Below are 141,490 nucleotides of genomic sequence, written 5' to 3'. Positions count from 1 at the left end.
TCAGGGGATGGCCCCACTGCCTCTTCAAAGAGGACAAACCTGGCTCCAGCCCCTGACAGTCTCCGTGTCTGGGGAGGGCAGGGGGCTGCAGAACCAGCTGGTGCCCATCCTGGCCAACATCCTGGAGGTGGAGCCAGCCAAGTGCTGGGGCTTCGACCAGTTCTTTGCGGAGACCAGCGACATCCTGCAGCGAGTGGTCGTCCATGTCTTCTCCCTGTCCCAGGCAGTCCTGCACCACATCTACATCCATGCTCATAACACGTGAGTGTGTGTGTGGGGGGGGGGGTACGAGAACCTTCTCCACCCCGGCAGCAGTGTGTGTCTAAGGCAGCACCTCCCGAGGTGTATTCTGCAGGGAGTTCGGCAGGAGAGCTTCTGGGTCCAAACTTGGCTTGGAAAAGTACTCATTTCACAAAGTTAAACATGTTTCCTTGCTTGAACTTCAGAGATTCAGTACCCTCCATGATATTAATATGAATTTCAAGTCTCGGAAGTGTGTGTGTGTGTGTGTGTGTGTGTGTGTGGTATGTTGGTACATTTCCTAAAAATATTGCTCGTGAAATCCTTTATTCTTGGAGTACTTTATGGGGCTTGGAGTGTTTTAATGGGAAAGCGGCAGGAACAGGTATGCAGAGGCAGAAGTGGGTGCTGGGACTCCTGACCCTGTCTCACAGGGTCTATAAGACATGGACTCGGCCCTTGGTCTCCCTGACTTTGATGAAAGGGAGAACTACTAACTCCCTCCTGAAAAGCTGAGGCCTCTCCATGGAAGTCTTAGCTGGGGCTTGGTACCCTGAGCCTGTATCTGGCCTGCTGACTCTCACACCCCTCCCCTTCTCCTCTCCCTCCCCTCCCCTCCTCCTCTTCCGGTGTGTCTAGGATAGCCATCTTTCTGGAGGCCGTGTACGAGCAGACCAATGTGGCCCCCCAGCACCAGGAGTACCTCTTTGAGGGTCACCTCTGTGTCCTTGAGCCCAACCTTTCAGCAAAACACATCACCCACACGACCGCAAGCAGCCCCCTGACCCTGTTCAGCATGGCCAGTGAGACCCCCAAGGGGCTTGCCTTCAGGGACCGTGAGTAGGGCCACCAGGCTGGATGACATTCTCCTCCAGGATGCAGGGGTTTACAACCTAGGGTGTTGACTAATTTTTCTTTGCAAGGGTTTCTTTGGGGGTTACTGGGTGTAGAAGGCAGGTCTGGGTGTAAATTCTGAGCATGTTTCTGAGGTGCCACATGACTTGAACTGGTGGCCTGGGCTTCTCAGGATCCTGGGAGTTGTAAAAGAAACTCTTAATGAAACAGGGGCTTGGGGTTTAATATGTGCTCCACAATCTGTGTGATTGATGGGAATATCTCTATACTTTGTATTGGACAAAGCAGAAGTCCAAACTGTTGGAGAAAAGGGCAAGGTAGTCAGGGATCCAGAGCTTTGTCCTTTATCTGAGTTCTAGCAAAACTATCATTCCCTCTCATTTGAATGATGACAGTTTAATTTGTCCTGCTGTGAGGTGGGGAAAAGGGAATTAACCTTGAAGCTCCAGAGATCCATTTTCTGAGACTGGGCTTGGAGCTTGGGATGTCATTCTCCAAGATGACCAAAAGGTGGCAGCAAAGGACCACAACTTTAACCATCCACCTTCAGTGTACCTAGGGCTAGAATGCCAGGGCGGGTTGGGGTGGGGGGCTCCGGGTGAGCTAGGAAACTTGAGGGATGAGTGTAAGCTGGGAACCCAGAAAGACGAGCTCAGAGTTGATCCAGCCCAGAGAGGCAGGCTCCTCAGACAGGATCTTTGTCTGCAGCTGCTCTGGACATCCCCAAGTTTGTCCCCAAAGTGGACCTGCAGGGAGATTACAACACAGCTAAGGTGAGGGGTGGCCCCCGGTGGCACGGAGGGGGTGTGGCCCAGGGGTAGGAGGTGTGGACCTGACTGCCTGCTGTGTTTCAGGGTGTGCTGGGCGCTGGATACCAGGCTCTGCGGCTGGCACAGGCCCTGCTGGATGGGCAGGAGCTGATGCTTCGGGGGCTGTACTGGGTCTCGTGAGTACCTGCTAGGGCTGGGGAGGGCGAGGTGGGCAGAGAGCACAGGGCAGGCTGTCCACAGTTCTTTGGCACCATCCTGGGGACCATGGCTGAGTGCACAGTGCTCCGGTGCCCTGGTCGGGGGGACGCTGACACAGGCTCCCCTCGAGCAGGGAAGTGCTCCAGACCACATGCCGGCGGACTCTGGAGGTCACACGGACTGCACTCCTCTTCCTCAGCACCAGCCTGAGCACTGAGAGGTGGGTGTCCTTCCAGGCCCTTGGGGCCCCTCGGCCCTTCTTTCTCTGTTCTTCACCCCTAAAAGCTCCAGCAATGCACCTGGCTTCTGCCACCCAGAGCTCTATCCTGCCCTGCTAGAATAGAGGACGCACCCTTGCAGTCCTCACCCTCCCCCACACACACCTTGCAAAACGACGCCCATCCCTCGCGTGGAGAGAGGAGGTACCAGGGGCATGCTGGCTCTCCGGGTACCAGGCAGCTTCTCTGCCCTCACTGGGAAGGGGCTCCCATCCTACTAGGTTTCTCCCTGGATAATTTGGATATTCACCCTGTACCTCGGCCTAGAGCAGAACTCGAGGGCGAGGACTCAGGGCTGGCGCAGCCCGCTGCTGGGGCCTGAGAGGGACAGCCTGGGGCTCCTCCTCCACCTGGCTCCTGCTTCCTCTGGGGGCCCCCCATGTCCTTGCCTTCTCAAGCTCCCCGGGCCCCCGCTTGGTGGCGCCTCACACCTTCCACTCCCCGCCTTAGACTAAGTAGGGGTGATGTGTTGGAGAGAGAACAGGGAAGAGGACTGGAGCTGGAGCTGGAGGGTCTGCAGATGAGAAGCAAGGAAAGACCCCACTGGTCAGAGCAGGTGGAGATGCGGCCACAGCCTGAGACCTGGATGGCGCTGGGCCTCAGGGGCGTGGGGGGTGAGAGGCAGAAGGGAGCTCTGCAGCCCCAGAGGACAAGGGCCGGTGCCTTCCCCTCCCAGGGAGACGCACGGTGACAGAGGAGCAGACACTGCCAGTGTGCCCTTGTCCCCAGAGCCCAGGTAGCTGACTCACACAGCCCATGTGCCTCCTGGGGCCTGGCAGCAGGGCACTGATGATGGGATGGGGTGTGAGCAGGAGGAAGAGGGGTGTCTCCAGATGGTGGGGATGGGGCCCCTTCAAATGACGACAGAGGGAGGCATCTGTCAGTGCTGCTGTGGCAGCTCCCCCTGCGCAGAGCCCTGTCCAGGGCACAGAAAGAGGATCCAGGGTTAGATGTGGCTCACATCCCCTGAAGGGGCACAGGCGCGGTCCTGGGGCAGGGAGCCTTCCCCAACATGTGAAGGGTGGCAGGGGAGTTGGGTGGGGGTGCGCTAGAGATGGGCAGAGGCAGCCACAGAGGCCTTCCTGGAAGAAGAGGCTTTTAAGCTGAGTGCAGTGGCACTCTCCTGTCATCCCAGTCCTTGGGAGGCTGAGGCAGGAGGCCAGCCTCAGCACCTTAGACCCTCAGCAACTTTGCAAGATCTTGTTCAAAATAAATAATAAAATAGGGCCGAGGGGTATAGCTTAGAGGTGGTATGCCTCTGGGTTCAAACTCCAGCACCAAAAAATAAATAAATAAATAAAATAAGGCTTTTAAGGCCATAAGGAGGAAGAAAGCTCAGGCAGGAATGTCTGTGCAGAGACAGGGAGGAAGAGGGCCGTGTCTGTGTATAAGATGGAGGGGTGCTGTGAGTCACAGTCGTTATGGTGAACGTCCTGGAGTAAAGTCAGAGAGGGGTGAAGGTCGGTTTGGAGTGGGGCCAGTTTGGAGAGAAGGCGTGGAGGTCCTCAAGAGTCCAATAAGAGGGAGGCTGAATGCCAATAAAACGCCCTGTGGGAGCCATTCTCAGGTTCTGGACCAGAAAAGAGATGTGTAGAGAAAGCGTTTGGGGTGTCTCAGACCCTGCCATGGCCTCCCTGTGGGGAGCCTGGTGTAGGCTGGCTGCTGTTTTACAATTCTGGTCCAATGCTTCCCTCAAGGCCTGCTGTTTCTAATGAATCCAGGGTCAGACGTCCCGACCCGTCCCCCTTGGTCAAGCAGGAGGCTAGATAGAGAGCGGGGAGCCAGAGGCCAGGCACAAGATCTTCGCTGATTTGCCTTGGGACCCAGCCATTGTCTTCTTCCCCCAGCTGGGCCTCTTTCCTCATCTTCAAAACCATCTCTGAGGCCTTCCAGCTCCGATGTTTTGCAATCCCTTTCTCCAGGCCCTGGAGATGCCCGATGGGCAGAGTTGACAGTATCTCCACCTTCATGGGGCTTCCAGTTCACACCCAATTCTCCCTGCTCACCTCCTCTTTCCTCCCCGGTCCTTCATGCCCAAGCCAAAATACACCAGGTTCTTTTTTTCCTTAATTCTTATTGTTATTTACAAAGCATATATGTTAATGGTAGAAATAAAGTACAGATAAGGAAAAATAAGAGAAAACGCCACCTCCCACCCCTCAGAGACAGCTTACGATTCTTTACTAGTATGTATCCATACGTAAGAAATCACTTTTTTTTTTTTTTTGTACTGGGGTTGGAACCCAGGGGCATTCTACCTCTGAGCTACACTCCCAGCCCTAATTTACTTTTATTTTGAAACAAGGTCTTGCTAGGTTGACGAGAGTCTCACTACTTGATGAGGCTGTCCTCAAACCTGTGATCTTCCTCTCAGTCTCCCAAGTACTGAGATTACAGGCATGCACCACCATGCCCAGCTTAGTAACTCACTTTCTACTATGTAAGTGTATATATTAGCCAACATGCCCGCCTTCTATATTTGCACCTCAGCCTTTATTCTTTGCAGTGCTCAGTAATGACACAACCTTAGTGCACAGAGTCCTCTTCAAATTGGCTCCCCTGACCCAAACACAAAACCCCCTCAGAGACTCCGGGAGCCAGCATGACTGTCCCAGACATGTTATGCCCAGCATGTGGTCACCAAGCTCTTTGTCTCCAAGTCCTCCAATGTGTCCTTTGTTTGTCCTTCCCTCCAGATTCAGCAACACTGCTGGGACTTCTGAGCTCCAGGAACTGAAAGGGGCCGCAGAGCTGAGGTCCCAGCTGCGGACTGTGAGTGAGCTGGGGAGCCCGGGCTTAGCAGGCACAGAGCAGGGTGGGCAGCAGTCCAGCCCAGCTGCTTCGCAGGGCCTCAAGCTCCAGACCCCTTGGGCATCTGCCCTTTTGCCCCACAGCTGGCTGAGGCCCTTTCCAGATGTTCCCAAAATATCATGGAGACCCAGATGAGCCTCAGCAACCTGAGCTCAGAGCTGGCGAAGAACCGGGATCAGGTACATGAAGACAGAAGGTCTGTGGGGTTTTTCCTGATTTGTGGGGTGGAGGGTGGGAGGTGCATTGCCCCCAAAATCCAGCAGGCTTTTCAGAAGTCAGCCCACTTCCTCCTTTTCCTTGGCAAGGCTGCAAGGGCATGTGGGGTGGAGCAGGAATGGACCAGGCCTCCCTGAGACCAGCCAGAAGGAGAATAGGGTGTGTGGTCCAGCTTCTACCTGGGAGTTTGAAGCAAGACAGAGGCGTCTTAGCAGGTGCAATGGTTCTCAGTGGAAGAAGAATTCCGTGCCTTTTCTCTGTGCCAGGCCTTGGATGGGTCCTCTTATAGTGCCTCCTTGCCTCCTCCGAACAGCAATAATGCTGCTGCAATCCTACTCGGTTACAGATGAGCTCCCTCTGTGAGGTTAGATGGCCCTGAGTGGCCAGCAGTAAGTAAGAGATGACAGCGGTGGCTGCTGGCTGTGCCAAAGTCTGTGTTCTTGGCTCACAGTAGGCAGAGATCTACTGCCTTTTCAAGCTCATTCTCCCTTTTCACAAACCTAAAAGTGCTCACCTACCCGACAGTCTGCCCAGTGCAGAGCCACAGCCTCCCTCGCCCCACACTGACCAAGGGCAGGTGGCTCCTGGGTGTGTGTGTGGAGCACAGCAATCAGGGCCTCTACACACCTACTCAATTCCAAGTTCAAACACCGCTGAAAATCACAGGGTTCTTCTTAACTGTTTCAACCACAAAACCTGACCTAAACTGACACGAGGCTCTTTCTGTCTTTTTTTTTTTTTTTTTAAATCCCACTTAGAATAGTCTTATGTTGCCAGTCATGGTGGCACATGCCTATAATTCCAGTACTTCGGAGGTTAAAATAGGAGAATCAAGCCAGGTGTGGTGGCACACACTTGTAATCCCAGTACTTGGGAAGTTGAGCCAGGAGGATGGCAGGTTCACAGCCAGCCTCAGCTACTTAGTGAGGCCCTCCACGATTTAGTGAGACTCTTTCAAAATAAAGAATAAAAATAGGGCTGGGGGTGTAAGCTCAAAGGTACAATGCCTCTGGGCTCAATCCCCAGTACTGTATAAATAAATAAATAAACAAACAGGAGGATTTCAGGTTCAAAGATAGCCTCAGCAACTTAGTGAGACCCTGTTTCAAAATAAAGACTAAAGCCGGGCGTAGTGGTGCACACTTGTAATCCCCGTGCTTGGGAGGCGGAGACAAGAGGATCGCGCTGGTTTGGAGCCACCCTCTCTGGCTTAAGAGACCCTGTTTTCAAATAAAAAAATATAAAATAGGTCTGGGAGTGTAGCCCGGAGTTAAAGGGGCTTCCAGGAACCCCAGTACCACGAAAATAATAATAATAATAATAATAATAATAATAATAATAATAATAATAACAACAACAACAACAACAACAACAACTAAAAAATAGGAAGCTGGCCATGGTGGCGCATGCCTGTAATCCCAGCATTCGGGAGGCGGAGAGAGGAGAATCGGATCGCAGTTCGCAAACCGCCTCAGCTACTTAGTGAGGCCGCTTGCAACTCAGTGAGACCCTGTTTCAAAATAAAGAATAAAAAATAAGGCTAGTGGTATAGCTCGGAGGTAGAATGCCCCTGGGTTCCACCCCCAGTGCAAAAAAAAAAAAAAAATAGGGCTGGGAGTGGAGCTTGGAGGTTGAATTCCCCTGAGTTCAATCCCCAGTACTGCCAAAAATAAAAATATAAATAAAATAAAACAAGAATGGGGGGTATATCTCAGAGATAGAATGTCCCTAGGTTCAATCCCCTATGCCACACATACTCTGAAGACATGAGCACATTTGATTGGGGGGCCGTCCTGTACCCTGCTAGGGGTGTTCTAAACATATGTATGTGCCACACTGGATTTCCTTTCTGAAGCAGAAGGCAATTCTGAGTTCAGAACACACTTGGTGCTGTGCCTTTTGGAGCCACTCTGTGGACCTGGGGCCCCCACCCAGCCAAATCACCCTCTACTCTGACATTCTGAAAAGGGCAAGTCCCAGGGCTGGCAGAGCCCTGGGTACCAGTGTGTGCTCTGCCAGAGTCCAGCTCCAGAAATAGCTGAGATGGGGTCGCCTGAAGGAGCTTCCGGGAGGAATTGAGCCAAACCATCCTGAGGGTGAGGAAGGACACCGGACACCCCAGACAAAGCTGGTCTGTCCAGTTGAAAAGGGGAAGGAAGAATAAGAATGACCTTGAGGACTGTTGATTCATTTTCATTTTAGACAAAAATTGATGATTCATTATTAAGCTTGATTTTATTTTGGTCTTTATTTTTGTTCTTCTCTTTGTCATTTTTGGTACTGAAAATCAAACCCAGGGCATTACTCATGCACGGCAAGTGCTTTACCACTGAGCTACATCCCAGCCTGATGGTTCATTATCTTACATTTTTCCTATGTGCGAGGCTTTGGGTATACAAAGGAGGTAGCCCCTTCTGCCCCATCCAGGTGACCAGAGAATTTTTTTTTTTTTTTTTTTTTTTGTGGTACTGGGGATGGAACCCAGGGGGCATTGTACCTCTGAGCTACATGCCCCCGCCCTAGATTTTAGTCTTTTTATTTTTTGAAACAGGGTCTCACTGAGTTGCAGAGGCCCTCACTAAGTAGCTGAGGGTGTCCTCCAACCACGATCTTCTGGTCTCTGCCTCCGGAATGCTAGGATTACAAGTGTGCGCCACCACACCCGGCCCTCAGGAGGGGTTTCTGCTCCAGTCCATCCCAGTGGTCTCTGCCAGATTCCTTCAGGTCCCTGAGGCCCTGCTGTGTAGCCAGGGCCACCTACTGTTGCCTGTCCTGCTAGGCTTCTTATCTCATCTCTTATTTAACTCCTGCAGAGTGTGTGTGTGTGTGTGTGTGTGTGTGTGTGTGTGTGTGTGTGTGTGTGAAAGAGAGAGAGAGAGAGAGAGAGAGAGAGAGAGAGAGAGGATGAACACGAGAACAAGAGATGCCCACCTCTCTCTAAGATGTTTCAAATAAGCTTAGAGACAGGACAGTCTCCCCTATTTCCAGATTGCCCCCCCAAATGTGGCAATAAGGCTCCTTCTACAGGAGACAGCGCCTCACCTATTCCAACACCACCCCATCCCTCCCTCTCCGCCCACTCTGTGCTGTTTGATCCTTCCTGTCTCCTGCCCACAGCATCCAGCAGATTCAGTGTTGTGTGGACAAGATGCACCTCATCTACAAACAGTTTAAGAAATCGAGGATGAGGCCAGGTGAGTCATGGGAAGAGCTCTCTCCCTTCCTCCCTCCTCCCTCCTGTTGGTGGCTGCTCCTCCATCCAGTGTTGCTGGAGGCCCACTACATGGTTGGGCTACATGGAACCAGGGCACTGTGGGGCTGAGCAGGGGCCCTGCTTGCACACTGCAGGCCAGAGCGGGACATGAACCAGTGCCTATTGTTATGAGACAAGAGGGTGGGCACAGTGGGCTGAAGCCTGGGTTCTGTAGAAGAAATGGTCTTGGAAAGGGAACCCTGTCATTGGCAGAGCACTTTATAATTTAAGAAATATTTTTCAATCCCCTGTGTCTTGGGAGCATGAGATAGCTAGGTTTTTTAGAAAGGGGGATCAGAAGAAATCCTATGTACAATCAGAGACAATTTCTCAGCTAATGCTCAAAGGAACTTCAGGACATGGGCATTTGCAGGCTCAGAGATAGGAAACTGCTTGCCTGAGGTGACGGCCATCATGGGGCAGGGCGAGGGTGAACTCAGGAAGGGCTGATGATGGTCATGGAGGAGCCTGGAGAGGCCCCACTAACCAGGGAGCCCCCACACTAGAAGCTGGCTCTCTTTATCTCCTCCCATGCTCAAGCATTTTCTAATCTGTAGACCCAAGGCCTTTGGCTTGACTGCCTAATACTCTTCTACCCCTGGAATTTTCTCAAAAGCACTGCCCAGTAGAAATCAAATGCCCAAATGCTAAATATTATTGTTTAGTTCTTCTCATAGCCAAATTGAAAAGCAAAAAAATGAAATAGGGCTGGGGGTGTAGCTCAGAGGTACAGTGCCCCTGCGTACAATCTCCAGTACCATAAAAAGAAAAAAAAAAAAAAAGAAGAAGAAATGGAAATACACGTGGTGTGGTACACATCTGTGATCCTAGCTACTACGGAGGCTGAGGTAGGAGGATGGACAGTTCAAGGCCAGCCTGGGCAACACAGCGAGATCTTGTCTCAAAATAAGATAAAAACACAAGGGCTGAGAATGTAGCTCAGAGGAAAAACATGCCTGGATTCAATTTCTAGTACTGCCAAAAAAAAAAAAAAGAAAAAGTAGAAAGATACAGGTATAATTAACTTTAATATTGTTATTTAATCCACTATGTCCCAAATGTCATTTTGGCTTCTACTCAATATAAACAAAATTACTAAAGAGATATTTTATGTTCCTTTTTTGTACTAAGTCTTCAAATTCTCATGTGTATTTTATACTTAGTGTGTCTCTACTTGACAGCTCAATGTTTAACAAAGTGAAATGTAGTCTTAACAAAATAATAAAGCTGTGTTTAAGGGGAACAACATGTTACACTGCTTCAGTTTTAGATTTTAAGTTAATTGAGTTAATTTGAGTAAAAATTCAGGTCCCCGGGCACTAGCCACAGGTCAGGTGCCCCACAGCTGTATGCATCCGGAGGCCACCATCTCAAACACACAGATCGACAGAAGATAGTTGTCTCTCCTCCAGTGCCTCAGTCCCGCCCTCCCTCAGTGACCTTGGAGGGCGTGGGGGAACCGCAGGAGATGAGGAAAGCGAGACTTCTGTTCCTGGAAGCCAGCAGGGACTGGGGCTCAGCCGGGCTGGCCTTAGAGCCCGGTGGACGCCTCTGCTGTGACTCCAGGAGAACTTCAGAGGCTTTCCCGCTTCCATGGCAGGAACACCATAATCCTCTCATCTAAATTTCCCAGGAGCTCCCTAGGGCTAGGCCAGTCCTAAGGGCTCTGAGTCTTAAGTTATTTTATGCTCATAAAATTTCCAAACACCATTATCCTCCCTGTTTTATGGATAAGGAAACCGAAACAGAAAGGTGAAGTAACCCAAGCAATCTCGTTCCAACTGCTTCTAACCACCCCATCTGACAGCCTCGAAGGATTTTCATTTCATTTCTTTTTTTTTTTTTTTTCCTTTTCTACTTTTTTTCTGTATGTTGGGGAGGTACTGGGGATTAAACCCAAGGGCATTCTACCTCTAACCTACATCCCCAGTTCTTTTAAATTTTTTAAATTATTTATTTAAGTATTTAATTATTTATTTATTTGTGGGTCTGGGGATGGAACCCAGGGGCATTCGACCTCTGAGCTACACGCACTGCCCTATTTTTTTTTATTTTTTATTTTGAAACCGGGTCTCACTGAGTTGCAGAGGGCCTCACTTAGTAGCTGAGGCTGTCCGCGAACTGCGATCCTCCGCTCTCAGCCTCCCGAATGCTGGGATTACAAGCGTGCGCCACCACGCCCGGCTAATTTTTTTTTTTTTTTTGAAACAGGGTCTTGCTAAGTTGCAGAGAATCTCACTAAGTTGCTGAGGCTGGCCTCGAAACTGTGATCCTCCTGTCTCAGCCTCCCAAATACTGGGATTACAGGCATGAGCCACCATGCCCGGCAGGATTTTTATTTCCATGACTTTCTGGAAGATGCTCAGTGGTCTTTAGGGTGTACTCCCACATGATCCAAGGGAATTCCGTGTGATCCATTAGATGGATGAAGAAGCATTTTGGCATTTGATTTCTACTAGACAGTGCTATTTATTTATTTATTTATTTTTTATTATTTTTTGGTGGTACTGGGGGTGGAACCCAGGGGCTTTCTATCTCTGGGCTATACTCCCAGGCCTATTTTATATTTTATTTGGAAACAGGGTCTCACTAAGTTGCTGAGAGCCCCACTAAGTAGCTGAGGCTGGCTTCGAACCTATACGATCCTCCTGTCTTAGCCTCCCAAGCATGGGGATTACATAGACAGTGCTTTTGAGAGAATTTCAGGGGTAGAAGAGTATTAGGCAATCAAGCCAAAGACTTGGGTCTACGGATTAGAAAACACTTGAGCGTGGGAGGGGAGAAAGAGGGCCAGCTTCTAGTGTGCTGGCTCCCTGGCTAGTGGGGGCTCTCCAGCTCCTCCATCCCCTACCGCCAGCCCTTCCTGGGTTCACCCTCGTCTCGCTCCATGATGGCCATCACCTTGGGCAAGCGATTCCTATCCCTGAGCCTGCAAGTCACTTGCCTACAGCCACCTGCTAATAATAGCAGGCGGGGCTGGGACTTGTTCAGAGCCTTTAGACTTCACAAGTGCTCTTAGCTGGCTGAGTGCAGAGCTCCGAAAGGGGATCTGCTGCTAGGGAAGTGGAATGGGAAGGCAGGAAAGGCCAGTCTGCATCATGTGGTCTTTGGACTGTTACCAGGGGAGGCCCATCCCGTCAAGGCCCAGCAGGGGGCAGCACCTCCTTTGTCCATGAGCATTAGGATTCTTCATGGGCAGCCAAGGACAAGGCCAGGGCCAGGAAACTTCAGCTCATCTGGCAAAAGTGCTCCTTCTGGCAAAAGTAGCTGGTCAGAGACAGCATTAGAAGGTGGTGGCCTGGCTTCTCCAGTTCATTGCTGCAGAGCCCATCTGGCTTTGCCTGCAGTGTGGGCCAACCAGATGTCATTCTGGGAAGGTGTTGGATGAGGGTCATGGTAACCAAGCATCCTTCGAGGCCCATCTCATCTGCCACTCCCCTTGTTAAGTGACTGGAGCCTTGTAGCGAATTCTCTGCAGCTTCTTTAAGCCCCTAAATCATAATCACTTACTCAGGCATAATAATAGCACCACATCAAGTCATCGTAAGTTACTTGCATGTCCCACCCCTGTCTTTCCTGGCTCCACTGGGCTGTTGAGTGCCCAGGAACCAGGGCCAGCCTGGGTTGTCTTCATCTTCGACGCTGTCCCCCAACCCTTGGGGCATCAGCTTCGTTGGCCGGTGACATCATTTCTCTGTGTTTTCTTCAGGGCTTGGCTACAACGAGGAACAGATTCACAAGCTGGATAAGTGAGTAACCTGTCCACTGGCAGGCGGGGGGTCAGGAGGGTGGTGTCACCCGGGCAGAGCAGGTCACTGTGCTGGACAGGAACTGGGGGAGGGCTGATCCTCAGCTGAGCTGGGCAAAGAGGTTAACTGTATCTGGGGCAGGTTATCTGGGGCCAGGGGAGGACCCTGCATAGCTGAGTCAGAGGGAGGCTTCTCAGAAGCAATCTTGATGTAGCTGCATTTACTCTGGCACGGACAAGGCTGTTTGTGGGAGCCTTTCCCTAATCATGCTTACTGATTTATTACTTCCCACTCCCTGCTTCTGAGCTCCTCTCCAGCCTTCTTCATGCTTTCCTTGGTTTCCCTTGGTTTTCCAGGACACCGTCCCTGGGTCACTCCCCACGTCTGCACCCACTCCTGGTCTTCTACACCCACATGCACGCACACACAGGTGCACACACACTCACAGGCTTCCCATAACTGACTGAGCTGAGAGTGTGTGTTCAGGGAGGGCCCGTCATCCATCTGCCACGTCTCCCTGTTAATGTACCTGCACTCCTACTCTCTGGCCTTCACCAGCCAAGTGGGTGACTGTCGTCTCCTTCTTCCTCAGAGGCGCATCCCTGCCGTAGCCCCCGGGACTGGGTGCTTGAGACGAGCGATGGTGGAGGCTGAGAGATGCCGGGTTTGTGCATAAGTGGCTCCAGCAGCTCCTCTCTGGGCCTTGTTTCTCTGTCTTTCCAGGGTGAATTTCAGTCATTTAGCCAAAAGATTCCTGCAGGTGTTCCAGGAAGAGTGTGTGCAGAAGTATCAGGCAGCCCTGGTCATGCACGGCAAGCGGATAAGGTAACAGTCTAGCCCTTCTTCCTGAGCTCATGGACCCCAGGGCTGGCCCCTCCAGGCTTCAAAGGACCCTGGGTTGTGCAGGGATCTGAGAAGGAGGAGTAAGTGAAGGGAGAAATGTGATGGGCAAATGGTAGCTTGTGCACCTAGGTGGACCAGGCAGTCTGCGGGGTGACTTCTACCAATTTGCTTCTTGAGTCTCACAGTATCTTAAAGATGTTACCACCCCAATTCGCAAAAGCGGGAACTGAGGCTCAGAGAACTGGTCTCTTTTTATTCTCTTCTTATATCCCACAGCCAGTAAGTAGCAAACTCAGAACCAGTACAGAGGGAAATAAGCCTCTAAAATCTAGATTCTTAAACTGGGCATAGTGGCACATGCTTGTAGTCCCAGTGTTCAGGGGCTGAGACAGGATGATCGCAGGTTCAAAGCCACCCTTAGCAACTTAGTGAGGTTCTCAGCAATCTAGTGAGACCCTATTTCCAAATAAGAAATAAAAAAATTGGGTTGGGTGTAGCTTGGAGGTAGAAAACCTCTGGGTTCAATCTCCAGTACCAGAAGAAAAAAAAAAAGACAAAATGAAAATAAAATAGGGCTGGGGTATAGATCAGAGTTAGAATGCCCCTAGGTTCAATCCCAAGTACTAAAAAAAAAAAAAAATCCAGATTCTTCTTTCTGTCCCAGACATTTGTGGTGGGAACTTCATGTCTGGGGAGGACACTGGATCTCCCTGGGATGAAGGCAAGCAGCTTACAGACTTCCAGGTAGACAGAGAAGCAAGATCAGGGAATGTCCTCTAAGAGAAACCTCTCTCACATTATTTTCTACAGGAGTTTGAGGTTCCCTTCTCAGGAAGGCCCCCCTTTTCCACTAGACTACACAGAAAACAGCCCCTCCTTAGAAAAGAGGGTAGTTCCCATGTGCTGTGTGACCTGCGGGCTTGTTACAGGGCTGAGACCCGGGCACCTATCCACCCCTAGTAGCTTCCCTACCCTGAACCCATCCCTAGTTCTGACTTAGTGGATCTGAGTAGGGCTTAGATGTCAGTAGTTTATAAGCTCCTCTGGGTGGTCTTGGTGTGTAGTCAGCATTGGTTTGATGGCATTTGGGCCTCAGTTTCCTCTCGGTGAAATGTCCTTGTTCATACCCTCAACTTGAAGAATTCACAGAAGCCTTGCTCTTGATTTGCTCTGAGACAGGAGTGTAGGCATTCCCCATGTTAAGCGCCCCAGTGCTGATTGTCACCTGTTTCTCTGGAGCCGGACCTGGCTCTGTGCTGAAATTGCATGTGTGACCTGACCCCAGCCACATGCATGTTGTCAGTGCTCCCAACTAAGGCTTTGTTGGGACAAGTGTCTACCTACAATATGACAGTGAGGCAGATGAAAGATAAGCCACACCCAGAAGGGCAGAGGCAACAAGGAGGCCAAGGCCTGGGCCATTGGAGTTGTGTGCTGACCCTCTGACAGCCGGCTGGGCCCTGGAGAAGAAGTGAGCCCTACCCTAAGTCTACTCCCTTGCCTGCTTTCTCAAGGGAGGTGCATAAGACCAAGACCCACCTGCGCCTGGTCAGCTGCTCCGTGGCCGCCCATAACACAGAGGCCCAGGGAGCCCAGGAGAGTCTGAGCAAGGTGTGTGATCTTCAGGGGCACCTAGGGCTATCGAGGGAAGGTTTGGGATGCCCTGGGTTAGGTTGGGGTTGGTTCATTTCCTGCCTGTGGACAGAGCTACCTTGACCAAGTCCAAGCACTTCACAGGTTAGAAATCTCGGAGCCACAAATGAGGTCCTGGTGACCTCAGTGAGCAGTCCTGGCAAAGGCAGGGACTCTGGGATGCAGGGATGCTTTCAGGGACCTGTGCAGCCTGGGAGACTCCAAGGCCACCACCGAGAGAGGTGATGTGAGCTCTCCTTGATCTCCTGATGTGCGCTCTGCAAAGAGACCAACACACAGGCTGAGAAGCTGCCTACGTGACCACAAAGGATGGAGACAGGCTGCTTCTTCCAGGAGAGCCTAGTGTGGTTCCCTGTCCCCATCCCAGCACGTGGCACCTGCAGCAGCTCCGTGCTTTCTGAGCATGGCCAGGGCTTCCCCTACCACTTCTCCACTGCTCATCCTAATACCCCATGGGAGGTTTAGGTGAGACACAAAGGGGAACTGGGCAGTCTGGATAATTCCATCAGAGCATGGGTGAGTGAAAGCCATGGTGCCCGCTGCTAGACAGAGGGTTCTCCAGGAGTGCAGCCTGCAGGCAGGTTTATTACTCTTTCTTACCCTTCCTCAGCACGCCCCCTCCCCAGCCACACATAAGCTGGCTCATCTCTCTGACTAAAGCATGGCTTCCCTTCAGATCCTTGACCAGCTGTCCTACCAGCTCCTTCAGGACAGGACAAAGGGCGCTCGAGCCTCCCCGCCCCCCGTGGATCCTCCTTGCAGTCCTGCTCCAAAGGACCTGGTTCTCCAGTAAGTGTGGAGGGAGGTACAGGGGAGAGGAGAGCACTGTGCCTGGGGTCAGGCCTCAGAGGCTGCCTGGGGCTGGGGGGCTGAAGAGGAGGGTTCTGGGTGGTAGACTCCAGCCTCAGCCCCCTCTCTTGCCTCTGTCTCGGCAGCATGCAGGAGCTCTGTGAGGAGATGAAGCTTCTGGCGTTTGACCTCCAGGGCAACAACCGCATCATCGAGCGGTAAGGAGTCCTGCTGTGTGCCAGGGAGGGCTGGTCCTCAAGCTGCAATGGCCTTGCGGGTGCAGCATCCCTGGACCTGTTCTGCTCATGCTTGATGACACCTGTGAATTTTCCAAACAGCCGCATAGGAGTTGAGCCTTATCCACAGCCAGTCACCACTCCCAGGAGCTGTAGGTTTGCTCACAGTCTTTAAAGAGTGAGCCTCAGTACTGTCAGGCCCTGCCTGGGCCCAGCTCCATGATGAATGTGGACATCATGCCCCAGGCCTGTCTCTGCAGAGCCTCCTGGAGGTTCCAGAGCTGTCCTCAGAGAACCACCTGTCCTGCCCAGGAAACCACATCAGAGACAGCCTGGCTTCATCAGCCAAAGCCCGCATCTCTCCAGCCTCCCCTGCCCGTGCTCGCAGGGACCACCTCCCCGGCAGATCCCCCTCCTGGGTGGGGTGGTGATGGATACAGCTGCCCTCAGGCTTTTGGTTTTTACGCACCAGCAAGTCACAAAAGAAAACTGGAGAATGCCAGGGTTGTCAACTGCTTTTATAACCAAGTAAGCACACTTGACAGGGCAGAAAGCCAGCTGTGTAGTAGCCCCACTTGGTAAATCACATTTAATACCAAAGACATAACCTCAGAATAAAGGATGGTCCATGTTGCCCTGCAGGCCAGCGACCTACTTACATGTGGGGACGTGGGCACGCGCCGCTCACATCCTCCCTGTCACCCTTCTGTCTAGTATCTCCCGCAGCAGAGGTTTCAGTAGGTCTGAATCCTGAAGGTTCTCCTCACCCGTCTGCATGGCCCTGACAGATTTGCTCAGCTCTAAGCTTTAATTCTCTCTTCTGTGAAATGGGAATAATGACTCCTGCCTCATGGTGTTGCCGTAGGGATTAAGCAAGATGTGATTTGTGTGGTGCCTGGGGACAAGAATAGGGGCCCTGGAGAGAAGGACTCACTAAATGTTTATTGTTCTGCAGGGATCACACAGTCTGGGCCCCTAGAAACAGGGCCACAGGTAGAGCAACCAGGAACAGATCTGGGGTTTGTCTCCAGAATTCTGGAGGGTTCTTGGCTAGGGGAGGGCATCTCCTCCCAGTCCTATTCCATCAGGAGGGGAATCCATCCTCCTAAGTACCCGCAAAAAGGAGATTCAGCAGTTCTTTGGAAAGATTTTCCAAAACAGGCCTCTTGGTCAGGAAGTTCTAATTTTAGTGCTGACATAAATTTCTTGCTGTGATATGTAGTCTATTTACAAATATCTCAAAAGTTTATTTTAGTGAGTTTTCACTTCCTTGTGCAGAGCTGTAGCCAAAGAGACCTATGAATCAATTTGAATTCCTCTCCCCTCCCCCGTGGCCCTTGGCTGTATTGGAATCGCCATGGGAGCTGCTCAAAGTGCAGAAGCCTGGGTCCCGGTGTGGCCTGGGGTTGGGGGTGGGGTTTACAGACTTCCCAGGTGATTTTAACAAGTCATCAGAGATGGGAACCTTGTCCATAACAAGGTACCATAAGAAGAGAGCTGAGGACGTGGATGGCTGAGTGCTCCTGACAGGTGGGTGAAGCTAACCTGTGCCTTTCATTACAGGTTAAGTAGAGTCTCATCAGCTCCTGATCTCTGAAGTTCACAGGGCGCACAAGGCACCCAGAAGCATTAGAAGCATTCGCACGCTGCTCTCCTGCACGGTGGGACTCAGCCCAGGCAAGAGCTGGTCCCATCTCATCAGCCTACCTCCCTCCTGGCCCCTGGGCCAGAGATGTCACCAGCATTACTTCTGCTGTCTGTCCTGGGAAGCAGCTTAGCCAAGACTGGGGCACCTGGCCAGCTCTGTCAGGACCCACAGGAAAGTGCCGCAGCCGCTGCCTGGGCTGGCCTTTGTGTCTTATCCAGACTCCAGGGCTGCTCCTCAGTGGCCCAGGCTGGAGGGCTGAACCTGGCTGGACTGTGGGGAGGCCTTCCCAGCCCCTCTGCACTCCCCAGGGATCAGTAGAGGAGGCCTTCTGGGTTTTCCCTGGGGCCCTGAGTCAAACCACCTCCTCTCGGTCTTCCTTCCTCATTAAGAGTTCTGCACTGCACACAGCCTCTTCCCTGAGGGCCACACACTTGGCTACAGGCAACATAGAGGCTCCTTGTCCTTCTGTTCTTGGTCTGGATGAGCCTGAGGCTAAGAAAACATGTGGTGGAGGCCAGGGGCTGGTGCCTCGGGCCCTTCCCTGGCCCCGTCTCTGGGGCATCGCCTGGTCCTGGGATGTAGCTGGGCAGCATCAACTGGTAACCATGCCAACGAGCATAGGCCTGTGAGCCCAGAGCCCTGAGCAGAGAGCAGGCCTGCACCTGCAAGAAATGGAATAAATGTGGCCGCCTTTTCTGTTTCCTGTGGCTCTCTCTGGGCTCTGCCTGGGAGGCAGGGAAGGCCCTCAGCTGGGTGTGCTTGGCAACCAAGCAGGGTGGGTGGGGATTTAGGAGGAGAAGCATTGGGGAAAAGAGGTCATTTCCTGATTCCTGCCTTTCCCCTAAATGAACCTGTTGATATCAGGGAAGAACCTAAGGAAGATGGCCTCTTACTGGGGCGGGGGGTGCATATTGTTGCTCCTTCTATCTCTGCCCCACCCCTTCCTTTGGGGAGCTGTATAAGGGGCCTGGAACTGGGGGAGTTTCTTTTAAAACTCCAGGCCCACCATTTAAGTACATGCTGCTTTATCCGTCCCAACCACTCTTTAAAATCTAGGCTATGGGCAGGCGCAGGGATAATTATCTATAATCCCAGTGACTCAGGAGGCTGAAGCAAGAGGATTGAATGTTCAAGGCCAGTTTGGGCGATGTAGAAAGGCTCTGTCACAAAACAAAATTTAAAAAGCCTGATTTGGTGGTGCATGATGGTAATCCCAGTACTTGGGAGGCTGAGATAGGAATTCAGGTTTGAGGCAAGTCTTAGTAACTTAATGAAACCCTCATTAACTCAGTGAGACCCCATTTCAAAACAAAAAATTAGAAAGGGCTAAGCCAGGTGTGGTGACACACACTTGTAATCCCAGCATTTTGGAGGCTGAGACAGGAGGATCACGGTTTGCCACCAGCTTCAGCTACCTAGTGAGGCCCTTTGCAACTCAGACTCTGTTTCAAAATAAAGAATAAAAAACAAGGCTGAGGGTGTAGTTTGAATATAGATTTCCCCTGGGTTCCATCCCCAGTACTGCAAAAAAAGGAGGAGGAGGAGGGGGAGGAGGAGGAGGAAGGAAGGAAGGAAGGAAGGAAGGAAGGAAGGAAGGGCTGGGATATATCTCAGAGGTAGAATGCCCATTGGTTCCATCCCTAGTATGCTTTATATTTTTGGTTTTTTTTGTGAGATATTAGGGGTTGAACCCAGGAGCATTCTACTTCTGATCTACACCTCTAGCCCTTTTTATTCTTTATTTTGAAACAGGGTCTAACTAAGTTGCTGAAGACCTTGCTAAATTCTGAGGCTGGCCTCGAACCTGTGACTCTCCTGTCTCTGCCTCCCAAGTACTGGGATTACAGGTGTGCGTCATCACACCCGGCTCTTCCTGAGCATCTTCACGGTAGTCTTCACATCCTTAGAGGCTACTCTGTCTAATGACCCAGGAGAGTTAGAATGAGGAAGGCCGAGTCCTGGAGACTGCCACCCCACCTGCCCCACCTCGTGTGCAGCTCTAGAATCAAGTTCTGGCTCGTCAATGGGTCAAGAGGAAAGTCCCACAATGGGTTTTCCCTGGCAGCTTTGGCTGCTCTGGAACCCATGTGTTTGGTGAAAGAGCCAGGAGATTCCTGAAATCCAAATGCAGATGTTTGGGAAATGCTACACCCCAGACTCTGATCTCACAAGCAAAGCCCATGAGATGGGCTTTCTCAAAGGCTTCATTCGGCTTCAACGCTGCACGGAGCTGCTGGTATGGGCGCACCACACATCCGAAGCTCAGAGACAAGGGAAGGGGGAAATGGCTAGAGGCCTCTGTGAGATTCTCAGGTGCATGAAGACCCCATAAACTCCCCTCTCTGTTCCCTGCAGTGACTCCTGAATATACTTAAAGGAAAAAGAGCCTGTTCCATTCATCAGATGGGCACCGAATGCTACAGCATGCCAGGCCCCTTACTAGTGCCCTGAGGAGCTCAGCTCAGGGGAGGCAGACCTGCCATCAGAGCTTTGGTGTCACAGAGATGCAACGATGGGAATGTGCAGCTCAGGTGTATGAAGTCACCGTCACTACAGGGCAGAGCCTCTAGGTCAGGCAGGGCTGACTTTGGGAGCAGATGACCCCAGAGTAGAATCATACTGGGTGAGCAGGTGCTCCTAGCCAAGAAGGCACGGAAGGCTCCCCAGCAGTGGGAAGAACAGAAGCACAGGCATGGAGTTCTGAGTTGCTGGGGAGTAGGAAGTCAGTATCGCAGAAAGGGAGGATGCAGCCCCCAAGAGGTGCACAGGGCTTTACTCAGGGAGCCACAGACAGGCTTTAGGTCAAGTTCACCTGGCATTTAGAGATACTATTTGATGCCTGTGTGGAGGGTAGAAATAGGCAAGCTGTTTCCATAAAGTGCTTAAAGCACAATGTTAGCTCTCTGTGTTTCCTCCACACAGCCTGCCTCCTGGGTCTGAAGGTCCCATGCAGGGTGGTAAAGAAACGGATGTTCTGGTCTCCGCTATATTCAGTGAGGGGCTCCATCTGGTGCATGTATCTGGGAGGAGCCCCATGGTGTTCGGGTTCATGGAGCTCATCCTCTGAGCAGGCTGTCTCAAGTTAAAAGGGCTCAACTGGAAGGGTGCAGGGCACCTCCCAGCTCTCCAGGCTGGGAGCATCTATGGAGGGCCTCTTGCCTCTTTCTCTGCCCTGGGGCTGCAGAGCTCTATTTCTGCTTCTCTCTCAGCATCTGCAGTTTTCGCTTATAGACCGGTGTCCTCGTTCAAGATACAGATTCCAGAACCCCATCCGGTTTCTGAATCCACTCAGTAAGAGTGTGTGGACTAGGAACCTGCATTGTTAGTGAGCCCCCCTGGTGATTCTTACATAAGCTAAAAACCAGGCCGTGGATTTTCCCAATGGCAGGGATATGCTGTTTGCTTTCCTAGGGTTGCCTCATTTTAGCAGCGGGAGCTTCAAAGGCTCAGACTGACTGAGTTCATTTCTAAACAGCTTCAGAGGTTTTGTAAAGCCTGGAATTCCTGGCTTCTTTTCCCTCTGTCTCACAGCAGATCCTTAGTTGGGCAACCCCAGTGTGGGGGGGGGTATTAAGGAATGGGCCGGGATGACCTGAAAGTAGCTGTATTTTAGCCAGGCGTGATGGTGCATCCTTGTAATCCCAGCATTTGGGAGGCTGAGACAGGAGGATCGCAGTTTGAGGACAGACTCAGCTACTTAGTGAGACCCTTTGCAACTCAGTGAGACCCTGTTTCAAAATAAAGAATAAAAAATAGGGCTGGAGGTGTAGCTCGGAGGTAGAATGCCCCTGAGTTCCATTCCTGGTACCGCAAAAAAAAAAAAAAAAAGTAGCTATATTTTCCTTGGATAGAATGACTGCTGCCTGGAGCAGTGTGAATCCTTCCCTGCACTCTTCACCAGAGAGAGAGAGGAGGGGAAGGGGTGAGAGAGATGCACAGGAAAGGGGAGTAGCAGGGAAGAGGAGGAACAGGGGAAAAGAATTTGAGAGGGAGCAGAAGTGAGACCAATGAGACAGACAGAGGAAGGGACAAGTGGGTGGATGGGGCTGGGGAGGGGGCAGGGGTAGCCCACGAGGCACACAGGCCCCTCTGCTCTCTCTGGCCTGTCAAAATCCAACTCCTGGCTTCCTGCCACCGTAATGGGCCCAGAGCTGGCCCAGCCCTGGATCGTAAGTGGCTGTGGCTTGCAACCTCCCTCTGTCAGGGATAAAAGCTGCTGACAAATCTTCCTGGAAGATCTGAGTTTTTCCAACTCAGAAAGGAAACACATGCACGCGCGCACACACACACACACACACACACACACACACACACACGCGCGCGCGCGCGCGAGAGCCAGCCTTATCATAAGCTTGGCAAAGTGGCTTCCAGGGAAGGTCCCGGTCAATTGATGGAAAACAGGCCCCACCCACCCCACCCTACATGGCGACATCTTTCCAGGAGCCCCCATATCCCTGTTCTCCTTCCTACCCTGATCTGCTCTTCTTGTCCCAAGTCCTGTCAAGGCCCTGGGAGATCCCTTTGGGAGCACTGATGTCTGGTGCCACACAGAGAGTCCACCCTCCTGGGAGAGGGAAGAGTGCTCCACAGGCCTCGTCCCCAGCCAGTGAGCGCCCCCGGAGGCAGAGGACCCACCACTGTGACCAGCATCTTGGAAGGGAGCTCCCAAGACCACTCCTACTTACACCCAGCCAGGGGCCCTCAGACGCCTTCCACTCTCCCTGACCAAGTAGTCCCTTCATTTCCTCTCTCTGGGTGCAGGAGCCATGGCGTAGAGAGATGTTAAGAGGCTGAACACTGGCTACATGTGATGGCCCACACCCGCAACCCCAGTAGTTGGGAGGCTGAGACAGGAAGATTGCGGCTTTGAGTTAAGTCTCGGCAACTTAGTTAGACCCTGTTTCAAAATAAAAATAATTTGGGGGTATATAACTGAGAGGTAGAGGGCTCCTGGATTCAAGCACTAGTACCTCCAAAGAGAAAGAGGGAGGGGGAGAAAGAGAGAGAGGAAGGGAGGGAGAGAGAGAGAGAGAGAGAGAGAGAGAGAGAGAGAGATACTGGTTGTGAGCCAGATCATTCACATCACCCCCTCGACCCTTTCAAAAGAGGAATGCCAGCCATTTTGAATTTTCTTTTCTTTTTTTTTTTTTTTTTTTGGTGGTACTGGGGGTGGAACCCAGAGGCTTTCTACCTCTGGGCTATACTTCCAGACCTTTTTTTTAAAATATTTTATTTGGAAATAGGGTCTCATTAAGTTGCTGAGAGCCTCACTAAGCAGTTGAGGCTGGCTTCGAACTCATGCGATCCTCCTGTCTCAGCCTCCCAAGCGCGGGGATTACAAGCGTGCACCACCACGCCCGGCCATTTTGAATTTTCTAAGGACATTCACAGGCGTATTTTAATTTCCTAACAAAATGTTGTCATAGTCCCTGTGCCCAGTCTACCAATACAAGGTATCACTGGCCCCCATTACACATTGCAAGCAGTAGCCCTTCTTATGGGAGGCTGAGCCCTGCGCCTCAGACTGGCAGCAAGGAAGAGGAAGGAAGTAGGCATTCCCCTCGAATGCCTTGAAGCAGGTCATGTAATTTTAACTCCCCATCACCGAGGCCCCCTTTTCCAAGTGTGGTCTGTGAGCACATTAATCAAAGTCTCTTACCACAGATAGGCCAACAGGCAGAAGTATTGAACTCTAAGGTAGGGTCTGGGGATGTGTATTTTTTTTTTTTTTTTTTTTTGCGGGTCTGGGAATGGAACCCAGAGGCATTTGACCTCTGAGCTACACCCCCTGCCCTATTTTTTTTTTTTTTTATTTTGAAACAGGGTCTCACTAAGTTACAGAGAGCCTCACTCAGTAGCTGAGGCTGTCCGCGAACTGCGATCCTCCAGTCTCAGCCTCCCGAATGCTGAGATTACAAGCGTGCGCCACCACGCCCGGCTTGGGGATGTGTATTTTGAACAAACTCATGTTCATATTTAGGGAACATTTGGGGACTTTGTGCCCGCTGTTCCCTCAGCCTGGAACACTCTTGCTCAGATAGAAAAAAATAAAGGCTTACTGCTTTCAGCTTTGCGTTTAGATGTCTGCTTCCCAGAAAGGTCTTTTCTGCCCAGCCATCAGACATAGCAGCGTCCCAGAACTTTCTATTTCCTTAATGTACTTTGTCATCACAGTACTTACGAGCTGGCATACATAAGACACCAGTTTGTTTGCTTGTTTGCTGTGTGGTTCTCCCACTAAAAGCGAAGTTTTACGAACGCGTCCATTAGTGCTTATAATACCACCTGATACATAGTTAGAGAATCGTTTACTAAATGAATGAACGACTGCTCCGCGCCCCTGGAGGTCGTGCTGGCCATGAGTGCCGAGCACCAGCTATTCTAGCTCTTTGCCTATTCTGAGAAAACAGTGGTATCGCACTGATTTCTCCTCCTGTGTGTGTGTGTGTGGGGGGGGATAATAATATAACTAGTCTGTTCAATACTTTGTGACTGGAAATGACTGGAGCTTATCCATTTGTTTATTTGTGATACTAGCCCCGAAACCCAGGGTGTCTCCCATGCTAGGTAAGCAAGCTACATCCCGAGCTCTTTATTTACTTTTTATGTTGCATAAGGGCTCATTAAGTTGTCCAAGCTGGCTTTGAACTCACTGCCTCAGGCTCTTGAGCAGTGGGGATTCCAGGTATGTGCCACCATGACAGTCCCCTTGCGTGGAGCTTTTAGATGCTGATGTGCGGCCCTCCAGGCTCTCTGTTTCTTTCTGGCTTGGGGACTAGCCACAGTAGATGCGAAGGCTGTGCCATCCTCAGGGGTCACTGAGTAACTGCTGGGCAGAATGTCCTTGTTTAACCTGTGCCTGGCATATAGCATGAATGAGAGAAGAAGCTTGTTTAAAGGCACTGAAGTTAGCGTACATTAGCATGGCCTAACTGGTCCTGATTGATACAGTAATCCTAAGTGGATAGTTTTACAACCATCTCTAAATGCTGGAGTTCCCTCAATGCTTTGGGGATTTTATGCAATTTCAAATACCTCAAAGTCAAATGAAACCAAAAGCTCCTCCTTCAGAAATTCAATCTGTCTTTCCCTTTCCTTCCTACTAGAGGGGTTAGGAGGGAAGCTGGGGGTCAGCCTCGACACAACTCACCCAATAGGAAAACCAACACATTCTGGGACCACCTCTGAAGTGAGCTCACACAAATTTGCTGTTGTAATCCTGGGTCAAAAGAAAAAAGTAAATAAAAGCAGCACACCCACTCTGCTGGGAGTGAGTCACAGTCAGAAAGAAGTCAACAGCTCTGAGCCGAGAGGATCTGCTAACGTGGGAAAACTCCCAGCGGAGGGGTTTCAGCAGATGCTATGGTCTTACTTTTGTAACCTGGGTGCCAAAGACAAATCTGGAAAATGTCATATTCAGGCATCTAACACTACCCTATGCAAGAGCCTGACTGTACACTGGGACTAGAGTGCTTTAGCACTTCCTCTCTGGAGGAGGGATGATTTGCTTGTGTGTGTGTGTGTGTGTGTGTGTGTGTGTGTGTGTGTGTGTGATGTGGGAGGGGATGCTGTTTTAGGGAAAGAGGAGACTGGGCTGAGAAAAATAGAATCTGAGAAGGCAAGTCCCACGCAGGGAGCCTCCTGTTGAGGTTGGGAGAGACAACTATCTCTCTTGAACTCAATTTCTTGGCTCAGGAAGATGACTATGAAGAAAAACTCGATAAACTTTGTGAACTGGTTGCATAAAGTTATGTTATCTCCATTTTCATCTCCGTTCCCATCCCAGAAGCCAAATGTAAGACTCTGGCCTGTACCATCTCTTCCCCCATTCAGTGCTGAGAGCAACCACTGCCATCCCACCAAGTCAGAGCTGCAGCGGAAACGAACAGCAGAGCGTGCCCCTCCATCTCGGCCAGCTGGGAAGGCTGCATGCCAGGGGACTGCTCCAAGCACCCTCAGGCTCCTTCAACAGTGCTGATGCCATCCCTGGGAGCCTCTCTAGCAGGGGCATCTGGGCTGGACTGCCTGAATGGGGTGCTTGGAGGCCAGGGTTGGGGGTAAGACGAAGAGGGTGATAGCCGGCAAATATTTCATAAATGACATTTCAAAACTGATCTTTTAGTGATGTACTCTTTGCCAGAACCCTGTTACTTCCTTCACACCAAGCTGTCACTCAGAGCCTCAGCTGAGTCCTGGGCCTCGCCCAGCCCAATGCTCTTCTGAGAAGGAGTGATCTCTGGAAGGATAACAGAGGGTGGATATGAGCAAACATTTATATGCAGTACAAGTTTCTGCAACAACCCCAAGCAAACTGCTTGCAGAAAAGGTGCGAGAGATGGGAATAAGAGGTCAGAAAGGCAAGTTGTACTTTCCCTTTTGCACATTCAGCAGAATGCATTCAGGAATTGCCCTGTTGGGGGTTCCTAGTCACGTCCCACTGAAGTTTACCAGTCCTGCAGGGAACAGAACAGAGAGGCCCATTCTCTTATGGCTGCCTTAGCCCCAGAGCAAAGGGTGGATCTCAAAGTGGGTTCCTTGGCCCAGCAGCACCGACATTATCTTAGAACTTGCTAAAAATATGAAAGCTCACATCCCAGCCTTAGACCTGACTTAGACTGACTCAGAAACTCTGGGTGTGGAGTCCAGTAATCTGTGACTGAACATACCCTCCAGGTGGCTGTGTTGCCTGCCAGGGTTTGAAAACCACTGATGTAGGGAAGGCAAGATTCAGAGAGGGAAGAGGAGAGGTAGGGAGGGGGATGGAGCCGGTGGGCTGCTTGTAGCTCAGACTCCTCATCTCAGTTCCCCTGTGTGATAGCACTGCGGTGTAGCCATTCTTCCCATCTATATAGAAACCACTTCATGAGTTGACACCCAGGGACCAGGAACCTGTCTTTTGCTATAAATTCAGGAGGAAGAGGACTCTATGATTATCATAAGGGGAGAGATGTGGAACAAAGCAGGCTAAAAATTCCCTGTCCTCTGGATTCTAAAAATTTTAGGAATTACCTAAGAATTACCTCCAAGGGGAAAACAAAAAGCAAAAGTAAGGATTCCCCTACTAGACACTAGGGGGAGATCCATCTCTGGCCTGGGAAGAACAGGGAGATGCAGGTCCAGAATTTTCCCTACTGTACTCCTCCACTCCCCAGCCCCACATTTTTTTTTTTTTTTTTTTTGGTACTTGGGATGGAACCCAGAGGTATTCTACCTCTGAGCTACAACTCCAGCCCAATCTTTATTTCTTATTTTGAAACAGAGTCTCACTAAGTTGTAGAAGACCTCACCAAGTAACAGGCTATGTCCGCAAACCTAGGATCCTCCAATCTCAGCTTTCCCAAGTCCTGGGATTATAGGTGTGCGGCACCAACCCAGCTCACCCCCAGCCCTTTTAAAAATAATTTTTTTGTTTTGAAACATGGTTTTGCTAGATTGCTGAGTCTTGATAAGTTGCAGAAGCTGGTCTTAAACTTATGATCCTCCTGTCTCAGCCACTCAGGTACTGTGATTACAGGTGTGCGCCACCATGCCTGGCTCAATTCTTCCTCCTTATCCATAGGAAGGTGGGTGAGGTGGAGTGGAGGGCGTTCCAGAACACCCCCCCCATACCAAAATCTACAGATGTTCAGGCCTCATATAAAATGGCATGGTGTTTGCATATAACCTATGTGCTATCTCCTGTATACTTTGAGTCATCTATAGATTACTTAAAATATCTAGTACAATGTAAATCGGTGTTATATTATTTAGGGGATAATTACAAGCAAAAAGTACATATGTTCAGGAGAGATTCAATTTTTTCTGAATATTTTCTATCAATGGTTGGTTGAAACTGAAATACAGAACTCTTGGAGATGGGGGTCATTGTAGTCCCAAAGCTGGCTGCTGGTGACCTCTGCCAAATCAACTAAAGCAAGGCTTTGGTTCAAGAGAAAAGATATGAATGTTGACTCAGAATGGTGGAACTGGAAAGTACCACAATAACATCTACCTGTCTCCCCACTTCTGTCCAAACTTACAGTTAACAAAACTGGGGCCAGAGGAGGCCTAGAGCCATGGCACACAGGACTCAATGCCAGAAATCCCTGTGATAGCTGTTTTCATCTCCATGAGATGTCACCACCAGCAAAGGCGTTGGTCAGGATCCACTCTGTGATTTTTGGAATCCAGTGCAAAAAGAAAATGCCTGAGTCTTGTGTTCCAAAAATTCAGACTTTTTCTTTTTTCTCTAATTTTTTCTTCCTTCCTTTCTTTTTTGTGTTACTAGGGATTGAACCTAGGCACATCTACCTTTGAGTTGTTTATTTAAAATTTTGTTTGTTTATTTATTTACTTATAGACTGGAGATTGAACCCAGTGGCATTCTACTTCAGAATTATACCCCAGTCCCCCTTTTTTTGCAGGTCTGGGGATGGAACCCAGGGGCATTTGACCTCCGAGCTACACTCCCTGCCTTATTTTTTATTCTTTATTTTGAAACAGGATCTCACTAAGTTGCAAAGGACCTAAGTAGCTGAGGCTGTCTGCAAATCGTGATCCTCCAGTCTCAGCCTCCTGAATGCTGGGATTACAAGCATGCACCACCATGCCTGGTTCCCTTAGCCCCCTTTTTAAAGTATTATTTTATTTTATTTTATTTTTTGCCGTACTGGGGATGGAACCCAGGGGCATTCTACCCCTGAGCTACATGCCCAGCCATATTTTTAATTCTTTGTTGTTGTTGTTGTTGTTTGCAATAATGGGGATGGAATCCAGGGGCATTGCAACTCCAAGCTACACCCCCAGCCCTATTTTTTTAGTCTTTTTATTTTTGAAACAGGGTCCACTGAGTTGCATAGGGCCTCACTAAGTCACTGAGGCTGTCTGTGAACTTCAATCCTCCAGTCTCAGCCTCCCAAAAGTTGAGATAACAAGTATGAGCCACCACACCTGGCTCAAAAAAAGTATTATCATTTGTAATCCCAGCATTCGAGAGGATCGCGGCTCGCAGGCAGTCTCAGCTTAGTGAGTCCCCTAGCAACTCAGTGAGACCCTGATTCAAGATAAAGAATAAAAAATAGGCCTGGGGGTATAGCTCGGACATAGAATGCCCCTGGGTTCCGTCCTTAGTACCGCAAAAAAAAAATTATTATTATTATTTTGCTTTCAAACAGGGTCCCACTAGGTTGCTGAGAGTCTTGGTATGTTGCTGCGGTTGTCCCTGAGCTCCTCCTGTCTCAGCCTCCCAAATACTGGGGCTTACAGGTGTACATCTCTATACCCGGCAAAATTCAGATTTTCTAGATGGTAACAGCCAACCCTTAAACCAGGCAGGGGCCAGTAAAGCCAGCTCTGATATTGGCAGAATAGGACCTCTCTTTCCTAAGCTGTTCAAACCAGGCACCAAGCAGGACATTTAGGGGGTTGGAACTTCCGCAGTCATTACTAGAGCAGCTAAGAGCTCAGCTCCTCCAAACCAAGGGGCGCGGGGGGCTTTCTCCTATTTCAGGACCTACCAATATCCCCATCTTCCAGGAAAGAGGAGTATCCAAGCCGGCAGTGCTGCTAAGGGAGGGGGAAATCCAACTAGAGGGCGGACAGCGGTGTCCCTGCGCGCTGTCCCTCTGCGTCACGCGACTAGCGCTGCTGCGGGAGCGCGGGCAGGCTTCCCCTGCCCACGCCAGGGCTCCGCTCAGGGGCGGAGGGATGGGCGGGCGGGGAAGCAGGGCCGTCCAGAAGGCGTGGACACCCGCAGGGTGGCGGAGGGCCACCCAGACGGTGGACCCTGCCTAGGCCCCATCCTCACTCAGCCAGTTCCAAAGCCCTTCCCTACGACTTGCCTCCTTCACCTGGGTGTGTTGGGGTGCGCGGGGGGGGGGGTGGATCTGGTGTTGGGAAAATGATGGGCGAGGGGGAGAGGACTTCCCTACAGAGAAAATGCGCATCTGAGTTGTGCTGTGCGGAGTCTTCCCTATGCAGCATCTTAAGGTGCCCCTAAGACCACCCTCGCCAGGCCCTCTGCTGCCCCAGCCCCTGGGTCGCCCTTCCTGCCTCTCTGAAGTCGCCCCGCCCTCGCCCCGCCCCGCGGGCTGCGGTCCCTTTAAAGGCGCGCTGGTCCGGGGCCGCCCCTTCTCTCGGGCTGGCTCGGGAGTAGAGGCGCCGCCGCCGCTGCCTCTAGCCCGGCATGGCCATGGCGTCCCCGGCCATCGGGCAGCGCCCCTACCCACTGCTCTTGGACCCCGAGCCCCCGCGTTATCTGCAGAGCCTGAGCGGCCCGGAGTCGCCCCCGCTGCCGGCCCCCGGCCGCTCCTCGCGCCGCTGCGTCCCCGCGCCTCTGCCCGCTGCGCGGGGGGCGCACGAGGGGCGCAGCGCCCGCAGGGCTGCCCGGGGGGACCCCGACCCCCAGCCCCGGGCCTCGCGACCCGCGCGCCCTCTCCGGCCGGGTCTGCAGCAGAGACTGCGGCGGCGGCCCGGGGCGCCCCGGCCCCGCGACGTGCGGAGCATCTTCGAGCCGACGCAGGACCCCCGGGTGCCGGCCGAGCGCGGCGAGGGCCACCGCTTCGCCGAATGGGCGCCGCGGGGCGGCCCCGGCTGGTGTGACCTGTGCGGACGCGAGGTGCTGCGCCAGGCGCTGCGGTGCACTAGTGAGTGCGCGGGCGGGCCGGGCGGGGAGGGGCGGGGGCCGCAGCCCGGGGCCAGGACTGCGGGGGGGCAGGGCGGGCGGAGAGGGGACGGCGCCCTCTTGGGCCCCAGGGGAGACCCGCACTTAAGGCAGGTGGCCCCTGGAGACGCTGCTCTTTAGCCGCCTGCCTGGTCCCCTTTAGTGACTACGCACCGCCCAGGCGTGGTTCTGCGGTGTTTGACAAATACCTCTTTTGACAGGTGCCTTCCTCGGCCCTGCCCCCCCTCCAGCCTTGCACGCACACTGGCATGTTGGGGCTGACGGCCAGCCACAAGGTCATTCAGTTGTCTCCCATGAGCCCTCTTGCTTTAGTTTTAAGTTCTTGGAAGAGGGTTATGAGACTGATATTTGAGGTGACCATTTGACCTTAGCTTATTAGTATTAGTGGGGAAAATGGCTTGTTTCTCCACCTAGGGTAAAGTCAGACCTCGCCTCCAAAAGAACCTATTAAGACAGGGAGGAGACCTCATAAGGTTTTTTAAAACCTGAGGTCATCCCAGACCGGTAAGCCCTTCTGCTTTCTGCTCTGGCCCCTCAAACCTTTAGACTCTGTTCCAGTATTTGGCTGTGCCCTGCCTCCACCTCCTCCTCCTTTTCCTAGGTTCCCGCGCCAGTCCTCTTGCTCCAAAATTACCCAAATCCCTGCAGAGTCTCTTTCCCGATGCTCTCAGGCTCTCCCAGATGCCTCCAGAACCAGCCTCCTCTCAATCCTAGAAAACACTAGTTACCGGTGTGGAGATTTTCTAAGCAGATCTGCCATCTTTGGGGCATATTATTCTCTCCTCCTAGTGTAAGGCGTGTGTATTCCTTTAATGAGTGCCCCCCCCCCATCTCAGTATTTGCTGTTGCCAGTTTGGCAGAGGATATCCACAGCCATGTGTTTATGTAGGTATTTTAAATATCTGCAGCACAAAGCACAAACAATGGCACATCCTCCAACAAGCATCCCTGGAAATGGACTGTGGTTTGCATCTTTCAGTAAAGGCCTGTCCCCATGGTAGCAGCTCCCCGTCTCCCATCTTGCAGCAATGGACAGTGGTGGCTACGTGCATGTCACGAAAGCCTGTCCTTTCCTCTTTCCCAGTGCACAGCCAACGTGGTCGGTGTTCCTCTTGCTGCTCTTCTTTCCACCACCAGAACGCAGTTTAGGCGCCAATTAAGAAGAAAAGAGCAAAAGTTACAGAGGTGTATGTTGTGTATGGGAGGGGGGCGGTCACCTGGTAAATGGCTCTGACCTGATGGAAGAACTGAACACAGCTTGGGTGTTCTGGCAGCTTTCTTTCGCCTTCTCAAGGGTCCTGGGGTACCACATCTTCCGACCCTATACACATGGAGAGAGGCAGAATCCTCACTGTAACAGGTGTCATTGTGCTAGAATCCCAGGAAATCTGCTTCTTTGGCCTTCTTTTTTGTATTTAAACTGCTGGAGAACATATATCAGTGGTAGAACATTTTGCACATAGTTTTATGATTTAGGGGTATTTGGTAATAATGGTGTATCTGTGTGTATGTATGTGTGATCTTCCATGTTTAAATGATGCTATCTACATACCATATTAAGATTGTTTCATTTTTTTTTCTTTTTGTGGGGAGTAAACCCAGAGACGATCTGCCTCCAAGTTACACCCCCCAGCTAGATTTTATTTTTTATTTGGAAACAGGGTCTTAGTAAGTTGTGGAGGGGCTTCGCTAAGATGCAGAGACTGGAATCCTGCAATCCTTCTGTCTCAACCTCCTTATTAATGGGATTACAAGTGTGCACCACCACACCTAGCTAGAATTGTTTGTTTTCTCTGATTAGGACATAAGTCATTTCTAGCTGCAGGAGGACCCAGGTCCTCAGCAGTACCTCTGACATTGTGTGTGATTTGCAAAAATCACACTTTTTTTCTACCCTTGGGCTCCCATAGCCCCCTACATAGTTAAATTCCAACCGGGGGTGTCTGGACACCAGAGAGGAAACAGAACTAGAATCAAGGGGCTGCAGAGAGGAGTCCCTGTTTGCTGTTATTAATATTTAACTAATTGTGAGCCTGTGACTGGCTGGGGAAAGTTGAGAAATGTTCTGATGTACAGGTTCAGCTGGCAGGCCAAACTCACCCCAGCATCTTACCTTAAGTTGAAGGTCTAATTATCTTTATTTTGAAAAGCAAGAGTCAAGGAAGGGACTTTTTATAATACTTTGATTGGTGCATTGTAATTACATATCATATTGAGGTTTAGAGTGATGGTAACATACATGCATTCGGCACTTGGTGTGTTTCCCTCTGGGTTTCAACCCAGCTCCCCCCATACCTATTATTGATATTGGTATTGATAACTTCACATGGGTATATAGGGACTTGATGAAGGCAGGGGACTTTTTATTGATTTTATTTTATTTTTATTTTTTTTGCGGGTCTGAGGATGGAACCCAGGGGCATTCGACCTCTGAGCTACACACCCTGCCCTATTTTCTTTATTTTGAAACCAGGTCTCACTGAGTTGCAGAGGGCCTCACTAAGTAGCTGAGGCTGTCCGCGAACTACAATCCTCTGGTCTCAGTCTCCCAAATGCTGGGATTACGAGCATGTGCCACCACGCCCGGCTAGCAAAGGACTTTTTAAAAGGCAATACTCTGCAGTGATGAAGAGCACAGGCTGGAGCCCGAGTCCTGGGCTCGAGTCCTAACTGCTCCTTAGTCTCTGTGCATCTACGTGCTGCATTTCCTTGTTTTAAAAGATGGGTTAAAGCCGGGCGTGGTGGCACACGCTTGTAATCCCCGTGCTTGGGAGGCTGAGACAGGAGGATCACACAGGTTCGAAGCCAGCCTCAGCTACTTAGTGAGGCTCTCAGCAACTTAGTGAGACCCTGTTTCCAAATAAAATATAAAAATAGGTCTGGGAGTATAGCCCGGAGGTAGAAAGCCCCTGGGTTCCACCCCCGTACCACCAAAAAAAAAAAAAAAAAAAAAAAAAAAAAAGATGGGCTAAGCCGGGCGTGGTGGCACATGCTTGTAATCCCCGTGCTTGGAGGCTGAGATAGGAGGATCACACAGGTTCGAAGCCAACCTCAGCTACTTAGTGAGGCTCTCAGCAACTTAGCAAGACCCTGTTTCCAAATAAAATATAAAATAGGTCTGGGAGTATAGCCTGGAGGTATAAAGCCCTTGGGTTCTACCCCCAGTACCACCACCAAAAAAAAAAAAAAAAAAAGATGGGCTGCCAGGTGTGGTGGCACACATTTATAATCTCAGTACTTGGGAGGCTGAGATAGGAGGATCACAGGTTTGCCGCCAGCCTCAGCAACTTAGTGAGGCCCTCTACAACTTAGTGAGACACTGTTTCAAAATAAAGAATAAAAATTAGAGCTAGGGGTATAGCTAGGAGGTAGAATGCCCCTGGGTTCAATCCCCAGCAACCCCCCCCCGCCCCGCCCCAACACACAAAAGATGGGGATAGTAGTCTTACCTTCTTTCTCATGTTAATATGAGAATCCAGTGGGTTAATCCTATATATGTAAAGTGCCTGGCTAAGTGGAATATTAATTTTTAGTGCAGGGTGAATGTTACCATTATTCTCTCTAATTCAAGAGCTGTTACAATTGGCCTGGGTTTGAGACACCTCCTAGGATCACTTTTCCAACTCTGCGGTTTTCAAACTCTACGGTTGCTGAGCTGAGTGAGGACATGGGTGCTGAAGGCATCCCAGGAAGTTCAGGTGTTAAGTGTCCTCTAGCAATGGTGGCCCTGCCCTGTGTCCTCAGGCAGAGACCTGCTGTGGTTGAGAGGCACCCTCACAGAATGTCAGGGGCCCACCCTTCCATGCCTGGCTTACACGTTGTCATTGGTTCCTTGTCTGTGTGTCACTTGCACCCAGTAAAGTTCCAGGCATAGTTTTATTAAGTTGGAATTGAAGATGGTGACATGTTTGTACTATTAAGTCTCTCTGAATGACATCCTGTTAAGTCTCCCTGGATGACATCTGTCTGCACAGGAGGCTGACACTGGGTGGGAACCATGTTGGAAAATGGGCTTTTGCTAAAGGGAGCTTTAGAGGATTGTTTTTGAATCATCTGCCTGTCTAACTTAAGCTTCCCCCTACTTCAAGGCCTCGGGTTAATGCTAAATTGGCCAATAGGGAAGTTTAGAGTTAATACTAGTTTTCAGTATCAAAGCAATCACTTTTGTTAGAGAGAGAAGGAAATCAGTGGGGATTGATTCAAACCCATTAGGACAGGGTAAAAAGATTGCATGGCTGTATGTGTATATTTGGTGGTGGTGGTAATGGTGAGAATCTGCTTTAGTATTCTAGGAGGGAATGGACAACAGCAAATAAACCAAGAAAAACTCACCAGCTGCCCCTTGGCTTTGTTCTCAGGGACTGTGCCTTATGGAGGTCATGGACCCTTTCTGCTGTAGAAGGCACATAGAGATAGATGGCCTTTTACTTTTCATCTTGTTTTTGGTGGGTATATAATTCATCCTGGGCCAGAGCACCATCTGGAAGTTGGAGATACTCAAGTCCATCTCACACGCCCAGGGAGGGGATGCTTTGACATCCCTGCATGCTGTGGATCACAGCATCACGAGCATCATGCGTCTGCTCCTGGTCAGAGTCTCTCTCCAGAGAGGAAGTTGTTCAGAGTCATGGTGTGTTAAGGGATTGGAATGGCAGGGTTGAAAGAGGGACCCTGGGGCTCATCATCCTAACCTCCCCCTCCTATGATAGACTTTAATTATGGTGTGAGTAAGGTGTTTACTGTGGAGCTCTCAGGGAGGGGCTCAGCGACTTTTCCTATTGAGCCCGGCAGGCGTCTCAGAGCTCCTCGTCTGCTCCCTGGTTGCTGGGTTGGGTTTAACTTGACTCTCTGCAGGACTAGAACTGCCCCTGTGACAGCCCACTGATCCTGCAGGCCCACCCTTTGTTGTGAGTTTTTTTGCACAAAAGCCTCTAGGGATATTGACATTGCCTCTTCCTACAACAGAAAGAGGTCTTCATTAAGGGCCTCTTGGAAAGTGTCCTTTGTTGTCCTGCAGGCTTCTATATTTACCTTGGGCACCTGAAAGGTATTTGTTAAGTATGCCCAGTGGTGCCCAAGTGTATGCTGGTATTTTTGTTGATTTAGATCCATGTTTTGCTTTGGAGGCTAGGAAAGTTAGGCACTGAAATGACCATTGTTTTGTTGTGAAAGATGGTAGGAATCCCTCCCCCAAGCCTGTGCCTCCTCCTGGCTCTAATTGGAGTCTTCTTGGGAAACATTCTATTTAAAGGTATGTGCTAGGGTTTGGGGAAAGGACACAGAAAGCTTGCCAGAGGCTTTCCAAGCCCCTCCATTTGCACCTCCTGTTTTTTCTCTCCTCTTGCTTCCTGTCTTCTCCAAAGATGAAAGTGAAAGGATTAAATATGGGCTTAATTTTCCCCCCTATTCATCAGAGCATGAAATTTCCTGATTATGGAGTGCGGGGGGCTGGAATCCCAGGTACAGTCAAAAATGATTAATGCCACTTGTCTGCCAGCCTAATTAGACTTGGTAATGAGCGTGTGTTCGCCTGCTGATCCTGCAGACTTATTAGGTGGGAGGGAATTGACATCTCCCCTCAGCACCAAGGGTTGGCTCTTGGATTCCGTCTCTTCTCCCCAAGTTCACTGTTGAATCAAGGCGTGCCAGGCCTGGCAGGTGGGCCCCGAGTGACCAGGAAAAGACAGCTCCGGCCCAGACCCAGGGGCCCTGCCTGGCTGGTGGGGAGAATTCATCCTGTCAGGGAGCTAGATGCATGCCAGTCAGAAAGGAGTCCAGCCCAGGTCTGAGAATGAGAGAATTCTTCGCATGTCAATAGTGCTTTTCTCTGAAGAGGCACGTGTCTTTATGCTTATTGCTACATTTATTCTCAAAATAGCTTCGTGAGGGTGGAACCCAGGGATGTTTCTGCTGAGCTCTCACATTGAGAGGGAGACACCTGTTTACCTTGTCCACCTTGCCAGGGGCAGTGGTGAGATTAGCTCTTAGGTAGGGCTAATTTTGGCAGGCCTTCAAAGCTTTGGGACCATCTCAGGCCCTCAAGCCATTTTCCCCTCTGGGGTCCTGTGTCCAGCACCTTCATGTCTAAGGCAGCCCGTGGCATGGCACAACCATGGGTGGGTGCCTGCTTCTGCACCCAGTGCTCTCCCATGGGTCTCTCTCCGGCTTGCCCCCAATTTCCCCATGGAGGGCAGCTGCTTGCCGCCCTTGCTTTGCCCAGGGTATTACTAAGGCTGCTGAGGAACCTGTAAACATATCTCTGGCCTCATCAGAAGGCTTCCTGTTCGCATTCCTGGGATCGCAAGGTGAGCATTCTCTGGGGCTGAGTATCTGTGGGTGTGCAAAGCATGTGAATGGCCCTGGTTCCGTGGACACCAGCTCCTGCAGGTTGCTCTCTCTGAGCTTGCAGATCCGGCTTGTGCCGCTGCGATCCCATCACCTCCCCAGGGCCTCAAGTCTCTACTCACGGGCCACCCACCACTCCAGCATGCCTCTGTTCCTGCTCCCCACTGGCTGGGTTGGGAAGTGCTGGCAGCAGTGGACACTGGAAAGATGGTTTTGCATTTAGTCACTTTGGGTTTTTTTTTTTTTTTTCCCAAGAGTTTGGGCAAGCTTCTCTCCATATGTGTCAAGCTGGAGCTCAGGGTTTGGAGGAGAGGAGAGACAGATTTGGGGCTTTGGGGAAAGAATGAGCAGGCTATAAAGTGATGATGTCAGCCAGGGCAGAAGGCTTGGATCCCTGCGGCACTGACTTAAGTGCAATAAAATCAGTGCTAAGGAACAGTCATGGGTCCTCTGCCCCACGGCCAAGATTATCTTGCTTCAGACCCAAGGAGGTGATATTTGAATCTTGGACCCCTAGACCTCTTCGTGAAGTAGCCAACAAGTCTGCGCAGGCCCATTCTAGCCTGTTTGTGGTTCCTGGAGTAGAGAAAGTTCATGGGAGATGCACGCTAGGGGGATCTTCTTTGGTCTTTAGGAAAGGAAGGAAGAAGTACTGTGAAGACCTCCTGGCATTGTAGCCTTTGCCACCTCCTGGTGGAGGATGACACCTTGGCTGAGGGGTCTGGTGGCCCCTGGCAGTGAGATCCCAGATTTTTTATTAGGATTTTTCTACCTACACCTTCTGCCCTGGCCCCATTTGAGGACATCAGGGAAAAGAACTGAAGATGGCATTGTGCTGAGGGTTTGTAAGAGGGCGGTGTTCAGCATCCAGTGTGTTCATTCCTGTGTGTCACTAGACGGACCGGCGAGTGACCGACCCTGACACTCAGCTGTGACCGCCGCTGGCTGGGTCATGTTTGCTCTTCGTTGGAGGACCCGTGCGCCACTGTCTGCCCCCTCCCTTTTTCTTGAACAAACACATTTCCGGGGTGGGGCAGGTCTTCTCCACATGCCTGCCGTGGCCTTTGGCAGCAACTGCTAGAAATGAAAACTTGGCTTATGTGGACCTTTAAGAAATAGACCGCAGGTTCTTGAAAGTCAGGCCTTAAAAGGAGAGCAGTGTTATTTGTCTTTTATTTTAATCCTTTTATGTTTTGTTTCTACTGGATGAGAAAGAATTGTCATTAAGCTTATTCAAGGTACAAGTTGGTATTCTGTGAACCTGCCAAAGTGGAAATATTCGTGTGAAATAAGAAGAGTCAGGAATGGCCAAGAAATGCTGGGAGCAGACAAGATTTATCACATGTGGCTCTATCTAAAGCATTCTCATGGCTCCTGCCCCTGTTGAGCCCTGAAGTTTCTTGTGAAGTAGGCAGGGCTGGCTTCATCGTGGCCATCCCATAGATGAGGAAATGCAGCATTCAGGGAAGTCAAATGACTTCTCTGCAGTGACCAGATCATTAGTCTCAAAAGCAGCACTGGAATGCAACCTAGAATTTTGGCTGATGAACTAGCATCTCTGGTCATGCAGCTTGCTGAATTTTCTAATTCATCTACCTCCCTTCTGCCAATGGCTGCTGAAATGTCCAAGATAATAATAAGAAAAAGAAGCCAGGCATGGTGGCCCACACTTGTAATCCCAGAACTTGAGAGGCTGAGACAGGAGGATCACAGGTGTATGGTCAGCCTCAGCAGTTTAGTGAGACCCTCCACAACTTAGTGAGACTCATAAAATAGGGCTGGGGGTGTAGCTGAGAGGTAGAATGCTTTGGGGTTTAATCCCCAGTATCATAAATAAAATAATAAATAAATAAATAGGAGTTGAGTCAAAGAGTGATAAACCATGTGTAAGTTGGAGAATCTGCTTTCAGTACCTGGATAACGGAGAGACAGTGGAATTGAAACCTGTTTTCAGCATTCATTTCCTCCTCCTCCTCCTCCTTCTCCTCCTCCTCTCCTCCTCCTCCTCCTCCTCCTCCTCCTCCTCCTCCTCCTCCTTTCTCTCTCTCTCTCTCTCTCTCTCTCTCTCTCTCTCTCTCTCTCTCTCGTGTGTGTGTGTGTGTGTGTGTGTGTGTGTGTGTGTGTTTCTGGGGATTAAACCCAGGGGTATTCTACCTCTGAGTTACACCCCCAGCCCTATTTTATTTTATCATTTTGAAACAGGGTCTCACTAGATTATGGAGGGCCTCACTAAGTTGCCCATGCTGGCCACAAACCTGCGATCCTCCTGTCTCAGGCTCCCAGGTACAGGGATTACAGGTATGCACCACCATGCCTGGCTCTCAGCACTTATTTTCTAAGCAGATCTGCAGAATGTGAAATCATGAGGTTCTGTAACATAGGGTGACATTTTCTGAGATCCCAGGATAGGAGAAACAAGGGGGTGTACCCCATGCCTACCCTGCCCATGGGTATTAGGAAAGAGGAGCCAGTTGAGGGTAGGCACAGAAATGCAGGTAGATCTCCTGTTCCATGCGTCCTCTGCCTTGACCCAGTGCTCAGAGTTTTGACACAGGATGAGCTTGGAACCAAAAAGAAATTAGTAGCCCGGATCCTAGAGGGGAAAGTTGGGGTGAAGAGGGTTGGATAGGGACTGGAAAGTACCCCCAGGGTCTGCTTAGTGGACCTCGGACTTTAGTCAGACAGTGGTGTGGCCCCGTGGGGAAGAGCAAATCTGGATAAAGCCCCACAGCCCCAGCTCTGCCGCTGTGCGTTTCCCAGGGCCAGGCTTACATCTGGGAACAGGAACCATCACCCGCTTGCCTTGCTCACTTGGAGGAGGCTGTTTTTTCCATTGAAGTTGAATGAAAGTTGGGAGTTTGGTGGTTTCTGTTGAAATAATTATGTGTTTTCTGAAACTGAAGGAGGTATTGAAAATCCAAAAAAGCCTCAAAGATGCCTTAGTGTTTAAATGGAAGAGCAGATTCCAGCGGTAACCTGAGAACTTTAGAGGAAAGATTACGCATGCTTCAGTGAATGTCTATTCTAGGGATATGTGCTTTTAAAAGCAATCCAGAGTTGGCTTTATACAAACAGGGTGCTTCAAAGTGAGAATATATCGCACCCCTCGCCCTTAAGATGGCCAAAGCTGTTGCTTCAAATTCTGTCGGCCTTTGGCTGGACTCCCCTTTAGCAGGACATCACTGGGTTAATGCTTGTACATCAGGGGCAGCAAGAGGTCATTACAGACCATCCCATAACTGGAGGAGAGGCTCCTCCCAGACCATCCTTGCAGAAGAACATCGATCTAGTTGCCAAAGGATCAATGGAGATTCTAGAGCCTCCCAAAGCACTGTCTCCAGTCTGTGCCCGTCTTTCCTGCTGGTCTCCTCCTCCTCCCCCTCCTCCTCCCCTCCCCTCCTCCTCCAACAGCTCCTCTTCCTCCTCCTCCTCCTCCTCCTCCTCCTCTTCCTCCTCCTCCTCCTCCTCTTCCTTTTTCTTCTTCTTTTCAGTACTGGGGATGGAACCCAGGGGCATTCTACCTCCAAGCTCCACCCCAGGCCGATTTTTTATTATTTATTTTGAAACAGGGTCTCACTAAGTTGTGAAAGGCCTCACTAAGTAGCTGAGGATGGCTATGACCCTGGGATCTTTCTGTCTCAGCCTCCCAAGTACTGGGATTATAAGCATGAGCCACTATGCCCTGTAGCTGGTTTCTTTAATAGCTTAACCTGTAAAAGAACTACTCTGTGGGGTTGGGGGCATAGGTAATATAGCACTTTTGCCTAGCATGAATGAGACCTTGGGTGTGGTTTCCAGAACAAAAAGAAAAAGGAAGGAAGGAAGGAAGGAAGGAAAGAAGGAAGGAAGGAAAAAAGGAAGGAAGGAAGGAAGGAAGGAAGGAAGGAAGGCAGGCAGGCAGGCAGGCAGGCAGGCAGGCACACACCTATAATCCCAGTCCCGGAGGCCGAGATAGGAGGAAAGCAAGTTTGAGAGCAGCCTGGGCAATTTAGCTTGAGTTTTATTTGAGACCCTGTCTCAAAATAAAAAAATTTAAAAGGGCTGGGGTATGAAGCAGTGGTAAAATGCCCCTGGGCTCAATCCCCAGTACCACACAATAGATGATAGAAGATAGATAGATAGATAGATAGATAGATAGATAGATAGAGGATAGATAGAGGATAGGCAGATAATGGATAGATCAATAGATCGGTAAAAAGAACAGCTCTGTGTTAGAAAAAAGAGAAGTGAGGTCAGCCTGTCCCAGGGCCCAGATGGGACATCCAGCAGGGACTGACTCCCTTATTGCTCATATTTAAAACTCCCCCAGCACGTGCACGCTCCCCTCTCTAAGGGCGCAGGGGGAGTGCCGCCCTTGTCTGTGCCAGCCAGGTGGAAGTTCCTGGACCCTCTTGGGGATCTCAGGTGCCAAGGTCAGGGCCATGGTGGGGCAGGGACCTCCAGCTCCCACCCCTGTGTGCCTCTTGTTTAGTGCCCCGAGTAGTATTTCAGAACCTGGACTCACTTATGACCCTTTTGTGGCACAAGCCAGTCTCCTGGAGGAAGCACTGGGGAGAAAGAATGTGTTCAGGAATGAAGAAGAATAGCATTGGGAGCATTTCCACATCAAATAAATGACTCATAAACAATGTGCCATTGTTGCCCCTGCCCTGGGTGCTGGAGCCCTGCAGACCAGGACCTCCTGGCCAGATTTGTATGAGAAGGTGAGAGGGAAGCCTCCGGGAGGCTCAGAGTTCAGCTTAGGTGTGTCCCTCCTCTTGCTAAGGAGGCCTGAGGGTATGGCCTTTGGGATGGGATGCCCTTCAGCATACTCTGAATGACAGCACAGAGATGCTGAGCCAGAGGGTGGTGGTTCCTGAGGAATACCTTAGCTCACACCTGAACTCATGAGTGTGGCTTCCTGGACCAGAGCACAGGTGGGTGCACGTGTCTTCAACCAGGGATGCTGAGTGCGGAGTCCACTGAGGTTCCTTTCCTCTGGTTAAAGGACAAGCATGTCTCCTTTGCTGGCCACCCGCAAGTGAAGTCTGGGATCCCTGAGCAGCCTGGGAGCAGACACCTCCTTCCGGTGGCCTTCTGGAAGGCTCTGCCGCCTGTCTGGTGGCCATGCCCTGTCTTGGCCTGGTCAACAGAGTCCCCAGGAATTTTGCCACTAGGGCTTGGCTGCTTCTGAGGCAGAGTAAGGGGACCCTGTGTGCACCATTTTAAGGCAGGGGGACAACACTTCTACCATTTTTGTGAGAGACCGTTTTCTTCTCCTTTTCTGTCTCCCACTCCAGCAGCCCAGAGGGTCATGTCCTTTTGCATATTGCTTGCTCTGTGCTCAGGTATCTGGTCTCAGATAAATGGTCTGACGTCTTAAAGCCACACAGCCTCCTTTTGGATCCTTCCCCTGTGGCTGAGCTTGGGAGGATGTGAGCTAGCCTCAGGTTGTCCCTTAGGAGCCTAGACAGCTGGTGAAGCATTATTAATCTACCGCCCCCAAAGAAATCCATTAACGAGCTCCTGGGCTGGGCACGTGGTGTGAAGGAACCGATCACTTCTGTCGTCTGTTGAAACTTTGGAGACATTGATTTTCAGACTCACAGGCGCGACTGAGAAGTGAGGCTTGGGGCAGGCTCTCTCCTGCAGTCTGTTTGGTGGGGGCATTGTTATCTTATCAAGCTAAAAGCCCCAGGAATAGAAAGTTTTCCACTGGGGGAGGTGGAGAGAGCAGAGCCTCAGCTGGGACGGAGCAGTATTGGGCAGTCTGTGCTGGTGCCAGAGCCTGTGGTCCCAGGTACCTGTCCAGGTCACATGAAGCCCAGAGCCCTCCCCAGGGCCCGGGACTCCCCGACTTGGCACCCACCGGTGACAGCAGGCCTGGGGAAGAACTATCGATCTGCAGACAGGATGACGGAGGGCCGGGATAAGGGAGCGGCTGCAGCCTGCTTCGGGACAGTCGCTGCACGCCTTCAGCGGCTCTTCAGCAGGCTCCCGAAGAAGAGCCGCTCACTGTCAGAGAAGCTCCAGACCCTGCAGAGGTTCGAGGTTCGGCGGGCTCCTGGTAGGTCCAAGCTGCTCCAGCTGGGGGCCCTCGGCGAGTACTGGGGTTCCCAGGCTTCTCCTAGTAGCTTTTCTCATGAAAAAGGAATATGGAACCTTCCAGCAGCCTGGCCCTTGATGCTGAGCTTGGCACCACTCCCTGGCCTTCCTGACTCTGCAGGAACCAAGGCACAGGTGCAGCGACCTTGCCTGGTTTGGGTTGAACAGGCAGCTGGAAGGACGTGGCCAGCCTGGCTCAGAAGCTTCATGCTGGCCATGGATTTTAACAGCCTTCCTTAGGCTAAGAAGTAGGACCATCATAACCAGGGTCTCAGAGCTGGTGGAAAATGGGTACTTTGGATGGCTACTGCTCTCCACTTCACGGTCCTGTACATGGAGGGGCATTGGCCCTTCCCAAGCTGCTGCACCGGGCTGCTCAGCCCCTGGGGGCAGCAGTGTTTCCTAAGCCAAGCTTTCTCATCGGTGAGGTTGCTGGAGGGACGCGGCTGTGCAGGGCCCGGGCTGCTGGGTGGAGCTCAGCTGGACAGAAGCCCCAGCCGCACTGGATGGCTAACTCCTTTCCTGAACACTAATTTAGGGTGAGAATGGTCCATGTCTGGGGAAGGATAAGGAGATGTTTTTCAGGGGTGAATGAAAGATGAGAAGGAGATAGATACAGTAGCAAGCCGAAGCTGCATCTTCTCTAGTCCTCTACTTTCTCCAGCAAAGGTGTTGTTGGTGTAGCACCAAGGATGAGATTCCAGGCATCTGATGCCTCCCAGCCTGGGGATCTTTCTGTTGTATTACATTGTCTCCAGCATCTTACAGTTTCTGTAGCACTGTTTGCTCAAGACTCAGAGGTTTATGTCTGTTTTTATTATTGTTTGTTTTCTCTGGATTCTTGTTTAGTAGGAATGGCAAAGGGGTTATTCTGTTTCACGGATGAGGCCGCTCAGAGAAGTAAGGCTTCTCAAAGAAGATTCTGGGCACAGCCAGGCCCAGAATCTTTTGCCGCAGCCTGCTCATTGTACTCGGCTTTAACTGCTTCTCTTGGATGGCTGGAAATCTTAGAGTATGGAAGCTTTTCTTGGGGTTCCCTGCCCTACTTGTCTTCACCCAATCTCACACACAGTCAGGAATAGGTGGGAATCCCTCTAGATCACAGCACCAAGTCTCAGGGATGGAACCAAAATAAAATGCCATCTCTGGGCCAAGTTTTTGGAACTAATTTAAAGAACATTAGGTAAAAGATAGAATTTTTGACAATAAAAGATATAATTTTTTTCTGATTGAGGCTTATCCTTTTGAGAAGGGGAAATTTTATTTTTAAATATTCGTTTATTTATTTGTTTGTTTCTCTGGGGATTAAACCCAGAGGCATTTCACCTCTGAGTTATACCTCCAGCATTTTTTAATTTTTAATTTTTTATTTTGAACTAGGTGTGGTGGCACACACCTACAATCCCAGTACTTGAGAGGCTGAGCCCAGAGGACCACAATTGTGAGGCCCTCAGGAACTTAATGAGACCCTGTTTCAAAATAAAAAATAAAATAGGGCTAGGGGTATAATTCAGAGGTAGAATGCCCCTGAGTTCCATCCCCAGTACCAAAAAAACATTTAACTTAAAAAAATAAAATTTGCCGGGCGTGGTGGCGCACGCTTGTAATCCCCGCGCTTGGGAGGCAGAGACAGGAGGATCACGCAGGTTCGAAGCCAGCCACGCACGCTGGCTTAGGAGACCCTGTTTCCAAATAAAAATGTAAAAATAGGTCTGGGAGTGTAGCCTAGAGGTAGAAGGGCTTCCAGGAACCCCAGTACCACACACAAAAAATTATTTTGAAATGGTCTCACTAAGTTTCTGAGGCTGGTCTCAAACCTGCAATCCTCCTATCTTGGCCTTTCAAGGACTGGAATTAAAGGAGTGCACCACCACATCTGTCTGAAAAAGAGAAACTTTAATTCAATTAGACTGAATCCCTACTTCAAGACAAATAAATGTTCTTTAGCCAGCCTCAATAATTTGACCTTCACTAAGAAGAGAACTGGCTTCTGAGATTCTCAGTTTAGATGCTAGTGTGCTCCTGTTCATCCTTCTCTGTATCTCTCCCGTTTTCTCTGAGCACTATTCAGCAGATCTTTTCCTTACTCCTTTGCTATTCAGCCCCATGAGTTATAGATTTAATAAAATCCATCAGGCATGGAGTGACAGCATCAAGTTCAGGGCAAATACTGCACAGCAGCTACACTGTGCTGACTCACCTGATGCAGGAGGAGGGGGGCAGACAAGATGCTGAGCAGTGACGGGAGCACTGGATGTCTGGAATAGCCCCACCTCCTGGGGCACTTAAAGTGGAGTGGAGCCTGGCCCGGCTTGAGTTTAGATCCTGCAGTGATCCCTTCCTGGCTGTTGGGCCTACCCCATAGAGACTAACCTCTCTGAGCTTCAGTTTTTTTCAAATGAAAAAGAAGCAAAGAATCCTAGTTTCAAATTGCTATTGGAGTCAGGCATGGTGTCACACATCTAGAATCCCCTCCTGGGATTCCAGTACTTGGGAGGCTGAGACAGGGGGATCAGAGGTTCGAAGCCAGTCTTAGCAACTTAGCAAGACCCTCGGCAGCTTAGTGAAAACTCCTGTTTCAAAATAAAATTGTTTTAAAAGGCTGGAGGTGTAGCTCAGAATAGTCTTGGATTCAATCGCTGCTGCCGCTGCTGCTGCTACTACTACTACTATTACTAGCTGTTGGGTGGCTTAAACACGACTCTATATGTAGAGTTGATCTAATGCCTGGCACAGTGGAGGCTCCTTGCCAGGTGCTTCTGTTATTCAGTGCTCTCAAGGAGTCCCCCCCCCCCCCGAACACACACACTGGGATGGGAATGAAACCCAGGGAAGTCTACTTCTGAGCTATACCCCCCAGGCCCTCTTTTATTTTTTATTTTGAAGTGGTCACTAAATTGCTGAGGCTGACGATCCTCCAGTCTCAGCCTCCCAAGTACTGAAATTACAGGCAAGCATCACCACACCCAGCTTAGGGAGGTTTTTAAGGACCACTCCCAAGCCAGGTGTGGTGGGGCGCACCTGTAATCCCAGTACTTGGGAGGTTGAGACAGGAGGATCACAGGCTCGCGGCCAGCCTCAGCTACTTAGTGAGGCCCTCTACAACTTAGTGGGCCAGCCCCAGCTACTTAGTGAGGCCCTGTGCAACTTATGAGATCTTGTTTCAAAATAAAGAATAAAAATTAGGGCTGAGGGTGTAGCTAAGAGGCTAAGAGGTAGAATGCCCCTGGGTTCAATCCTTAATACTACAAAAAGCCAGGTATGGTGGCACACGCTTGTAATCCCCGCAGCTTGGGAGGCGGAGACAGGAGGATTGCGCGGGTTCGAAGCCAGCCGCGCTGGCATAAGAGACCCTGTTTCAAAAATATAAAATAGGTCTGGGAGTGTAGCCTGGAGGTAGAAGGGCTTCCAGGAACCCCAGTACCACCAAAAAAAAAAAAAAAAAAAACTACAAAAAAAAAAAAAAGGACCACTCCCAGCAGGCCATGTAGACAAGCCTCCAATGCAGCAGTCCGTCCTTTCTTCACTCCTGGGCCAAGGAAGGATGCCTGCTTCTCCAGGAAAGACTTATGATCTGAAGGTTGCCCAGGGAAAAGTGGAGGAGGGACGTGAAACTCTTAAACACCTTCTCTGGAAAAATTCCCGTCACTGACTTTAACACACCACATAATAAAGAGGCAAAGCTAGATTAGCCCAGCGGGCATCATTAGGAGCTAAGCAAGCTCGTCACCAAGCAGCGAGCCATATATCATTTTAAAAGGCTGCAAGGGGATCAGTGGGAAACAGGCCTGCGTCTCTCCAGCAGTCTCCGGTGGTCCTGGCTACAGCCATGAAACTGTGAGGAAGCCTTTGTGTGTCTCTGGCAGAGAGGGCCAGCCCCAGACGTCATCTATTTACTTTTCTTCTCACTGCAAGAAGTTGGCTTCACCTGGTTGGCAAAAAGCGCTTTGAATGGCAGCAAGTGACACCAAAGCAGGTGTGGAAAAACTAGTTGGATGCAGTAGCCTGGTTGACCCATCAGGGACCGGGCCTGGCTGCTCCTGGCCTCCCGTGACCTCCTGGCACTCAGACCAGGCGTACCTGTGCACATGCACCTGTGCGTGTGCTCGTAGCTGCACATTTGTACAAGGTTTGTCTGCCACCCTGCAGTGTACATATGCCCCTGCAGGACTCCATTCAAACCCACTTGGCTGGGTGGTCTGTGGGTGGCACCAGAAATGTACTCCAGGTTAGCAAGGGCTAGGCTGCCCTCTGCCCTCTTTCAAAGATGATGTCTATTTTAAAATTTTTAAAAGTCCAGCTGGGTGTAGTGGTGTACACACCTATAATCTCAGTACTTGGGAGGCTGAAATGGGAGGATTGTAGTTTTTGAGGCCAGCCCTCATTAACTTAGTGAGACCCTGTTTCAAAATAGAAAGTAAAATGGGTGTGGGGATGTAACTCAGAGGTAGAATGCCCCTGGCTTCAATCCCCAGTACCAAAATAAAGCAAAACAAAAAAAATCCAAATTCTTAATCTTCTCTTTACATACATGTTCCTCACTAATAAAACACACATCCTGCTGGGCGTGGTAGCACATACCTAGTACTTGGGTTCGAGGACAGTCTCAGCAAATAGTGAGACTCTCATCAACCTAGGGAGACCCTGTTTCAAAATAAAAATAAAATAGGGCTGGGGGTGTAGCCCAGAGATAGAATGCCCCTGGGTTCAATCCCAGTGCTACAAAAATAAAAATAAAATAAAACCCATATCCTTCTGTACTGACTACTCAGGCAGCCCCTTATATCTTTGAAGGACCACAGGGATGAGTGGAGAGGACCCAAAGCCTGTGGGGGGCTGGGGGGGGATGGGGAGGCCTCTGCCGCCTTGCATCTCCTACACCCAGAGCAGAGTGACACATGCCGAGAGCATGGGAGGGCCCTCCTGAGCAGGCCGAGGCCGGGAGGGTATCTGTCAACTTCAGGCTGGCTTTGGAAACAATGAACTTGTCACTGTTGGTTAAATTTCCTCAAACCTAGCTGTCTACTATGGTTGAAATATATACATATATATTTTTAATGTGATTTAGTAATAGGATCTCTCATTCTCTCTTTTCTTGGTACTGGCGATTGAACCCAGGGGCATTCTACCTCTGAGCTACATCCCCAGCCCTTTTGATTTTTATTTTTAGTCAAGAGCCTGCTTAGTTGTTGAGGGTCTTACAAAGTTGCTGAGGCTGGCCTTGAACCTGTGATCTTCTTGTCTCAGCCTCCCAGGTACTGAGATTACAGGTATATACCACCACACCCAGCTCAGTCAGAGTCGGTCAGTCAGTCTGTCTGTCTGTCTCCCCCCCCCCATTTTTGTGACAATCAAAGCAGCAAAGCGGGATATATTTGTATTGAACTCTTTCTTTATATATGAAACCCTTTCAGAAACTTCTTCCTGTTACATAAAATCTTTGAATCTAACTGGCCGTCCTGTCTAACTGGCTTGGCCTGTGGTAGGCCTTCAGTAAACACACACGTGTGCACAGGTGTACAGCTGGTTCGCAACTCTGTAGATATGGAAAGATAGGAGACACAATTTTTTTTTTTTTTTTTTTTTTTTTTTTGGTGGTACTGGGGTTCCTGGAAGCCCTTCTACCTCCGGGCTACACTCCCAGACCTATTTTTACATTTTTATTTGGAAACAGGGTCTCCTAAGCCAGCGCGCGCGGCTGGCTTCGAACCTGCGTGATCCTCCTGTCTCTGCCTCCCAAGGGCGGGGATTACAAGCGCCACACGCCCGGCTCCGGAGACACAATTTTGCAAGAAGCTTTCACACTCTCCCTGAGCGTTTACTTTTACTCCCTCCCCCAAATCCATTGCTTTTTTTTTTTTTTAATTCCAAGTACTGAGGATTGAACCCAGGGGCATTCTAACTCCAAGTTATACCACAGCCCTTTTTATTTTTCATTTTGAAACAAGGTCTAGCTAAATTGCTGAGGGCCTCACTAAGTTGCTGAGGTTGGCCTTGAACCTGCAATCCTCCTGTCTCCCAAGTACTGGGATTACAGGTGTGCGCCACCATGCCCAGCTAATCCATTGCATTTTACCATTCTTGGCTAAGGAGAGATTCTCAGGGATGCTCTGCACGGAGGCCCTCAGACCCTCCCACCTACATCTGTGTTTCTCCTAACACCGTCATCAACACCCTGTTCTGTGTGAGGCCACAGCATCACATCAATACAACAGGGCTGCGTCTCTCTAAGGTGCATACCATTGGGAAACATATTACATATATTAATATGTGATATTAAATTAAAATAAATATATTCTCCTTAAATATAATCAACCTAGAGATTAATTAATATTAAAAAATTAACAGTTTAACTGTTGCAAGAGGACTGAATCCATTTAAAAATAGAGGTTTTTCCTCCATACATGTTTTACACTTTCCTGTGCTCTCTTCTTACTATTTTTTACTGAAAATAGTTTTGCTGTTTAGTTAAAGATCGGCCCATGGGTACCAAACTACCTCTACTTTATCACTTCATAGTTGAACCTTTTGTTATTTCAAAAATAAAGCACACTTTTTGAAAGAACAAGTTTAAGAAGAAGAATAAAAATTCCCACTCTTAAATTAAGTGACCAATTTTAAAATTTGTAATTCAATAAAGTTTGTTGTTATTAAAAAATAAACAATAAAAAAAGATGTTTTTGCTGGGTGTGGTGGCACATGCTTGTAATTCCAGCATTTGGGAGGCTGAGACAGGAGAATTGTGGTTTGAGGACAGCCTTAGCTACTTAGTGAGGTGCTTTGCAACTTAGTGAGACCTTGTTTTAAAAAATAAGGAACAAAAAAAATAGGGCTGAGAGTGTAGCTCGGAGGTAGAATGCCCCTGGGTTCAATCCTTAGTACAAAAAAAAAAAAAAAATAGAGCTTATTTGATTGGATTTGATTCTGAATTGAGCCGAGGCATGCTCTACCTCTGAGCTATAACCCCAGTCCTCAAAGCAGAACAACTTTTAGACAGCTATGAGCATTATAGTTAAAACCATGCAAATATCATAAATGTTAGAAGAACCAAAAATATAGAAAAAATATCAGAGACTGAGAAAGAATTGATGAGAGGTAAGTCTAGCAGCATTTGAACAGGAATGAGTTAATACTGCTCATATTGTGTGACACAGGAGCGTGAATCGCTAAAAATGACACCACCCTATTAAACCCCATTTGTTTATGATTTTATACATATACACATGTACACACAGGGCAGGGTGGGGGTGTGCTTCTGGGTTTAGTATCCCCCAAAGAATGAAGGATGCACGGTGGGCACTGCCTGGCCCTCCCTGGCTTCCTGCCTTTGAACTTGTTGTGAACTATCCTGCCCTCCCTCTGCCGGCTCCTCCCCAACCCCCATTCCCCCAGCACGCCCAGCCTGGCCTGGCCGCAGCGCCTGCCTTCATCAGCCAGCCTAGAGATGTGTGGTTGTGTTGGAAACAGATGATTAATGCGCTGCCTGAGAGGCGCACCCACCCACGCCCACCTACGTGGGGCAGGATTATGCCTCTGTGGACCTGCCCGGGCACTCAACTTCTGCCAGGCCAGCAGGGTATGTCTAGGAGGAGGGCTCAGGGGACACGTCCAGCCTGCTCAGGAATGTGACAAGAGGCTTGGCTTGGGGAATTAGTGACCAAGACATTAGATAGGGGGACCAGCATTTCAGGGAGTTTTTATATCTGCTTTAATATCTGCTGAGCAACAACTGGGCTGCCCTTGGTTCACCCGGTCTCCCCAGCACTGGCACACCTCTCTAGCACTTTCTCCACCCTGCCTGACTTGGAGGACCTGCTCCCCAGTCCTGTTTTACATGGGAACTAAACATCAGACCCAAACTTGACCATGCCCAGGTTCATCCTCTCGGCTTTCCCCACGGAGACAGCAGCCCCTGCACAGGGAGCTGCTCACCTATTGCAGGAAGGAGCAGTGAGCTCCGGCCTAAGAGTTCTAGGTCCCTTGTCTTACTACTGCATTGGCCTTTCTTGTTGGCCTTCTGGCTTCTTTTCTGTCATATTCTAGAGCTGGCATTAGGATTGCACGGTGGGAAGGAGCAGTCATGGCCTCCAGACCCCCTGGGCTGGGGGTGCTGAGTGCCTTCAGGGGTGGTCTGTCTTCTGAAACAAGGAACTATAGTTTATGGTCTCCAGAGGGCTGGGATCCAGGCTCCTTTATGGAAACATTAAGGTGCAGATGGCCTGCGCTGGCTGCCCAACCCCAGGAGTGGGGAGTTTCCATTCCCTTGCTCTTGGCCTCACCAGGGGTTTAGCCAGGAGTATGGAAAACATATAGGTCATGCTGATCTTGGCAGCAGCTGCAGACCTCTATGCTTGGCAACCACTCTCTCCATCTTGACCTGTCTCCCATCCCCTGCCTTGTTCTTCTGGGTCCATCACAGTTGGGGGGGCAGGTAGGAAGAACCTACAGGAATGGGAGTTGCACTATTCTCTTTACCTTAATTCAGTAGGCAAGGACCTGAGAATAAAGAGGTTCTTGGCTGGTATCACATGCTGATTCTGTAGGAAAGCACGTACTCTAACTCAGGAGTCTCCTGGTGTTGAAAATGACAACTGTTGTTTACTGAATACCTACTAAGTGCCAGACCCACTGGATACTTTACATATATTCTCTCTAATCTTGGAAACAAAGATCTTATCAACCCTGTTTTGCAGGTGAGGGAATTGAGGCCAAATAAAACCCATATTTAACTGAGGTAAATTGTCCAGCTATCTCATACCCAGTCATAGGCAGGCTCAGGTCCAAATCTAGACCCGCGCCACTCTAGAAACCTGATTCTTTCTACTCCCTGGCCCAGGTTGAGTGTTCCATCTCTCCACCTGTTCTTAAAGACCTCTAGCACATGTCCAGCGGTGTGATTCAGGATTTCTGATTTATAGCTGGCGAGTGGGTACCCTTGGGTGCCAGTCTATGCCTCTGGTACTGTGACCGTCCTGATGTCCTAGCAGGGCTACTAAGGCTGGGCTTGTTTGAATCAGGGAGGCTGAGTGCCTGCTCTCTTCTGGACTTGGCCAAAGAGCTGGCCTCTCTGCCGAGGGTGCCCTGAGAGCCCTGGATGAGAACCTCTGGCTGCTACCTCATAGCTTCAAATCTCCCAGAGGTGGCATCCCAGAGACAGAAGGGTGGTAGACAGAGAACCAGTCCTGAGCAGGCAGATGATATTGTGAGTCAGAAGCTCCCAGGGCACTGGCAGCCTCAAAGGCTGAGCAGCTTGACTTAGGGCAGTTTGACCCACTGTGAGCTGGCCCTTCCCAAACCCCTGAAGGTTGGGTGGAAACGCAAATGGGGGGGGGGGGGCTCACACTGTTACCTGCTAGGACACAGGAAAAGGTACCCCTAGCCCCAAGCCCTTCAACCCAAGCTTGCTCTGGCCTCAGGCCACCTAACTTTCATCCTTGATGAAGCCCATTTCTGGCCTCCAGCAATGCAGAGTAAGGGGACTAGGACCAATAGGGGAGACAGGGCTGAGGACTGAGAAAGAGAGATCTGAGAGGCAGCCAGCTGTGATGCATTTCCACCCCCGAGGCTTGCTAGCTGCAAAGCTGTCAGCGAATCACTTAACCATTTCAAGTCTCAATTTCCACATCTTTAAAATAGGGCCAGACCGAAGGAGTTGAAAACATGTCCACACAAAAACTGCACATGGATGCTGATAGCAGCTTTATTCAGAACTGTCAGAACTTGAAAACAACCAGGATGTCCTTCAGTAGGTGAAAAAATAAATAAAACATGTACATCCAGAAGATGGAATATTATTCAGCAATAAAAGGAGACCAGCTATCTTAGTCATGGAAAGAAAAGGAAGAAACTTAAATGCATGTTACTCAGTGAAAGAGCCAATCCAAAAAGGCTACTTACTGTGATTGCAACCAATTTTTGTTTTTCTTGTCAAAAAAGGCAAAACTACGGAAACAATTAGGGATCACTGGATGCCAGGGTCTGGGGGTAGAGAAGGATGAATGGGTGGAACTCAGGGGATTTTTTAAGGCTGTGAAACTACTCCATATGGTACTATAGTCATGGATGCATGTTCAAACCCACAGAATATATGGGCTCTGGGTGATAATGACGTGCCCATGCAGGTTCATCAACTGCAGCAGATGGACCGCTCCAGTGCAGGATGTTGATAATGGGGGAGACTGAGGCAGGAGGATTGCCAAGTTCAAGGCCAGCCTTGGAAACTTAGTAAGACTCTGCCTGTCTCAAAATAAAACATAAGCCGGGCGTGGTGGTGCACGCTTGTAATCCCCGCCCTTGGGAGGCAGAGACAGGAGGATCGCGCAGGTTCGAAGCCAGCCACGCGCGCTGGCTTAGGAGACCCTGTTTCCAAATAAAAATGTAAAAATAGGTCTGGGAGTGTAGCCCGGAGGTAGAAGGGCCTCCAGGAAACCCAAGTAAACCCAGTACCACCAAAAATAAATAAATAAATAAATAAATAAATAAATAAAATAAAACATAAAAAGTGGTGGGGCTGTAGCTCAGCAGTAGAACACTTGCCTAGCATGTGAATGTGAGAAGCCTTGGGTTCAATCTCCAGTACTGAGAAAAAAAAAATAAAAAGGAAAACTACTTGAAATTTCATCCATCCTTTAGAGCAAGCATGTGATCTACCTTCTAGATATTTATCTTCATAGTGTATATAAGTGTGTGTGTATATGTGTGTTATAATCATAATCATAAAACACAAACTTTCCTCTTTCAGCGGCGCACTGTGGACGTATTTCCAAGTTGACCAGTGTTTATCTGCATCATCTTATCCATTGGCTATAGAATATTCCATTTAAAAACACGGCATAACCATAACGAGTCTCCTGAGGGGATATGGGAGTATTTCTGGCATTTTCTCATCATAACTCTGTGATGAACATGTTGGCGAAAATGTACCTAGATATGAGGAAATGAACTCTCAGGACAAATCCCTGCAGGAAACCGGTACCATCACTCAGGTGCTGCCTGACATTTCTCCACATCCTCTACATTGCTGGACATGATCAACTTTCGTTGACGATTTTCTTTTTCAAAACTAGAGTAACATTTTAGAAATTCAAATATTGGGGTGGGGGAGAGAAGGGGAGTCCCAGGGGGCAGCAGAGATGCCTCTCCAAGGTGAGGAGGGTCACCCTCCTCAGGCTCCAAATACACCTGGTGCTCCCTACCCCCTGCAGAGAGCTAAAATCTAGGGCCTCTCGCCTGGACCGGGATGGGGGTGCAGTGGGATGTCTGAGGAGGTGCCAGGACTCAGTGGGAGTCTGGAGAAGGTGGGACACGCACAGACAGGCCTTCAGATGTCTGATGCAACCAACCACTGGCCAGCCTGGGCTTGGATTTTAGCCAGGCAATAAGAATGATATTTATGGAACCCAAAGTCTATCAAGTCTTACGTTGTTATTTGCACGATTATCTCATTTGATTTTCTCAGTAACTCTGTGAGGCACTGCTATCCACCCTCCACCCAGTAGATGAGGAAACTGAGTCAGGTGAAAGCTGGGACACGAGCATTGGGTCAGACTAGCACGCGAACACCAGTCTCTCCGGTTCAGCCAAAGGTGGGGTGCTCTATGCTCTTTACTCAGCTAATCGTGTTAGACCCCTTCCGGCTGCTCAGTGGTGGGCTTTGCCAGTGCCACCAGGGCCCTGAGCAAAGGCTGGGAGAGTGTGGGATTCAAGAAAGCACCTGTGCGTTGCTCACAGTGTGTTCTCCTGGGCCTACCAGAGGACCTGAGGTCGGACGGGAAGTGTGGGGAGCGGGTAGAGAGGGGTTTTTCTGGCCACGGGAGCAGGCGTACAGAGGCTGTGCATGATGGTGGAGGCAGCAGGCCCTGGGCCGAGTGGACGCACGGTGATGGAGACATTCTGGGTGGTCTCTGAGTTGCTGGTACAGCCTGGAGGCTCCAGTGAGTGACACCTGGTGCCTGAATAGGTGATTCCAGAATGTCTTAGAAGGGAGCCAAGACTGTCCCCTGGTTGTTCCAGAGGATCAGGATACTCCTTACTCCTGCTTTTTAAACCTTTTGGAAATTGCAACTTTCTAATGCACATTTTTTTTTTTCCAGATTTCCCTTTAGTGTCTAACACATTACTTTAAAAACTATTTGTGTGCTTGTCTTGAACTAACCAGCAGGGGGAAGTTGGTGAGCCTATAGATTCCCCAACAGAAGCTTGATGGGGGAGAGGGGGAAATCCTCAGAGCAGAGTCCTGGGAGGAGAGGGAGGGGAGGGACTGTCACTGAGCTGGGGCTCCACATTCCAGGCCTTTGGTGCCACTCTCAGATCAAGAGGCCCATTTCACCCTCAGGGCAGCCCTACGAACTGGGTGTTATGACTCTCATTTTATAGAGAACATGAATGCTCAGAGAAGTTCAGCAACTTATCCAGTGTCACAGAGCTATTTGAGTGGAGACTGGAGGCCAGGCCTTTCACCAAGTCCATTCCTCCTCCATCAAATAGCAAGGTCCAGGATGCTGGTCCTGAGAGAGTGGGGAAGGGGGTGGGGGAGGTCTGTTCTAGGGTGAACCTTCTTCCAGAAGGCCCTGGTGCCCAGGCTCCTGGCCTCCAAGGCTCTCTGTTTTTCCTCAGCCTCAGAAATTTCTTTGTCCATCAGGGAGAGAAGTTGTTGTTTGCCCACCTGGGAGTGACCGCAGAAAGGCAGCGGGTGTACTCTCTGTAATCCAGCTCTGCACCCCTGGGGCCTGCCCTGCCCTCCCAAAGCCTGGCCTGGGCCAGCGGAGGGGAAGGTTGAGAGGAGAGCTCTGTGTTATCTCAGAATTTTGCTGCAGCTCCTGGGTGAAGGGGCCTTGCGGGTTTCTTATCAGTGGAATGCCTCTGATTCCGAAAACTAGCCACAGTCCCCCAGCAGAGTGTGTGCCCTGGTTTGCACACGTATTGGCAGCCAATGTGGGGGCAGAAACCAACTCTGGCAGCCCTGGGGAGTAAGGGGATGTGGGCAGCCTCGACATTTTGGAAAACAGTCTCCCAGCATGGGGTTTCACTGGCTGCCTTTAACTCTGCTGTGTTGAAGTAGAAGAGGCAAGGCCATTTCTGAGCACAGGCTGCCAGGGTGGTGAAACGAGCAGGCCCCTGGGGGAGCAGAGGCCTGACCTCGGCTAGATCAGACAGGCCACGGGAGGCCCCAGCTGTTGGGACCTAAGAGCTCTGTGTTCCAGTATGGCTCAGGGTCTAGTCGTGGGTTGATCTATACTCTTCCCACCCACATCCAAAAGGCATATTTAAGTCTTTGTTTTGGTCCTGGGAAATTGAGCCCAGGGGCATTCTACCTCTGAGCTATACCCCTGGTCCTATTATTATTATTATTATTATTATTATTATTATTGTTATTAATTTTTGGTGGTATTCGTGGTAGAACCCAGAGGCTTTCTACCTCCAGGCTATACTCCCAGACCTATTTTATACTGTATTTGGAAAGGGGGTCTCACTAAGTTGCTGAGAGCCTCACTAAGTAGCTGAGGCTGGCTTCAAACCTGTGCGATCCTCCTGTCTCAGCCTCCCAAGCGTGGGGATTACAAGCGTGTGCCACCACACCCGGCTGAGACCCTGTTTTAAAATAAAAAATAAGCCAGGCGTGGTGGCGCACGCTTGTAATTCCCGCACTTGGGAGGCTGAGACAGGAGGATTGCACAGGTGTGAAGCCAGCCTGTGCAGCTACATAGTGAGGCTACTTAGTGAGGCTCTCAGCAACTTAATGAGACCCTGTTTCCAAATAAAATATTAAAAAATAGGTCTGGGAATATAGCCCGGAGGTAGAAAGCCCCTGGGTTCCACCCCCAGTACCACAAAAAGAAGAAGAAGAAGAAGAAGAAGAAGAAGAAGAAGAAGGAGGAGGAGGAGGAGGAGGAGGAGGAGGAGGAGGAGGAGGAGGAGGAGGAGAAAAAAAACCCCAAAAAAACCAGGGTCTCATTAAGTTGTGGAGGGCCTCACTAAGTTGCTGAGGCTGACCTCAAACAGAAGATCCTGCTCTCTCATGCCTGGGATTGCAGGCATGCACCACCACACCCAGCATAAGAACGAGATTGTGTTTGGAACTGGGGTAGTTGCAGATATAATTAGTTAAAATGAGATCATACTGGAGTAGGCTCTCTAATCCAGTGTGACTAGTATTCTTATAAGAAGACAGTCCTGCGAAGACAGAGACACAAGGAGAAGGCCAGGTGGAGACGCGGGTGGAGATGCAGGCAGAGTTGGGAGGTATGGAGCTGCAGCCGAGGAATGCCACGGGTGGCCAGCGAGCTCCCGGGAGCCGGGAAGAGGCCAGGGGATGGCCTCACAGCTTTCAGAGGGAGCACAGCCCTGCCAGCAACTTTAGCCTCCGGACACCAGACTTGTGGCCTCCAGAGTTGGAGACAACACGTTTCTGTTTTAAACCACCCAGTTCGTGGTCCTTTGCCGCAGCAGTCCTAGGACACGCTGCGGAGGGGAGGCCCTCCGTCCCTGCTCATGCCGCCTTCTTGGGACGGGGACCCCTAGAGCAGGTTGTTTCCACCATCTCTCCTTATTCTCCCCTTCTATTTCCATAGGCTCTTCTTTCCAAACCTGAAAGTGCATTTACTTTCCTCAAAGCATCTCCTGGGGATGGAGACAGGAGCCATAGCTGGAAGGAGAAGGTAGAGAGGGGAAGGGATCATTCTGTTTTACAGATGACAATACTAAAGAAATGTCAGGCCAGGCACAGTGGCCCACACCTGTAATCCCAGTACATGGGAGGCTGAGACAGGAGGAGGATTGCAGTTTTGAGGATAGCCTCAGCAACATAGTGAGACTCTAAGCAGCAATCTAACAAGACCCTACTTAAAAATAAAAATTTAAAAAGGACCGGGGGTGTAGCTCAGAGGTAGAACGCTCTTGACTTCACTTCCATTTCCAGTACCACAAAAGAAAGAAAAAGAGAGAAAGAGAGAAAGAAGGAAAGAAGAAAAAGAAAGAAAAGAAAAAGAAAAAAAGAAGGAAATGCCAGTTTTCTCCAAGAAACCACAGTTAGAGCTAGGCATTACAAGTATGCACTTCTGACCCCCGTACTTGGGAGGCTGAAACAGGAGGATCTCAGGTTCAAGGACAGCCTCAGCAAGTAGTGAGACTCTCATCAACCTATAGAGACCTGCTTCAAAATAAAACTAAAATAGGGCTGGGGTGTAGCTTGGAGGTAGAATGCCCCTGTTCCATCCCCAGTACCGCACACACACACACACACACACACACACACACACACACACACACAAGGACGGAAGGGTTCACAGCCCAGGAATATTGCTGCTGCCTCTGGGTGGTGAGACCCTTGTCCCAACTAGTTAGTGACCGAGGAGCCCCACCTCCGCTGCGCCCTGTGCTGAGTGCATTTGAGCTCCTTCCAGTCAGTTTCTCCAGCACCTAGACCTTCCCAGCTGCTCTGACTGGCAAGGGTCCCAGACTGTTACGTGAACAAGCCGCCCAGACCTGTGCATGGTGAAGTCGCCGCTGTGCCTCTGGCTCATTGGTTGTGCGTCCTGACTGCCCAGCTACCTGGTCCCCCAGGGCCCTGCTTCCCCCTCCGCCCTCAGCTAGCACAGAGCATGGGGCGATCTGGGCTCAGGACAGGGGTGCTGCAGCCAGAGAGGATGGCACTGACTGTCCAGTGAGGGCTGAGCCCTCCTTCTCCACCCGGGGTCTCTCTTTCTTCCTTGTCCAAGCTGAATACCTGCTGTAGGCTGTGGAGGCTGATGGAATGGCAAGCACAGGGCATGGCCTGCAGCACCACAAGGAGCTGCCCCAAAGGAAGGACGGTCTGCAGGGCTTAACACTGGGTCCCAAGGGACATCGCCCTGCCGTTGGATGTCATGGGGCTCCCCATTCCCAGCACACACAGCCTCATGGGTTGTTGCTTCTGTGTTTGGAGGAGAACAGGACGAGTCTGACTTCATTGCTACTGGCCTCAAAGCCCTGGGCTTGGCATCTTCAGGGGCTGGGAAGTTCGGGGATGTACCTCGGTGGCTTTGCTACAGCCTGTGATTACACGGTCTGATGGAACAAAGTCACTAGTGCCCAACAGTGCTTTCTCTAAACTTCCAAAAGCCTCCTCCTGGAGTCTTCTGTTCCCAGCTCCGTCCAACTCAGCGTCAGCCTGTAAAAAGATCTTTCTGAGGTTTTGGTGCCATTTCCAGGGTGTGTGTGTGTGTGTGTGTGTGTGTGTGTGTGTGTGAGAGAGAGAGAGAGAGAGAGAGAGAGAGAGAGAGAGAGAGAGAGGTGGGTGGGGGGAGAGGGGGGCCCAGATGCGCAGATGGACACAGAGTGCTTGGGTCAACCACACAAGAAGCTGCAAGGGGAGGAGAGAGGCTTGTGCTTCTGAGACGCTTGCAGCCTGGGAGCCCGTGGCGGCCCTCGCTCACTCACCGTGGGGCTGGGAGAGCTTCCAGTTCTTCCTCCTCTTCCTTGTTCCTACTTCTTGGCATCCCTGGAGCATTCTTCATTGCTCAAAGCGTGACCAGCAGCCATACAGGTGTGTCCCAGGGCCAGAACCCAGAACAATGCCGTCCTTTATGGGCTCAGACCTCAGTATTACATTATCAAAAAGCCCTGGCGTTTCTGGGCACAGCAGGCAGGGAGACTTGGCCTCTATGCCCTGCGCCCACTAAGGATGAGACTGTTTTTTGTGCTGGGCAGGAGATCTTCTACTGGGGCGGCCCAGAAACACACGTGGGCACCTGCAAGGAGGGTTGGTAAAGCCTCAGAGAATTGAACACCCATTCCATCTCCAGGAAGGAATGGGCCTCTGAGAAGAAGGTCAGGAAGACCCAGAGACCCTGGGGCCTATGGGAAGGGACGTTGGCAGGCCTCCCCGTCACACATGATGGAAATGGGCAATATAGCTTCTAAATGCCTTGCTAGGTGCCAGCCAGGAGCTTCAGACCATGGCATAGAAGGTCGCAGGGGTCTGGAGCTTCTCTGAATCCCCACAAGTGTCAGGGCATCCCCCTGCAGACCTTAGTGGCCAAACCCAAGCACGATAAGCGCCTGCCTTTGGGGATGTGAAGGAAGGGGCGGCTGAGGAGAGTGGGAGTCTCATTCCAGAAGTCCTCAAATGAGCGGGCACAGGAGCAGCTGCCATCCCTACCTCCAGATGGGGTCAAAAGAGACCAGTGACAGGACATGGGGGCACACATCTGTAATCCTGGTACTTGAGAGGCTGAGACAGGAGGATTGCAAGTTTGAGGCCAGCTTCAGCAACTTAGTGAAACACTCAACAACCTAGCAAGACCTTCCTTCAAAACAAAGAATAAAAACACAAGGGTTGGGGGTATAGCTCAGGGGTAAAATGCCTCTGGATGCAATCTCCAGTACCCCTCCAAAAGAAGATTGCTGGGTTTTTGGTAGCATCTCAGGGTGCTTGAGTCCTTATCGATTACAGGTGCCCCTAGTGCCCAGGTTGTCCAAGCAAGTCCAGGCCGTGGTGTCCCCTGCCACAAAGGCCACTCGTCACAGCCCATTCCATGCATCTGCCGCACAGTCGGGGGGCAGCGCGCAGGAGACCCCACACCTGCACAGATGGGCCTCCTGCTTGAGCAGCCACGCTTCCGGTTCATGCATTTGCTAATGACAGTGACCTTGCATTGGCTCTTCCGCTTCACCCTTTCCTTCGCCCCTCAGTCCTCACCCTCTGTTCCCTGGCTGAGTCTCTCTGTCTTTTGGCCTCTTTGACTTCCTCTCTCTTCTGCCAAGGAGGCTCCAGAGGGAGCCCTGGAAAATGCCAGCGTCCTAGGCTCTGCTGCCGATGGGCTATGTGTTGCTGGGAACCTCACTTTCCCTCTCTGGGCCTTCCCTTCCCTGTCTCTAAGGGAGCCCTCAAGGCTCTTTTCAGCTCTGGCCATTAAGTCATTGCTTCGTGGAAATGAATATTGCCTATGGAATGTGCTGTTCTCCCCTCTTGGGATGTCGTGAGCAGGCTATTTCAACTGGCTTAGAGGAGCTGTCCTGACATTTCTGGACTAGCCCGAGTTGGAGTGACGTAACAGCCCTTCCTCTGATGATACTGTCTTCATCTCTGGAAGGACTTTTAATTCTTCTAGACATATCTTCCCCTCTACCTGTAGACGTCATTGTGCTAATGCAGGGCAGCTCTATCTATATTTTACTGATTGGCAAAATGAGGTCCGGAGAGCCGGGTGTGGCGGTGCTTACGTGTAATCCTTGTACTTGGGAAACTGAGACAGGAGGATCCCAGGTTCACAGCCCGCCTCAGATACTTGGGCCCTCTGCAACTTAGACCCTGTTTCAAAATAAAGCATAAAAAATAGGGCTGGGGTGTAGCTTGAAGGTAGAATGCCCCTAGGTTTGATCCCCAATACCAAAATAAAAAAAAAAATGAGGTCCAGAAAAATCCAGTCTTTTCTCACGGTTCTGTGGCCCCAGGTGACTGATGTGTGTTTGTAGAAAGCGTGCCAGTCTGGAGCCAGATGGCCTGATCATGAGGAGGTCATGAAGTCCCCAGGCCCCATGATAACAATTACAGAGTCACACAAAAGGATGCAGGTGAAGGCAGCTCGTGCAGGCCTAAGGCACTTACACACTGCTGTTCCGGGTGGCACAGAGAGCAGGGCCTGACCCTCAGCCGGCCGCTGCCCTCCGGCACTGCTCTTCCCATGGAGAGCTGGACGCACTCTCCTGGCTCTTTCTCTGGGTGGAAGTGGTGGCGATTCTGCCTGACCCCTCATCTCCCTGTGGTTCTTTCCCCTCCAGACTGTAAATTCACCTGCCACGCGGAATGCCGCAGCCTGATCCAGCTGGACTGCAGTGAGCGACAGGGCCCGGCCCGGGGCAGACCCTCTCCAGAGAGCACGCTGGCCCCGGCCTTCGGCCAGGTAGGTAGCAGCACTCCCGCCGAGCTGGAGCAGCCTTGGCAGGCGCCCCAGGCTCAGCTCTCCTGGGAGCTCTGGTGTGCAGCGGGGAGAATGAGGCTGTGATATTCCAGCTATGAAGGATGTTGGGGTCTCCTTGTGGCCAGATGGAGCCACAGACAGATCATTTCCAAGGGGCTGGACCGGTAACATGGAGACACCTGAGATGCCGTGTTTGTGCCTAGAGCTGTGTGTGGGCATGGGCAGGGACAGGGTGAGTCCCAGAGAAACCTCTAGAAGGTCCTTGCAGCCCTGGGGCAGTGGGGATGATGGAGCTGAAGTTTCATGCATCATCCTGCCTTCGGTCCATGGGCCGCCACAGAGCTCTACTTCAGCCCTCTCACCGCTCTGCCAGCCAGGCCGGCGAGGCCTTCGGGGGGACTGGACATGTTCCATGTTATAGGCCCTGAAGTTGACATCCAAAACAGCTCTTGGTTCTAGTTTTTTCCAAGGCACTAGAACTAGAGTGATTCTGAACTCCAATGTGCAGGGTTTAGAATGGAGACAGAGGAGAGCACTAATTGATTCTTATGCTGAACAAGCATTTATTGATTGTCTACCATGTGCCAAACACCGGTGAGAGGAAGAGTAATAAATGATGTATCACAACTGCCCCCAAAAAGCTTATATTTGGGCAGGGGAAGCAGAATGCAACCAAACAGTATCCATGACACATGCATAATAAAACTATGAGCCAAGTTTTTGGGGATACATAGCATGAATATTCCTGCTGGGAGAAATCAAGGAAGGCTTCCCAAAGAAGGTAGCATCTGATAGGATCCTTTATCTGTGAGTTGAACGTCGCTGATCAGGGATGAAAGGAGTGGTCCAGGGCACCATCTTAAATCATTTCACAGGTGTGTTTTAAGTGTTCACCATGACCAGGCCCGGGAATGCGGGGGCTTGGTGATGAAGAGGAGAGACATGGCCCCTGCCCATCCTGTGCTTACAGTAGGGTAGGAGAGTGGAAAAGCTCAGGGTGTGTCTAGGAGTGAAAAGCCCAAGGTCTAAGAGACAATACTGGGAGATCTAGACATTGCGAGTAACTTACAAGCAACCCCAGGTCTCCAAAGAAGCCATCTACCTGCTTCTTCTGGCCACTACGCATGTAATCAATGGTGGTCAAATGCCTGATGCCCCCATGGGCCTTACCCCTCGCTCTGCCCCCGGTGCCTCCTTGTCTCCTGAAAAGCGTTGTTAGAAAGCAAGTATGGCATGATTTTATAAGGATGATATTCAAATGGTCCTAAATTGTATATTTAAAAATTCAGTACATCCTCCCCAGACTTTGGAATAGTCACTGTTTCTGGCGTAGCCTGGATGTGACCAGGCCTCTTGGGAGGGCCTGGCCCTTTGCTGGAGCCTGTCCATTCAAGGTATGGGTGGGAAAGGATGGGCACAGAAGACTCCCAAAACTGGATGAGTAACGTGGGTTTCACTGTTGTGGTCATTGTTTGCGGAGTCTGAGACAGAAACTAAGACCTTGAGTGTGTGAGGCAGGTGCTCTACCTACAACCCCAGGCCAACAATGCAGAGTTTTGATGCATCTCCTTGGAAGATGGAGAAGGGATCTTACATAGCACACTGTACAGCAACATTCCTAAAAGCTTATTTAACAACTCTTTATTTTCCCGACTTTCTTTTCCCTTTGGGTGCTTCCAAGTCTCTTTTCTCTGCTCTTCCAACGCTGCCCACCCTCTACCCTGGAGCCTGATTCCCTCACTACTTCCTGGATCTCCCTCTTGGGGTCTTTCTGTTCCTTCCCCAAAGCAGCATTCTCCAAATGGGATGATTTTGACCCTCTAGGACATGTAACATCCCAAGCCCCTAGAAACCCAATTGAAATGTCAAAGGGGAAGGAGCAAGCTTCCTGTGTGGTGCTGAGCAGCACCCAGCTGACCAACTACCCAGTGTGGGGCGTGCTGGGCTGGCAGGCGAGCTGCTGTGTTTGCTTTGGACAGGCCTGTCTGCGTGCTTCAGCAGAGCTGGGGCAGGACCCAGCCTTCTGTCAATACAACTGGGCACTGCTCCAAGCTCCCTCTCCTTTTCTAAAAAGCTTGTTTGTGCTGATTTCCACCGTGGCTTGATTTGCCATTAAATATCAAGATGGAACGTTCCTTCCTGATGTGATGGTGAGGCTGGGCTCACCTCATGCCCTGGTGCCTTCTTCATGGGGATTTATTGAGTCAGGGGCCTGGGTCTGAGCTCAGCTAGTTGGGGGGCATACATCTATTAGTAGGGAGGGCTCACCTTGGTGGCATTTCTCCTCTCTGCTCTTTAAGGAAAAGAAATTCATTGATTTTTTTTTACTTGCATCTAGAGAGAACCACTCTTCATTAACGTTTTTCTATGTCCTTCCTGTACATTCATGCATTTTTCAAACGATGATTGAGATCATCCTGTAGATGAGTATTTGCCCTCAACCCTTTAAAAGCAATAATCACAAAGTTCTGTCTTCTCTCTGCCATGCAGAGAAAGGGGCGGATGAGGGATGGGGGGGGTGGCAGGGATGGCTCACAGCCCCCAGCTGCAAACTCTGGAGGCCCAGTGGGTTTGCCTGCCTCTGGCATGTGTCAGAGACAGAGGGAGGGTGGTTGGTAGCTGCCTGTGCTTCTGCCAACCCCAGAACCAGTGGTTTTGCAGTCTCTCTTTGGAGATCTCTGAGGTCTCCAGTGTCAGACCTTTTCCTAGATCCTACTGACTGGCCAACCAGATCTCCAAGTCTACTCCAGATCCTTCTTCATTTCCAGCCTGTTTACTACAGAACACCATTGCTATTGGTGGGAGGCCACAATAAATTGCCCAAACAACTATAATTTCTTTATTTGTGGGCAGGCCCCAAAGGATCTATATTCCTGGTGGTCTCCAAAGGGCCCTTCTCATGTCACACGGTAATGAAAAGCCCTGAGTGGCTCCCCAGGGCCCTTACAAAGAAGTAAGGCCTCTGAGAGCTTGGTCCAGTCCTTTCGTTGATTCTGGGAAAGCCGAGAGAGGATCTTTATCTTTGCTCACCACTGTAGACTCATTATAACCAGCTGTGGCCCAGGGGGGCCCTGGCAGCTCTGTCCCTCTGGCCTAGGGCGCCACAATGCATAGACTACAAAAGAGAAACACAACCACTCCCCTTCCATCCAATCCCTGGCAGTCAGAGCTTACATCTTCCATCCAACAGGCCCAGATGACTTCCCCTCCCCTGGCCCTACAGAGCCCCTGAGCAGCAACCCTGGAAACCAGCCTCCAGGCCCCCCACAAAGGCCGCCCCCTCCCACGGCAGTTCCTAGACCGCACGTAGGCACTGCCACGCTTAGGACTGTGGCTATAATTATATTCCCCCATGCCATTATTTACTTCAAGTTCTTCTTTATATAGACTCACTTTATTAAACTTAACCCATGTTAAAGGAAATTTTTTTAACATATCCTTGAATCACTGCTTTGATGTACTTAGGATTTTTTTTCCAGACACACATTGAATTAATATTTAATATTTAAAATTTTTTTGAAAAATGTGTCTAAAGACTGATTCAAATTTATTCCACAAATATTTATTGAGCCAAGTCCTGTTCTAAAATCCTTTCAGGTGCTATCTGTGGAAAATGCCGCCATAACGGGGCTATTCTCTTTGGTTGTCCAGTCCACGGATGCCTTGCTGGGAAGTTTTGTCTGCTTGTTTCTTGTGTGTTGTTTTGTTTTTGCAGTACCTGAGAGTGAACCCAGGGCTTCGTGCATGCTAGGCAAGGGGTCTGCCACTAAACCACACCCCTAGCCTTTTCTTTTTATTTTTTATTTATTTATTTTTGTGGTACTAAGGATTGAACCCAGGAACATCTACCTCCGAGCTGCACCCCACTCCTCTTTTTTATTCTTCATGTTGAACCAGGGTCTCACTAAGTCTCATGGCGCCTCACTAAGTAGCTGAGGCCGGCTGAGAACCTGCGATCCTCCCGTCTCAGCCTCCCAAGTACTGGGATTACAAATGTGTGCCACCACGCCCAGCCACCCCCAGCCTTTTAATTTTTATTTGAGACAGGTCTTGCTAAGTTGCTCAGGCTGACCTTGAACTTGCAATCCTCCTGCCTCAGCGTTCAAGTAGCCGGGAATACAGGTGTGCACCACAACGCTCAGCCACCCTGGAGTTTTTTCTTTCCTGTCACCCTGTGATAAAAACTTTAGTGACTTCCTCAGAATGAGTCTAAATCTAGATTCATACATGAAACTCATCATGGTCAGCCTCTGCCTATTCTCTGGAGTTCCAGAAAGTTGGGTTACTGACCCAGACTAAAACTGGCATTCTATGGCTTCATACTTGGGTGGCCACTTCTTGCCACCTGATTTACTATTATCCCAGAGGCCTAAGTCACTGTTCCACTCTGTAGGTGACCCTGCCCTCATCCACCCAAGAGACAGATGGCTCCCAAAGCTCCAAGGCATATGAGTCTGGCTGATGGCCTTCAGTCCAGCAGGTCCCTGCTGCCTTTCTGCCAACAACCCCAATCCCACCCCAAATACACACCGTTCTTCTTGTCATTCCTTAGCAGGATTCCTGATGGAATCACCGCTCAGCCTACAGCAGCAGAGAGGTGACTCAGCTGGCTGGGAGTTCTGAGTTTCCTGGCTCCCAGCCCTGAGCTCCTTCCTGCAGACACACCACTGTCTCCATTACCCAGAACTCTGCCTTTTCAGATGAAGTGTCTAGTCTGTCCCCAGCCAGCCCTCCACATGTTGAACCCAGGACTACCACAAGGGGGAGCCAGGGAGCCAGAAGGAAGCGTTTGAAAGAGGAGGGGCTTGGGTTGTATTTACTGCTGGCCTAATGAGGGCTCCTGATAGACATCTGCACACCTCTTGGGAGGTGCAAGGTCCTAGATCACTTCTGAAAGGTTTGATAAATGCTTATCAAATAGAATTGTAACTAATTGCAACAGTAGCTGGCATTTGTAGGGACTGAACCCAAGGGGATTGATTCTACCTATGTGCTACACCCCCAACCCTTCTTATTTTATTTTTTATTTTGAAACAAGATCTCATTAAGTTGCCGAGGATCTTGCTAAATTGCTGAGACTGGCCCCAAACTTGCAATCCTGTCTCCACCTCCCAAGTACTGGGATTACAGGCATGCCCCACTGTGCTTGGCTCTAACTTTTTGTGTGTGTCTGGCATACTGGGGATGGGACCCAGGGGCATTCTACCTCTGAGCTACACCCCCAGCCCTATTTTTTATTCTTTATTTTGAAATAGGGTCTCCCTGAGTTTCAAAGGTCCTCACTAAGTAGTAGCTGAGGATGTCCATGAACGGTGATCCTCCCATCTCAGCCTCCCTAATGCTGGGATTACAAGCATGCACCACCACACCGGCTTTATTCTTTATTTTGAAACTGGGTCTCACTAAGTTTCAAAGGACCTTACTAAGTAGCTGAGGCCGTCCATGAACCACGATTCAGTCTCCCAAGTACTGGAATTACAAGTGTTCGCCACCACACCCAGCTTCTACTTAACTTTTTTACCTGCCAATTTTTAACATCTGTCTCAGTAATAAGTTGATTTCAATTTATTGATTTTCTTCTCATTAAGGATGACATTCCCTCCTTCGTTGCATATTTGGTGGTTGGATGACCAGGGTAATTTAATGACTTTCAGTGGGGTTTTTGTTTGTTTTGTTTTTGTTGGTTGGTTGGTTGGTTGGTTGGTTGTATTCTACCTCTGAGCTACACCCCCAGTTCTCTTTTATTTTTTATTTTGAAACAGATCTCCCTAAGTTGCTGAGGACCTCACTAAGTTGCTAAGGTTGTCCTTGAACCTGTGATCCTCCTGTCTCCGCCTCCTATGTACTGGGATTACAAGCGTGTGTCACCACACCTGGCTTTAACCTTTAGTGTTTTTAAGCATCATGGCCCTGTTGAAGCTGTTAGCCTGGTAACCAAGCAAGAGATGTGTGCTGTGTGCTAGTATCCCAGAGGAAGTGAATTTAGTGTGAGTCTGACCTAAACGGTGTGTGGCCTCTTGGCTCTTGGCACAAGAAGTCACATAGGGGGGAATTTTGCTTTCTGCCGCACAGGGCAGTTCCATGCTGAAAAATGCCACTCCAGGAAAGGTGAGTGGCATTCTTCACATTCAACCCTGATAGGATATGTAAGATAGGGTACTTCTGAGAGTCACAAGGAAGGTGTAAGTGGTGTGGTTACTATTGGGGACTATGTGTCAGGAAGGGGTGGACATTGGTGGAGGAGTTTACGTGGCAGAGAAAATAGGAACAGCGAAGCCACAAGAGGGCAGGGTGGTTTCTGAGGATGCCTGTAAGGAGGGCTGATTAGTTGTGCCTGGGGAGGAGCACAGGCTATTGTGAAGGCCCTTGAAGGACCCACTTGGGAGTTTCGAATATTGTGTAGTCATCAGAGGAAGGATGACAGTTGTAATGGAGAGTTAGATACAGGGGCTTTGGGCTTGAAATCTGATTATTCTATTGGGCAAATTAATCACTCTGAGTCTCAGTTTATGTTTTTGCAAAAATGCCTTCTTGCGATGGTTGTAAGGATTATGTCATATAATGAAATGGTAAGTTCTTTGCAACTTTAATATAACTACTGTTTAACCTCATTCTCTCTGGACTGTGTACTCTGAGAAGGCAGGGACTGTTCCTACTCATGGCCAAACTTGAACACCCAGCATGTTGTTCACATGTAGAAGGTGCTCAGTATTTGTCCGATGCATAAATAAAAACACAAGCTACTACAACTTGGTACATTGGGACTATTTGATAATTACAAGGTGAAATATGAATAGGAGGTTTTATGATAGGGAAGGACCAGGATCAGAACCTGGTCTTAAAAGGGTCACTTTGACAACAAGGGGGTGGGGAGTTTGGGAAAGGCAGAGATGGGAACAGGGGACTCCTGGAAGGTTTTGCAATAGTCTAGGTTAATGACACTCATCATCAGGAAAGACTAAAGTAGGAGAATGCACAGGTGGAGGGGGATGCAGGGAAGAGTGATCTCAATTTTGGACTTATCAGAGTGAGGCTCTGGTGGGTAGAGTTGGGCACACAGTGAGCTGTCCCAGGTTCCCATCTGGAGCCACGAAGGGTAAAGAGAAGTATGAGCCGTGAGCCTGCCACATGTGCTTGGCTAGCCTAATCCCCCAAAGTCAGCAAGGAGCCTTGGCGGGGAGGAGAGGCACCAAGAGAAAAGGAAGATGGAGGCATAGGTACCATGAGAAAGTGGATCCTGCCCAATTTGGGATGGACTTCAATTTCAGGCAATATGGTTATTATGAGATCAATCATAGGGCTCACCCCATGAGACCACAGAGTATAGAGTTCAAGGACTTGAGCCTGGAGTCGGACCCAGCTGGGTTGATTGGGCTCCACCATTAACTATCATGTGTGACTCGTTGTTTAATCTGACTAATCTTCCTTTTCTTCTCTGTAGAGATTAAAAGCTGTAGCTTCCTCATAGGTTTGTTGTAGGGATTAAATGAAATGATGCCTCTCATTAAAATAGTACATATTAGCTGGGTATGATAACTTATGCCTGTAATCCCAGTTCTTGGGAGGCTGAGACAAGAGGATCACAGGCTCAAGGTTGGACTTAACAACCTAGCGAAATCTTCAGCAACTCAGTGAGATCCTGTTTCAAAATTAGTAGTAGTAGGCCGGGCGTGGTGGCACACGCTTGTAATCCCCGCGCTTGGGAGGCAGAGACAGGAGGATCGCACAGGTTCGAAGCCAGCCGCGCGCACTGGCTTAGGAGACCCTGTTTCCAAATAAAAGTGTAAAAATAGGTCTGGGAGTGTAGCCCAGAGGTAGAAGGGCTTCCAGGAACCCCAGTAACACACACACACAAAGTAGTATAGTAGTAATAGTAATAATAATAATAATAAAGCTGGGGTGTAGCTTGGAAGTAGAATGCCCTGTGTTCAATCCCTAGTACTCTCCTCAAAAGTACATATTAGCTAATAATAATTTCAAAACACCTCACCCCAGCTTTCTCTCCTTATATGTTGGTAGGTCATAAGGTCTCAAATCTGATCCTCACCCCAGTGCCCCTCAGTTGGGCAGGTAGGAGGTCCACAGTCACTCCAGCTGCCTTACCAAGTGGAGTAGGGGCTGGGACTAGAACACCTGACGTCCTGCTTCTGGCTCCCAGTTGCATGGCACAGCTTTTGTAACATGCAGAACCACAGGGTGGATCTAACAAGGGGTCTGACCAGATGTCAGGATTGCATTTGAGAAAGGAAGAAGGCTTAAAATAATGTCTTTTATCTTCAGACACTTGGAGTCAGGAAAGTGGCCCATTCATCATCTCAGCAGGGTCTCTGAACCTCGGAGGAGGCTGAGGACTTAGATCCAGCCTCCTGTTCCTGGGCTCACAGACAAGAGCAGCCAGTTCTCACACTCTGTGGTCACTTCTTAGAGGCTTGAAAGGCTACAGCTCAGGCTTGTCCATGCCTGTTCCTCCTGCGTAGGCCAATCAACACCACTACTGTTGACTATTAAGAGTGTGTGTTGGGGGGTCTGACAGCATCATTAGATACTCTAGTCCAATCTTTCTTTCTTTGAGACCCTACGGTTTGGGTTTGGTTTCTTCCTCCTGGTGGCAGAACAACTTGTTCGTCTAGCATATGACCTTTACAGATTTTTTCTAGTCTTAGGGGCCTGCCAGCACAGTCTCGGTTCCTTACACATGGCCTCTTTGCAAGCCTAGATTCATGGACAGGTGGGGTGGCTTAGGGAAAGAGACCTTGATAAGGGGCCAGAGGCTCTGAAAGTATTGAGCTGTGATGGAACCAATAACTTCCCTCAGTTTCTTCATCCTGTAAAATGGGCATGTTACCTGTTCTAAAGTTTATAGTATGGCATAAGTGAAGTGATGAGGTTAGATCGGTTTGGAAAAGCCCTTTTCCAAGGTCAGGTTTTTACAATGCTTGGAAAGGTAGGAACGCAGTGTCCCTGAGAACATTCTTTACTAGGTCTGGCTGCTCACAAGAAGTGACTCGTGCTGGCTCCTGGGGGACTCTGGCGTGGCATTTGAAAAGGTTATTAGCTGTGTTTTAAGATTGCACATTGTGAATGTGTAGCATTGTGGTCGCTTTGTAGAACTCTCTGCATGACTCCGAGGACATAGTGTAGCCACAGAGAATCTGGAGTCTTTCCCCCTCCCCCTGAGGATTGGATTGGATTCCCACTAAGCCAGGAGGCTTTTTTTTTTTCTTTCTTTTTTTCTTTATTTTTATTTTTCTTTATCTTTATTTTTTATTTTTTTGAAGGGGATAAAATGGTTTATTGGAAGCAGCAGGGAATAAGGAAAGTTGGCTGAACACCCAAAAGGGGCTGTTGGAACTTTGGGGTCCAGCAGCTGCCTTCAGGACATTACTTGGGAGTAGCCCAAGCCGAATGCCTTCAATTATAGGCTGCTTTCTCCCAGAGTCCACACGATCTGCCAGAAAGGAGGTACAGGTCACCCCTAGGGGCCCTGGTCAGCCTTGATGTCCAGAAGAGGCCTTCAGGTCACTACCCGAGAGCATCCCAGGCCACGTGCCCTCATTTGCACTCTGCCTTCTCTCAGGGCTAACACGACCTGCGAGAGAGAGAAAAACTCCCCAAAAGGGGAGGGTGTCCCTGAGAGGGAAAAAACCCTTTTCTTTTCTTTTTCTTTTCTTTTTTAAACAAGAATGGTGTGTTTCTTCACTGGCTGGACAAAGCAGATAGGCTGTTATGAATGGCCCATGGGCCATGCAAAGCCCCCTCTCTACAGCATTCATCTTTCTACCACTGGACTTGGAGAGCTAAGACTCTCTTCCTTAGCTAGATCCACTGTTTCTGGGGAAGGCACCCCCAAAAAATAACTCCCTCCAAAATAACAAAATGCTCCAGATAGAACCAGAGCCTATCTTCAACCCCATTTCTGTGAGATCCCCACTCACTCCAGGGGGCTGCCTCATCTTCCTGCTGGAGGAGGCCTGACGTTCTCCCGAGCCGAGGGCGCTTGGCTCTGGGCTTTGGGCCTGCCAGGCACTTCTGGATGGAGGCTATGTGGGAGGGTGGAGCCAAATTAGGCTGCAGTTGGAAACCTCCTGAGCACTGACAGATTTGGCTAAGGTGGGGGAGGCAGAGGGCTCCTCATAGAAGTAACCAGAGCTTAAAATGGAATCAGCAGCCTGGTGTCTGGGGGCTGAGTCTAGCCCTCCACAGCTTGTGCTTCCCCAGCCCGGATTGTTTCAGAACTGCAGGGAAAGCCACACAGACTTGGAGAGAGTCCTGAATCGCCCTCAGCCTCTCCCCGGGCCGCTCCTGGGCCATGGACACTGTGAGCATGGTGCCCCAGCAACCCTGAGATCCTAAGGCTGTGCCTTCTCTTCTGGGACTCCAGATCTCGCTATATTTAAAGATGGCAGAGGCCGAGCACCCACTGAAGTAGTCTCACCTCTGCTGGTGGACGGTACCTCACAGTGACCACAAGCATCTAGGTGCTGGGGTCATACAGGTCTGAGTGCGATTTCAGCACACAGGTCCCACTTGTATGACTCTGAGCCTTGGCTTCCTCATCCATAAAATGAAATAACAGTCTCTAAATAATGGTTGTTGGCGAAAATTCAGTGCCAAACTGCATAGAAACCACCTGGCACAGTCAATAGTCATCCAGACAATGGGAGTGATCATTGCTATTATTTTGTACAAACCCGGGAAGTTGTAGGGGTGATGCTGTAATGCCTTTGGAGGATTCAGCCCTAGACTAGGAAGGTGTTCCTCCATCAAAGTCCCTGGGGAATTAGAAACTTTCAGTCCTTGATACTAGGAGTGACAAGACCTGGTCAAGACCCCTGTTGGCCAGATTATCAGAAAAATAAACGACCTGGGTGGTATCTGCAGGCTCCTTCAGTATCCTAAGGGTTTCTCAAGGTGGGAGGTTGGGCTTGCCCAACCCTGCATAACTTTGCATATGATTTGCATGTGCTTGTGAGGCCCTGCAGTGTTGCTGGCATTTTCAAGTTAAAATACTGCTGTTCTTCCAGGCAGGCCAGATAGCGATTCCCTTCTTCTCCAGTTACTTTTCTAAACACGGATTGACCCAGCGCCCCCACCCCAGAATGGGGGCTGGGAGTGGGATGGCGTGAGGGGGAGGGAGGAAGGCGGCTGGTGTCCACCGTGTACCACCTCCCACCGCAAGACCCCCAGAGCCACCAGAGGAGGTGAGCGGGGCTCTTTTCAGAGGGGCGGCCCAGGAGGAGGGAGCAGCAGAGGGAACTGTCCCCCTCGGTCCACCTTGCTGGTTTCCTTCCTCGTATCCCTAACCTGTGCGCCCGGGTCCACTGGCCACCGGGGTCCTGCGGCCCCAGGCAGGTGGGCAGGCGGGGAGGGCGGGGAGGCCCGCCCCCAGCTCGGAGGAGCCGAACAGAGGAAGTGGCCGCGGGTCTGCACAGCGCGGGGCAGGAAAGGCGCGGGCAGGCGGGGGAGGCGCGGAGATGGCGCTGTACGCGCCGGGCGGAGCGAGCAGCCGGCGCCGCGGAGATGAAACCGCAGATGCTGAGCGCGGCCGAGGGTGAGGCGCGCGAGCCGGGCGCCCCGGGCCGACCCCGGGGACCGCAGCCTCTGGCGCCCCAGTGAAGAGGCAGGCCCCCGCCCGGGCCGCCCAGAGCCCCCCCCCCCCCGCCCCAAACGCCGCACCCCGACCCCGCGCCCGATGCCCGCAGCCTCGGGCCAGGCGCTCCGGGCTCCATGACCGTGGACAGCAGCATGAGCAGTGGGTACTGCAGCCTGGACGAGGAGCTGGAAGATTGCTTCTTCACTGCCAAGACCACCTTTTTCAGGAATGCTCAGAGCAAACATCTTTCGAAGGTAAACGTCATGATCGGATAGGAGAGAGAGCCTTTCGCCTGGAGGAGGTGACCTCCGTGCAAACGGTGTGCCAGGACAGCAGCTAGGCAGCTGCCCGGGCGCTCCAGCCGGCTGGCTGAGCAGACCAGAAGTGGGTCTGGAGCCCTTCAGGGACCCCCACCACTCTGGTCAGCCCTCCTCCTGCACTTCCTGTCCCTGGACCTTTTCAAGATGGCTCTCTAGGATTTGGGGGCTGCACTTGGCTCGTGGGGTGGCTGCATGCTCACCTGAGTCTCAGAATGTAACCGGGCAACTGCTCTTCCTCCTCCCACCCTCCCCAATCTGATCTTACAAGTTCTACTTAGAAATGGGATGGCACCCTGGCCCCAGCTAGGATAAACACTCATAGGTTGAGACTTCCGTATTTCGAGGGGCCAGAAACCATTTTAAAACCTACTTTAGCGACTTTGCAGAAGTCCAGGGTGTTTTTAGAACTTCTCTTTTAGGCTGCTGTCATACTACTATTTTAACTTTCTGGGTGGGCTTGGGTGACCTAAAGGGGATTGTGTGCATCCCCTGATGGGGCTTTATGTGTTTTTTAAAGATGGCAGCCTCTGGACACCCTAGGAGCCTGGGTCTCCTCCAGACACTCTCCAGTTGGCTAGAGAGCCACAGTACCTGCCACGTATCTTGGTGGGAGTAGAAATAAAACTGTTTATTTGTTTACTTACTGGGTTAATTCTGAGAGGCCCCTAATAGGATCTTAGATTACCTAGAAGAGACAAATTGTAGGCAGAAGTGAGCCGTTAAATTTCACAGGTGTGTGGTAGGCTTATCATTAATTCAGCAGTTTGACACCAATTAGAATTAACCAAAAACTACTCCAGGCTGGACTTGGGGCCTCCTTTGTTAATAATTCATCGCGCCTGCAGGCCCTGCATTTGCTGGGTTCTTACATTCCCCCCAGTAGTGAGAGGATGCCCAAGAACTGAAGGAGAGATTGTGATTTCATGTTTGAAAGAACCAACTAGAACAGACCCCTAGAACCAGACCCCTGTTTGGGGGGCAGCCTTTCATAAGGCTGGAGAGCTGTGCTGATTCTGGAGGTCTAGGGGCAGGGGACAGGAGTTCCCTTCTGTGTGTAGATAGACCTCATGCAGAACAGCGTCACTGTAGAGTGGAAGTATCCCACCCTGTTTGGGGGGGGGTCTTACCTCATCGTGTGGCCCCCTCTCCCTTAGTGGTGGGAGAAATGGGGGGGGCTGATTGGACTGACCCAGGGCACAGCCTGAGCTTCAGGATTTTGAGAAGCTCCCCAGGTGATTTTGAGAAGCTCCCCAGGTGGTTCTGATAGCTGCTGAGGTTTTGAACTGTTGTTCTAGAGAGCTTCACCGCTGCCCGGGAAGGAAACGGTTCCTGTTTTTAAAGCAAAGTTCAGCAGCTGCCGGGCTTGCGCCTCGCTGCCAGCCTTCCTGGTCCCAGAGCGTGTAGATTTTGCATAATTGGGCGAGGAAGGGGGCACGGCAACCCTGGGGTTTCTTTTACTTGGCAATCAAAAAAGGTGGTTGTTTCTGATGTTGTTGGAAGAAATAGAACTATCCTTATAAGAAAATATGCTGAGGTAGGGTTGAAGGTGGGGGTGAGTGCCCAACCAACTGGCTCTCCTCATTTTTCCTCCCAATTCTCCTTCGTAGCTTCGCTCTAGAAAATGCATCTTTGGTTTGGCACTTGCAAAAATGCTTTCTTTGCTTTGTGTCTTGACTCATTGGATGTCTTGAGTCCTCTGCTGCATCCTTACTTCATTGAGCCCAAGTCCATAAGCCCACTGAGGACAGGAATCCCCTCTGAGAAGTGTTTTGAACGCCATGCAATGCAGTAAGGAATCAGTGCTCCAGGGAAGGAAGGGGAGGCGGGCCTGGCCCCCTTGTCCTTGGCCCGTGCCCTGCTCTGGTGTATAGTCTGAGGAGACCCTGACTGGACATTCAGGACTTTGGTCAGGGACAAGTTCCTCAGCCCCAGCCTGGCCTTCAGACTGCCGTGGAACTCTCCAGGCAGTGGCGGGGCTGGGTGAGCAAGCCCTGGGGTGCTGTGCCTGGCTAGCTAAGGAAGACACAGGCTAGCTGAGTGTGGGGGTGCATTTCCGTCACCCAGCTACCAGAAGGCTGAGGCAGGAGGATCGCAAGTTCAAGGCCAGCCTGGGTGACATAGGGAGACCCTGTCTCAAAAGAAAACATAACAAGGGCTGGGATGTAGCTCAGTGGCAGAGCTGTGTTCCATCCCCAGTGCCACAAAGCAAAACAACCGGCTCAGGCTGTGAAGAGGTGTGTGTGGCTACCTTAGGAAGGGGAAGCCTTGGCCTTTCGTTCTTCTCAGTGCTTTTTCACCTTTAGTAAGACTTTCCAGCTCCTCCTTCCCCTTTGGAGTCACTCTGGAGAAGGTTTCAAAGCCCTCTGCATCTCAACCCCATTCTGACCCCAGACAATGTGTCTTTCCTAGGGAAAGCGAGGAGATCACGGCTGAGCTCCTAAGAGAATTTCTTTTTCCTGTCTCCAAGGGAAGGAGCTCATATGCTTCCTGGTCGCTGAGAGACTGAGGCCCCCACTTGGGAAAGACTGAGACGCTTCTATAAATAGCCCTGTCAGAACAACCTGTGTCGGCCTGGCTGGGATGGAGCCCCGGAGAAGCCTCTCTGCTGCTCCTGAGCCACCCCCTGGGAGCTGTCACTAGCCAGTCCCCAGAGGGTCCTTGGCACCCATCTCTAGTCCCCCTTGGTGGGAGGTGGGGGTCTCCTCCTTCATGGACAGGACAGCACAGGAGGATGGGGGAGCAGGCCCTGGGCCCCAGCATGGTTCTTCCTCTCAGAAACCGGCGGCTTCCTGGGGCAGTGTGCTTTGTTTGAACAGGGCGAGGGCCTGGGTTTGAGTCACACTAGGCAGTTTCAGGAGGGAGGCGGTACTCTCCAGGTACTTCCCCTGGACTGAGCACAGTTAAATCATGTTTTCCTGGGTCATGTGTGTCAAGTGGGGCTCCTGTGGGCTCAGGCAGTGTGGACCTGATGCTGTCAGGAGGGCATGCACACACTTCCCCAAGAGGTAGGCGTGTGTGCACCTTAGACAGGCTCCAAGACTCCAGTCCACCCCGAGCACTGGGGAAGTGCCCTAAGGATGCGAGAAGCCTGGCTAGCAGAGAAACTGAGGCAGAGGTAGAAGGACTTCACCAGGACACACTTCTGGTTGAATAGAGCCTGGACTGACACCCCTCTTTGGACTCCTTGCCAAGTGCTCGTCTTGGTCTTGTACTCAGTGGGTGGCCAGGACAGGCTCAGGCTTTGTCCTCTCAAAGCCTTTTATAAAATAGAAACAGCCAAACAACAATGGTAGGAGTCTTGAAAGGTCCTTACTGCCCCTCTCCTCCAGAAGGCAACCGCACCTGGACCCTGTGTTTAGAAGTTGTGTTACATTTTCAATCATTTAAAAGTTCTTGGTGTCTCTTCTGAAATAAAAGATTGTACTAGATTAAAAAAAAAAAACAACAACTTTCTCTCAGCTGGGTGTGGTGACACATGCCTGGAATCCCAGTACTTGAGAGGCTGAGACGGGAGGAGCGCAGGTTGGAAGCCAGCCTCAGCAAATTCGTGAGGCTCTCAGCAACTTAGTGAGATCCTGATTCCAAATAAAAAAATAAAATAGGGCTGGAGGTGTAGCTCAGAGATAGAAAGCCCTTGGGTTCAGTACCCAGCACCTTGCTGGAGATTTTCTTTTGTCCTTTTTTATGAATGTGTAGAAAAGAAGATTGACTGTATTTTGTTATAGATATGATACTTAAGCCCATGTGAAACACACTCCCACCTCTCTTTCTACCTCTAGGCCTTCTCTGGTCTATACAGACACCCTTGAATTCCTTTTCTTCAAAGAAGATGCCAAGGGGAAGGGGGTCCTAGAGTTCAGGTGCGACACTATTTCCTGTTCTGTTTGTCCCTTCCTCCCTCTCTTCTTGCCCGGCCAGTTCACTCTTCCCTGGACAGGCCTCTGGGTCTCCAGGGACAACATGCAACCCTGAGAGCCCTGGACCTGTCGGGGAGACCCGGTCTCTGCCTGCCACAGGCCCAGCACCTGCCCCGGCCACCTTGGCATGAAGTAAAGGATACTAAGATGAAGCCAGCTGTGAACTTGAGCAGTCAAAACAGAGCGGGACTCTCTGGGGCTGCCCGGCCATGGCGGGGTCTGCCTGCTGTCTCAGGCTGTCACTGCTCGTGACTGACCTCGAATGGCTCTTTGTACCAGCACCTTCTGTTTAGGGATGTGGTCTGTACTCCACCCCTGTGGATTTCACCACCTGTTGCCTCCTCTGGCCCTTCTCAACATTTTCCCCGAGAAGAACCTCAGCCCCGTTAGATCAGAAGTCACGTCTCCTCGGGTCCAGTGTAGACCAAATGCTGACGTGGTCACGCAGGCGGGCGGTAACTAAATGCTGGTTGAACTTGCTGCATCTTCTCTCTTGCATCCTGTCCAGTCATGATGGGCTGTTGTGATAAACAAGTCAGTCCGTCAACCTTTAGTTAATGAATATAAGAAATTGATTTTCCTTGTTACATAAAGTTAAATTGATGGGGGTTGGGGCACTCAGGATAACACATGGGAGATTTCTGTGAGCCAGGCATGGAAGTGGTGTGTTTCTTAGACCTGAATGCCATTGGCCAGAACTCAGTCACGTGCCCACACTTAACCACAAGGGAGGCTGGGAAATGACAGCAGCTGTAAGCCCAGGAGAAGGAAGCCGGCTGCAGTGAACCTTTAGCCATGTCTGCAGCACTTTCCCCCTACCACCTTCTCTGCACCTTGGAGGCCCTGCTCACACCCTAGTGAAAGCCATGACCTGCCTCTCAGTCTTTGCCTCTCTTATCTGTCATGGAGAGAACGCTGCTTCTGGATCATGATCTGTCTCCCCCACCTGGACCAGGAGCTTCTCAGGGACAGATGATTTTCCTTACTTAGCACTCCTCTGGTTCCTCCGTGTGTCTCAGAGGGGGGCCCTGGCCACCTGCACCAGAACTCTTTTTTGAATCATTGTGTTTGGAAATAGAGACTCGGGGGCCTCACACAGACCTCTTGGCTCCTGGATCTTTGCAGGTAGGACCCTGGAACTTGCTTTTTTAAAATTCTCTGCAAGTGATTCTCATAAATGCTGGAGTTTGGGAGCCACTAGTTTAGAAAAGATTTGCTAAGCTAGTTGGCTGATTACTCTAGTCAGACTGTGAGATGAGCATTTATTACAGATTCCTGAGAGTTACTTGAGCTGGAAATTGAAGTCTAAAGAGGTAAAAGGATTTATCTCCAGTCACACAGCTAAGTGGAAATAGATCAGAAGACTTAGGTCTCCCAGCCCTGCTCAGAGCTTTCTGCATGACACTTACTATTAACATGCCGATTTCTTATTTCAAAGCTGTTTGGGTAAACCACCCGGCGCATGCTTGTAATTCCAGTACTTGGGATCACAGGTTTGCAGCCAGCCTCAGCTACTTAGTGAGGCCCTCTGCAACTCAGCGAGACCCTGTTTCAAAAATAAAGAATAAAAGCTGGGCATGGCCGGGCGTGGTGGCGCACGCTTGTAATCCCCGCGCTTGGGAGGCGGAGACAGGAGGATCGCGCAGGTTCGAAGCCAGCCGCGCGTGCTGGCTTAGGAGACCCTGTTTCCAAAAATGAAAATGTAAAAATAGGTCTGGGAGCGTAGCCCGGAGGTAGAAGGGCTTCCAGGAACCCCAGTACCACCAAAAAAAAAAAAAAAAAAAAAAAACTGGGCATGGTGGCGCATGCTTGTAATCCTAGCATTTGGGAGGCTGAGACTGGAGGATCACGGTTCGCTGACAGCCTCAGCTACTATGTAGTGAGGCCCTTTGCAACTCAGTGAGACCCTGTTTCAAAATAAAGAATAAAAAATAGGGCTGGGGGTGTAGCTCGAAGGTAGAATGCCCCTGGGTTCCATCCCCAGTACTGAAAAAAAAAGCTGTTTGGGTGACAACCCAAAGATCCTCACTGGCACCTGGTATAACAGAAGGCACATAGAGCTAGAAGTCAAGTCCTGGCTGCTTCTCCCCACTCAGGTCACTAACTGAGAGGCTGTGGCCAATTCACTTCTAGGTTCAGCCTAGGGCCGGGCATGATGACGCACGCACACCTGTGATCCCAGTACTTGGGAAGCTGAGTCAGGAGGATCACAGGTTCAAGGCTTTCATCGGCAACTTAGTGAGGCCCTCAGCAACATTGTGAGACCCTATTTCGAAATAGAAAAATAAAATAGGCCTGAGCGTGTAACTCAGAGGTAGAACGTCCCCGGACTTAATCCACAGTACCACAAAAACAAAACAAACAACTCTCAGACTGGGGTACTTCATCTTGTCCTTTTCAGTAAGAGCACCATGATGTGAGTCTGCCCTTTACTTTCCTACCGAGAGTCCCTCACCTCTGTATGGTAGCAACCCTTCTTACCGGATTTCACGTGGGATGGAAGGAATCTTGACTCAAAAATTCTCTAAATTGTAAGGGCTTCCCTGGGATGGGGCCAGGAAGAGGAGCTGAAGAGCTAGTGTGAATCCCCTCCTACAGGACCACCTGCACTTACCCTTGTTCACAATCTCTGCTTGGTCCAGGCGACCATTGCTCTGCGTTTTAGATTAACCGCCTTCCCCTTCCAACCACCTCTTTTTCCCCACAAGTTTGGATGCTTTATCTTGTCTCAGCTGGCTTTTTGCTAATAAAGCAGCTCCAGTTACAGTTTAGGGTACATGTAATATTCACCTACCCAAGCAGTTTAGGAAGGACGGCTATACACTGGTATCAAACCCTGAACCTAGCTCTTATTTTACACTGTTGGGTTGGGGTCTGGATCCAGCTCCCCTGCCCATGTGCTTGAAGTGTGACAGCCCCAGCCTGGCATCATGAATTCTCTTCTCTCTCCTGCTTTCAACTTGCTAGGTTGCACTTTGTGGCTTTGGGGGCTTACTGTGTGGAGAACCCAGACCTGCCCTCATTCATGACTTCAGTTTCTTCTGTATGGCTCCATCTACCCCTAAGAGAGAGCAGGAGCCCAAGCCTGGCCTGGTGCTGTCTCTGGAGGCAAGAGGACCAGATAAATCTGCAAGAATCAGGAGCATTTAACTTCAGAGCCAGGAGTAGAAAGGGACCTCCAGGTGACAGAGAACTCTCCGAATCTTTAGCCTGCGGCTTCTGTCCACGATGCTGTGCTTTTCACTCTCAGGCTACATCTCCCCTCCTGCCGCTCTTCCTGGCTTTCAAACAAAATTTTCTGTTGCCTTTTGGAGGTCTCTACTTGTGTGCTCCTCAGATACCTAATATTCATTATGTCCAGAACCAACTCATTCATTTTGCTTATAATTGATTTATCCCCCTATCTCTGCCCTGTCCTCCTAGTCCTTCACCTTCTGCCTCCATGCCCTACCTCCCCTGTGGCAGACGGCAGGCTCTCCTTTCTGCCCCCTGCCCTATGTTGGATGTGCATCGCCTCTCACTGAGATGCTCCTGTAAGCTAGTTACCCAGCTGGTTTCCATCCTTTCTTCCCATTCTGAGTATCCTGCATACAGATAGATGCAAGGGCATGGCCTTTTGCTATCCCCAAGTCTTCACAACTCTTTGTTGCCAAAAAGAAGCCCCTCCTTGGTTCCCGCTCTTCAGCACAGCAGGGAAAACCTCACAGTACCTGCCCCAGATCAAACCTTTGTGTTTTCTGTGGCCTTATAAGCACTGAGCACTGGAGGTGGGGGACGCGGAGATGGGGAAGACAGTCTTCACTCTTAAAGACCTTGTGGTCTCCGACCACATTCTGGAGCAGACCCTAGCTGCTCCTCTTGCCCAGTCAGGAAGTATTTGGATGAAGGTCCTTGGGCAGAGGGACACCCAAGTGGAACGCATTCTCGGCATCTGTCTTGTGGCCACATGGCTTTCATCAGCATGTGGTGGCAGCTCCTGACAGGCAGCTGGAAAGGCTGACTCCTGGAATCAGAGGGTCTGTGCATGAACTGCCGTAGGCAGGCTGGGGGCAGGCTGGTGGAGGCCGTGACTGCGGTGCAGCAGCCCGGGTAGGGTTGGAGGGGGGATTAACAAGCTCTGAGAAGAAGGCCTATTAGGGATCATTACAGCCAGTTCACTGTTTCCAAGCAAGCCTGCACATAAGTCATTGCAGGACGGGGTAGGGAAGCTGTGTTCATTACCACCACCCTTCTCCAAACCTTTTAGTGATCCTTCCTTGTCCAGGGCACTGTACAGTGGGATTCGGGCTAGTCAGCTCCCCACTAAGTGCAGGGGGGGGTCATAATTCTGGGCAAAGGAAGGCTACAGAGAGCTTATGCCCGACTGGGTGCCCAATTTCGCTGTTCTCACACCAGAAGGTTGGCACATTCCACAGGTTAATATGTGAAAGGGGTCAGCCAAGGGCAAAGCCCGCCTCATGTTTGTCCAACTCCAAAGCCTAGGCTCTACCCACCATGCAGGGCTCCTCGGGGAGACACTTGTTTTTAAAACCTCCAAAAATCCCAATCACCCAACTCAAACTCTGGTGACCTGCCGTAGGAAGCTGCTGTTCTCATTCTGCCAATTTTTTTTAATGCCAAGATCCAGGCCCCCCCCCTTTCTTTTTCTCCTGTTTTGATCTCAGTAAGTCGGGGTTCATGCACTCTGTTACATCATGGTCTCAGCCTGCAGCTCGTGAGCCTACACTCACCCCATCCTCTCAGAGCTCCCCACAGTGTGAGGAGTGGTCTTTGAGGAGTGGTCTTTGACATCTTGCCTGTCATTGCATCCTTGGCGCATGATAGTTGCTTAATGCATGCTTGATGAAGGAGAAGCTGGCTTGGAGTTTCTTTCTCAATAACCCAGAGTCCAGAGAGGCAGCAGGGACTCCACAGGGGACAGTCAAGCAAGCACTTCAGGGCAGCGTTTGTGAAAGGCGATCTCGGGGCTATTTTCAAGGCAAGCTTGTTAAGATTCTGGATGTCGGATAAATGGATTTTTCCAGTAACCCTGGAAAGAAAAATCCCTCTAAGCAGAAAATGCAAAGATAACTTTCCAAACCTTGAGCGGCCCCTTCTCCCTGGTCTGTGATTGTTCAGCTATTTGTCCTGGGGGATGAGGGCAGGCAGGGCTGGGTCACTAAGCAACCAGGTCTGGCACCTGTCGGCAGGAAACAGAGTGATCCTTCCTGGTGTGTGTGTGTGTGGGGGGGTCTTAGAGGGTGGTGGGCAGAGGGGCCCTGTGAGGAGGCAGGAGAGTTTAGTATGATGGATTTCTTCTGTTTCCCTTCCAGCCACGGAGAGTGGCAGTTTGGGAAAGAAGTAACCCATAAACCTCCTGTTTGTTTTTCTTTCCTAGTTTAATTTCAAGTGAGTGAAAGATACCGGTTTGGCAACCCCAGTAGGTTGGGCACCCTCAGTCAGAGCCTGGGTACGGTGGGTAGAGGACCTCACATGACCTTGTCTCTGAGCCTGGGAGTTCATGCCAGGCTTTTCCCTTTGAGAGCTCAGAAAGCCCACTCAGTGCCCGGGGCCTCACTTTTCTCCTTCTGTAAAATGGGAAGGCTTGTCCCTCTGATGGAGAGTAGTGCCAAAGGGAGGCCCGACATTGCACCGTGAGAACCTGTGGTGCTCTGGGGTGTGGGATTACAAGGGCCATTTTGAGATATGCAGAGCATCAATATAAGAAGTGGGGTGCATGACTGTGGTGCATGGGGGCCTAAAACTTACAGAACAGAGAGGCCAGGGCTGGGAGTTGATCTTGGCCTTGATATGTGTCAGCCCTAGGCGCTTTACATGTTTACATTCAGTTTATCATCACAGTACTATCTAAAGTAGGTTTCATTATTGTTTTCATCTAACAGTGAAGGAACTGAGGCAAAGAAGGAGGTCAAGTAACATGCCCAGGGTCACACAGGAGTAAGCCTCAGAGCCAGGATTCAAACCCAAAGAGTCTGGCCCAGTACTCCTAACTGCTAAGCATGCTGCCTCTCCAGCTCCTCCCAGAATTCCTCTAGTAGTTGACGCCCCATCAGAAAGGCCAGTGTGGCCTCAAATGCGGCACCATGTCAGAAGTACACATCTTGGAGTTGCAGAGGTCAACGCGCTTCGCCAGGCCATTTAGGGCATGGAGGAAACTGAAAGTCCCTGCTCCTGGGCCTTTATGACACAACAAGAGAACACACACACACACACACACACACACACACACACACACACACAAGACTGGGAGCTACCTAATAACAACTAAGGCATGTTTCTGTATCACAGATGGATGTGAGCACCTACTGCAGAAGTGCCATCGAGGGGCGGCAGGCAGGCAGCCCCAAGCAGAGAGGATGGGTGTGGGCTACAAGAGGCTGCAGCATCAGTGCCACCCCACCCCACGCTGAAGGCAAGGGTTCTAGCAGGGCAGCACAGGCTGGGGTTCAGGGGAATGGCACAAGGCCTAACCTCCTTCTCTTCCTAGAAAGCGTGGGTGCCGGGCACTGGAGACTAGCTCACCAGAGTCTCAGCTCTCACATGCTGCTTGCCACCTCTGAATAACCTGAATCCTTTACAGAGCTGAATGCCCAGTCCTGCAGGGAGCTAAGGCCAGAGCCCAGAGCCAACTCTAGGCAGGCAGCCCAGTCCCAGGAAAAGAGGCCAGACCTGGAGATGTGGGATGGGAAGCAAGCCTATGGTTCATGAATGGGCTTCACTCTTCACTTGCTTGGGATCTAGAAAGTAACAGAAGCTCACGACTTTATGAAACCAGATAAAACCAGCTGGTTACATGACCTCCACGTTCTCCTGCCCTCAGAGTCCCCTTTTATTTCTTATTTATCTACTTTATCTAATTTATTATTTTTACTATGATTTATTTAATTTGGCAGCGCTGGGAATAGAATGCAGGGCCTCATGCATGCTAGGCAAGTGCTTTACCACTGACCTACATCCCTAGCCCCCTCCTCCGTTTTATTTTTATTTTTTTATTTATTTTTATTTTTTTGCAGGTCTGGGGATGAAGCCCAGGGGCATTTGACCTCCGAGCTACACCCCCTGCCCTATTTTTTATTCTTTATTTTGAAACCGGGTCTCACTGAGTTGCAGAGGGCCTCACTAAGTAGCTGAGGCTGTCCATGAACCGCAATCCTCCAGGTCTCAGCCTCCCAAATGCTGGGATTACAAGCATGCGTCACCACGCCCGGCTCCTTTTTAAAATTATAGTAAAATACACATATCAAAGAATTTACCATTTGTACTATTTTGTGTATGTGTGTGTGTGGTGCTAGGGATTGAACTCAGGTGCATTTTGCCTCTGAGCTATACCACCAGCCCTATTTTATTTTTCTATTTTGAAACAGGGTCTCACGCTGGATGTGGTGGCGCATGCTTGTAATCCCCGCGCTTGGGAGGCAGAGACAGGAGGATCGCGCAGGTTCGAAGCTAGCAGCGCGCGCTGGCTTAGGAGACCCTGTTTCCAAATAAAAATGTAAAAATAGGTCTGGGAGTGTAGCCCGGAGATAGAAGGGCTTCCAGGAACCCCAGTACCACCAAAAAAAAAAATAAATAAATAAATAAATAAATAAATAAATAAATAAATGAAACAGGGTCTCACTAAGTTGTGGAGGGCCTTGCTAAGTTGCTAAGGCTGCCTGCGAACCGGCGATCCTCCCACCACACACCTAACTCATTTTCACTATTTTTAACCCATTAAGTGTCCCAAGTTGAGGTTCTGTGAACATAATAAGTATTCAGATGTTATTTCAAAGTTACCATAAATTGCCTATTTGTTACTCAGTGTTTTTTTTTTTAAATAGGTGCTTCACATATGGAACAATGGGACAAACTGGGTTAGCATACAGTTGTGGCATCAAGCATCATATTATTGCTTAACTGTCACCACCATCCATCTCCAGAACATGGTTTTTGTTTGTTTGCTTTGCTTTGTCCTGGAGATGGAACCCTGGGTCTTGTGCATGCTTACTGGGCCTCCAGCCCCCATCTCCAGGATTTTTTCATCTTCCCCAACTGAATCTCCTTACCTATTAAATAGTAAACCCCCCTCCCCTACTGTAGTCCCTGGAAACCACATTCTACTTCCTGTCTCTCTCACTTTGTTCTAAGGAAAATCAAGTGTTCATCCTCTTGTGGCTGGCTTTTTGCACTTAGCATAGTGTTTTCAAGGTTCAACCATGTTATAGCATATGTGAGAATTTCCTCTTCAAGGCTGAATTGTACCTCATTATATGTAAGCACTACGTTTACGTATCCATCCATCCATCAATGGACTCAGGTTTGGCTATTGTGACTAATGCTGCTGTGAACATGGCTGTACAAACATGTTCGAGTCCTTCCTTTCACTTTTGGGGGAAACATGTCCAGAAATGGAATTGCTGAATCATATGGTAATTCTGTTTGATTTTTTTTTTTTTTTGAGGACTCAACATACTGTTTCCTGCAGTGGCTGTACCATTTTTACATTCCTACTGGCAATGTACAAGCTTTCCAATTTCTTGATATCCAATAATGTGTGTTTTAATAATCACCATCCTAATGGGTATAAAGTATCTCATCATGGATTTGATGTATATTTCCCTAATGACTAGTGATGTTAAGCATCTTTTCATATGTTGACCATTTATATATCTTCTATGAAGAAATATCGATTTTCAATCAGGTTGTTCGGTTTTTATGTTTGTTTTTGAGTCGGCAGAATCATTTACATAATCTGCATATCAATCCTTTGTCAGATTTGCAATGCAGACCTATTTCATTATTTACTTGAATCGAGACAGGGTTCCCACTGTGTTGCCCAGACTGTTTTAACATGGCTAATAATATGTCATTATACTGCTACATGTGGCCCTGTTGAAAGGCCTGTTGAAGGCAAGAAGACCCTCATACCGTGCCCGTCCCTGCTCATGAAACTCTTCTGCCCTCTCAGACAAATGACCGTGATCATCGTGATGATGGTTCTGATAATGATGCGCCAGCTGGTGTTTACTGAGAGCTCACTGTACTTCCTTATGCTGAGCATTTTCAGATGTGCAATCTTATTTACTCTCCGCAACAAATGTACAAACAGCACTTCACAAAGAAATCTAGTCTCAGTGAGAGTGACCTGCCCCGAGTCAACGAAGAACAAGGGCTGGGCCAGCAAAGACCAACCTGCGGCCCAACATGTGGGTAGTGTGGTCCACAGTGAAGAGTGAGGAGTCTGAGCGTTATGGTATCTCCCTCCTTGAGCTAGTTGTGTAGAGGCACTGACAGAGAAGCCTCTGAGCCGAGCCTGGCTGTTGGAGATGTTACTCATTCTGGTGAGGTGCTGCAGGGCTTGATGTGGGTCCCTAAAGCTCTTGCATGGAGCTACATCCCCTGGGCCGGACCCACCCAGATGAGCTACTCCTGCACACTGAGGGAGATGGCCACCTTGGAGGGTGGAGGACACTGTGCCCAGACCCCAGGACGTGCTGCTACTTTGGGGAGTCCACCAGGATGGCATTTGTCACATGAAGGTGACCTGGGCCCTCAAAGCTGCTGGGGTTTTTTGTCCCTGGCTGTGCTGTGCTTGTTCTAGCCTGTCATGGTGTGTGAATATCTGTCTTCCTTCCTTGGGTCATCTGTGGGCTCCCAAGGACAGGACCCACACCCCACTTGTTACATTTCCCAAGGTGCCTTTCATAGTCCGCAGCCCACAGGCCATTCAGTTGGTTGCTGTCGACTGCCTCCACTGACCATCTGATTTGCATTTTTGTCTTTGGGGACCTCGGTCTCTCCAGTTTCTCAAACTCCCTCCTTATTTTACCCAGTTACCCTCTTCACTCTACCGGAGCTGCTCCAACTCCACAGGGTTCTGGAGCCCTTTCTTTGGTCTGCTTTAAATGTCCTATTGGAGGACATAGAGTAGGAGTTTCTAACACTTTTATTTTGGTAACACTGAAAAGTTCCAAAGATGGACCTATGAGAATGAATCCATTTACTCCCATGTGTGGGGCCGGGGAATCTGTCCCAGAATATGGCCCTTTAGGAGCTGGGAGAGGGCCCTGCAGTGAGGCTCCATGGCTTTCTCTTTCCTGTCCAGTTGGGGGCATCACAGAGGGACCCATGACCCTTGACTGTGGCTTGGACCTTGAGCAAGGCATTTCAAACCCAGTGCAAGCTGATGGGCTAGGAAATCCCAGGGGCTAGGGTCTGGAAGGCTCTGCCCACAGCCCTTCCTGTGAGGACCGGCACCAGCCTCTCCCTTGTTAGGCTTGGAGAAGGTTTCTACCCCAGGGCTGAGAAAACTGTTGCTGACAGATTTGCTAAGATGAGAAAGAGGAAATGTGGCAAAGGCTCCGGTGAATGCTTCCGGACTACTTTTGTTTTCTTGAGTTGAAGGAGGTAAGAAGACGCGGACCCGCTTGAGCTTGGCTAAGATGGGGTCCTGCTGATGAGAAGAGAAAGCAGGAAGCAGGTGGTGAGCAGCATTCCTCTTGCTCCCTAGACAGGGTTACTGCTGCAATTAGGATGTGCCCAGTGCTCCGCCCCCCACCCAGTTCCCTGAAAGAGAAGAGGAAGCAGTGATGAAAAGCCCGCCCTATAGATGTCCAAGCTAAGCCCTTCCACTAGCCTGAGCATATCTTAAGTATCCCTTCATTGTTTCACAGAAGAGGAAACTGAGGCCCCCGAGGGAAGTGACTTGTCACAGGTCACATGAGGGTCTCACATTCTCACCAGCAAGCTGCAAAAAAGTGCACAATGTAGGTGTGGTGGCACACACTTGTAATCCCAGTACTTGGAAGGCTGAAACAGGAGGATTGTGAAGGTCCACAGCCAGCTCCAGCAACTTAGTGAAGCCTGCTGCAACTTAGTGAGACCCTGTTTCAAAACAAAAGAAAAAATGCAGGGCTGAAGGTCTAACTCAGAGGTTGAATGCCCCCAAATTCAATCCCCAGTACTGGAGGGGGGTAAAAAAAAAAAAGAGGTAGCCACAGGGCTGGCCTGAAGCCCTGCACAGCCCACTCCTTGGCATCTGCCCCTTGGGTGCAGCTTCCTGAGAGGTGCACCTGACTGGTATCTCTCTGTGGGCACCCAGGTTGCTCTGCCCTCCCCTCCGGTCCAATCAATGGGTGTTTATCTGACACCTCCTTGGAGGTCAGCCAGTGTTTATCTGAGCCACAGGGGTGCCAAAGAGGCTGAAGTCTGTCTTTCTCCAGGGACCATCTAATTGGGGATACAGGATTAACAAATGTAAAACCATTTTAAACAATAAAAGGCAGCATATAATTAGATGCCAAATGTAGCCATATGAGCTCTGAGAGCACCTCTGTGGGTCCTTGCAGTATGGATCTAACACTAGCAAGCAGCTGCAGAGATCCCTGGCAAGTGGTACTTATAGCCCTGCTGCAAGAGGAATCTGAGGCTTTGGGGCCCTGGGCTGGTGTTTGAAAAAGAATGCCGGAGCCAGTGAGGAGGCTGCATTGCTACCCGCCTGCATTGCTACCGCAGCCTGCTGCCCCACTGGAGAGCCCGACTCTAGAGAAACAAGCTTGTCTGCTTGTGGAAAGTGTCTATAAAGTGAAAGTGAAGTTACAAAGCCCCATTAACTGGCAGAGTGAGGAAATATACAGGAAACAAAGGAAGTGGCTCAGGAGAAAAGGACCAGGATAAAACATACGTGCCTTCCTCCATTAGGGAATTAAAATGTCACAGATCTATTAGAATAGGCATAAGGAGATTGCTATGGGCTGGAGAAGTTTCACTGGGAAACCGCATGGAGAGAGTGGGACTGGGGGAAATAGGGAGTGTGTATTCTAGTGAGAGAATCTGTACAAAGAGTGTGGAGCAAATTACTGCCCATGAGCCAGATTCCATAGATGAAACTTTATTGGAACACAGCCACACTCGTCCTGTGGTCTTTTTGTGCAACGATGGTAGAGCTGAGTAGCTGCAATAGACTGTAGCCTGCAAAGCCTAAAATATTTACTTTCTGTCCTTTTTCAAATCAAGTTTGCCAGCTGCTGGTGTAGAGGAGGGTTGGGTATGCAAGTCAGTCTCGGGTAGCTGCAGAGGGGTGGGGCTTGGTTTCCCTGGGATGATAGTAACGACCTGTGACTTTGGATGGGTTTGATGTTTCCCAATCATTTTCATACTCATCATCTCAGTTGATTTTACCTTTGGTCAATCCTATGAAGCAATAAAGGATTTTTACTAGAGACTTTCAGGTGAAAAAACTGAGGATCAGAGGTTATTTCACTTTCTCTGGGTCACATAATTAATAATGAGAATCAAGAGTCAAACACACACATTGGTATACATCCGGCAGGTATTTGTAGAGCCCTACTATGTGCTGAGCTGGAACTAGTTTCCAGAAAGAATGCTGTGGTAGACAGCATTCTACCACATGACTGCCTGTCTTATAGGTACGCAGATTAAGATGAAATCCTGGTGGGCATACTAAGTTGAAATTCAAGTTCCACTGTAATCCCTGGGAGAACCTAAGAGCTTTCCACTGTAGCCAGTGGAGGATCATTGAAGGCTCTTGAGCAAATGTTTATTGTCTGCTTCATAATCAGTGCTACTTACTGGGTATTAAGAAGAAACAGAAAAAAGTATGGTGCAGGTTATTAAGGAGCTTCAGTCTAGTTAGGAAGGAAACCTGGAGGCCTGTTGGGAGATTAGCATAAATGGATGCATGGTATGATGTTAAGCTTTAGATGTAGGTTAGCTATAAACTTACTGTGGCTCAGTTCCCTCACCTATAAAATGGGCATGATAACAGTAACTTTTCTCATAAGTTTGCTGTGAGGATGATGTGAGCCTAAGAGAATAAAACAGCACATGCATATAACTAGTGGTAACGAAGGATCATCATTGCCATCATCATGACGGTTGTCGCCATCATCATTCAAGGCTGGAGTGGTCAGGGAGGCCTTGACCTGAAGGGACTTCATCTGATGGGCAGACAGGAGTGATGTGCTGAAAGAGCAGGCGGGGAGGAGAAGAGGCTGATGGGTTTTAAAAGACAGATTTGTTTTTAAGCAAAAATGAGGTTTGTGTGACTTAGGTCTAGAGAAAATGGGCGAGAATGTGTGTAGGCTCCAGCCGTGAGGGTCACACGTGGCCCCCCTCTGCCCGCTCTTCACCCTGGTGGCCCTTCACATTGCTGGAGCTTCTGTGGGCTGCCCTGTGCCCACCTGGGGCTTCCAGAAGACTTGCTCGCAGCTCTCACATGTGTCCTTGATCAGAAGTAAGAATCACCAGTGTTTTGTTGTTACTGCCTTAAAATAAAGGGAAACTTGACTTCATGAAAATTTGCCCTAGAGTCCTCAGTCTGCAAGGGGATGGACCTCCTTATTTTATTATTTAAGGGTATTTTAATAGAAACATTAGAGGTGGGTATCTCTGCTCTGATCCTGAGCAATGAGTTGGCTGTACCCAATAACCTCGAGAGCTCAGAGAAGTCACCATATTTTTCCCCCACCAGTGCCCTGGACAAGCTGGCTGTGCATGGGAACAGCTCGGCCATCTGCCACCAGTGCCAGGAGCTTAATCAGAGCAAATTAATTCCATGCCAGATGCACTGAGCTGTTTAAACCCCAGGAGAGACACCTCACAGGCCAATATATTTGTTAAATCATAACAGAGTTCCCCATTCCATCTCTATCTTGACCCCCCCACACAAGAGACAAACACATTGTCTTCTTGGCTTCTAGCTTTGTACTCATGAATAGAAAGAAATCTTTCGCTTTGGGGACATAAAAATCTGGCAGGTGAGTAGAAGTTTGAGTCTTTGCCTTGCACTTGGAAGATGGCTGTGTTAGTGACCTTGTCCACACACAGTGCCTTTTAGGAAAACATCTGGAGCTGCACACCCCTATCAGCACCAATATGTGAACTCTGCGGCAAGATGGGGTTGCTAGGAGGTGTCTCTCTATTGCTGTTCTGAAATACTGCAGCACAGTGGAATCACCTGGGAGATTTTTACAGTCCCTATCCCCAGGCTGCCTCCCAGACCAATTAAATCAGGAACCTCGGGGTATGAAGCCCAGGTGGCCATCTCTAAAGCTCCCTGGATGACTCCACCATGCAGGCGAGTTGGAGAACCACCGGTCTAGATTCTGCACCGTTGCCAGGGCAGAAGGAGGCTCCGCGAGCCTGTGTCTGGGGCCTGCCAGCTCACTGGCTGGCCTACTTTGGGAAGTGATTCACTCTGTCCGTGGGTCAGATCCTGTCTGGCAGATTCAGTGTGGGCAGCAGCCATCCCAGACTGGGCGCTGACATCCCACAGAGGGGAGACCCTTGGTGCTGGCCACACACAAGGCTCTGGCATTCCCATACAGAGTTCGCCTTCCCCATGCAAAGGGCCAGACCTTAGAATGGCAGGTCAGGGCAGCTATCTTCTGCATCTGCCCTGGAAGGCAGAGGTGCCTGGGGCCACTTGCGTCACTTCCCCAGGCTTGTGGTGGGAAAGGGAGAGAATAGATGGGTTTATCTGATGAAGAAAAGGGAACAGGAAGAGGAAACTTTAGGCCAAGGCCGCTTCTGACTCTCACCATATTCCAAACTAGACTCAAGGGACTGGCTTTTGAAAATCATAGCACAGCTGCCTTTATTTTAAAATGTAATTTAATTTAAATTTTTTGTGGTACTGGGGATGGAACCCAGGGACATTCTACCTCCGAGCTACACCCCCAGCCCTATTTTTTATTCTTTATTTTGAAACAGGGTCTCACCAAGTTACAAAGGACCTAAGTAGCTGGGGCTGGCCACGAACTGTGATCCTCCTGTATCAGGCTCCCGAAGGCTGGGATTACAAGCGTGCGCCACCACGCCCGGCTCTGTTGTTGTTGTTGTTGTTGTTGGGTTTTTCTCTAAACAGAAAAACTGAGATCTTCCAGGAGCTGCCGGTTTTCTTTCTATTGCTTAGTTCTTTTTTATAGATGAGAATGAGAAAGCTCTTGACTCCTGAGGAGTGACAGCCTGCCCACCTCAGTGGGGGGCAGAATGGAGTGTCCAAAGTAACCAGACAGCAGTGTTTCTGATGAAGCGCCCAGAGGGAAGGCAGGGCCAGGGCCACATCCAGGCACGTCTAGTCCATAGAGGCGAGTGAAGATGCACGGTTCCAGGAGATGAGGCACACACGAAGCCCCATCTTTTTTTTTTTTTTTTTTTTTTTTTTTTGCAGGTCTGGGGATGGAACCCAGGGGCATTTGACCTCCGAGCTACTGCCCTATTTTTTATTCTTTATTTTGAGACCGGGTCTCACTGAGTTGCAGAGGGCCTAAGTAGCTGAGGCTGTACGCAAACCGCGATCCTCCAGGTCTCAGCCTCCCGAATGGGGATTACAAGCGTGTGCCACCATGCCCAGTGGGAAGCCCCATCTTGAGGGTCCTTGGATGGAAGCTGGGCACTGAATGAAGACTGCCCAGGAGGCTCACACAGCTTCGGTTACACACCTCAAGCAAGCAGGTGGTCCACAACTGCTTCCCCTGGGGTGATCTTCAACAGAACTGAAGTCCAGTTCCAGAGATGTGGTGGGCACACAGGAGAAGAGTGGGCCCTGCATCCTGGTGCCACCTCCCACTCTGGAGATGGGAAGTCCTGCCTTATGGTCTCCACAGGTGACACAGAGCCCCCGGAATTCTGAAGCCTCTGGAGCCCATGGATCAGATCCAGCTTGAATGACCATTTCACAGATCAGATAGTTTATAGGCCTTGTTTTAGCCCCTGCTCATTCTAGCCTTGCCGCACAGGACGGCCATGATAGGAGTGGTGGTTAGCCTCTAGGGTGACACATGGTGAACTGAGAAGAACCTGGGCTCCAGGCGTAGAACTAGGTTGGTGGACTAGGTTCTAGTACCTACTCGGCCATTCATTGGTGGTTGGACACAGGCACATTTCTTATCTTCTTTACACCTCAGTTTCATATTCTGTAAGATAGGAATACACAGGTGGTATGTAAGAGAAGGTGTGTGAAAGTACTCAGCATAGCACTGTTACTAGCAGGAGCCCTGGAGGAAAAGTGCAGAGGGAGCAGGGGCACAGGAAAGATGCTGTGATGGAAGAGAGCAGAACCTGCCTCTGGGGCTGGAGCCAGTCACATGCTGGTCACGCCCACTCCGCTGGCAGCCCTATGGGGTTGGAAAGTGGGAGGAGGAAGTGACGGTGTGTGCCACAGTGTGATGTGCCTCACAGATAGGCTTGCCGGAGGGGAAGGTCAGAGGCGAGCTCTGTGATGGGCGCGCGCTGGGTTCCACTGGGTAGTGGCGTGATGTCAGAGCAGCTGTGAAATTTCCCAGCCAAACCCAGACGCCCACAGGCAGGTGTCAGATGTATCAAAGTCATCCATGTCTGGGCCATGGTTCCCTCGATTGCCAAAGGAGAATTCTGATCAACTGAGTGTCAATATTTCTACGATCAGGCCAGTTCTAGGTGGATTTTGACCAAAATTGGGAAATAGGTGACAGGGAACTTGAGAGAAATCCAGAGAATTAACCAAGGACACAGTGGCTTAGACCCAGGGTCGCCCCTTGAACTCCCTCTGCAGTGTGAGGGACACTGACCTTCACCTCCTCCACTTCATTCTTCCCTTGCCCTTCTCGGGAGGGGTAGGGGGCTCATAGCATGAGAACAAATCACTACGGCATGGGAAGAACATGGGAGGAAGGACCTGGAATTTCTGGTTAGTTCTGCACCTTCTGACTCTAGGGCACTAGGCAAGTTGGTAAATGTTCCCAGACTGGGTACTCTCCCCTGTAAAATGCGGTCATAAACTATGCGCAGAGTTTGGGGTTTGTGAGAATTAAACAAGATAATGTGTGCCAGACGCTTGGCACAGAGAAGGTGCTCAGTAAGTGTTGTCTCTCTGCCCTCAGTAAAGATTTATCTCCTCCATCGTCACAGAGGGCCACAGCCTCCTGTCCCTACCAGGTCACTTATTCACTTGACAAATATATATATTCACTCCTTGTTATATGCAAAGCACTGTGGCCAGTGACGTGGGGCTGCGCTGGTGCCTGTGTGCCCTTGTCCTCAGGTCTAGGAGAAGCCTTGTCATTCCTTGTGCACCACATGTGCATACCTGTCCCTCGAGCTTTGCTCGTGCTTCCTAGAGGAGACGGACCATGGCTGGCGTATTTCTTTGCATCTCCAATAGCATTTCTGAGCATCTTTCCCATAGCAACCCCTGTAAGCAAATGTGGCTCTGCTCACCACCAGGTGCTGAAGGCTGTTGGTTTCACAGCCAGCCTGAAGGGTAGTACTGCTCCCACTTCATAGGTGAGGAGACTGCAACTTAGATGTGAGCTGCTTCTCCAGGAGTGTCTGGGCTCTTGTCCTCACTCTGGGGCCATGCAATAAGGTTCACAGTGGAGGGTTGGTGCGCAGAGACACCAGAAACGCCTTGGGAGACGAAGCCTTTCCCCTTCTCATCCTGAGAATCACTGTACAATGTCCCCACTTCTGTTTCCGCTCCAGAATGTCTGCAAGCCAGTGGAGGAGACACGGCGCCCGCCCACGCTGCAGGAGATCAAGCAAAAGATTGACAGCTACAACAGCCAGGAGAAGAACTGCCTGGGCATGAAGCTGGTGAGTGGGCCTGCCACAGACTCCCCTCCTCTGCTCTGCCACCCGCCCCAGGCTCTCTGCTGTTCTGCTTGTGGCTCCTCTGCAGCTTTCTCCCTCTCCTGGGGCCTACAGGGTCCTTGGAAGGCTTGATAGTCTGAGCTGTCAGTGGCCTCTGTTGGCTCTAGGGAAATAGAATGAGCTTTATGATAGGATCTAGGGTTGGACATGATGGCGCACACTTGCGACCCCAGTACTTGGGAGGCTGAGACAGGAGGATCACAGGTTCACAGCCAGCCTTAGCAACTTAATGAGGCGCTGTTTTAAAATAAACAAAAATAGGGCTGGGGTGTAGCTCAGAGGTAGAATGCCCCCGAGTTCAATCCTTGGTACCAATAAAAAAAAAACCAAACAAACAAGATCTAGACCCAACCTCTGTTCCATCTGCTTTTTGGGAATCTTTCTTAACCTTACTATACTTCAAAGTTAAATAGAGATATTGCCTGTGTCATAGATCTTATGAGAATTAAATAAGTACTAATCAAGGGCCTTACATTGCTTGGTGCCCAGGAAGCCTTTGATCAGGGGAATTCACAGCTCCCTTTCTTCCCCCTAGACTATGCAGCGCTCTAAGAGGTGAGGGCAGCTGGGTTCAGAAAACCTATTTTCAGTGGGGAGGGGAGTAGATAGAAAAACCCTGCCCCCTGCTGTTGGCTGGAAGCAACTGTCGCTTTGCCAGATAAGCACTAGAAAATCCAATGGGCCCGGGGTTTAAGTGTTAAAGGCTGCAGGTTCTCTACAAAGAGAGGCAAGGAAGTTTAGTGGCCTGCATATGAGGGCCTTCTTGCTCCTTCTGGGTCCAGAGGTGAGAACTGGAGTGGCTACTGCAGACCCTGACTCTATTGTTTTGGTGGTACTGCGGTTCCTGGAAGCCCGTCTACCTCCGGGCTACACTCCCAGACCTATTTTATAGGTTTTATTTGGAAACAGGGTCTCTTAAGCCAGTGCAGCTGGCTTCAAACCTGCGCGATCCTCCTGTCTCCGCCTTCCAAGCGCGGGGATTACAAGCATGCGCCACCACGCCCGGCGACCCTGACTCTTTGAGTAAGGGCCCACCGGGCTAGTGGCAAGAGGTTGGGGCAGACCTGAGCTTCTTGGGAGGGAGGGACACTGGGACACCGTGGCAGCCCTCTAAATCCTCTGGCAGCTCAACTCAGCAGACCTACTTCTGGCCCACTGGGGGAAAAGGTATCTGTGTCCCTCCAACATCCCTACATCAGCAGAGATAGTACTTGGGTAGACAGGTGGCAGGCCAACTGGGGTGGCCCTGCTATGAGGAAAGACCTCTGTAACCCTGGGGAAATGGCTTAGTGTGGCAGATGTGATGGTACGAGATGGACTGCCCTGAGCTCATATGCTGTCTGCTCACTTGCAGAGCGAAGACGGCACCTACACGGGTTTCATCAAAGTGCATTTGAAACTTCGAAGGCCTGTGACAGTGCCTGCTGGGATCCGGCCCCAGTCCATCTACGATGCCATCAAGGAAGTGAACCTGGCGGCCACCACGGACAAGCGGACGTCCTTCTACCTGCCCCTCGACGCCATCAAGCAGCTGCACATCAGCAGCACCACCACAGTCAGTGAGGTCATCCAGGGGCTGCTCAAGAAGTTTATGGTTGTGGACAATCCCCAGAAGTTTGCACTTTTTAAGCGGATACACCAGGATGGACAAGGTGAGAGGAAGAGAGGGGGATCCCAACCAGCAGCTCCCTTTCCCAGCTGTGTGCCCCTCACTGAATGCCCTGCCAGCCCTGGGTGGGAGGAGTGCGCTTCTGGGCACCAGGGGTTCTGATCCATGGGAGAGCTGTGCATGGAACCAGGCAGGAAGGCAAGGGCAGAGCTTGGCTGGACAGTTTGTGGTTACTCCTACCCCTAACTGCCTGTGCAGGAAAACCACACCCAGGGCTCTGAGTAATGAGAAGCAATCCACCCACCACCACTCCTAGTCTTTTGAGAGATGATGTGAAGGAAATGTGCTTTAAACTCCAATCAGACACCCAAGATAAAAGGTCATTGCCCTATTTTTTTTTTTTTTTTTTTTTTTTTTTTTTGAGCAGTGATGGGCTTGAACCCAGGGGCTTACACGAGCTAGGCAAATACTCTGCCCCTGACCGGAGCCACAACCTCGGCTTGCCTGGTTTATTCTTGTCAGGTTCGTTAGGCTGACAGGGCTGTATGTCTGCTCCCAGTTATAAGGCCCCACCTCTGCATGTCCAGTTCCGTCCCACCCAGCCCAAGCCTGGTCCTCCTCTCCTGAGATGAGCACCAAGCGCCCTCTTTTGCTTTGCAGTGCTCTTCCAGAAACTCTCCATTGCTGACTGCCCCCTCTACTTGCGCCTTCTCGCTGGGCCTGACACAGATGTCCTCAGCTTTGTGTTAAAGGAAAATGAAACTGGAGAGGTGGAGGTAGGTCTGGACCCTTTGCATATACCCAGTATTCCGGGCATACTGGGTGGGTATTGGTGGGCACTGTCCTAACTTCCTGGCATAGGTGGGTGCCAGACATCAGCAGAAAAATGACCACTGAGGCAGTTGAACTGGGGTACACGCTGGGCCAGAGGCTGTGTGAAGCCAGGATTGTTACCCCTAGGGGTAGCAAAGTAGGGCCTGTATCTGGCAAGGCTTGTGGAAAGAAAGGATTTCAAGTACTTTGTTTCTGAAAACTTATAATGGCAGGGGACTGAGAAATTCTATCTTCAGGCCCAGGCTTTTTGCCCCAGGATGGCAGGAGGCCCAGGCAGCTCTGAGCTGTGTGTGTGTGTGTGTGTGTGTGTGTGTGTGTGTGTGTGTGTCACTGGGGATTGAACAGGGGCATCCTATCTCTGAGCTACACCCCCAGCCCTATTTTATTTTTATTTTGAAACAGGATTTCCCTAGGTTAACAAGTCTGCTGAGGCTGTCCTCAAACCTGTGATCCTCCTGTCTTCGCCTCCAAGCCCTAGGATTACAAACGTGCACCACCACGCCTGGCCATTTGTTTCTCTTGTTTTTAAAGTACTTTCTTTCCACAAGAGGGACTGATCATTATTAAGTCTTGTGGAATAGATGCAGTGAAGCCAGGCTGGTACTTCCCAAGGCTTGGGACACTTGAGAGGCTGAGTCTTTGAGGAGTGACAGAGCAGGAGAGGGTCCCGGTATGCCATGCTGTCCAGTGGAGGTCTAGGGTGTAAGAACAGTCGGCGGGGGGGGGGGGGGGGACGACGACGGGGACGACGACTAGAGATTTGGAGGATCTGGGCAAATCCTCACTTTAAGCAGGACAGCTCTGACTTATCTGTTTAAGTCTATAGATGAGCTTGTTGGGGGGGGCGGGGAATCCACTGGAAGTGTGTGAACCTGGCGGCCCTGTGAAAGTCCTGGGTTTGGGAGCTTGAGGACCTGGGCTCTAGTTCTAGTTCGCCTTCCGCTCTGCCAGCTCTGTGGCTGTGCTTATGCCATCTCCCCTCTATGGACTTCGGGTTTCACACGTATCCAGTGTGGGGATGAAGCCAGATGAACTGTAATGCTCCTCTGTGCTCACAAAGCTTGGGAGTCTCCATCCAGGGACCTGTAGGTGCCTTTGCTCCTCAGTCAGCCTGCGAGAAGTCTGACTCGCCTCTGTCCTGGATGGGCGTGAGCCAAGTAGGCTCCCCAGGGTGTCCTTGTTTGCTCTGCCCACATGGCTGGCAGGAACCTAGTCCCACTGCAGAGGAGAAAACAGGCTGAGGGGATAGAAGGAGGTGCTTGAAGTCACACTTGAGTCCAAGTTCAGTTCTCTTCCATCTGCTTCTGGCAGGTTAGCTTGGTTGGGACTTGGGGCGGTTCCAGCATCTCTTTCTTAAGATCTCAGCTGCTGACTCTCAAAATATGGCTCATGGATGGGCAACTCCTGGCCATGAAATGCCAGGATTTGAACTTTTGCTGCTGGTATGCAACCCGAGCTTCATTCACTGTATCTGCCTATTCAGAAGCAAAGTGTGTGTGAATCAGTGGTGTAAACCAGGGGCCCTCGGGTCACGTCAATGTCTAACCTCTTTCCTCTTCTGTCTCTCCCCCCAACTTTCCTTGGTGCTTCACAGTGGGACGCCTTCTCTATCCCTGAGCTCCAGAACTTCCTAACGATCCTGGAAAAAGAAGAACAGGACAAAATCCAACAAGTACAGAAGAAGTATGACAAGTTTAAACAGAAACTGGAGGAGGCCTTAAGAGAATCCCAGGGCAAACCTGGGTAACCGGTCTTGACTCCTCTCTTCCCAATGCCCTTGGATTTATTTTTATTATTAATTATTATTTTGCAACAGACACTTTTTCTCAGGACACCTCTGGTGCCCACTCAGCAGTTCCAGATGTGGCACCAAGTTTCTTCCATGTACAAGTGTTTGTGTGGGGTTTATTCCTACCCACCCCCTATGCCGGGCCCCTCAACAGACTCTGCCAAGGATCAGAACTCCTGTGAGACAAACAGTGTCGTTCTCCCTCAATCTGCAAGCCTTTCACAAACCAAATAGTTGCCTCTCTCGTCACCAAACTGGAATTTCTCACACCAGCTGGCAAAAGGAAAGAAAAGAGGTTTTAGGGCTATGTGTTCTTTCTCTGGCTTTATCTTCAGTTTCTCATTTGCCACGCATAGTCCCTTTATTTACGAGTTAACTATATTCTTTCAGCAGGTCTTAGCATTGACCTGCTCATAAAAGGACCGTCTTACTGCCCCCTGCTCATGCTGAAGGAAGTTTACACAGCTACTGGCCCAGCTGCTCAAGGTATGGAGCACCAAAGCTGGGGCCAGCTGAGATTTCCAGGGTAGCTACAGCCTGCTCTGGCCCTGGCCTCATGTCCAGAGACTGTGCACGTGTAAACCCAAAGGTGTATATCTGTGTATGTGGTACTTACTCACGTCTTTGTAAACAACTCTTTTTTTTTTTTTTTTTTTTTTGGTGGTACTGGGGTTCCTGGAAGCCCTTCTACCTCTGGGCTACACTCCCAGACCTATTTTTATATATATAATATTTTTATTTAGAAACAGGTCTCTTAAGCCAGCATGGCTGGCTTCGAACCTGCGCGATCCTCCTGTCTCCGCCTCCCAAGCGCGGGGATTACAAGCGTGCGCCACCACGCCCGGCAATTCTTTGTTTTTAAGTTACAAATTTGAATTCAGTATTGCCATCCTCCTCCTGTGTTTCCACCAAAGGGAAACCAACCATTTATCATTTTAAGTCTCCTGCCGAGCTTGGAAATCAGGCAGTAAGAGAAAACCAAAAAGTGTTACAGAGAAGTGTGTCCAAGCTATGGTCAACCTTCCCCCTGCTTGAGAGCAGAGGCTGCCTTGGTTTCTCCCTTGGCCTCAAGCATGGCCTCCCTCCTTCCCTGGGGACTCTAGGATCTCCAGGTGCTGCCCAAGAAGCGGCCTTGATTACAGAGGGGGATCTTCCATCTGGGCCAACTTGGAGTCCTTCTGTTGCAAAGCATGGCCAGCCCAGGGTGCTGTTGCCCAGTGAACCTGTGGGCCTGGCTTTCTGTTGACCTCAGTGCCTTTTTGTTTCCAGCGTGATGGGAGCCGGGTGTGTTTGCTTGAAGCTCTGCTGCTGGCTTGTTCCTGCCAAGATGTGGGCAGCAGCGGTGTGGGAGACAGGCCAGGGAACCCTCGCTCCAAGTATGGGGCCAGGGTCACGCACCTTTCCACCTAGGTTTCTGGGCTTTGACTTCCAAGAGATAGCAGAACACACGACAGGGAGGATCAGATTCTCGACTCAACATTTGCATTGGCTCCTTGTTTTTTGGTTTAAGCTCAAACTGCCCAGACGACTCCAGCAAGTAGCCAGAACTGCAAAGACAGGCCAATGCAGAGGGAGAAGGACTTGCCATTTCCAAAGCAGAGCCACTGTTCCCATCCTGCCTTGGAGGACCATTTTTATTTTTTGCTGTCCTCTGCCTTCCTAAGTCCCTCTTGGGTTGGTTTGAGCCCAAACTTCTTTGTGTAGCCTCAGAAGTGTCCTCCCTCACCCAGGCTGTCTCCAGGCTGCCTTGATCCCAAAGGAATGCTAACCCCTTGTCATCTGAACTGTGTGCTGTCTTCAGAGCTACAAAAGCAACATGTACTAGCAACTCTAGTGGGGTTTTTAAGCCACAAGAACCCTGGTTATCTGCCATCTCATGCTCAGCCTTATCATTTCCCTCCCTTAAAAAAAAAAAAAAAAAAAAAAAACACCTCTCTCCCTGCTGCATATTAAAGGGAGCAGGTAGAGAGTCTTTCCTTTGTCCTGCATGTCTCTAACCTTAAGAGAAGGCATGGCTCCCGCTGCAACCGCTGAATGCTGCTGAGAACCTCCCTCAATGGGAATAGCTGTTTTATTTTTGAGAAGAAAAAAAAGTCGTGTGTGTGTGTGTATGTACACACACATACATCCACACACAGAGGCATCTAGCTATATATAAAGATATAAGGTATTTATCAAATAAAATTATGGAAAAATTCAGACTTTAAAGCACAGTTAGACCCAGGACCTATGCTGAGGCCTGAGCCTCTGAAAAGTATGTGTAGAGTTTCCTTTCCTCCAGGTGGGTATAAATGGGTATAACTGCTGGTAGTGCCTTCTATGATTGTGTTGCTCTGTGTATTTGTTTTGAGGATATTTTCTTTTTAAATGTCTTTCTTATATGGGTTTAAAAAAAATAAAAGCTAGTAAAAGTGATTCACAACAGAAATGTCTTCCTTAAACTTTCATTATCTTAAGGAAAACTGGGAGCTGGGGAGAGAGGAAGAAGTTAGATCACATACTTCTTGGCAGAGCCAGATTTTCTTTGGCCCGTGAGCATAGGAATTTTGAGAAAAATTAACCCAAAGTGTGGCCAAAGGGTGCTGCCTAGGTGAGCAGCTGTTGTACATCACCCCAGAGTTCAAGAGAAAAGGGGTCCTATTATAGAAGAAAACAGAGTTAGGAAAGAGCTTTCTGAAGCTGAGGATGATCAAACACCAGGACAGGCAACTGAGGCAGCAATGGGTCTTCTATTTCTAGAAGGATTTTAAAATTAGCGATATTCCTATCTAAAAGTTTAAGATCATTTTATCTGGAGGAAAAGGGCTGAATGAGATGACCAATACAGGCCTCTTACCTCGACATCTTCTGATTTCCAGCAAGGGAACATCGCAGCCATCACAGAAATAACCACATGAAAGGTATTAAAAATGCTTCTCTGCCCTCCAGTGCTAATCACGGATCATGCAACGAATGGGGCCCCAGGGGTGGCAGGAGCTCTTCAGGGCTTATCTAGAGCCAGCCCCCTACTTCTCTGTAGGAGGGATATCCTATCCACCAGACATCCTAAAAATCAGCCAATTGTGCGAATGTGAACCATTTGTCCACCAATCCTGTAAGCGGTATATCTTTCAAAGACCTTGCCAACTCATGGAAATGAAGCAGCATCTGAAACTCACTTCATTGCATTGTGGGGTTAATAAATTCAAAGGTGAATATTTGACAATATAAGAGAAAAAAAAGAACCCATCACAGAGTCTAATGCTACCACACCCTCTTACACATCTCCATGCTGTTCACAGGGGGCAAGGGAAGATGACTTAATGCAAATGTGTCACCATTACTGGAAAAACCATTCAAATCACAGGTCTCCACAGCACCCAGTCACAGCAGAGTTCTGGGATGAACCACAGTTGCTCCTTTATTCTTGTGGGACAAGGTCCTACCACTTACTGGCTTTGTGTCTTTAGTAGGGATTAAAAAGAAAGAACATAACCTCTCAAAGCTTCCCAAGATTGTGCAAAACACATGTTTACAAAGGAACATGACATTTGTACCCATACTAAATACCCTAATTGATTGCTACTGTACATATCCTACTTCTTCAGGTCAGACTTTGGCTTTGATGAGGACTCTACTTACCACTGAAATGCCCTATTTGGGTCACACAAATTTCCACACCCACGCCTTTCATCCAAGCCTCAGATGGGTAATTTATCCACACTGTGAATAAATAGGCTTTCTTATCTCAGCCTTTTTAAGATGTAAGATGAGAAAGAGAAGAGGAATTACATTGAAATGTAATTGTTTCTTGATGGTAAAATTCAAGAATTCTTTAAGAATTGTGTTTGGGGGGATGCTCTAGGGATGGAACCCAGGGGCCTTCTACCTTTGGGCTATACCTCCATCCCTATTTCATTTTTATATGGAAGTAGGGTCTCACTAAGTTTCTGAGAGCCTCACTAATTGCTAAGATTGACTTCAAATCTGCAATCCTATCTCAGTGTTCCAAGTACTAGGATTACAGGCTTGTACCACCACGCCCAGTTCTTTAAGGAATTTAAGCAGCTCTTACCTCTCAGAAGTGAATTCTACTCATAGGAGTGCTGAGAGCAATAGAATCCAGCAATCCCTGTAAAACTTCATCATGGTTCCCCTCAGGAAAACGATCATAAGTCTTGTGCAGCATTTCAGAGAGTTCATGGGCCCTCTGAACACCAACTGAACACCCCTTCTGTGAACCCCAGTCTAAGAGTTAGGTCTAAGGAGGGCATCTGCCCTCCTGTTGCCTGAGACTCTTCACTGTAATAAAGCTCCATCTCAAAGTTACATCGAAAGCCTTCCTGTTAGTGTGTTAAAGTTGGGGAAGAATCATGGTTATAGAGAAACTCATGGTCTGATGTCTTTCCAGCCTCAACTTTCTGCAATTTAGTAAATTCTTATGTTCCCTTGATTGGTGACAGAGAACAGCTGGGTTCTGTTTTCTATCTGACTAACCCTTTAGAGATGCAAAGGGACTATTCTGTGGCTTGGAGGTTAATTAGGTAGTAGAAACAGATGAGCAAGTGGCCATGGACAGTTACAGGGCTTTTAAAACAGCAAGGCCTCATGAGCCTGAACACTGAATGGGCTGTCCAGTCTGGCAGGGGTTTAAGAACTTAACCACTGACACCACATGAATGGAAAAAGCTCCACACAGCAGCCTCTCCTGTCAATTTAAAATATTCCTGACTTTATTGCGAGGCTGACAGGAGGACTTGGGTTTGCAGACAGCCCTTTGCAACTCAGTGAGACCCTGTTTCAAAATAAAGAATAAAAAATAGGGCTGGGGGTGCAGCTCGAGGTAGAATGCCCCTGAGTTCCATCCCCAGTACTGAAAAAAAAAAAAAAAAAAAATACTCCTGACTTTAAACGTTAGTGCATTTGTGCTAAGTGGAAGCAACAAGATGGGAATCAGATTTATATTAGAATGAAAAATCTAGGTAAAGAATTCTATTTTTTATTTGCAAAAGCTGAAAATGCTCATATAAATTACCAGCTCCGAGCCTGGGTTTCCCCTGGTTCCACTGCATGAGACAAGGGTCTGTCATTTCTTCTTGCCAGGCTTGGGGGCCTTTTCTAGGCCTTGGATGTGTTTTCGAGGCAGCTGATACTCTTCTACAATCCAAAAAAAGCAGAACGTGCTTAGTGGAGGGTGCCGTGCGTGCCTCCTGCCTCTCCACCACCTCCCATGGATAGTGTCGCTCCTTGGCCTTGAGCCCCACCAGCTGCCCAGCCCTCTTGGCCCCAGTGTGCTCATTCTTGCATTCAAGGATCTGTCCCAACAATTCCCAACACATGATCTGCTCTTCTACACCCAGCTCCAGCTTATCTTCCCCAGGATGCCTTCTGGAAGGGCCCATTTGCCCCAAACTCGAGGCTGAGGTGCAGACGTCAGTGATTTTCACAGGGCTACCTCTAGGCACACTGGAAAGTGGCACTTAGAGTTTTCTCATGTGAGAGAGTATATGTGTCTGTGTTCAGTTGCATGCCAAATTATTTTCCTCTGTTTCTTCTCAGCACCTTCACATGAAGGGGCTCAAGTCTGGAAATTAATTGCTAGGTATTGCCATAGGTCATAAAATAAATTTGCTAACTGGGCATTTACTACGTGCCAAGCCCAGAGGATGTGATGGGCATGGAAAAGGCAAGGAGCTAGTCCAGCAGGGGATTCAGACATTAGAGAAAATTAGCCAAGCTGCAAACACCAACCAGAAATAGAAACACAATTGCAAAGTGCTACATTAGCCATTTTTATTTATTTGTTTGTTTTTTTGCAGTACTGGGGATGAGACCCAGGGGCATTCTACCTCCAAGTGACACCCCCAACCCTATTTCTTATTCTTTATTTTGAAACAGGGTCTCACTAAGTTGCAGAGGGCCTCACTAAGTAGCTGAGGCTGGCTGTGAATTGCAATCCTCCGGTCCCAGCCTCCCAAATGCTGGGATTACAAGTGTGTGCCACCACGCCTGGCTACATTAGCCATTTTTAAAATGTTCATTTAGGGAAATGGGACACGACCCCCAAGCTGGGCCAACGACCCTTTAAAGACAGGCAGAAAACAGGCAAGTGTTACGAGCCTGGTGTACTTGTGCAACGGCGGACACTGGCAGGACTGAGACTGGGATGGGATGTGGCCGCCGTGAAAAGCCTCTGGGGAGGAGGGGTCAGGTTAGGACAGTCTTATCTAACAAGCTTAGGAGTTGATTCTGAAGGAATTGAAGAGGCACATCATTTTTTAAGAGGAAAGTGATGTGATTGTATTTGTTTAGAAACCTGAGTCAGAGCTATGGAGGACGAACTGAGGACAACCTGGAGTCTGGTTGATAAAGAATAAGTTGAAAATACTAGGGCTCTGAGAATAAAAATGTTCCAAGGCCAGCTGCAGCATCAATGAGTTGGGTGAGCCCAGGGCGAGGGAGCAAATCTCTGTGGACCTCAGTGTTCTCATCTACAAAGCAGATGACAGGCCTACAGGATCATCATGGTTATGAAGACACCTGCAAGAAGTCTAACAAAGTGCATTTGGGTGCTTAACAAATGTTTTCTAAAAAGAGAAGCCTAAGAGGAAAACTAGTAGCATGTATGGTGAAAAAACATTGAATTTGGAAGGGACCAAAGATCTGGTTCAAACAGTTCTACTTCTTGCTATGTGCATGTGTGTGTGTGTTTGCACTTCTCAATTTATGATGGGGTTATATCTTTATAAACCCATTGTAAATTGAAAATGTGGTAAGAAAATTCATGTAATAGCACTATCCGACCAAATATTATAGCTCAGCAATGTGGTACCCTGGAGTACTGGTTGTTTATCCCCATGATCACAGAGCCGACTAGGAGTTGATGCTGCCTAATACCTCAAAAGAGTATCGGGGCCAGGTGTGGTGGCGCACGCTTGTAATCCCCGCGCTTGGGAGGCAGAGACAGGAGGATCGCGCAGGTTCGAAGCCAGCCTCGCTGGCTTAAGAGACCCTGTTTCCAAATAAAAATATAAAAATAGGTCTGGGAGTGTAGCCTGGAGGTAGAAGGGTTTCCAGTAATCCCAGTACCACAAAAAAAAAACCAAAAAACCTTGAAGCATGGTTTCTACAAAATGCGTATCACTTTGGCACCATTGTGAAATTGAACCATCATAAGTCAGGATGTGTGTGTGTGTGTGTGTGTGTGTGTGTGTGTGTGTGCATGTGTGCGTGTGTCTGTGTGTTATGACAACCAGACCAAGGTATGTGGGCAGGAAGATCTTTGCCAAGCCAGCCCAATGCCCTGCTCTTTAGAGGGGATACTCACCAAGCAAAAGGCGGCCAAGGTGGTGCACCTGGTTTCCCTGGATCTGCACCTGCAGGCTGTCCTTGGCCCCAGGAGCAGGAGTGACAGTGGTGCTAGCCTGGCATCGCTGCTGGAGGATGGCAGCCACTGAGCATGGGTCCAGACCATAGGGCTCCAAGTTCCGAACCACAGTTACCTAGGGGGATGCAAGGACAGCAGACTGAAGGTGGGTGCTGACTACATGCCCTCCCCGCCCAAGGGCTATCCAAAGCCTCTGCAGCCCCTCACCCCATGTTTTCTGATGGTTCACCATCCCTTCAATCATCATACTTTTTTTTTCCCAAATAGCTTATTTTTTGTTTACAAAATGAGTCTCTCTACCCCATCCAATATAATTCTTTTATATTTAGTGGGATACATATTTAGTATCTATTCCACTAAACCAATAGCATATTTACTGTGTACTTAAGAGAATTACATATACATTTAAGTTTATTTACTTACTGATTTTCATTGCCAAGGAGATTTTTCTTTTCTTTTTTTTTTTTTTTTTTTTTTTTTGTGGTACTAGGGATTGAGCCCAGGGCCATTCTACCTCCATGCTCCATCCCTATTTTTTATTCTTTATTTTGAAACAGGGTCTCAGTAAGTTGAAGAGGGCCTCACTAAGTATCTAAGGCTGGTCATGAACCTGTAATTCTCCTGTCGCAGCCTCCCAAGTACTAGGATTACAAGCGTGCACCACCACGCTTGGTTCTGCCATGAAGAATTTAAAACATAAGTAAAAGTAGAATAGTATAAGGAAATACGTGTGCCCATCATTGAGTTCAACAATGACCAACTCATGCTCAACCCCAATTCACCCACATCCCCATCCACCCCACTCCTACAATACTTTACAGCAAGTCCTCCAGACCTCAGATCCTTTCATCTGTAAGTATTTCAGTACATATCTCCAGAAGACTAGGGATCTTTTTAACATAAAAACAATCATCACATCTAAAAATAAATTATAACTCCTAATATCAAATATCTAGTCAGCAACATGTATATTTTATTAACTTTGTGAATGGTAAGAATGTGACTTTGAGATGAAAAGGAAAATATTAAACCTTTTAAAAATCATAAAATCTTGTTGCTTTGAAACAAATTTTCTCATTCAAGATTAGAGATGGTAATTAGAGGTGGCAGTGGGGTGGAAGAGGGTTGCTATCAATAGTCTACATAAGTTCCAAAAAAGCTTGTCAAGGGACTCAAGACACAGAATCTTAGAATCAATGAGCCATTAGAGGTCACAGGAGGTAGTCAACCACCGACCTGATACATGAGCCCCACCTCTACATCTTCCTCCAATAAGTGGTCACCTAATCTTTGCTTATAGACCTCCAGAGAATAACTCACTGTTTTATGAAGCACTAATTTCAATTTTGGGCAATTCTAATTGGTATTATTAATATAAAATTAGTGTCTAAACTCATATATACTCGTACATGTATGTATATATGTGTGAATGTATATATAATATATACATATATATGAGTTTATATATATGAGTATATATATATATATATATATATATATATATATATGAGTTTACTTATGCTCTAAATTCTCAATGATAAAATGTATATATTACATACATATAAACATATATACACACACACATGTAGCTTATTATAATGTCTGGCACATAATCATACACTCAGTAAATAGTGACTGTCATTAATTGTTATTAAGGTTACCATGGCTGGTTCTCACCTACTGGCTCCTCACTTGGCAGGTACTATTCCAAGTGCTTCTCCTGTAGACCTTCATTTGATCCTCACAATGTATGTATTTCATAGGTAGGTCTTATTCCCATTTTTCACATAAGGGAACTCAGGTGAAAGGAGATTAAATAACTTGCTACAGGTCAAGCAGTAAATGAAAGCTGCATTTGTACCCAGGTACAATTCCAAAGCCCACGCTCATAACTGTACGTTATTGGAAAGTTCTCTATTTTGAACCCAAGTCTATCTTCTTGGGATTTTCTACCCATAATCCTGTGTCTGTCTTCTCAAGGAAAACAGAGCAAGGGCACTCCTTTTGCATAGGACAACTATTCACATCTTTGAAGAGAGATATAATTTGTTCTCTACAATTTTGTGTTCAGTTCCTTCAGCAATTTTTTTACAAGTTACTTTCATTGAACAAGTCCCAAGAGATAACAATGCATAAGAGCTGAATGCCTATATGCTAGTGCCAAAAGAAAATAAAACCAAAATCTTGTTTACTTTTGAAAACAGGTTTGAACAAGTTTCTTAGCACAAAATCCTAGAGAGAAGTGAGGGAGGAAGGTGAGCACTTTTTGTTTTAGACAGGGTCCAGCCCCGACGCACAAACATGACTGTTTCATACACAATCTTGGCAGCATTTGAAGCCAATCTAAAAACTTCTAACCTGAACCAGGGAGACTAGAACTTAGCAGGGACATTAAATCACCATCTTCAAACACTGACTTTTTAAAATTACCTTTTTATTAGAAGCTCTCTGGGCAAGGGTGATATCAATTGGACAGATTTTCCCTTTCTTCACAATGGGCTCTTGCCCAGGGAAGGTCACTTGATAGGCAGGCTGCAATTTTTCCAAACATCTGAAATGAGGATTATGAATAATAAATTGATAAAGCTAACAGAAACCATCTCCTTATGCTGTGCTCCCAGCAAGCATCTGGGTGTAAGCTGAACTTGTAGGGCAGTGTTTGCAACCTGGCTACACATTAGAATCATTCAAATGACCTAGGGAGCTGCACCGACATCAATCATATCAGTATTTCTAAACAGGCATATACATCTTTTAAAGTTCCCCAGAGTGCAGCCAAAGTTGAGATTAAATAACTTGCTACAGGTCAAGCAGTAAATGAAAGCTGCATTTGTACCCAGGTACAATTCCAAAGCCCACGCTCATAACTGTACGTTATTGGAAAGTTCTCTATTTTGAACCCAAGTCTATCTTCTTGGGATTTTCTACCCATAATCCTGTGTCTGTCTTCTCAAGGAAAACAGAGCAAGGGCACTCCTTTTGCATAGGACAACTATTCACATCTTTGAAGAGAGATATAATTTGTTCTCTACAATTTTGTGTTCAGTTCCTTCAGCAATTCCACTGATTCAAGGAAAGGAAAATCAGTGAGTCAAACCCCTACCAACCATGCACTGCTCTGGCTTTCTGAAACGGACCATCTCGCTTTGTGTAGGTCACTATCTCAAGAACTGTCTCACCCAGCTTAATACTTCCCAATGCTGCTTCACATTTTGAACATGTTTCATCGATGCACCTTATTTGTTTTTTGGGTTTTTTTTGTGGTACTGGAGATTGAACCCAGGGCATTCTACCCCTCAGTTATACTCTCAGCCCTTTTTATTTTTTTATTTATTTTTATTTTGAATCAGGGTCTCTTAAGTTTTTGAGGCTGGCCTCAACTTGCAATCCTCCTGTGTCAGCCTCCCAAGTGCTGAGATTACAGGCATGTAACACCATGTCTGGCTTAATAATATATTTCTATACATAATCATCTTTATCACAAGCAATTTTACCTTTTATTTAACCATATTTTCTCCTGGAATCTACATACACACACGCACACACGTGCGCACGCACCTGGATAGACACACATGATATGGATTAACAATTTTTTTCTATGAAGAATCAAATAGTAAATATTTTAGCTTTTATAGACCATCTGGTACTGAACTCTGCCATTACAATACAAAGCATTCTGTAGACAACACATAAATGGGTTTGGCTGTGTACCAAAAAGATGTTATTTACAAAAAGACAGCAGGCCAGAGCTGGCTGTGGGCTGTAGTTTGCTGACTACTAATATGAATTACTGAATTATTTTCAGTTATGGTTCTGTATTAATGATATTTCCTTTTGAAGACTTCAAGATAATTCCCCCAGCCTCCTTTTACTTCTCTTGGTTAAATTTTTATTTTTAATTAATGTTTCTTTTCTTTTTTCCTCTCAAATTCTCCTATGTTGTGTAGGCTCAAATTGTCCCCAAAATCTCTACATCAGAATTACTCAAGCCTATCCAAGCATGGCGGTGCATGCCTATAATCACAGTTACTCAGGAGGCTAAGGAAAGAGGATCATAAATATGAGGCCTCCCTGGGTAACTTATGGAGACCCTGGCTCAAAATTAAAAAAAAAAAAAAAAGAGGGAAAATGGCACATACCTATAATCCCAGTTACTTGGGAGGCTGAAAGAGGAGGTTTGAGGGCAGCCTTAGCAATTTAGTGAGACTTTCAGCAAACCAGTGAGGCCCTGTTTCAAAAATTAAAAAGTAATAAAATAGGTCTGGGAGTGTAACTCAGAGGTAGAATGCCCTGGATTCAATCCCCAGTACCACCACCCAAAATAAAAGAATTAATCAAGTATGAATTATAGAAAGAAGTAATGGACTAAGAGTAATGAATGTGAAGTTCAACATGAGAGCTCTTAAATGAGGAAAGCAGAAGAGTTGGAGAGAGAGAGAGATTGCCAGTGCTGTCACCTGGTCAGGAGACTGTCCCACGGAAGCTTCATAACTGTGTGCTGTTCATTTTTCTCTAAGATGCAGTCACAGAGGATGGGATCCATTTTCACCAGACTACAGGGAAAGAAGTGATAAAGAAATCTAAGACTCACTCCTTGTCTTGTGTGTCCTTTACAGTCATGGCCAATCGGGATCAGATATGGGACCACAGTGCACCAGGCAATGCACCCTACAGATGCAAGTGTACGTGTACTCTCCGAGGAGGAGCAGCAGGTGGTGGAGCGGAGCGTGGGATGAGATAAATGTGAAGACCAGGATTCTTGGCTCAGTTCTTCTACTAATTAACCATGTGGACACAGGTTTCTAGGCTTAACTTCACAGTAGGCTAGCAAGGAAGGTGGCTAAAAAGCAGGGATGTAAAAGCCAACTACCCCAATTTGATCATTGCACACTATATACACACATCTAATTATCACACAGTATCCCATAAATTAGTACAATTAAAATAATAATTTAGGGCTAGGAGTATAGCCCAGTGGTAGAACACTTGCTTAACACGAGCAAAGCTCTATTCTTAGCACCACAGAATAAATAAATAATGTTTTCTTTTTTTTTTCCGGGTCTGGGGATGGAACCCAGGGGCATTTGACCTCCGAGCTACACCCCCTGCCCCATTTTTTATTCTTTATTTTGAAACTGGGTCTCACTGAGTTGCAGAGGGCCTCACTAAGTAGCTGAGGCTGTCCGCGAACCGCGATCCTCTGGTCTCAGCCTCCCGAATGCTAGAATTACAAGCGCGCGCCACCATGCCCGACATAAATAATGTTTTAAAATATATAAATAAGTAGAAGCCGGGCATAGTGGCACATGCTTGTAATCCCAGCATTTGGGAGGCTGAGACAGGAGGATCGTGGTTTATGGACAGGCCTCAGCTCCTTAGTGAGTCTCTTTGCAACTCAGTGAGACCCTGTTTCATAATAAAGAATAAAGAATAGGGCTGGGAGTATAATTCCGGGGTAGAATGTCCTTGGGTTCCATCCCCAGTACCAAAAAATAATAATAATAATAATAAATAATAAATATGTAAATAACTAAATTAATAAATTTAAATGTTAAGATGGGCTTGGTGGCACATGCCAATAATCTCAGCTCTTGGATGGCTGGGCAGGAGGATCACAGGTTTAAAGCCAGCTTCAGCAATTTAGTGAGGCTCTTAGACACTTAGCCAGACTCTGTTTACAAGTAAAAATTAAATAAGGCTGGGGTAGAATGCCCCTGGGCTTAATCCCCAGCAACACACACACACACACACAAATTAGGTAGAGAGGCTTCAGCTTCTTCATCATGGGAACATGTCTTTATTTTGCTTTTGTTTTGGGGGGATGAAACTCATGAGCATTCTACCTCTGAGCTACACCCTCAGCCCTATTTTTTTTTTTTTATTCTTTAGTTTGAAACAGGGTCTCACTGAGTTCCGAAGGGCCTCACTAAGTAGCTGAGGCTGTCCTCAAACTGTGATCCTTCTGTCTCAGTCTCCCAAATGCTGGGATTACAAGTGTGCGCCACCACACCCAGCAAACGTGTCTTTTTAAATAAAAAAGAACTTGGCCAGGCGTGGTGGCACACGCTTTTAATCCCAGCATTCGGGAGGCTGAGACCAGAGGATCGCGGTTCGCGGACAGCCTCAGCTACTTAGTGAGGCCCTCTGCAACTCAGTGAGACCCGGTTTCAAAATAATAAATAAAAAATAAGGCAGGGGGTGTAGCTCGGAGGTCAAATGCCCCTGGGTTCCATCCCCAAACCTGCAAAAAATATAAAAAATAAATAAATAAATAAAAAAGAACTAAAGGAACACTCTTCATCTGGTAGTATACCATCTGTGTCCATTTATTAATAAAATAGTACCAAAAGAGGAAAAGGAAAGAAAATAATACCAAAAGCTACAATGACTTCAGTTATTCTTTTTTTAAAGTTTGAGTTTCATTCCTCACAACAGCCACCTGCACTTGAAGATCAGTGGTGGATGTAAGGAGGTAGTATTTACTCAGTCTACAGTCAGTACTGACAACACTGCGAATCTGAACACCCTAGCCAATAACTCTAGATGTCCACAGACCATGACGTAGAAGTATTGGTCTAGTTTTTCCCCAAGATGCTGTGATGTTCTATATGCCATTCCAGACAGCTCCATATGCGTCTGTGTGTGCTAAAGACGGTACCTAATCAGACTTGTCCTCCCCCTCCACTCACTTTTTGTTGTTTGCATCAACCAGGTCATTTTTCTTGGCGTAGTCAATGATGATCTTTCGGACCTCACTGCCATCGAGAACACTCCCCTTCCTAAGAGAGGAGAAGCGGCCCGGGGTGAGGTCAAGATGGGCCAGGAGACAAACTGTAAATACCCACACTTGCTCCCTGCTCAACAGGGCACTTTCCTTGGCTTTTGACCTCCTTTTTCTTCCCTTTTCCTGTATCAGGTGAGTAGGAAGAACTATAGGTAGAAAACGGAGAGGTCTATTCTCTCACTCATTTGGTCCAGAGAAACATCCCCAGAGAAGAAGGCTTGAAGCTTTAGGAGAAGAGAAGACAGGGCAAAGCAGGTTTTGCTAGTCACAGAACACTACTCAGGTGGAGAAAGAGGAAGTGTAGGTCAGAACACCAGGCAGGCAGAGAAGGGCTGCTCTCCAAAGACTCACCTGTGGCCAGACTCCTGGAAGAGCGGGGTCATGTTGGCTGGGACACAGTAGAGGGGTTTTATATCTGGAGGGTGATAGGGCTGTTCCCTGCTACCCTCCTGGACAGTCTGGGAGGTCGGGGAGGGCTCAAGTATGACGAAAGATGTGATCCTAAAACAGCAGAAGCAAAGAAAAACCACATTTTATACTAGTATCTTGGCAATCCCAAGTCCGTGGCCCAGGTGCCCCGCGGCCAAATGGACTCACCTTGGGTGCTTCCAGTCCACAGCCACAATGCTCTCCACCCCTCTGCTCAGCTCCTTCACTTGTACAATCTGCTCCTGCTGCATGTGCTGTAGGAACTTAGAGAGCTAGGGGAGAGAGGGCCAGGGGTAGGAGACTTCACTGACTCCGCACACATACTGAGCTCCTAGGAAGTGCCAGGCCAAGTGAGGTGGGAACTGGAGGGCAACAGACAGTCCCTGCCCTCATCAAACCAGGAACTGGCAGGCTCCCACCCTGTGGGCTGGGGAGCAAAAAGCTCCTAGAGACAAACTGCCGAAGCCTGTCATAACCCAGACAGAAGATGATGCCCCTCGCCTGCCTCATCCAGGAGACTTTATTTCCCTTTATACCTGGAATCCAAAACCCTAATTCTAGCCTGACCTGTAGGCAGGGCATCCCAGTATGCACCCCGCTCCTCTCACGCATGCCCCACAAAAAACTGTGTGCTGTGCAGAGAAGGCACTTGCTCACCTTTTTATAGCTTGACTTCTTTATGTCCAGTTGTCGTCCTTCAGGGCTGACAGCAGACAGAAAAGGCAAGTTAAGCCGACAAAGCAGTAGTAGTGGGACCTGCCTGACGTGGAGGGGAAGGTCTTTTCCTCAGCCTCCCCGCCAGGGTTCAGAGAGGCCACCATTCGAGAACTCTCTCCCTGGTGATGGCATCAGAGAGGGATGCAGACTGAGGGGCACCACGTCAGTGCTGTCCTGCAGCACTAGCCATAAAGCTGCAACATTTCTGTCTGCGTTGTCTACTATGGCAGCCACTAGCCATCCATGTGGTTATTAAGAACTTGAAATGTGCCTACTGTGGTGAAGGACCTAACTTATACATTTTACTTACTTTTAATTAATTGAAATTTAATTGGCCACATGTGGCTAACAGCTACTCTATTAGATATAACTTTAAACCTTCTGTGGCCTGGAAACTTCCACCTCAAAGTGAAGCTTTCCAATAGCAAGCCCACACTGCAGGCAGCCAGACCTAGAGTGGGTCAGCAAACTGAACCCTGGAGTGCAATGGAGCTAGGCCCATGACTTATCTATCCTCAGTGTCACCTCAGCACAATGGCATAGTAAAATAGTTGCAACAGAGACCAAATGGCCTGCAAAATCTAAAGTACTAGGCCAGGCATGGTGGCACATACTTGTAATCCCAGTACTTGGGAGGCTAAGACAAGAGGATTGAGATTCACAGATCTCAGCTACTTAAGTGAGGCCCTCCAAAACTTAGTGAGACCTTGTTTCAAAATAAGGAATAAAGCCAGCAGTGGCCCACGCTTGTAATCCCCGTGCTTGGGAGGTCGAAGCCAGCCTCTGCTGGCTTAAGAGACCCTGTTTCCAAATAAAAAATATAAAATAGGTCTGGGAGTGTAGCCTGGAGGTAGAAGACTCCTGGGTTCCATCCCCAGTACCACCCAAAAAAAAAAAAAAAAAAAGAATAAAAAATAGGGTTGGGGGTGTGTAGCTTGGAGGTGGAATGCCCCTGGGTTCCATCCCTAGTACCTCAAAAAAAAAAAAAAAAAAAAAAAAAAAAATCTAAAGTACCTACCATCTGACCTTTTACTGAAAAAGTCTGCTGACCCCCTGCTGTAAAGCAGCAACCTAGTGGGAGTGGGGGCTGGAAATTAGGGCTCATTGAAAACCAGGAACTAGTTGAAATTGCCTTGATCAAACACCCCGAGAAACTGGCAGGTGAGGCCATGTGGCTGTGTTCTAAGTCAAGGTTCTATCCATGGTCAACACTATCTTTACTGGTTGTTTATATTTTGGATGGATAGCCTAATACTTATTCTTTTTTTTTTTTTTTTTTGGTGGTGCTGGGGGCAGAACCCAGGGGCTTTCAACCTCCAGGCTACATTCCCAGACCTATTTTTTTTTTTTATTTGGAAGCAGGGTCTCACTACGTTGCTGAGAGCCTCACTAACTAAGTAGCTGAGGCTGGCTTCAAACCCATGTGATCCTCCTGTCTCAGCCTCCCAAGCGCGGGGATTACAAGTGTGCAACACCACGCCCGGCTGCCTAATACTTATTCTTCCTCCTGATACAAGCTAATCTGATCCACCTACTTTTCAAAAGTTTGAGGGGGTGGAACATTCCAGACGAAGCATCCTGACAAAGAAGCTGCCTGAAGACTTCCTGTGCACAACACGCTGCCCGATTCATAGACAGCCCCGAAGCACAATAAAAGAGGCAGCATTCAGAGAAGCTCGGGAATCTTAATTCTATTTACTCAACATCTTTTCACCGGCTAAAATTTAGGCTTTTAAAACCCAGAACCAAATTTACTTGCAAACCAACCTTCCACTCTACCACAGTACGCCACTCTAACCCCATCCTAGTCACTGCCAGGGAACAAGAGAGAGAGACCCAGTCTCTGGCCCCCAGCCCACATTGGTTCCTTCCATACCAACAGGAAAACATGTGGCTGCCAAGGAAAGTGCTGGTGAGTAAGGGGAGGTCAGCCTTCTTGACTCGGCACTTCAAGGCATGCAAGAAGCACTGCTGTAACAGTTCGTCCATTTGCTCTGTAAGGAAAAGACAAGAACCATATCCCTCCTGATGGATGTAGAATGCCTGGTGCTGTACGAGAAGCCTCCCCAGCCCAGCTCTATCCCACCTCATCCCTTGGCTCTGAATGGAACCCATTCCAGGTGCCAAAACTCCCAGATTCTCTTGATCACTGAGCCTGTACAGAGGGTTGATGCCAGAGAAGGGGATGAGGCCTCTCAAAGTTCCACGCCAAGTATGTTCACCCACAGAAGTAAGAGCCTGAAGAAACCCTAAGGGCTCTATAGAGCTCTTACTGGAAATAGTCCACACATTACAGCAGAATGGCACTGGGGAGACAGGACTCATGTACAAAGGACTCCAACACAACAGACCACAGGCTGCTACACCCCCCTCACCAAAAGTAAGGGCTCTCCCGTCCTCTGCCAGAGCTTCAGTACCACTCTATTCAGAAGAGGTGGGATGGTCATCCTATTTCCAGAGTTGTACCTTGAAGGGTTTTGCTGTCTGGGGAATCTTGGCTCAGGACCCCAGCACTGGTGTCTTCTGAGGCTTCTGAAAGGGACTTCTCCCCACACGCCTGATCAACTTCCCCATTCTCCTCCTCCTCTCCCTCCAGGGCCAGGCCCCTCATGTCTCCCTGCAGGGCAGGGTCCACCTTCTCCTCGTTGAGATCTGCAGGATCCAGTGCCAGTGGAGCAATGGAAGGTGGACAGGACTTGTCTCCAGATCGCCTGGAAAAATCTCAGGTCAGAAGCATCAAGCAACAGCCACAGCGCTCTCCTATCCTGCTCAGGAAAGAGTCAGCAGGAGTTCAGAGCTGGCAAGAGCAACTTGCCGAAGGACCCAGCTGATCAAAATTCTCATCCTTCTCAATCTCAGGCCCTGTCTCCACTCAACCCTGCTCCCAGCGGGCAAAAACACTGTACCCACCACAAGTGGTCCTGGTAAGTATGGAGCATGGAGAAACCCCGTCCCTTCAGGCCTGAAGTCAGCATCTCATCTGTGGACATGGCAGCCACTCCAATTGCTACAGGGGCTCTAGAAAGAGGAAGCCGGAGACTAGAGTCAGGGAGAGTCTACCAGGAGGGTGCATGTTCAGAACATGTTTTCTCCCACATGGTAAAAGCACCACAGTCACTTATTTGAAGCAGCCACTTACATTACAAAACTAAACTCAATTCAGTCTCAATTTTCCTTAAACTACCTATAAATATTACTTTCAAACATCCCTTGACCAAATATTACCCTTCTAAGTAACTTCTCTGTTGACATAATCACTGCCTTTGTTCTACTCCTATTATCAGTTAAACCCCAGCCTGACTTAGAAAGATACTGAAAAATTCCCTTCCTATAATTTCAGAAATGCCAATTATTTCTTCTACCTTAAAGAAGTCATAGCCACCACCCCATAAAGAGGTTCAGAGGTAGGCCATTCACATGCTAGAAGCCAGGCTTAGGAACGTCACAGGAAGGAGAATTGGTGAACAACAGTGGAGTGGGCAAGGGAGGTTCCGTCTGGGTTGGCTCTTTACAACAGGGCTTGCTCCCCACCTCTAAGAGCAGTGTGTTACCAGAATATCCCAGACCACCACCCTTCTAGTTGTTACAAAAACTCCCTAAGCCCAAATGAGAAATCTCTGTCATCCCAGAATTGCTCAAACACTGATGGAACACTGCCTGTGAGGACTGGGGACCAGCTGGTTAGGAGTGAGGAATGCATACACCTGGGAAGGCAGCCTGAACTCAAGAGCAGAGCTCCCAATGCCTGAACTTAAAATGTGTTTTATTAAACATGGTGGCTCCAATTACTATGCCTATAGATTAGTTCCTGCCACATAAATTTCAAATCTGTGTTCTTTTCCAGTTCTTTAAAAGGGAATCTTTTTCTTCCACTCCCACAAAGGTGAATAGTTTGACAACTCCAGTCTTGAATATGACTTGTGTTTTTAACAAACTCCTTTGTCCCTCCACCCATACCATGAACCACTCCCAAGCTCCATCCCCATACATACTCGAAAAGCTAAACTGAGCAGGTCAAATATCCATTTATATAGTTGGAGAGAATATTAATGAACACTTAATGACACACCATTCTTTTCAATTGAATAGGGTATATAAGAACTCTGCGCTATCTTTACCACTATTCTGTAAACCTAAAATTATTTTTTAATTTTAAAAATATCAGTAGCAACCGGGCGTGGTGGCACATGCTTGTAATCCCCGCGCTTGGGAGGCGGAGACAGGAGGATCACGCAGGTTTGAAGCCAGCCGTGCTGGCTTAAGAGACCCTGTTTCCAAAAATAAAAAAGTATAAAATAGGTCTGGGAGTGTAGCCCGGAGGTAGAAGGGCTTCCAGGAACCCTAGTACCACCATATATATATATATATATATATATATATATATATATATATATATATATATATATATATATATATATATATAAAATCAGTAGCCACAACAGCAGCAAACACCCTAAGCCCAGATGTATGGACATTCCATAGGCTCACTGTCATTCCCCCGGTGCCTGCTGTTTCTCCCAGGGGACCTATTTTTTTTCCTTTCATTCCTTTGGTCACATGCTTTGGAAGTTGTCATTTTCCTCCACCTCCTTTTGTTACATTAACTCCCCTCCCTGAAAGGCATAGTTGCCTGGCACAGTACCTGTTCCCCACCAAGGAAATGGCACAGAGGTCGCCCTTCTGTACCTGAGGCAAACCAGCAGGGGGCACAACTAATCCAGGCAGCATCAAATCTGCAGCAAACAAAAACATCACACTTACTTTCTGCCTCCATCTCAATCCATGTTTTATTTCATCATTCATTCATTCACTAGACAAAGAAATATTTATTAAGTATCAACTACGTTATTCACAATGAAAATTTATAATGGCAACTCCAGTATTAGCCCTCCCTTTGGGGGCCTAGTGACCAGAGAAGCACCAAGCTGAGTGTCCTATGCCACAATCTATTTGTGCTGGTTCCCTAAATTCAGTTTTTGTTTTGTTTTGTTGGGGGTTTTTTTGTGTGGTTCTGAGAATTGAACCCAGGAGCATTCTACTCCAGGCTACATCCCCAGCCCGTTTGTTATTCTTTATTTTGAAACAGGGTCTCACTAAGTTGCAAAGTGTCTCATAATTAGTTGCAGAGAAAGGCTGGCCATGAACCAAGATCCTCCTGTCTCAGCCTCCCAAGTACTGGGATTACAAACTTGCACCACCACACCTAGCTTAAAGCCAGCTTAATGATTTAAAGTACAGTATATGACAGTTCACAAAGTACTTTCACATCCATTATATATAAGACAACAATCAGAGAGGCCCTGGGAACCAGTCAAATAAGAAGTATAACACATACAAGGAAAAATTCCATTTTTCAACCATATGAACATTGGAAATAGGCAAATTTATTAAGTCAGTTGGCTTTTAGTAAGTAGATTTCAGGCAATAGCTAAAATATAGAGATATATACAAAAATCCTCTTACCTGCTCCCCCTGCCAGTTTTTCAAGTACCAAAGGCCATGTTGTAAAAGTTGGTAGAAGATCAGGATAGGACCACAGCGTGTACACTGTACAAAGAGACCCATAAACACCTTACTACCCAAAAGTCAATCTGCTAGGGAACTTTAAGACTAACATGATGGTTGTATTAATTAGAATACAAAAAAGAAACTCAAAGCTAAACAGAGGTTATAAGGTGGTACTTAAAGAGTTCTTATTCTTGAAGAAAGCAGAGATACAAGGAACTTAGTGTCACTCGAGACTTGAGACACCTATTGCTCCATCTGAGTTGTAGCAACAGAAAATGGCCACAATGGACTAAAGTGGGGTCAGAGAACCAATGAGGCTTCCACTTATGACCTCAGAAGCAAGTGATCTGAAAAGGAAGCCAGCCCATAAGAAATTCTGAAACTTTTTCATGTTTATCATTTTTATTCCATTTCCATAATGATTAGCAGTAAAATTCTTAAATCAAAAAAGGTCTGTATTTGTCTTCAGGTACAGCAGAAAAGCAGGGGTAAGGGTATGTGTGGCCTAAGGAGACAAGTTACACTGTTACAGCCAATCTTTGAGAAATTAAAAGCCCCATGACAAAGTAGCTATGGAAAAGAGAAAAGGATACTGAGTCTCTGAGATTTTTAACAAAAAGAAAAAGCAAAGAATCCTTGAGCCTAAGAAAAAAATCCTTGTAAGATATCTGAATTGAAGTTCATTGCTCAGATAGCTAGGTAGATAGCTTAATTAATTCAGCTTCTTTCCTAGGACAGTATCTTTCTTTATTATCTTAAGAAAATCCTGTTAAAGATAGTTGTTGTTGTTGGTGGTGGTGGTACTGTGTGTGTGTGTGTGTGTGTGTGTGTGTGTGTAGCATTGTAGATGGAACCCAGGGGCATTCTATCTCTGAGCTATACCCCAGCCCTATTTTATTTTTATTTGGAAACAGGATCTCACTAAGTTTCAGAAGGCCTTACTAAGTTGTGAAGCTGGCCATGAACTTGAAAGTCTCCTGTTTTAGCCACCCAAGGACTGAGATTACAGGTATGCAACACCATGCCTGGCTATAAATAGTTTTAAGAATATTTTTTACATGCCCTGAAACTCCATACATGCAAGAACTCTGCTCTATTCCTAGTTAACCCACTGTAAACTCCTAAGCATTACTCCATTATCTCAGAACTTCCCTTTGTAACCACTTGTATTAGCTCTTTTTCTTTTTTCCCTCTTTCCTATTGCAGTTTCTGGCCTTGAAAGACCCAATTCTAGGAACACCAGGCCTACAATGATCCTTAAAGATGGTGTTGGGAGATTTTGTGCTTGTTTGATCTATTGGAGATAGGTTAGTAGAACAAAGAGAGAGAAGCAGGTATTAGGCAAGGATTGTAGTAATAACCATCTCCAGGCATCCTGTGGCCATACCTGTTGGATAGAGGTTTTTCTCCAGTTCAAATAGGATGGGGTTACCACCACTCACATATACAGTCACTGCATCTCCTTTGTGAGCATATAACTTCACAATGTTAAGTTCCTCCTTTCCAGGTATTAACTCAGAAACTTGATCAGTTCCGAGGGCAGGGAAGGCAGCTGTCACGTCAGCCCGAAGCTTTCTCCTGCAGAAAGCATACCAGCACGATGAATGCTACCTGGATAGACTTTAATAAATATGGAGAATTGAGAAGAATTCACTACAAAACCATGACGACCAAGGAAAAACTCTTATGGTGCCTGTTCTCACACTTCCAAAATCCCATTCTTTTTCTCATAGAATGTCTCGTCTACTTTTTTCAAGTTCCTGGGCATATCTTTACACTTAGAAAAACAGGCCCAGTGAACACCAAAGTTAGCCTGACATAGGAAGCGCAACCCTGCCTTCCTGACTATATGCCTGGCCCTCAGACACTCCTCCATCATATATGCTTGGCAAATCTGTCAATCTATGATAGATAGCTACACTACAGCAACAAGGATGACACCTATAGAACAATGGTTCCAAAATCCCCGACAATGGTATCTGTATTTGCCACACTGTATGAACAAATAATTCTCCTTAACCACATGAGCCTTATCCCTCCTGCCCACCTCAAACCCCAGCTGTCTCCTGGGCCAGATGGAATTACTAGACACTTTTTCCCTATACTTTCAGTTCTTGGTGCCCCATCTGCTCTTTCTCAAGAAGCTCTAAACAGTGTGGAGGGCAGGGCTCCTGTATTCCTTCATTTATACTCGCTCCACCACACCTGAAATAGTTGCTGATTGAGTTAGAGTTCTTCTCATCTCACTAGCTTATCCAAAAGAAAGCCTGGGGAATAAATCAGCCCTCCCCAGGGCTCCCCCTCTTCACCCTCCCCCTAGGGTAGCTTCTCTGGCTATCCACCTCCGCCTCTGCCCCAGGTTGTCTGACGGACCCCAGGGAGAGCTGTGGAACAGCAGGGCCCGAGCGACGTCTGGGGGCCTCGTGGGCAGAGGAATTCCCTTCTCCCCTCACCTGTCCGACCCCTTGATGGCCGTGTTGGACTTGACCCGAAAGGCCTTGGCGAACATGATTGCTGAAGTAGTCCGGAGAAGGGTCAGAGAGCACAGATGCCAGGGACCGTCAGGAAAAGCAGAGCGTGGCGGATCCCCGGGCAGCAGCCCTGGGGGCAGCCATGTTGGGCGCCCGGCTGCGAAAAGGGACCGGCCGGAAACCCAGGTCGAGCAGCTTTGCGGCCGTCGCCACTGCGAGGCTGCGGCTGCCCCTAGTGGTGAGGCGGGGAACCGAAGCAGGCAGGGCGGGGCCCCTGCTGTCGGGCGCTCCACCCTTGCCCGGGCTTGCGAGGCCCTTGCAGGTCTGTGTCCCAGCCGCGCCCATAGCCGTTTAGTTCTCCTCCTACTCCATCAGCGCTAGCTACTGCGTTGGATAAAACTCTGTCAACTCCCATTGCATTCAGTTTGATTCAGTTCTGCATAATTTATTAAATTAAGATTTCAGGCCCCTTGAAGGCATTTCTCAATGGCTTTTATACGTGAAGATCTGGGCATTGTAGCCAGGCGTGGTGGTACATGCCTGTAATCCCAATACTTGGGAGATTGAGAGCGGAAAATAGCAGGTTCACGGACAGCGTCAGCAACTTAAGCCCTCCACAACTTAGTGAGATCCTGTTTCCAAATAAAAAGATAAAATAGGGCTGGGGATGTAGGTCAGAGAAAGAATGCCACTGGGTTTAATCCCTAGCACCAAAAAAAAAAAAAAGTCTTTATATATTGTATTGTAAGCTAGAGGCCTCAATTAAAATTTTCTTCTCTTTGATTTTTAAATCACACGGGTTGGGGAGATGATACCAGTAACACAGAATCCACTATTGTCCCAGGTTCACCACCCCTCTACCCCAGGCAGTCAGCTGGCGATGGAGAAGACACTGGAGGAACAGCTGTGTGCCTTGGAGACAAGAATTTAAACACCTGGAGTCCTGACCCCTTCTAAGTTAAATTTGGCATATTAAAACTTCAGAATCTATATGAAAACTCACTGTCCATTCTCAATATAAAATCCTGATTCCTTGACTCACTGGCAGTTGCACCAAGGAGAATTCCACTATGGTTTCCCCAAATCCTCAACCTACCATAGCCTAGCTGCCAGCTCCAACTTCTAAATCTTTGACGCACCAGGCTTTCATTCTGAAGTACCCCAGCCACAAAGCAAAATCAGAGGACCCCAGGAAACACTGACCAGAGACTCCTGTTCCTTGGTCCCCCACTGGCCATACTCAATCAAGGTCTATTTATACTTGGAGCCCATTATAGCATAGCTACCAAGGAAGCCTCCATCTAGGGAGCTGAGAATATTATCTAGGGGAATACCAGAAATTTCAACTAGAGAAAGTATTGTATACCACACGTCCTGGATGAAAGGATGTCACTCATAAGCTTAAAGATTAACTAGTGGTTGACAAGTAGGAGCCATGATCCAGGAGATTAGACGTCACAGCATTTCCCCTTAATAGAGCAAGAGCTCCATTCTCCAGGTGGGCACAATCTGCCTTCTCTGCATTACCTTCTCTGCCTCACCTGCCTACTCCATAGCTGACACTTGCTGGCAAGCTGGCTGGATCCTAAGTCCATCAAGACTGGGTTCCTTGGCCTTTTATTTGAAGAACTAGTGCCACCCCACAGGGCTCCCAGCCTGTTCTCTACTATTGGGTTTGAACTGAAGAACTGTAGCAAGTCACACACAGGATAACCATATCATGATGACTGTCATTGCTGGGAATGGGGGGGGGGCAAATGTTTTCACTAATTATACTTGGCAGGAATATGGCTAAAAGGTGGAGTCCTTAAAAGAGTTAGGAATATTTGAAGCAAGGGTAGACCAGAAAAGAGATTCCCTTTGCCTAAGCTTTCCTTTTCTCTCCCTTCCCAATGACTACCAAAGAGAATTCAATGTATTTAATTCAGTGACACTTACTGGTCAAACTCTGTGGTTATTAAGATAAATTAAACACAAGCTCTTTGCCTTCAAGAAGCTCACAGTCTGACAAGTGGCGTAGATGTCATGAAATCAGTAGGACCAAAGGATGCCCAGCTGATATTTCATTCTCTAACCTTCTCTACCCTTCTACTGAAAACATGAATCGTTGTTTGCATTCAAATGTGACCTATGGTTTGAGAATTCATTGGTGGATCCTGGTGGCTCTTTAGATGAACCAGTGTTTTCATAGCCTCAGAAAGAATTGTGATACGGCTGGGGGTTTCACTCCAGGGTAAAGTGTTTGCCTAAGTGGTGGAGCACTTGCCTCACGCATGCAAGGCCCCGAGGTCCATCCCCAGCTGCAAAACAACAAACAACGCAACCAAGAAAGAGGCCTCATGGTATCTTCACCCATGCACAGATGATTCTGGGCACAGGGATGTTGTTGCTGTTGTTGTTGTTGTTGTTGTTATCTTTTCTAAACACCCTGATGGGCATTCCCTCATCTCACCTTCACACCAATGCTGTGAGTTATTGCTATCTATCCCCTTTGTCAGTGGGAGGGTCTGAAGCACTGAAAGGTTAACATGTAGAGGCTCACACATTAACTTTGCATTATTTATTCTATGTGTATATATATGATGCTTTCTCCTCACTAGGAAAATATAGATGCAAAAAATTGAGTCAGTACAAATGCTTATCTGGAGGGAAATATTTAATACATTTCATTACCAGAAATTCTAGATAGCTTAAAGATCTATATTTTAAAAATATTCTTAGTGAGATCCTTAGCAACTCAGTGAGACCCTGTTTCAAAATAAAGAATAAAAAAATAGGGCTGGGGGTATAGCTCTGAGGTAGAATGCCCCTGGCTTCCATCCCCAATACCACGGGGGAAAAAAAAAAAGAATAACCCAATAAAAAAATTTGAACAGATCCTTAATCAAAGAAATTATATGAATAGCAATTAGGTACAATAGTCATTAAAGAATGTAATTTAAAACTACAATGCACCATCAGTACACATTTATTACAATGGTTAAAACAAAAATTGGTTATACTTAGTTTTGTCAAGGGTGAGGAGTAGCTGGGATCCCTGTTCACTTGCTGGTTGGAATGCAAGATGGTACATACACTTTGGAAAACAGTGTGGTCGTTTGTTATAAAGTCAATATACACTAACTGATACCAATAAAAAGACCTAAACAAACCTTCTAGCTTCACTTGCTCTTAATTCACTAAAATCACTAATTCTGCTGGGTCATACGTTATTAGTCTCCCACGAGTTTTGCTGCAGACTATACCTCTGCCACGTGAGTTGCGATGATAACAGTTGCCTAGGTTACTACTCTTCAGGAGCCTGAAGGCCACGTTAGGTGAAAACACTGACTCTTTCCTTGGGGCTCACAGATAACCAATGGGTGATGGAACAGGACAGAAAGACCTGGCATCTCTGTCTTCATATTGTGTCTCCCTTCCTTGTTGCTTTAGCCCTGGGGTCAGATTCTATTCAGCCCTGCATGTAGACATGTTGCTCCTTTGAGAATCTTTTGTCCTAAACTATAATGTAGGGTTAACCTGACCTAGACTTGCTTAGTCTCTGCCCCACCTTCTTTCAGGACTAAAAATCCCTATCAGCATCTATGACACGAAACACCACACCATTAAAGGAGTGAAGGGAGGGAGCGCTAGGTTCCTGGAATATCTCCACCTATTTGCAGAAAAGATCTGAATATTCCTTCCCTTTATTAGCTTGTGAATCTCCCTCATTATTCCTCTCCTATATCAGTAACCCCTTAACCCCTGGAACAGGGAAGCTGACCTGTAAGTAAAACCCCCTCATCTCCATTCTTTGGCCATTGAATCGGGCCCCTCTTTCTCCTCAACACCTGTCTTTTTTTTTTTTCTTCCCACGTGGGATGAGCTTCAGAATCAGGTTTGATAGCATTAAACTATCAAAAAACAAAAACTATCTGTGACCCAGGCGCTCTCAAGCTGAATAAGTTATCTAATGCACCAAAAGCTTGTGTTCATACAGATCTGGACATAAATGATACAGATGCCTTTTCATAATTGCTAAAGCCTGGATATATCTCCAATATCCCTCAACTGAGCGGCTACAAAACAAACGCTGACACACAAAAACATTTAACACTACTTGTTTATAAAAGGAATGCACTAATATAGATGACTCTTGAATGTATTATGCTAAGTGGAAGTAGCCAGAATCAAAAACTGCATACTGAGTTTATTTATATAACAGTGTGGAAAAGGCAAAACTATAGGGACAGAAAACAGAATAATGGTTGCCAGGAGAGAGAGAGAGAGAGAGAGAGAGAGAGAGAGAGAGAGAGAGAGAGATATTTGGGGATGATGGAACTTTTATATTTATTGCTGGTGGTAGTAGTTATGCAACTATATGAATTTGCTTAAACTACAGAACTGTGAGCTAAAAATAGTGAATTTGGGGGCTGAAATGTAGGTCAGTGGTAGAGAGCTTGCCTAGTATATATGAGTCCCTCAGTTTAATCCCCAGCACTGAAAAAGAAATAGTGAATTTTACTGTTTGAACAAACCTTTAAAAAAGAAAAATAAATTAAAATGAATAAATAAAATATGCAACTGAAAATGTGACTGTGAAAACCACCAAAAGATCTGAGGTGATGCCTGAAAGAATCATTCATTCAGTTAAAAAGCCCTCTGTGTATATCAGAGGCATATTTCATCCCTTCAAATCAAGAACTGTACTCAAGCGACCATCCTCAGGTATCAATCACATCTGGACCTGATTCACATGATAAAGTCTTGGGTTTTGAGTTGAAGGTTTCAAAGGAATGAGGTTTGGGGGAACCTGGGGAGGGAGTTAGTATGTTTTGCATGTAAGAAGGAAAGGAATTGCCGAGCGTGGTGGCACACGTTTGTAATCCCAGTGCTTGGAAGCTGAGACAGGAGGATCACGCAGGTTCGAAGCCAGCCTCAGCTACTTAGTGAGACTCTCAGCCACTTAGTGAGACCCTGTTTCCAAATAAAATATAAAATAGGTCTGGAAATATAGCTCAGAGGTAGAAAAGCCCCTGGGTTCCACCCTCAGTACCACAAAAAAAAAAAAAAGAAGAAGAAGAAGAAGAAGAAGAAGAAGAAGAAGAAGAAGAAGAAGAAGAAGAAGAAGAAGAAGAAGGAAAGGGATTATTGAGGGCAATAGGACAGACGGTGGTAGCCAGACTCCAAGTGGGCCCGCAGATATCTCTATTCCCTTTTGTAATCTCTACCTGTATGAGATCAGAGGTGCCCTTTGTGACCAATAGCCCACGACCAACAGCACAGTGTGTGACTCCTAAGGCTAGGTTGGAAAAGCCATTGCAGTTTCCATAGTCTTCTAGAATTCCTGCTCCGGTCAAGCCAGCCCCCGTGTTGAGAGGACACCCAAGAAGCCTTTAAAAAAGGCCCTTCTGGTAAGACTCATTCTGCTGCCCCTAGCTTGCCAGCCACGTGACTGAGTCACCTTGGAAACAGGGCCTCAGCCCTCACCAAGCCACCCTACCTCACAGGTTTTCAAATCTTCCAGCTGAAGCTCCAGCCATCAGGGAGCACAGACCAGCAATATCTAGTATGCTCTGTTAGATTCCTGATCCATGGAAATTATAAGATAATAAATTGTATAACTCGGACTTCTAGAGAGGGGAACAGAACCAAAGAACGCAGGCATAAGAAGAGATTTATTAGATTGGCTTACATAGTCAGAGTCTTGGATAGTCCCACCGAAACTATCCGCAGGCTGGAGAGCCAGCAAAACTAGTGGCTGCTCAGTCCAAGAAGCTGAAGGCCTCAGAACCAGAGATGATGCAGCCATGCATGAAGTCCATGCATGCACCAAGGATGCTGCCCCAGGCCCATGCATGCACCAATAATGCAGACTCAGTCTGAGGCTGATGGCCTGGAAGCCCGTGGAGACTTGCTGGTGTAAGGCCACGTTCAAAGGCTGAAGATTATGCAGTCCAATGTCCATGGGCAACAGCAACAGCAAAAAACATGTCCGCTCAAGAAGAGGCCGTGTGCACACGAGCTCCGCCCTACTGTGTTGCATCCCATCTGCACCCTCCGCCTATTAGGTGGGGCCACTCACACTCACTCCTCAGTTTGCCATTCATCTCTGGAAACACTTTCATAGACACACTCAAAAGTAGGCTTTACCAATTTTCTAGGCATCTCTTAATCTGGCCAAGATTAACCATCACATAAGTGATTATGTTTTAAGGTACTAAGTTTAGGGGTGATGCTGCACAGTCGTGGGTAACTGATACAGAGACCCAAGCATTTCTTACTCTCGTTGCATCTTAAAATAGCCATGTCACTGTTATGGACCCCACAGCCACGTGCAGTCCAGCTGTTCTTTCAGGAAATCATCCTGCGCTGGCTCCTTTGTTTCCACTGTGAACATTGGAAACTTAAAAGACTGAGATGTTTGACCTATGCAGAGTTGAAAGGAGATAGGAAAGAAAGGTGCTCTGACAATAAAACCTTTGCTAGGAAATATGTGATTCTGTGGGTTTTTATGAATGGGGCAGTCTCAGTGGACTCGCCATATGAAAGCAAGACAGAGACAGGTGCCTGTAATCCCAGCTACTTGGGAGACTGAGGATCAGAAGTTTGAGATCAGTCTGGACAACATGGTGAGTCCCTATCTCAAAAGATGTAGCTCAGGGGTAGAGAGCTTGCCCAGCCTGGCCAAGGCCCAAGGCTCAGCCCCCAGTACCAAAAAGAGGAGTGGAATAACCAATTGAAGGTCCGCAGGAGCTTATTTTTGTAAAACAAAAGGACAACGACAGATATGAAGAAGGCAGAGTTCTACTAAGTCCAGCTCAGCCCTGCTCTGTTTTCTGTTCTTCTTGGCTGGAATGGAGGCCTTAGGACCAGGGAACTCAGTCCATCAACAGCTGTACCTGTTGGAGTGAGCTCTCGGCTCAGGAACTCAGGATCTGCAGGGTCCTTTGCTAACGTGACAGAAAAGAATTTCAGCACGCGCCAGTTAGAGACATGGACAGAGGTTTATTTGGGAAAAGGGGAGGAAATAACACATTCAAGAGAGGATGCGGGCCACCTCAAGATGAGGAAGGCGTTTGGGGGAGTTCAGGGTTCTCTTGTTATAGGGGACTTTCGTGAGGGGTGGGCTAGAGAAGGTATGTGAGGATGAGCTCAGTCTGGTAGTCTCGAGGCGGTTTATGGTGGGCAGGTGGTCTTGCAGCCTTAGGGTGGATGAGCTCAGTCCAGTAGTCAAGTGCTTTCTGATGGTCTGGTGGTCTGGTCAGCCTTAGGGTCTTCAGGCTGATTGGGGTCCTCATTAGCTGATTGACAGATAAGCTGCAATATCCTAAATTATAGGCTTCTTGGAAATACTGTAGTAAACTCTAGGACAGGTTTCCCAGGAATTTTGGGAGAGTCAGACCTAGGAAAGAGAACTGGTTTGTGGACTAGAGGCTGAAGCACTTCAGCTCTAGGTTCTTATATTAAAGTTATATTTTACTTTTCCTTCCTGTCTGTCTCCTTTCTACCTACTTATTTCTTCTATCCTACATCATACCTACTTCCAGATGACCACCTTCTGTGCTCCAGAGCTGAGCTATCTTCAGGAATGTGAAGGCTTGCTTTCTGAATCTGATGCCTTCCTGTTCTTGCTCCCTTTGGGATCCTGCTTAAACTGGATATTTCTCTGGGCTTAAAAAATCCTCTTTAGCCTTACCATTTCCCCTCTCCATCTAAGCTCATACCCCCAAAAGCTTATGGATCTGGGAGACCCCTGGTAAGGCCCATGGAAGTCCTTGGACTCCAGGTATAGGGCAGAAAAAAATTCTCAGAGCTCTCAGAAGTAAAGCCTTTCAGCCAGGCATAATGGTGCACATTTGTAATCCTCATGGTGGTGGGGAGGCTGAGATGGGAGGATGGCAGGTTCACACCCAGACTCAGCAACTTAGTGAGGGCCTCTGCAACTCAGTGAGACATTTCAAAGTAAAAATGGGTGTAGCACAGAGGTAGGTGAGATATTCTATATCTCAGATATAGAATACCCCTGGGTTCAATCCCCAGTACCACACACACACACTCACAAAAGTAAAGCCTTCCCCGGCTCAGAAAGTTAGTTATTCTGGAAGAAAATTTTCTGAAATAAAGATGTCCCTGACAACCTGTGGAGAGACTTGGTGGAGAGTCCCAGAAACTACTGATCTCTGGGAATTTTTGCCACATGAGAGAGAAACCAGCCTCAGTGGATGACTCAGTCCCAGGGGGCATTAAGTTCCAGAAGCTGGATGTCTGTGGCTGGGAGGAGGGAGTGGAAAAGTACAGCAGGTGAGTGAGTGTGTGTGTGTGTGTGTGTGTGTGTGTACCCTAAAGTTAGGGGCAACCAGGCAGGGGACTGACTCCTGGGGCTGAGTGGAATCACTCCCTAAACTTCAAAGTCAGTATTGCAAATGTTACCTGACCCTAAGAGAAATATTCTTCAAACTGTTGCTTACTGTGCTTTGAGATCCCATGACTACACAACATGAGATATATATAAAAAGGTCCAGAGGTAGCCAGGCACAGTTGTACCCACCTGTAATCCCAATGCTTGGGAGGCTGAGACAGGAGGATTGCAGGTCCATGGCCAGCCTCAGAAACTTCACCAGGCCCTCAGCAACTCGGTGAAATAAAATAAAAAAATAAAATACAAAATAGCTGGGAGTGTGACTCAGAAGCAGAATGCCCCTGGATTGAATCCCCACTAATGTGTGGTACACACACACACACACACACACACACACACACACACACACACTGCAGAGGGGCCTCTGTCACATTGCTTTTCCCAGTCTGGAGATCACCCGCCCTCGTTTTATGATGCATGGCTCTCTCCAACAACAGCATCTGCGAATCTGTCCCTGCTTTCCTCATCACATTTCTTTCTTTGATGCTCCTGCTTTCTCTTTCATCCTGTAAGGACCTTCATGACCTTCATAATTACTCTGGGATAACTTGGATAATCTACCAAAAATCTCCACATCTCAAGATCCTAAACTCAATTATATCTGCAAAGTAATACATCTTACTTTCTTGCAATATATCTGTCTCTTCGCCAAGAAAGGTGGCATGTTCACAGATTTTGGGGACTAGGGTATGAACATCTTTGGAGAACTATTATTCTGTTGAAGACATATTAGGATCTTAAATCAGAAGAAATTGTATGTCACAGAATTCAAAGGGTCCTGCAGTCTAGTCTGTAGGCTCAGGGAACACATGCAATTTTCAGGCAGTCGAGAATTTCAATTTTGACATCCAACAGACCAGAGTTTGAATACGGGTTCAGAGAAAGCAAAAAGAAATATTGAAATGTTATCTTTAAGTCATCAAAAGTTTGGTACCAGACAAATGAAACTGTTATGTGAGATTATCAATGTTAATATTGCTATAATACTAGATGTCAACCAGTAAGCCAAGCGTGGGAAGGAGGGATGGGGAGGGAATGGGGTGGGGATCGTGGTAGGGGCTAACTGGGCGAGATGTGCATGTATGTCTACAAAAGTATTTTCTTTATACCACTATGATGTATGAATACATTGCACCAATAAAAAATAAATTAAAAAAAATGAATACGGGTTCAGTAGCTCGATGGCACGGGCAAGTTGTTAATCCCTGAGACTGTTTGCCGAAGTGAAAGATGGGGATGATATCTATCTCACAGGTCTACTGTGGGAATATATTAAAGCACTTCAGATGGTGCTTGGAACATAAAAAATACTTAGCAAGTGGTACTAATGATTAGAAAGAGTCCTGGTTATGCTTTAAGATTTCAGAAATACAGTTTCATAGGGTCCCTCAGGGGCTATAAGTGGCACCTGTCATGATGATTCAGGAAAAGCAAATGAAAAGATGGCAGATGGTTTGCGATTAGTAAGGATAAACTTCAAGGCTCAGGAGACACAGAACCAAGTGTCTACAATATAAGAAGATGCAGTTCTTCTCACCAAGAGTGAGTTTCACAGGTTCTTGCCAAATTATTTTCTTAAAACATGCATTCCAATGTTGTGATGCGTATATCACAGTATGCATGATGATACATTTGGCTATAAATTAGTTTAGAGCAATGATAAAATTTCAAACCTAACTGGGTTACACCAACAGCTCTTTCATCACAAAATTCCAGGTGAATGTTACTATGATGATATTTTTTAACTTGTGCATCTGAAACTTCTGTGATCATATTCTGAATGGTGTGTGTGTGTGTGTGTGTGTGTGTGTGTGTGTGTGTGTTCATGCAGGCGTTTTGGGGATTGAACCTGGGGCATTCTACCCCTGAGATACCCCCAGTCCTATTTTATTTTTTAGTTTGAAACAGGGTCTCGCTAAATTGCTGAGCGCCTCACTAAGTTGCTGAGGCTAGTCTTGGGCCTGTGATCTTCCTGTCTCAGCCTCCCACACACTGGGATTTGCAAGTGCACACAGTCGAGCTTGGCTTGTTTTGTTTTTGTGTGATCTAATCCAGAACCTAAGCAGACACATTACCAGCTATACCCCCAGGCCCTCTCATTGGTATTCATTTATTTATTCATTTTTTTTGTAATGGGGATTGGATCCAGTAACATTCTACTTCCAAGCTACACCCTCAGCCCTTTTTCTATTTTTTGTTTTGAAACAAGCTCTTGCTAGATTGCTGAAGCTGGTCCTGAACCTGCAATCCTCTTGTCTGGGCCTCCCAAGTACTGGAATTACAGGCGTGCACCATCACGTCTGGCTCATCGATTTTTGAAGGTGGAATAGTTGCATTTTTTTTTTGGTTTGTTTGTTACAGGTTCCTTATTTTTCAGATGTATTACAACAGGCTTTAAAGGAAAGGCAGGCACTTTATATGACTTCTGGCTAAACTGTGGTAGGTAATACAGGTTTAGCTGCATGTCGAAAGATTATGGTGATTTTGAACTACACTTGAGTGGAGCTTTGGGGGAAGACAGGGCATGCATTCTGTGGAAGCTGCTCGAGAGCTGCAGGGCACAGGGTAGCTGCCCGGTGGAGGATGGGGAGGATACTGTAAGGTCCTAACCTAGCTATCCTATTGTGAATCAGCGGCTCTTTGAAGAAACATTGGAAAGTGCATGGGTCACTAAGGTCAGACATTCAGAAGCTCCAGCACCCTGAAGGAGCCCTCCCTTCTTTGACCATGGGAACAACAGGCTGAAGACAAAGGAGGCTTCTGTATTTCCCATTTTAGATGCCAGAAGGGAAGCAGCGATGCTTCTTCACATGGGTTCTGGACGATGTGTCTGGAGCTGCGACTCAGAGCAGTGATTCAGAATGAGGTAAGAAAGCATGTGGAAGCAAGTCCCACTCAGCTCTTTAGGGTAGTAAAACAGTCTGCGGTGTCCACAGAAGGACTAAGAGCAGGGATTACTTAAGAGCATTTCTCAGTCTTAGAGCTGGAAGGGATTTCCACAACAATTAATCCAAACTTTTTGTTGCCATGGAACTCTCTCTTCAAACAAAAGCTTCAAAGAGTCCGAATTCAAATTCAAGATTGTTCGAGTTGTAGGGGATGAATAGAGGGATAGAAAAAAGAAAATGCTAATTTACAAAAATCAGAAAAATGTAAGATTCTAATAGAAAACAGGCTTTATATCATAGAGAGGCTAAAGCAACATTGATCACAAAAAATAAAATTCCCCAAACAGTAAGTCCCCAAACAGACTTACTTTTTTTTTTTTCTGGTGGTACTGAAACGGGGGTTTCTTGCGAGAAAACCCCGACGAGTTCTTGTCTACGGTGAGCGAAGAATGACACCCGCAGACCTCAGGAAGGGGAGTAAAAGGTTTATTGGAAGCATCAGGGAATGAGGCAAGGGTGGCTGAACACCCCCAAAGGGGCTGGAACTCTGGGTCCAGCAGCTGCCTTCAGGACAATACTTGAGAGTAGCCCAAGCCGAATTGCCTTCAGGTGCAGGCTGCTTTCTTCCAGAGTCCACACGATCTGCCAGAGGGGATCTGCCAGAGGGTGTCGGAACTCCGGGGTCCAGTAGCTGCCTTCAGGGTCACTACCCGAGTGTCCCCTGAGCCAAGTGCCCATCAGTTGCAAACTACTTTCTCCCAGAGTCCACGCGATCTGCCAGAAAAGAGGTACAGGTCACCCCTAGGAGCCTGGCCAGCCATGATGTCCAGCAGAGGCCTTCAGGTCACTACCCGAAAGTCGCCCAAGCCACGTGTGCCCTCAGATGCACTCTGCTTTCTCTCAGGACCAACACGACCTGCGAGAGAGAGAACAGCTCCCCAAAAGGGGAGGGGGTCCTGAGCGGGAAAGTCCCCACTTTTGCCATCTGACTGGCTGATGCCTGACCACTTGCAAGTCCGTTTGTGGTTAGGGTGACTTTTGGGATTTCAAGGAGAATTTGCATAGGGCATTTGCAAGTCCTTTGAAGGGTCTCCTTTCAGGAATGCCAGACTTGCTAGGTGGGTTTGTTGATTAGTAAATTCAGGATGGCCTTGTGAAGCTCTGATCCTTCTTATCTCTGAGCCTTTGGAATTTCAGGTACTTGTCGCCCCTCAGGAAACTCAGGAAATTAACTTTTTTCTACCAAGGCCTTTTCCCTATCTGCCTATTTCCTTTCTACCTCCTCAGTACTGGGATTCCTGGAAACCCTTCTACCTCTGGGCTACACTCCCAGACCTATTTTTATACTTTTATTTGGAAACAGGGTCTCTTAAACCAGCGCGGCTGGCTTCGAACCCTGGCTCCGCCTCCCAAGTGCGGGGATTACAAGCGTGCACCACCACGCCCGGCGTGGGACTTACTTTTAACTAGTAGAATGAAGATACTTTGGATGTGTAGGGACATTTTAACGTGGATACAAGACAAGAGAGGGAATAGGACTTTTGGCCATAGAGAAAAAAATCTTGGATGGAAATTTTAAGGTTTCTGAGACCTGAAATCAGTGTCTCAAAGTTCCACCAGGTGGCGCCCGCGTTCGGCATTTTGTGAAAGCTTGGTTTTCTTCTGGTGGGTCACAAGGCCTCTTGCAAGCTTTTGCAGGTTTTTTTCTGGCAGGGAGCCATGCTCAAGAAAACATTGTTCTGCGGTTTAACCCCCTTCCCTCTCACTTTTATTCTAACTATAGAACTCTGCTTAATATCTATATTTCTGAGGAGTGTGAACTTCTCAGAAGGGGGGGGGCGGAGGGACCCTCCGGCCCGGCGCCAGTGGGGCACACTTGTTATCTCAGTACTTGGGAGGCTGAGCCAGGAGGATCGCAGGTACAAGGACATCCTCAGCAACTTTAGAGAGACCCTGTTTCGAAACAAAAAGGTCTGGGGATGTAGCTCCGAGATAGAATGCCTCCGGGTTTAATCCCTAGGGCCAAAATCAAAATGAAAACAAACATGTTGATGTTGCAGGGGAGGTACACAAACCCCAGCTCCAATACTGGATCCCAGTTAAATGTGTAAAAGAGGAGCCATCACCCAGTAAGGTCAAGTAAGATAAAATAATGTTTAAAAAAGCGCAAGTAGTGTACAGTGTTGATAAATGGCTTCATCATTACTGCCTACCTGTCACTCATCATCCTCCGGGGGCACCTCTGCAGTGGAAAAAGTCTAAAGTACTACACATATTCATTTAAAATTCATATTTATATTTGAGCAGGCTTTCCGAACTCCAGCCTGAAATGTGCTTCTACTTAACAGAAGTGTCTCCAAGGGCTGAGTTCACTTCGGGACAGAAATCTAAGGTTTCACAAATATTGCGTCGGGGCCTTTCTCCATCCCCCCCCCCCCCCCGTCACACGCTCTACTCCAGCTTTCGGGTGACGAACCCGGCCCCTGAGGACCGCGGCTCTTCACCTGGAGCCACCCGCGCCCGCGCCGACAGGCCCCGCCCACACCGGCAAGCACCGCCCCAACAGGCCCCGCCCCCGGCAGGCCCCGCCCCATGCGTCAGCGCGTAGTTGCGCAGAGGCGTTTCCCGGGGCGTGCCCCGGTTGCTAGGCGACCAGGCCGCTCCCCCTCCCGCCCTGCGCTCGGTCTCCCTCCTCCCCCCCCAGCCCGGCCAGTCGGGAGCGAAGGCGCGCGGAGCTGCAGTGTCTGGCTGAGCGTCCCCCGGGAAGCGTCGCGCCCCAGTGGCGGCCGTCCCGGCGCAGGTGGACGCGGGCCCCCCGAGACCCTCCAACCGCCGCCCCTCCCCCCTTGGGGTCCCGAGCTAGCGATGGGAGGCACGGCTCGCGGGCCGGGGCGGAAGGATGCGGGGCCGCCGGGGGCTGGGCTCCCGCCCCAGCAGCGGAGGTAACGGCGCCGCGGGGTAACGGGCTGGGGGTGCCTGAGCGAGGCCGGGCGGGTGGGGAAGGCCTGGGCTGGGGGTTGAGCGGGAGGGAGGAGGGAGCAGCAGGAGGGACCAGGGAAGGGGTCTACTCCCTCCTGGGACCTGCTTCCTCCCCGCCTCTCTATCGGGACCCCCCACCCCCAGCCCCTTCTCGGCTCGCTGTGAGCGGGGGAGGAGGCTGGAGCGGAGTTAAGGGAAGAATCACCACCCATGAGTTGTTTCCCAAGCCCCAGATCGGGGGTATCTGGTAAGGGATTCCAGAAACCCGAGACTTTGTGGGGTTTCTTAGCCGGAGAGCAATCCCTTTGAAAGAAGCCCTGTTGCTCATAGCAGATAATCAAGGGCTAAACTCTTGGGGTTTTGCAGTGGGAGATGCAGTCTAGCTTCAGATTTGCAGGTAACAGGCTGTACTGGGCAGGGCGCTCCGAACCGGGTCCTCTTTTGAGATTCCGCACCTTGCCCACACACTGTAGTTTAAGCCCGAATGTAGAGAAGGGACCCCTCCTCCCCGCTTCGTTTGTGTGTAGCCTGCCTGTGGTTAATTTGCTCTGTTGGTAGAAAATCGTGCAGGTCATTAGCATATTTTTATATAAATGTAAACGCCAGTCCCTGTTTGTTTATCAGGCTGTGGCAAAAGGTAAGGCACATCCAGACTCTGGCAAAGGGTCAGTCACATCCATCCAGGGAAATGCTTCTATTTCCCTCTTAAAAATAGAAATGATTCTATCAGAATATGAGCATGTTTTACAAAAGAGAACATTCCAAACATACTTGTATTTTTAACCTTTTGTATTCCTCTGATACAGCAATGAAATGTAGAACTAATTTTACAAGCCATTTTTTAAAGGTAGCTAAAATATTCCAGGATATTTTAAAATGCATTAAAAAAATTTCCCTGCAGCATGGTCATTGTTGTATCCATGATATATACAGTGACATGTTGATGTAACTAGGAAATTCATGCTCTTGGTAGCAGATGAAATACATTATTCAGGGCCATCTTGTGGATAAAATAAATCCTTCTGTCTTTTGTGTTCCCTTGTAGTGGGGAGCCACAGTGTTAAAGAACAGGGAGATGATCTTTAATCATTTAGCATTTTTGCCTCCCCTTTACCAGGAAATAGAAGTGAAAGTCAGTAGTACATTTTGTAATTTTAAGCAGCCCATTAGTGACTGCTGTAGCAGTATTTTTCTACAAGTTAGGGAGATGCAAATAGGTGAGTAAAATAAGTAAATAGAAGACAGCTCTTAAAGGCCGTTTATGTCTTGCCAATAAGACCCAGATATGAGTAGGCTGGAGTTGTTCTCATCATGTAGAAAACAGGCTCGGAGGGGAAGCCAGCTACAGCCGCTGGTGGAGCTGATATTAGAATCCCGGTCTCAGACTTTGGAAAAACAGTAACTCCCATTTTTTTTCTCTTCTGGTTTTTAGGCTTCATATTCAAGTAATATGATAATTTTTAGCTCATTTAAACAACAACATTCAGAAATAAAATTAGTTTTAGCTACTTTAAAATGTGAATCTAGAAATGCAGTCCTTTCTTTAAAATAAATAAAAGAAAAAGTTGGGATTCTTCTCTTCTTCTGCCAAATGCCCCAGTTGTTTCTGCGCAATGCCAGAGTGCAGTGTAGACATTTATTTCTATTAATTGTTCTTTGTAGCAGGTATGAAGCAGTTAAGACCCCGGATGTTTTGGAAATGTAAATGTATATTCTTCATCGCTGACTGATTTTATCTGTAAACCTTTCAACTAGATTGGGGGATGGTGTCTATGATACCTTCATGATGATAGATGAAACCAAATGCCCACCCTGTTCAAATGTCCTCTGCAATCCTTCTGAGCCTCCTCTACCCAGAAGACTAAACGTAAGTAAAGGAAGCAGCTATTTGTGCTCTCTTTGTTTGGGAAAGGAGGAAATGCTACTTGATGCTCAAGATACAGTTAAAAGTGTCACTGGCAACACAGTGTCTGTTTTGTTGCATTTGATTTCTCCTGGTGTGTGTGTGTGTGTGTGTGTGTGTGTGTGTGTGTGTGTGTGTGTGTATGTGTGTGTGTGTGTGTGTGTTTACTGGAAATGGAACCCAGCGGCAGTCTACCTTGAAGGTAACCCCCAGCCCCTATTTGTGTTTGTTTATTTGTTTGTTTGTTTTGAAGCAGGGTCCTGCTGAGGCTGTCTTTCAACATGCAATCCTCTTGTCTCAGCCTCCGGGATTATAGGCATGCACTAGCCTCTCCTGACTTTGGAAAAACAATTTCTGTGCTCCAAGTTTAGCTTTTCAGAACAATTTTGATTTGTATCCCACTTTTCCCTTTCAGTTTCTACTGAGTTATAAAGGTGAAAATATACTATTTTTTTTATCTAGGTAATATTTATTTTTATAGAGGATGTTACAGCAAGCTTCTTTTTAACAAAAACAAGCAACAGAGCCGAGCATGGAGGGTATGCCTGTGATCCCAGTACTTGGGAGGCTGAGCCTGGACGATTGCAGGTTTGAGGACAGCCTCAGCAAGTAGTGAGACTCTCATCAACTTAACAAAACCTTGTTTCAAAATAAAAATTAAAAAATTGGACTAGGGGTGTAGCTCAGGGATAAAAAGCCCCTGAGTTCAATCCTCAGTACCAGAGGTGGGGGGGGGGAGAAACAGAGAATATCTCAGAATTCATAGATCTGCAAAATTTCCACCAGCAAAATAGAAATACAGCCCTAACTTATTAGTAGGCTAAAGAGAACCATTTTTATAATTTATAAGTTAAACTTGAACTATATGGTTTGGTTTTTGATGCATTTAATCGTTTTAGGAGCTGCAGATACTTAGCTTTTGACACTGTTTCACTTAAAATAACAATAGATTCAACCCACATTTCCTCAGCATACAGAATACAGAGCAGGGTTTGGACAAGTCCCAAGACAAGAAGAGCCATCCTGTGACTTTAAAATTTGCTGCATATGTCATCAAATAAATATGTTGAATAATTGAATTGACTAATTTGTAATAGTCTTTTTCATGTTTCTGTGTCTTAAATCTGAAATGGTTTCTATTCAGAAAAAAATTACTCATATTTTTCTTGTCGATCTCAAGTTTTTGCTATTAAAATTGACCTCATCACCACTTTCAAGGCTAATATTACAGAGAAGGTGGTCTAAAATTATTTGGAAGGCTGGTCCTCCATCATCCATTTTTAATCTTCTTTCTGTAGTTGGTACAAACCTCTGAGAACTTCAGAACTATATCACATTGTGTTGATGAGTAGATTTCTTGACTGATTGCTGCCAATCAGCATGTCGCTATAGGACACTTCTTGCAGTTGAGCTGGTGTATTAACATCTGACTTAAGCTGGGCGTGGTGGCGCACGCTTGTAATCCCAGCATTCGGGAGGCTGAGACCTGGAGGATTGCGGTTCAGGGACAGCCTCAGCTACTTAGTGAGGCCCTCTGCAACTCAGCGAGACCCGGTTTCAAAATAAAGAATAAAAAATAGGGCAGGGGGTGTAGCTCAGAGGTCAAATGCCCCTGGGTTCCATCCCCAGACCCGCCCAAAAAAAAAAAACAAAAACAAAAACAAAAACATCTGACTTAGAGTTTATTTTAATTTAAATTTAGAGTTGGCCCATGTTGATCACCTTCCAGTAAATCACTTAAATTGTATGCTTCAAGAGTAAAACGATTTTTTTTTTATTACATGGTGTTAGAAAAAGAGTTTTGGGGAAGCACAGATTTTAGATTCTAACTCAATAGTGTCTTTGCAAACTTTGCTGCCCCCCCCCAATGCTTTTGAACTCTCCGTGGCATTTGTAGTTCATCATGCTATGACTCTATTCTGAGACCCTGTTGTTCTTTTCACAAAGTCTTTTAGCTTTGTTGTTTATTCAAGATATTATTACATTCTCATTGTAAGCTATAAATAAATCATCTGCCCATACACTTTTATCGGTTAAGTTTTGGGTTGCAGGGATTTAGAATCAGGAGCTAGGTAAAGAGTAGGGTTTTATGTCTGGATGAGAAGGATATTCATTTGAGTTTCTCAATAATATTTTCAGGACTCAATTAATACAGTAGATTATAATTGAAACACCACAAGCCCTGCAAATTAGCATTGTATGGGAAGCATTCTTAAGAAATGAAACATAAGCCGGGCTTGGTGGTACATGCTTGTAATCCCAGTACTTGGGAGGCTGAGGCAAGAGAATTGCAGATTTGAAGGCAGCCTTAGCAAATAGTGAGTCTTACATCAACTTAGTGAGACCATATTTCCAAACAAAAATAAGATAGGGCTGGAGGTATAGCTCAAAGGTAGAATGCCCTGGGCTCAATCCCCAGTGATACACACACACACACACACACACACACACACACACACACACACGAAATATAGTAAATCTTTCCCTCTCTCAATACAATTACATGGTTAACAAAATACTTTGTAGAGTCAATGATACACATTCTTAATTATTGTGTTTATAACCCTAGACTAGAAATATTACATTTTAGCATGTGTGAATACTGTAGATTCTCTGAGAACAATGGAAGGAAGGCTTTATTTATAGCACAGGAGACTTGATACATAATTGATTCAGGCCAGCACAGCCTTACATGTAGTGAGAGTAGGTAAAATTCCCAGGGGACTGTCCTGGACCACAAATACCTTTCCTACCAGCTTGTCATCGATGACTACATTTCCTAGAGAGACATTCCTCTGGGTTAAGGCATTGATCTTCAGTTAA

The 141,490-nt window shown here is 48.4% G+C and overlaps 4 protein-coding genes across 14 annotated transcripts in view; 3 read left to right on the top strand and 1 right to left on the bottom strand.

Annotated features, from left to right (window-relative positions):
* Window positions 1-15,877, top strand: part of IKBKE (inhibitor of nuclear factor kappa B kinase subunit epsilon) — a gene marked incomplete at both ends in the record, with an annotated part of 22,450 nt that extends 6,573 nt beyond the window's left edge. Inside the window, 13 exons of one of the 2 annotated variants that reach the window (XM_080698965.1) lie at window positions 82-261; window positions 880-1,076; window positions 1,804-1,868; window positions 1,950-2,041; window positions 2,197-2,283; window positions 5,038-5,113; window positions 5,236-5,348; window positions 8,486-8,562; window positions 12,331-12,370; window positions 13,094-13,195; window positions 14,728-14,824; window positions 15,543-15,655; window positions 15,802-15,877. In XM_080698965.1, coding sequence (XP_080555091.1) covers window positions 82-261; window positions 880-1,076; window positions 1,804-1,868; window positions 1,950-2,041; window positions 2,197-2,283; window positions 5,038-5,113; window positions 5,236-5,348; window positions 8,486-8,562; window positions 12,331-12,370; window positions 13,094-13,195; window positions 14,728-14,824; window positions 15,543-15,655; window positions 15,802-15,877 — 1,315 coding nt within the window. The remainder of the gene's footprint in view (window positions 1-81; window positions 262-879; window positions 1,077-1,803; window positions 1,869-1,949; window positions 2,042-2,196; window positions 2,284-5,037; window positions 5,114-5,235; window positions 5,349-8,485; window positions 8,563-12,330; window positions 12,371-13,093; window positions 13,196-14,727; window positions 14,825-15,542; window positions 15,656-15,801) is intronic. The other variant, XM_080698966.1, reaches the window with a different exon arrangement.
* A 13,825-nt stretch (window positions 15,878-29,702) lies between these two features.
* On the top strand, window positions 29,703-99,179 carry RASSF5 (Ras association domain family member 5; the record flags this gene model as incomplete). Of its 3 annotated transcripts, XM_080698505.1 has the most annotated exons (6): window positions 29,703-30,162; window positions 61,389-61,510; window positions 94,822-94,932; window positions 96,344-96,641; window positions 97,259-97,374; window positions 99,027-99,179. In XM_080698505.1, the coding sequence occupies 6 exons, from the start codon at window positions 29,703-29,705 to the stop codon at window positions 99,177-99,179; spliced, it is 1,260 nt and encodes a 419-aa protein (XP_080554631.1). The 3 variants fall into 3 exon arrangements, with proteins under 3 accessions (XP_080554631.1, XP_080554632.1, XP_080554633.1); XM_080698506.1 differs by lacking the exon at window positions 99,027-99,179 and having other exon boundaries at window positions 29,709-30,162; window positions 96,344-96,544; window positions 97,259-97,348; XM_080698507.1 differs by lacking the exons at window positions 29,703-30,162; window positions 61,389-61,510 and adding an exon at window positions 73,256-73,375.
* Window positions 99,180-104,286: 5,107 nt separating this feature from the next.
* Window positions 104,287-122,536, bottom strand: EIF2D (eukaryotic translation initiation factor 2D; the record flags this gene model as incomplete). 8 transcript variants are annotated; one of them, XM_080699157.1, is made up of 15 exons in its annotated part: window positions 104,287-104,357; window positions 106,528-106,702; window positions 109,018-109,138; window positions 111,045-111,140; window positions 113,277-113,366; window positions 113,723-113,872; window positions 113,969-114,072; window positions 114,458-114,503; window positions 116,394-116,511; window positions 116,984-117,228; window positions 117,428-117,535; window positions 119,160-119,250; window positions 119,981-120,064; window positions 121,413-121,603; window positions 122,479-122,536. In XM_080699157.1, 15 exons carry the CDS (start codon window positions 122,532-122,534, stop codon window positions 104,287-104,289), a joined length of 1,746 nt encoding a protein of 581 aa, XP_080555283.1. The 8 variants fall into 8 exon arrangements, with proteins under 8 accessions (XP_080555283.1, XP_080555284.1, XP_080555285.1 ...); XM_080699158.1 differs by having other exon boundaries at window positions 117,431-117,535; XM_080699159.1 differs by having other exon boundaries at window positions 121,413-121,600; window positions 122,479-122,534.
* A 14,114-nt stretch (window positions 122,537-136,650) lies between these two features.
* Window positions 136,651-141,490, top strand: part of DYRK3 (dual specificity tyrosine phosphorylation regulated kinase 3) — a gene marked incomplete at both ends in the record, with an annotated part of 9,752 nt that continues 4,912 nt past the window's right edge. The window contains 2 exons of the mRNA XM_080698980.1: window positions 136,651-136,727; window positions 138,520-138,631. Of these exons, the coding sequence (XP_080555106.1) occupies window positions 136,651-136,727; window positions 138,520-138,631 (189 nt within the window). The remainder of the gene's footprint in view (window positions 136,728-138,519; window positions 138,632-141,490) is intronic.

This window comes from Muscardinus avellanarius, assembly GCF_963383645.1.
Source record: "Muscardinus avellanarius genome assembly, chromosome: 7".
Classification (NCBI taxonomy): domain Eukaryota; kingdom Metazoa; phylum Chordata; class Mammalia; order Rodentia; family Gliridae; genus Muscardinus; species Muscardinus avellanarius.
The sequence above is the reverse complement of the archived record's forward strand: the minus strand, read 5'-3'. Positions and strand labels throughout refer to the sequence as shown.